This window comes from Salvelinus fontinalis, chromosome 7, assembly GCF_029448725.1.
Source record: "Salvelinus fontinalis isolate EN_2023a chromosome 7, ASM2944872v1, whole genome shotgun sequence".
NCBI classification, from domain to species: Eukaryota; Metazoa; Chordata; class Actinopteri; order Salmoniformes; family Salmonidae; genus Salvelinus; species Salvelinus fontinalis.
The window spans coordinates 26,447,900-26,555,567 of NC_074671.1; the positions used below are offsets into that span (position 1 = coordinate 26,447,900).

General features: G+C 42.7%; 2 protein-coding genes across 2 annotated transcripts; both read right to left on the reverse strand.

Annotated features, from left to right (window-relative positions):
• Positions 1-5,826: 5,826 nt before the first annotated feature.
• On the reverse strand, positions 5,827-25,495 carry gad2 (glutamate decarboxylase 2). Its single transcript, XM_055928907.1, has 16 exons — positions 24,551-25,495; positions 24,066-24,128; positions 23,752-23,907; positions 23,077-23,310; positions 22,038-22,128; positions 21,027-21,139; positions 20,375-20,490; positions 19,533-19,612; positions 19,363-19,417; positions 19,002-19,118; positions 18,108-18,172; positions 17,942-18,020; positions 17,297-17,446; positions 16,402-16,509; positions 15,280-15,369; positions 5,827-11,214 (listed from the first exon to the last, which is right to left on the reverse strand). The coding sequence occupies exons 1-16, from the start codon at positions 24,627-24,629 to the stop codon at positions 11,041-11,043; spliced, it is 1,770 nt and encodes a 589-aa protein (XP_055784882.1). The 5' UTR covers positions 24,630-25,495; the 3' UTR covers positions 5,827-11,040.
• Positions 25,496-30,083: 4,588 nt separating this feature from the next.
• Positions 30,084-98,506, reverse strand: myo3a (myosin IIIA). Its single transcript, XM_055928911.1, has 35 exons — positions 98,177-98,506; positions 94,400-94,534; positions 77,623-77,727; positions 77,300-77,399; positions 71,210-71,286; positions 69,371-69,516; positions 64,580-64,645; positions 63,984-64,139; positions 58,249-58,348; positions 56,847-56,963; positions 55,536-55,640; positions 55,324-55,407; positions 54,949-55,151; positions 53,917-54,015; positions 53,677-53,791; positions 52,272-52,398; positions 51,135-51,345; positions 50,716-50,863; positions 49,112-49,265; positions 48,334-48,422; positions 48,000-48,129; positions 46,896-46,990; positions 46,564-46,608; positions 44,544-44,627; positions 43,998-44,203; positions 43,742-43,853; positions 43,464-43,626; positions 43,218-43,307; positions 42,981-43,104; positions 41,203-42,409; positions 40,940-41,084; positions 37,490-37,581; positions 36,736-36,776; positions 31,781-32,155; positions 30,084-31,437 (listed from the first exon to the last, which is right to left on the reverse strand). Exons 1-35 carry the CDS (start codon positions 98,348-98,350, stop codon positions 31,320-31,322), a joined length of 5,538 nt encoding a protein of 1,845 aa, XP_055784886.1. The 5' UTR covers positions 98,351-98,506; the 3' UTR covers positions 30,084-31,319.
• Positions 98,507-107,668: the final 9,162 nt, after the last annotated feature.

Sequence of the window (107,668 nt, forward strand, 5' to 3'; positions counted from 1 at the left end):
CGTGACTTATTGTATTGGGGCAACCATGTCAAAACAACTGTCAGACCAGGTCTTCGAGATGTTCCTGTAAATGTAGAGCAGGAAACTGGCTTTGAAGCTCTAGAATGGGATTCAATCAACTCCTGGCCTAATTTCTGCTATCAAGGCCACTGGAAATCAATGCCCTGGTCTGTGTGGGAACTAGAAGGGTAGCCAAACATCACCCGAACAGACCCAGAACGGCTGCAGTGACAGACAGCTCACCCCATAGAATCGCATTAAGACCCAGAACGGCTGCAGTGTGGAACGAGTTAAATAAGTGGGCTACTACCACCATGTCACATTCATGATGTCACCCATCTCATTGGAGAGAAGCCCAGGCCTGAGACAGCTAATAATGTGGTCTCCAAATGTTTAGCATACATTATAAATAACACTTAGGGAACAGATCAGGACTTTTGTCATTAAGTAAACAAATATGGTAAGACCCTATATTAATGTGGGCCAGAAGTCTGTCAGAGACACAAATGGCGCCAGTTCCCTTGCATCAGTGTTCCGTCTATCTCCGCGAGCAACTCTCGTCCTGAAAAGGAGAGGATAGTGGAGGTTAACCATTTTATTTAATCTTTATTTAACTAGGAAAGTCAGTTAAGAACAAATTCTTATTTACAATTACGGCCTACCCCGGCCAAACCCTAACCAGGACGACGCTGGGCCAATTGTGTGCCGCCCTATGGGACTCCCAATCACATCCGGTTGTCAACAGCCTGGAATCGAGCCAGGGTCTGTAGTGATAGCACTGAGATGCAGTGCCTTAGACCGCTAAGCCTCTCGGGAGCCCCCATCTGGAAACCTTTTACAGAGTTTTGGAAGTGAGGATCTGCTTACAGTCAATTTCACTTTCATCTGATGTTCAACCAACTTTAAAGGAAGCTTTCATAAAAAATCCTCAGCTAAATAACAGTAAGCATACAACACACCAAAATGACCCGAAAGATGAAAAGAATGAAATGGTACCAAACAAATAAACCATGTGTGACACAGACTGTATTTTTCATGTTAAGAGTGGAAATGGAATTGATACAATGCTCCCTCCAGGTTTTTGAAACTTGTGAGGAAGCAGTGCCACCTAGAGATTAGATGGCACCACAGACGTCGTGCTTCTGAGGACAATGTCCTCCCTGATACGCTAGTGATGTTGTTCGCACCCTAGGGAATGTAGCTTTAGGACTTGATTCTATCCTTATCGTGGAAGTCCCGCTTTATAGCGCGATTGAAATGTAAAGGTAATGTTCCTGTGTTGGCGGAGACTGCATTCACAGTACCTTGGGTTACAGCAGGATTCACAATTCTGTAGCCAAAGTTGTCTTTGAACTCACAAAATTGAGCCCAATATAACCGTTAAAAATGATCACTGGTTTTGAGAAATACTGCTCACATGCTAGATGTTCATCTCATCACTTTGTAATAGAAACTTTAACTATTTGAAAAATATCCTTTTGTATATAATTCCTATTTGTTATGCATTTACCACGTTCAATACAACAGTACTTCTTTATTTGTTACAAGTTAGCTCGCAGAATTAAGGGTTTGTCAAGGAGAGGAATGAAAGACAGGAGCTATTGCTCCATTCTCCTTACAAGTCTTGCACAACTTTTTTCCCTTCACAAACCGACCAGGCCAAACCAAAAGCATAATTCATTGCGGAGGAATGCAATCATAAAATGAGGAATTGAGTAATACTGTGTAGTGGAAAGCCACAGAAAGCCAGTAGCTACGGTAGGAAAATAATTACCAATCCATCAAATTCATCATGGTTGGCTATATTATTGAGGGGGTCAAATTGGCCTGTCTGTAACATTGGGGTGGGGGTCATGACCCCCCGGTTCCCTGCAGGTTATGCGCATGGTTTATGCCTTAAACCAGGGGTGTCAAACTCATTCCATGGAGGGCCTAGTGTCTGTGGGCTATTGTTTTTTCCTTTCAATTAAGACCTAGACCAGTGCTTTCCAACCCTGGTCCTCTAGTGCCCTCAACAGTATACCTTTTCATTGTAGCCCTAGATAGTCCTGATTCAACTTGTCAACTAATCATTAAGCCCTCAATGAATTGAATCAGGTGTGTTTGTCCAGGGCTACAACGGAAATGTGTACTGTTGGGGGTACTGGAGGACCAGGGTTGGGCTGTTGGGTGTTCTGGAGGACCAGGGTTGGGCTGTTGGGGGTACTGGAGGACCAGGGTTGGGCTGTTGGGGGTACTGGAGGACCAGGGTTGGGCTGTTGGGTGTTCTGGAGGACCAGGGTTTGGAAACACTGACCTAGACAACCAGGTGAGGGGAGTAATTTACTAATTAGTGACCTTTAATTAATCAATCAAGTACAAGGTAAGAGCGAAAACCCACACTCAGCCCTCCATGGAATGAGTTTGACACGTGCCTTAAACCATATTTCAGTATGAGAGAAGCAGTAGTCTGTGACTTATTGAAGACTCAATAAGGTTCTCAATGTTGCCGCAGCTGATCACTTTGTGATGCTGTAGTTTGTCCGCCATGAACTGGAGGTTAGCTGGGGTTTTGCAGAGACATGTGTCCCTATCCTGGACTGTTGGCTTGACAACCCAAAAAGGACGTATTTTGCAGAATTCATAGTAGGATATCTTAATCTCTGAATATTCCCTCTTAAAATTCTGATAAACGTTCTGAATTGTGCCACTCAAGAAGTGCTTCTGCTTTTTTCCCTTGTGTGTCCTTTCCCCCCAATGTTGCTCTACTGTTGACATCACGTTCATAGAATCTAGTGATTTTCTCTTCTGTGGCTGTGTTAATTATGTTACACTGCTTTTTCCTGGAGTATTGAAGACTTGTTGGCCTGTTTTCATTCGCCCTCATTGCTCATTCCAAATTCTCTGTTTGCAGCTTTGACCAGGCCATACTTTCTCAGGATGTTGCCTCTGGGCATTTTTGAAGCCACTTGTTTGTTCTTGGCACTGCACATTTCTTGATACTTCTGCTTGAACTCTTCAATGATGGCATTTTGAAATAATAAAATCCTTCTCAAGTTCTTCGGAGTTCCCTTCATTTTCTGTTTTGTCTTTGTCTTTGGGGAATCTTGTCTCTCCATTTTCTTCATCAGTTGATCATACCTTTTTTGTATTCCTCAGTTTTTCGTTAAGCTTTATCAAGTTTGACATTTGTCATGCAAAGATCTCTATGTTTTTGAGCGACCTCTTCCAACCTTTTTCCTTCCAGCAAGTATTCGACTTCTCATTCCTGTTGCAGATGATGAGGAAGGGGTATCAGGGCGTGCATCAGGGGCAGGTATGATGGCCTCATGTTCTGGCTGCAAGTCAACTGGTGACTAAGGTGTTGTGTTGCCTGATAGGTAGGTCTCCATTGCAACTGTTCTCTTTAAAGTCTGTCTTCTATTCTGTTGGTTGCATTTCCATTGTCATCTCTTGCTTCTTTGTTCTCGCTTTGTAAGCTCAGAGAGAGATTTCACTTCCCCCTTCTCTTTTTTCTTCCAGTATCTCTCTCTGTCTTTTTCCAGATGTTCTTTGTATCGTGTAGGATAATTTTTTATTTTGTTTCTATGTCTGTGACCTCTGTGCTGTTTTATTTGGCATCTTCTAAAAACAAAGAAAATACTACTTAAGTTTTCCAATTGTGCACATCTTGGAGAATTTTCCAGATGAAAGGAATTTAAAACATGATTAAATAAGTCTAAAGTGAAAAAAAATAATAATAAGTAAAAAGTAATAACAATGGATTTTTGTTATTTCCACCACGTACTGTTATTTCCACCACAGTTAAGTTTGTGATGGAAATGACGCTTCTGCTGTTTTTGGAGAAAAATGACAGCCTGCTTAGCATGCTTTGGCTAGTATTACATCTAGCATATAGTTTACACTAAATATAGTGCCTTGCAAAAGTATTCATCCCCCCTGGAGTTTTTCCTATTTTGTTGCATTACAACCTGTAATTTAAATGGATTTTCATTTGGATTTCATGTAATGGACATACACAAAATAGTCCAAATTTGTTAAGTGAAATTTAAAAAATTACTTGTTTCAAAATATTCAAAAAAAAAAAGAAGAAAAAACTTAAAGGTTGTGAGTGCATATGTATTCACCCCCTTTGCTATGAAGCCCCTAAATAAGATCTGGTGCAACCAATTACCTTCAGAAGTCACACAATTAGTTAAATAAAGTCCACCTGTGTGCAATCTAAGTGTCAAATGATCTGTCACATGATCTCAGTATACACCTTTTTCTGAAAGGCCCCAGAGTCTGCAACACCACTAAGCAAGGGGCACCACCAATCAAGCGGCACCATGAAGACCAAGGAGCTCTCCAAACAGGTCAGGGAAAACGTTTTGGAGAAGTACAGATCAGGGTTGGGTTATAAAAAAATATCTGAAACTTTGAACATCCCACGGAGCACCATTGAATCCATTATTAAAAAATGGGAAGAATATGGCACCACAACAAACCTGCCAAGAGAGGGCCCCTCATGAAAGCTTGCAGACCAGGCAAGGAGGGCATTAATCAGAGAGGCAACAAAGAGACCAAAGATAACCCTGAAGGAGCTGCAAAGCTCCACCGCGGAGATTAGAGTATCTGTCCATAGGACCACTTTAAGCCATAAACTCCACAGAGCTGGGCTTTATGGAAGAGTGGCCAGAAAAAAAGCCATTGCTTAAAGAAAAAAACTGCTTTTGGTGTTCACCAAAAGGCATGTGGGAGACTCCCCAAACATATGGAAGAAGGTACTCTGGTCAGATGAGACTAGAATTTAGCTTTTTGGCCATCAAGGAAAATGGTATGTCTGGCGCAAACCCAACACCTCTCATCACCCCGAGAATACCATCCCCACAGTGAAGCATGGTGGTGGTGCACCATGCTGTGAAGATGTTTTTCATTGGCAGGGACTGGGAAACTGGTCAGAATTGGGTGAATTGTTATGCACGCTCAAGTTGTTGTTTCACAACCCAAAATATTTTGCATCTCCAAAGTGTTAGGCGTGTTGTGTAAATCAATTGATATAAACCCCCCAAAATCCATTTTAATTCCAGGGTGTAAGGCAACAAAATAGGAAAAATACCAAGGGGGGTGAATACTTTCGCAAGCCTCTGTACATAAAATACATTTTCAAAAATCTGATTTCTACCACAAATTAAAGAAATTATAGCTTGTTTGGTAATGACTGACAATAAAAAATATTCTCTACACAAGCAATATTTACCTAGATTTTTCTTCAACTTCTGTACATCACTTCTGGAACAACTGTCTGCTGCAGCCATGTGCTTCAGTGTCACAATAATTTTCCATGGTAACTAAGTTAACATTCTCTTGACAAAATTTGAATTTGCCCTCAGTGGTGGAAATGACACCACTACCAAAGGATAGGTATATTTTGTGTAAATAACATAAAGGGCATACTCACAATAAATATTGATATAGATTTGATTTAATTGACTCTTTCTCTAAAAGGTAACATTTCATAATGTGTAGTTATTAATGTTTTCTCGTCGTAGAAGCTCAAAAGTCTGGGTCAGGGACAAGGGCGAAAGAGTGAAATGAAGGTATAAAATGCATCTGAAAAGTAGCTAAAACACATGATAGAGAGGTGAAGAAGAAATCTGGGGTGATTGTAGTGTGAACTTAACATATAAAGAATCAAATCTTTTTTTTAAATAAAATCCTCCAAATTGACTCAAGACATAGAAGTTTCCGTCGTTGCAGAATCACCCAACTATGCAATATTGCTCTTTCATGTTTGGACATTTTCTGACATTTCCAGAGGTCTAGAAATTGTGTTGAGGCAGGATAAAAGACAAAACTGAGGATGTCTTTAACTTTTGGCAAGAAGAATATTTATTTGTATTTCCCCAAGAGAGTGACACACATTTCAAGATAACGGGATGTTTGAGAGAGGCTTGTATACATGCGACTGTACATAAGTGTTCCTATTCATTCAAAACCACTAACCAAGTTTACAGGATAAGTTTATATAATACATTCTTCTTGTATCACATGAATGCATGTTTGTGTGTTTATTGCTGTAAATACAGTCAATTCTCAGATTGTCATTTCAAACATACTTTGTTACAGGGCAAAAATAATATATTTTAGACTCATCCCAGAAACCAGGTTGGGAATCTTGACTGTACAGGATCTATTGTTTCCATACACCAGTTCAGGCAATTAGGGACCTCAGGAAAAGGGACCGCTTATATTCAGATTCCACTGACACGGTTAAATGAAACTATTTATGTAATGTTGTTTTTCAAGTCCATCACCATGACACAAGCCAGCGTAATCCAAAAACCTTCTCATACAGACTGCGAATATTGTGGGTAGCCAAGAAACTTCAGAGGAAAGCAATACATTATTCGTAGAGAGATTTGATTGCTACAAGGGCAAAGCTAGAGAGCGATAGAGAGAGATAGAGAGGTTATATATATATGTATAGAAGAGCTTTTAGAAAGGCATGCTTGGGATCTACACATAAAGATATATTATTCTACGTTCATAGCGACAGAATTAAAGCGAAAGAGATACAGTATAGAGAAAGTTAGATTAGCACAGAGAGGACAGTTGCAAGGCAAGATTAGCATGCTTGCTGGGCGAGAAGCTAACTTTTTACAGGACGTCAACGATACACAAAGCAGCTGTTAAAGGCTAGCGACAGTGCACATATAGTATAAGCTAAGCTATTCATTTGGCGCTAAAGCTCTTAAGAGGGACTACATGGTTGTCACTAGTTACCACAGCCAAAAAGTCATAAACCCTGCCTATTTCTAAAATCTTCATAAAATGTGGTTTTAAACCTTAACCCTAACTTTAACCACACTGCTAAACGTATGCCTAACCCTAACCTTAAATACATTTTTACGAAAAAGCCAATTTTAACTTGTGGCTGTGGCAACTAGTGGAAACCGGACTACATATACCGTAGATCGTATTTCACAAGCTGGAAAGGCAAGGCGTTTCATGCACATGCAAAGGAAGCAAATCTAGTAGCAGCAGCAAGAGAAACAAAATGGCTGACTTTCCGACTACCACAGTGAGATTCTTGTTTTTGTTTCTATGATTCAATAGCCAATGTTGCTTGTGTCACAGTGTGCTTGACAATTTAGAGAAGGGATGGAAAGATAGAATCACTTCAGAAAATAGATTTAAGGATGCAGCATTTTTTTGTATTATTTTTAAATATTTAAACTTCCATTGTTGAAGACAGTTGATGGACTTCATCATATCTAAAGATCACTCCAACTACAAAACAACGGAACAATAAAAGCAAGCATTTTCCAATCAAACGCGGTACTTCCAACAGACCCTTAAGTCGCCACACATTCAGACTAATGACAGTTTCCATTTTTTGTGTACGTTTTTTAACATCGAACTATGAACAACCATTGGACATTGCACATTATTAGGTCATCTTATGCGTTTAGTCTAAAGTGCACAATCTTCCCTTTGAGGAGAACTAGACAATACTGGCGATTGATACTAAGGCAACACAGTTACAAACACACAAAAGTACACATTGGCACATACTGTCAAGTACTGTTTCACTTGTACACAAAAACCACAGGGCTTGAGTTTAGAAATGGCTTTGCATACTCATTTGAAATCGACACTGTACCATAGTCATAATCTGAAATGGTTTCTCAGATGAATTCGGAAAATTTCCTTTGAAAGCCAGTCCCTGAACGCATTTATCTTTGAAGTAGCTATCATACACTAATCAAGTCAAGTATTTTGACATAAAAACACAGGAAGAAGCAATATCAACTAACAGGGATGAAAATACTGTTCTTTCAAAAGAGAAAATATGAATAATTTTACCTCACAAATAGTCTCTGATTATATGCCTTTTGTATACACAAATGCATACACATAGATATGTACTGCAGTTATGGTATCTAAAAATTCTATTTACAACCTATGATTAACAGTGATTGTACACTGACAAACCATGTTGAGCAAATTGTGCTTCTCTAACTTGTGTTCTAATGGCAATGCTACAAAACCCCTGCTTATAGTGAAGCAGTGCTTGCCCTCTACTCACCTATGCAATTGTCCATAACTTTTAACATTGTTTTGCAAGTTATACATTTTTTGGACACTTGCATATGATCATCTAATTTTGCAGACTATTGAGTTGACCAAAAAGATGCTTGTTAACTTTGTTTATTGGCCAGATAAATACGTAATTGCTTGAGAATTAATACGCAGTAGATGCCTCAACCACAAAGATAAGGGAGGCACCTCTCTTCCCTATGCTTTTGTGCAAGTGATGTCAAGTATAGCTGCAAGCCTGGTGAAGTGCCTATACTCAAAACAAAATTCTATCCGTTTCTAATACCTCTCTCTACATGTAATCGCTCATTGGCCCCATAAATAAGCAGTATATTGACCAAATCTCTTCACTCCACTTTAAATACAGGTTCTCTCCAATGAAGACTCTGGTCTTAAAGGTCTGATGTCTATCCCAAGAAGGTGACAATGCCACAGAATTACACTGAGTGTACAAAACATTACAAATACCTAATCTTTCCATGACATAGACTGACCAGGTGAACGCTATGATCCCTTGATAAATCCCACTTCAATCTGTGTAGATGAAGGGGAGGAGACAGGTTAAAACTCATATTAGGAAGGTGTTCCTAAGGTTTGGTATACTCAGTGTATATCAATTTACTGAGAGGTACAAACAACATGGCTGACTATACAACTGGCCTGAATTACTCCCCGTCATATGTTTCGGTCACACACACCTAAACTCAGCAAAAAAAGAAACGGACCTTTTTCAGGACCCTGTCATTCAAATATAATTCGTAAAAATCCAAATCATTACACAGATCTTCATTGTAAAGGGTTTAAACGCTTGTTCAATGAACCATAAACAATTAATGAACATGCATCTGTGTAAAGGTTGTTAAGACACTAACAGCTTACAGACGGTAGGCAATTAAGGTCACAGTTATGAAAACTTAGGACACTAAAGAGGCCTTTCTACTGACTCTGAAAAACATCAAAAGAAAGATGCCCAGGGTCCCTGCTCATCTGCGTAAACATGCCTTAGGCATGCTGCAAGGAGGCATGAGGACTGCAGATGTGGCCAGGGCAATAAATTGCAATGTCCGTACTGTGAGACGCCTAAGACAGCACTACAGGGAGACATGATGGACAGCTGATCGTCCTCGCAGTGGCAGACCACGTGTAACAACACCTGCACAGGATTGGTACATCCAAACATCACACCTGCAGGACAGGGACAGGATGACAACAACAACTGCCCGAGTTACACCGGAAACGCACAATTCCTCCATCAGTGCTCAGACTGTCCGCAATAGGCTGAGAGAGGCTGGACTGAGGGCTTGTAGGCCTGTTGTAAGGCAGGTCCTCACCAGACATCACCGGCAACAACGTCGCCTATGGGCACAAACCCACCGTCGCTGGACCAGACAGTACTGGGAAAAAGTGCTCTTCACTGACGAGTCGTGGTTTTGTCTCAGCAGGGGTGATGGTCGGATTCATGTTTATCGTCAAAGGAATTAGCTTTACACCGAGGCCTGTACTCTGGAGCGGGATCGATTTGGAGGTAGAGGGTCCGTCACGTTCTGGGGCGGTGTGTCACAGCATCATCGGACTGAGCTTGTTGTCATTGCAGGCAATCTCAACGTTGTGCGTTAGAGGGAAGACATCCTCCTCCCTCATGTGGTACCCTTCCTGCAGGCTCATCCTGACATGACCCTCCAGCATGACAATGCCTCCAGCCATACTGCTCGTTCTGTGCGTGATTTCCAGCAAGACGGGGATGTCAGTGTTCTGCCATGGCCAGCAAAGAGCCCGGATCTCAATCCCATTGAGCACGTCTGGGACCTGTTGGATCGGAGGGTGAGGGCTAGGGCCATTCCCCCCAGAAATGTCCGGGAACTTGCAGGTGCCTTGGTGGAAGAGTGGGGTAACATCTCACAGCAAGAACTGGCAAATCTGGTGCAGTCCGCGAGGAGGAGATGCACTGCAGTACCTAATGCAGCTGGTGGCCACACCAGATCCTGATTGTTACTTTTGATTTTGACCCCCCCCCCCCCCGCCCTTTGTTCAGGGACACATTATTCAATTTCTGTTTGTCACATGTCTGTGTAACCTGTTCAGTTTATGTTTCAGTTGTTGAATCGTGTTATGTTCATACAGATATTTACACATGCTAAGTTTGCTGAAAATAAACGCAGTTGAAGTGAGAGGACGTTTCTTTCTTTGCTGAGTTTATGTCATCTTGTACCCACTACACACCAGAGAGAGAATTGAAAGTGACATTAAATAAATGAGGTCATCAAATGAAAAGTGCTTTTGCTGTTGAGCATAAACATGGCTGCTTTGAAGAGTATTATTGTGGCGCTATTCTTAGAGCTGCTTGGTGTAGTCAATTAACATTGCCTTTCTCCTTAACTGCTGTGAGGCACTACTCTTTTCATCCTCCAGATTTTTTGGAAATGTGTTTAAATTCAGATACTACAGTTATGGGATGTGTAGGATTTGGAGACTTTGTCATTGTTTTCTAATACAAGTAGAAGTGAGTCAACCAACATTTTACCAAAACCACTGCTTGTATGCAAATGTGAAGGCAGTGGACTGAGTTGAGATCAGCGGAATGTTCTTTTAAACATGAGTGAGACTAGAATGTAGCTTACAATGGCATTTAACCACATCTGGCACTTCCAATATACCTGGCAAATGAGAAAACAATTAGAAAATAAACTCTTCCTCATCAACCTATTGCACTAGCATTTCATATCACAAAAATACATATAAAGTTACATCAATTACACTACTCTACACTAGGAAAAACTTTTACAGAGGCCCAGACCAAGGAGGTCCACGACAAAGCTACGATACATAAATATGGATATATCTATCGATTATTTTTTTTCTCAAACATACCTTGTTATAATATATGACTTTGGAAGAAAGAAAAATAGATTACCAACACATTCACAACAAACATTTCATCCGTTTAGGGAAAAGGGAAGGGATATTTGGGTGACACAAGTCTTATAGATCCTGACCGAGCCGCTCGATTTCCTCGATAAGAAAGTCGATGTCCTCAAAGGTGGCCGCGGGGTTGGAGATGACCATGCGGAAGAAGTTGACCTTGTCCCCCTGTGGTTGGTAGCTGACCATGGTTGTCCCGTACTCCATCATCCTGGCCTTGATCACTGGAGCCACCTAGACAACAAGACACATACAATTGTTGTGTTACAAAGAAAAAGTGTTAAGTGCTTTTCGACTATTACGAGGAAATACTATTGTAAAACAAAATCACGTGTATTTATTTAAAAATGTCAAGCCCCTTTTTGTGAAGCCTGGATAAATTGACAATTTCCTTTGACAAACAAATGGACACGAATCAACGTTTTATTCCCTACAAAAAGGAAACTTTCAGTATTAAATGCCGTTCACTTCATCAAACCTCTGTGTTTTCACTGTGCGACACATCCCTGTAGTCAAGCGATAGTATCTACAGATGCACAAATTACATTCACTCGGTGGACAGGCCGAAAAGACAGCTACAGACAGCTGGGGTGACAAGTAAATCTAACACCAACAAGGTTCACAAGAGTTCAGCAGAAACTGTGATGTTGAGAGGCTATCTTGCAGTAAAACTTGGTAAAAGTCATTTATTTGTTGTTCAGTCCAGTCCGTCTGGCTTTGTGGATTAATTCTCTGATGTGCAGAGGCAGATTCAATGACATGTTCTGGAGGAGATAGTGGCTTGCAAGCTGAAGAACACCATCCCAACCGTGAAGCACGGGGTGGCAGCATCATGTTGTGGGGGTGCTTTGCTGCAGGAGGGACTGGTGCACTTCACAAAATAGATGGGATCATGAGGAAGGAAAATTATGTGGATATATTGAAGCAAAGCTCAAGACATCAGTCAGGAAGTTAAAGCTTGGTCGCAAATGGGTCTTCCAAATGGACAATGACCCAAAGCATACTTCCAAAGTTGTGGCAAAAATGGCTTAAGGACAACAAAGTTAAGGTATTAGAGTAGCCATCACAAAGCCCTGACCTCAATCCCATAGAAAATGTGTGGGCAGAACTGAAAAAGTGTGTGCGAGCAAGGAGGCCTATAAACCTGACTCAGTAACACCAGCTCTGTCAGAAGGAATGGGCCAAAATTCACCCAACTTATTGTGGGAAGCTTGTGGAAGGCTACCCGAAATGTTTGACCCAAGTTAAACAATTTAAAGGCAATGCTAACAAATACTAATTGAGTGTATGTAAACTTCTGACCCACTGGGAATGTGATGAAAGAAATAAAAGCTGAAATAAATCATTCTCTCGACTATTATTCTGACATTTCACATTCTTAAAATAAAGTGGTGATCCCAACTGACCTAAAACAGGGAATATTTACTAGGATTAAATGTCAGGAATTGTGAAAAACTGAGTTTAAATGTATTTTGCTAAGGTGTATGTAAACTTCCGACTTCAACTGTACATATTCTTATTCATCCCTTACATTTGTGTGTATAAGGTAGTTGTTGTGAATTTGATAGATTACTTGTTAGATATTACTGCATTGTCAGAACTAGAAGCACAAGCATTTCGCTACACTCGCATTAACATCTGCTAACTATGTGTTTGCGACCAATAACATTTGATTTGATTTGAATTTTTGGGGGGTCTGTAAGAGAACTAACACATTTAGATTGTTTTGTGTAATACCCCTTTAATTGCGCATCTGGCCCTTTAATTGTGCATCTATTGTGTCAATCGCGAACGACCCATCACTACTGGCTACACACGGAGTAATAGAAAAGCGCCTGCACCACACAGACAGAAAGGGGCAATTTTGCTGGAATTTAATTGGCAGATATTGTGTTAGGTTTGCCTTTCTAAGCCAATAGTGTCTAACCACTATGTCATTTAATTTCAATGGTGCGTTGGTTAGATAGTAGCTGGGAGCTTGCAGTGTCTGATAATTGTGAAATTTGTTTATGACAGTTTGCGGTGGAACACGTAAAAATTGCATGTACTTTCAGAATTGTTTGGTGAGCTACTCACAGGTGGTCTGCGAGCTACTGCTAGCTCACGATCAACCTGTTAGAGACCCCTGGTTTAGTCCATAATGTTGCTTGATCAGTGGTTAGGTTATTAGCTGATCAGAATTAGGCTACATGAAAAGTGGTATATAACCGTGTGTTAGTGCGGGTTTTCATTGAATGTATGTAAATCATGAAGCTCATCTGCATTTCCTGCAGCGCAGGAAAATTCTCAGCAACAAAAGGGTGATCACATTAAGATCCTACACCTGTAGGTGTCATATGGAGTAGAGGCATTCTATCCATGCACGGATTTTCAGCATTAATACAAAGTATGGGGGAGAAGTGCTCAAGAGAAATACATAGAATAAAAAGCTATTTTACTAGGATGTACAGTATTTTTGTAATTCACATTTGGCTTAAAGGGGCAAGGAGGTACTACCAAGAGGTAAGGCTAGGTGACAGTTTGTGAGGCTCAACTTTTCAGCTTAGAGCTTTACAGATTCAAATCACCTGCAGGTCCACAGTAATCTTCTATAGACTTATATCTGGGGTATTAACTTACAGAAGGCAAACGGAACTTTGGAAACTTCTGCAAGTTTAGGCTTAATAAGGAAAATGGATATTGTCTTTAAAGGGAAAATCCACAAAACAAACATATTTTGGTATTTGTTTCATTAGTGCACTGTTGATACGGTCCCAAAATGTTTTTGCATGTCAGCAGTCGAGTTTTCACCAGCCACTTCGTCATGATAATGCAAAATGCTAGTTAGCTTTTAATGTTTGATCGCTTAATTTGCTTCGAGTCTATATGTTGAATCAGTAGGTCATGTTTTGATGTATTGTGGTCATTGTTTCTCCTTACTGGTGTATTGATGCTGTTCTTTGTTTTTGCTTTCTACCTTATGCGCATTGAGCATGGGAAATGTGCTCTACAAATGTAATATTATTATTATTATTACTACAGTCATTCCACACAAATCTGTTGCAGGTGTCCTGTTGTAATTGGCAACCCTGCAAATAACAATAAATAATCAACTCTGAATTGTGCCTCACTTGAATCAGTCCTTCGGCAAAGGATTTTGTGTCCAATTGTTTCAAAGCACTGTTGAAAACACTGGTGGTTGAAAAAAAGCTAGTCAAAATGGATTCAGAATATCATGTCTTCCAGCACAGTCCCTAATTGTGCTAAATGGTCATCATTATGACAATCACCTCTGTCTGCAGAAAACGCAGAATATCAGTCCTGCTAAACATCTATACCCATAACAGATGGGGCATGTCAACACTGTTTTAATACGGATGTGATCATGCATGTGTGAATGAGACAATGGCAAAGATTCAATCAGATCAAGCGTTAACCGGCGATAACAGACACCCCATAGCGCATGTTTCGGAGGTGTCAGAGGTGGAACTGCATTGGAGCCTTCAATGAGCAGCTGCTCTTGCGATCATTGTCACGAAGCCACACCCGCCCCACTCACTTTAGAAGTTCAGAGCGAGAAAGTGAAGGCTCTATAAAAATAATTACGGTAAAATGTAAAAATCATGAAATAAAATCTCGCATTCCAGTGTTCAAACTTGTAAACAGGGCTAGATGGGATTTCTGTTAATGTGACTCCCTGCAGCCATAGGCAATGTCCGTTTTAGGTATAATGCCGGGAGCCACTTGTGGATTTGACAGCTCTAATGCAGTTCCACCTCTGACACCACCAAAACAACCGCTATGCGGAGGTCGGATAAAGTGTATCAGATTTTAATAGAGCCCCATGTGTGTTTGAGAGAGAGAGAGAGAGAGGTCTCTTTGTATGGCTGGCACGCACATCATCTGTTCATCCTAATTGCAGATTAGAGGACCCCTGCTGCTGAGTGGCTGCCACAGTAACAACCCACGGCCAATGATTGAACTCACGAACAGTAGCCCCTCCCCCCCATTTTCACTCCCTCCCTCCTCCTCACACAGTCCACGGAAACATGTCTGTCATTTTAGATTCTCTCATTCCAATTGTGCTATCGAGGTTGAGCAAATGAACTCTATTTACATGTTTAATGACTTCCCAAACTCCTTCCCTTTTTAGGCACAGGGGCTTTTCTACAAATTACATCAGAGGACTGCCATTTTGTTTCGGGTGAAGGAGACATGAGGACAAACTGAGTGCAGTGGACAAACTGAGTGCAGTGAGACGGAGGCGTTTGAGGCTGGGACAATAAGGACCGGACTAGTCCTTTATGTCTTACTGCTCACCTTGTGCAGGCGCTTCTTTTTCTCCTCTTTGTCCTCCAGGTACCGCATGCCAGGAGGGAGGTACCAGAAACACACGTTGGTGTGTTGAGGCTGGGACAATGCAAAATGGGAAGACGAAATGATTCATCAGTCAATTATTATGCTTTACACGTGGAAGCACACACACACGCAGGTGCACACGTCAAATTGAGGAGCTGGAAAGACAGGCGAAAAAAAATCCATTAGAGAAACGATGGAATATTGGAATCCACTCAGGTTGTACTAAATAGAAAGCTCTCAAAGCAATCATGGCTGTCAATTTATCAAGTCGGCGCTGTGTATACTGAGCAATTCACACCCTGACAAAAGAACTCTGCTGTGAGTTCTGCTGTGTCGGGTGGTGCTGTCGGTGGCAGTGGTCTGAATAGTAAGCAGGTAGAGTGGCTCTCATTCATAGACCCTCTAGCTATGTCTGAGTGTCTCACATGTCTATCTCCTAGTACCAGATGTGATGGGAGAAAAAAACCTGCCTGTTCACTGGTGAAAAGCATTCATTACCAATGGTTGACTGACCATGCATACCAGACTCATTTAGCGGGAGTGTTGAGTCCCGACTGCACTGATATGGTGCTATGGTTTTCTGGGCCACCAAGCCAAGTTAACACCTGGACCAATGCCTAGGGGATTTGGACTATTCCTGCCTGTCCCTCTATTGTGTTATAGTGGTTTCTGTCTTTTATATGGCTGTAATTATAAGCATAGCTAAATACAAGTATTTTAAATGCTAGGCTGTCCATACTCTACCGCAGGGGTATTCAACTCGTACCCTACGAGGTCCGGAGCCTGCTGGTTTTCTGTTCTACCTGATAATTCATTGCAACCACTTGGTGTCCCAGGTCTAAATCCGTCCATCATTAGAGGGGAACAATGAAAAAACACACACAGTGGAAATGGCTTCGAGGTTGAGTTTTGAGGGCTCTATGGCATGGCTCAGCCCTACTCTATAGTATAAAATACATTCCAATTAGATTTTAGCCATTCACAACATCATCACATAAACGTATAGTATTTGGTTTTTTTGGGGGGGGTTATCATTCATGTCGTTCAGTGTCTAACCATACAAAACAGTTCATATGAACATACCTTTCCATTGAAGACCATCTCATATCCTTCCCTGCCCTTGATCTTGTTGTACAGGTACTCCGAAAGCTCCAGACACTTGTCAATCTGAGCCTCGAACCCGATGGTGCCCTATCGGTGAAGAGGAAAACACGGTCAACAACACGGTAAAGGTAACAGCAATGGTGAAAAAAAAGAGAGCTTATTTTAAAATCATACTAACCATAGCTAATCTTTTTTAAGTCCCAATAACTGATAGCATGAACAAATAATGCCGTTTAATAATCCTGTGGTGATTGACATTTTCCAAGAATGTTTCATAAATGTCTTGACCAAATTAGAGAAGACACTTGGTACACTAAAACCCGTGGTCCCAAATGCAACACGAGCAAAAACAACTCCCTCCACACATCCCTGTCTTCGCAATGCAGGTTGATGTCAGTTCCCATTGTAGCACTGTGATAAGCAATTACCCCACTAGTCCTCAACTGTCAAGCTGCAGGGGTCAAACTAACTACTTGCAGACCAGGGCAGACTTTACATCCCAGCCACATGGTCAGAGGGAATCTATTTGTCTGGGATATCCAGCATCACAAAGCTCACTATATTATACTTAACAGGACCATTTGTTGACTGAAGAAACAGAAGGCTACTAAAGATGTTGAATTCATACTGCACACAATGTAGTCAAACAGACGTCAACAATGCAATCAAAAAAGCAATACACTGTACATTGTACTAGGATGTAAAAGGCTTATGGAATATCTATTTTGAAATATACATGAGATAGTCCCTGGCAAAGAGAACTATAATATAAATATGTACAATTAATCAAGGCATGATGAAAATCTCTAGAGGGGATCTTTATTGAACTAAATGATTGAAGGAGAACTACATTTGAAACCAGTACTCCACCAACCTTAGCTCTCCACATGAGCCAGAGCTTGAAGATGTCCACATGACGTCCACACTGCAAGGCCTTGTCCCCGGTGTCGTAGGACAGGTCGTAGTGCTTATCCTGCTGGAACAGGTAGCAGGCGTGCATCTGGTTGCAGTTTTGCATCAGCCCCTGGAGAAGAGAAAATATTCACTTAAGCAATAAGGCCTGAGGGGGTTTGTGGTATATGGCCAATATACCACGGCTAAGGGCTGTTCTGAGTGCCTGGGCACAGCCCTTAGCCGTGGTATATTGGCCATATATCACAAACCACCGAGGTGCCTTATTGCTATTATAAACTGGTTACCAATGTAATTAGTAGTACAAATAAATGTTTTGTCATACCCATAGTATACGGTCTGATATACCACGGCTTTCAGCCAATCAGCATGCAGGGCTTGACCCACCCAGTTTACAATTCCGATTATACAACAGTGACAATAGCTAGTTAATACATATCCTGTAATCTCATTCGCTACAAGGTCAATTAGGATGGATGTGTAACTTAGCAATGACCTTGGTCATGTAGGAACGAACATACAGTAGGCCTCTTATTCTGAAATGTAACGAAAGAAACATTGTGATGAATATATATGTAAAGGGGATATCTCCCCTTTGACCTCTTACCTCCTCCCGGACCAGCAGGGCTGAGCACTGCAGTGGGACTGCCATCATCTTGTGAGGGTTCCATGTCACTGAATTGGCTCTGTGAATTGAAACAACAATGGGTACTTTTTCCGAATATTGATTTAAAAGATGAGAATTCATCATTTTAGTACATTTCAGTACGGACCTCTCAACTCCATCTAGCTTCCACTTGTGCTTCCTGGACATGATGAGACTGCCTCCCCACGCACCCTGAGTAGGGAGAGAGAGATAGTGAGATGACCAAACTACAGAACACTTTGGAGCGTGAGACTGAGTCTCAACATGAAGAGCCCCAATACACCCCAGCATGTCTGTACTCAACCAGCCATATGTAATAACATACAGTTCATTTTCCCGGAGTGAGCACGCTGACAGTTTCCTGCAAATACTGACGACTCGTTTCTATTTCATATTTTGTGGAAAGGGAGCTCCTAAACCTAAAGCTCACTCTCACAGTTCTACGTTCGAAAACACAAGAATTCAACGTAAAAAGGCCCTAAACAAATCTAGCATGTCTGCGGTTTGACACTGATGGATCTCCTTTCTTGGTCTTAATAGAGGTGTCTCTATGTCATGCCTCAATCACCTCCATTACACAGTCCTTCGGTGAGAGAGGCCATGATGGGGAAGTCAGGGGAAAGGATGATTTACAGCCCCTGCTCCAGTTTCCTTCATCTCCAGTGTTACAGAGGAAACTGGCTGAGTGGCTGTCTCCTATCTAGGTCAGCTGAAAGCAGCAGAGGGGACTCAGATATATTACATGAATCAAACTCTGACTGGTGAGCTCTGTATGCCCCTGTCCACCCGAAGCTAAATGCTATGGATTTACCATCTGATGAGGTAACGACAAAGGTATTCACCTAAAGTAACTTGAGTGTGTAATAGCCACTTGTATAGTGTAACTTAAGGTAATATCCTGTCATTTGCCACCATAACAGGAGTCTTGCTCTGTATACCAGTTGGGACGAATCTTATCGGTCAGCTGTACAAAAGCAGCATGTAAAGAAAAATGAGATAAAGTGCACGTGTTTCTACTTACATCCACGTGAAACCAGACTTGGTACTTCTTACAGATATCTGAGATGGCAATGAGGGGGTCAAAGGCTCCGTAGACTGTGGTGCCAGCTGTCGCACTCACAAAGAATGGCACAAATCCCTAGACATACAACATGAAAATAAATAATTTGCATGTACAGTGTCACATACCAACATTATAAATATTTCCCATTATACACATGACATTACCGATGATATATTCTAGATAATAGCACAACACATTCCTGATCATCATTGTGGTAAATGTCCATATGGTTTCACTATATGAAAAAAAAAAAACGACTTAATAGCCATTGCTCTTTAACAGGGATATGGATGGATGTGTCATGTGTGTATGAAATTACCTTCTGCTTGGCTTCCAGTATTTTCCTTTCAAGGTCAGCTGGTATCATTTTACCACTGTGAAGAAAGAAAAAAAACAAGATTTCATTGATTGAATGCTTTTGCCATTAAATGACATGTTCTGTTTTATTCTGCTCCTGAGGCCTACTCTATAGTTAAAACACTACAGTACCTCTCATCTGCTTTGATGCAGATGACACTCTCTGTACCAATGCCGAGGGCTGCTGCTCCTTTCTTGATTGAGAAATGACTCTAAAAGACACAGAAGTAGAGAAATCCCTCGCACAAGCTCTTCTCTTAACCTGATTACGTTTCCTGTTTGATGCATTTCAATGAACGCTGCTATAAAGGGAATTCAAGACCAAGGAAAGAATAAAAAGAGATGAGCTGTAGTAACTTTGGAATGTTACTGTCCAAGGCAAAGCAAAGGCTTTTGGGAGTGTTCTATTTTAGCTGTTGTTTGCCGAATTGTTTAAATGTCCTGGGCCACTGCAGGGGAGAGGAGATAACAGCAAGTGTCCTTGTGTGCTGTACTGTCATGCAGAATGTCAGCAAATCAGCCTCACATTAGCTATGGCTGCGTGTGAAGGTGACACAGACATTTCCCAACTAAGAACCTACCGGGTGCCACTGGCTGAGATGTCAGTCCCTTTTCTACAACATAACTACATCAGTGATGAGAAATGTGACCTGGCTTTATATGGAACAGCTGGCCCAGCAGTATGCCAAAGGGATTTCATTGGGATTCTGACGCCCACTTTGCCAAACATTACCCTCTTTAAGTAGTGAACGCTGGATCCTTGTAATTTGACGTAATCTACGAACAAAGCAGACAAATTATACTCCCTCACCAAAACATTGGGATAACATCACTATGAAGCAACTAAATGAAATGCACAATAAATGAACACAAAAAGGAAGTCAAAGCAAGAAATGTATAAAAGGATAAATGAATGAATTAACAAATTAAATAAAGTGAAAATGAAAGATAGGAGTAAGGTGAGTGGGGCCTACATGCTCGGATGTGAAGGCTGCCAGTCTGGGGACTGATGACATTCCTTTCTCCTTCACTTCAGGAAACATCTTGAAGCGAGCCAGCAGCATGGCATACATATTGGAAATGGCACCACCTAGAGGAGAGAAGCGGCACACACCGCTCAATCACTTGTGTAAGCACCAACAGCTCCTCAATCACTTGTGTTGTGTAAGGATCATTTGGTACAGCCATCCGATGTCAAAACTCACATGAAAATCATGCTTTGGCTATTCAGTAACACAGGGCTAAAAAGTAAATTCAATGGTTATGTATTGGTAACATACATGTCTCAGGAGAATCTGTCTTAAATGTTTTGAGGAAATAATCAAAAAATACAATGTTTCAATGATAACATATATTTACATGTCCATGTAATTGTGAAAAAGCAGCAGTTTGCTTCTGTTATTATAACCTGTTATGTTTTTTGGTTTTTGTTATATGTCAACCAAGAGTCTAGAGGAGAAATTAAAGTAAACGTTATGTTGTAAGGGAGGAAGGGGTTTTATGCTAATTGACTGTGGAAAGTAGTTCCCTTTTTGTCATCAAAATGCAAATTTACACATAGCTGGAGATGGGCCAACCAATTTTCCGTGAATCTGATGGGGGTTATAATTGGCGTCACCTACGCACCGGGAGAGAAGATACCATCCCCTCGGCCATCCTCCCAGCCAATGATCTCCCTCATTTTCTTCAAAGTGACGTATTCCAGCAGCACGAACACTGGAGCCACCTCATAGGTGAACCTGGATTGCACAAGAGAGATCACATGACTGAGTTACACAAAATATGGATCCAGATCCACCCCCCGAAAAAAAACTGTAATAGTTAAATGTAACGACAGACAAATGATTTAGCATCTGTCTTTTCTCCCCTCTGGAGTTCTATGGTTTCACAACCGATGTGGCTTGAGAAACAGTTTATCATGGGCTCAGGTTTAGCACGAGGGATGGGGTTATACAGCTCATAGAAGCTGACAACGTATTTCAAAGTCAAGACAGACAAAGCAAAACTTTGGGTTTATTGGAATGCACATAGCAGTAGATGTCAATGTAGAGCGTTCTTTATTTGATTGTCAATTAACTTGCAATTCAACCACAAACACAGTGGAATTTACAAAGGTCATTGCAGGTTATGTAGTTTAAATGCAATGCTCTATGTATAACTTTTTTCTCTACATTACAAAACAGTTCAACATTCTCTGCATCATACAAACGGCTTGCTACACTGCCGCACGTCTGATTACAAATTGATTACAAATGTATTCATTTTGGGGATTCAGTGCATTTAATTGTGCCAGCAGAACCCTTATTTCACTGAGCCATGACTCTCAGTATATATCATCCCCCACTCAGCCAGAAATTAACTTCCGATTAGCCCGAATCAAGCCAAAATGCTAATTTTCTCCGTTTGAATTGCCATGGGGATAGCGAAGGAGGGAAGGCGGTAAGGGGTGGGGTTAAATTAATACGGGATTGATTCTGTGCTGCCTTTCCTTTCAACCTTTCACATGCTCTCTTTGAGTGAGACCCCACCATCAGTGTGAGAAGATGCAGCAGAGAATGCCTATGGATGGACCGGAAATGGAAATTATTGTTATTATGTTTTTATCATTTGAATCATGATGAGGCTAGTCATACTCACATGTTGGTGTTTGCGGTGGACGTTAGCCAATCAGCTGCAAGACCAACCATATCTAATCCTGTAGAGAGCTGATTGAAGTATCTGGGGTGGGCTAGAAGCAGAGGAAATTGTGTGAGATGACAGCATTTTTTTGTGGTCTTTTTTGAAATGTCAGGCATATTTTCCTGTATTTCTGTTTTCCATACTATGCTTTTTATGTGATTCTGGTGCCTATGCCACTTGGCACAGCTTGGCATGTAAGGCTGTGTGTAGCTCCTTCATAGTTTAATTCACTTGTGGTGTGTTCTTGGAGTGACAACTATTAAGCTTGTATGGTCGTGCTAGAACATTTTAGAGAGAAGGTGATGTCAAAACGTTTCAGTATTTTTAGTCATTTTACCAGCCCTGAGGGGTATTCGTTTGAGTTTTTAAATTGAACATGGTGAGGATAATAGCATGGCATATGTGGAAGATGTTTGTGATTTTAGCATTGATACTGTCAAATTCGTTTGGAAATTGTATTTTGGAGAAGGACATCATGCCATTTCCATTTTGCTCCATATATTATGCCTTTCTTCATCCCGAATAGTGCGGCACGGGGGGAAATGATTTAGCACATTTAACAGATGATGACCTCAAAAACATTAGAATTCCACCATCTATACACACCATCTACAGTCATTTGCTAAATCAAAACATGTAACGAAAACACACACGTAGGTCTGTTTTCTTGGATATGCCGCTGGATAGGCCTGGTTTATATTTTAATCTCAATCTATTCATATATATTTTTAAACAATCTGCCTGCTGTACTTTCATTTTCGTCTGGGTAGCCATAGGCCTAATGTATGAACAGGAACAACTCTTCCGAAGAAAACATTTAGCAATTAATTTGGTGTATATTGACCCAAAACGAATTTACAAAAAAACATATAGACAGCTATAGGCTGAGTAAAACAGCAGGCGGACAGGCAATATTGATTTTGAATTGCCCATTTCCTCTCGTAAAAAAAGCTGAGAAATTAGCATTTTGTTGCAATAAATACATATCTTATAATACCTGTTTTGATAGCGTATTTCAGAGTTGCACGACAGCTTATCAAAATATCATCCAGTGTTTCTGGCTCATCCTGCAGTTCCCAGTTGTTTCTCTGAAGCAATTCATTGGGATAGTGGAAATCAATGACTTTCGTTTCCCTATCAAACGATTCCGTGATATATGCCAGCAAAATATCCACAACTTCTTGGAGAAAAGTCATTGTCTTCAAGTCACCATCCAACGCGGGTAGTAGATCTGTGAATCAATGTAAAAATGCAGGCAATTTGAATTTTAACTCCAAAGTGTCATTTTAACCTTGAAAATGAAGGACAGATAGGACCAGATTTAAGTAAGGGGAAAATGCGTATAAACTGTAGACCTATTAGGAAATAGTAGGCTACACATTTACACCAGATACATAAGGCCATCGACTATTTTATTATTTGTTTCGAAGTGATAATGACTAACCTAAATTAATTATATGTAAATAAGAAAACATAACACATTTTCCGTTCAAAATAATAGGTATATACGTCAGTATGCCTACGTGGGTTTTAAAATAGGCTTCTTGTTGAATTTATTGAAGGTTACTCTGTTTTTCATATGAATGCTGCATCATTCCGGTAGGCCACTCATATCACGATTTCGTATGTGAAAAAATGTATCAACATAGGCCCATCATGTTTATAGGCCTACCTGTTGAATATAGATCTGAGAAACCGAGAGTCGCCTCAGTCGCCTTCAGACAATTGCACGGTTTGTTGCATCCGCAGGTCCCAACCGTTGTCTCATCCAGTTTGGTGGATGTCGGCTCGGATGTTTTCTCGCCCTCTCCAGCAACACTGAGTAGAGCTTTAAATGTTTGTTTCAGTTCATACAAATCAGGAAAAAGAGGAAACAATTCAATGCACGATAAGCAGTGAATATGTTGCGACATTGTTATATTGCCTCATATGGGTTATGCTAATATGCAAATTATAGCTGTTTTTTCTTTTCCAGAACCAACCTACCACACAGTTTCGATCCAATGCCTCCAGGTAGTTTTTGGGCCGCCGCCTGGCACCATGCCCTGGCTGGAGAGAGCAAGTCAAAGACTGATGAATAATGGGCTATATTCAGGCTCTGTGTAACTTACAAATATTCAGAAAAAAAACCAACCTCACGTGAACACAACCTCACACGAACATAATACGCTGTATTGGGTATAATACGCTGTACCAAATTCTCAATGATAGGGCTACTAGCAATTTATATAATCAATTTTTTTTTAAGTCGTCTTAACCTTGACTAAGCCCATTTTGTCTAGGGGCTATATGCATGACATCAAAACAATATGTGACATCGTCTACCGGTCATTGTTAATTAAGCCACATTTATACTGGTAGACTGAATACATTGTTTATGCGAGTTAGGGGTTGCAAGCATTAACGTTGATTTATCCAACCAAATAGGTTATTTCATTTTCCCTTTAGGGGCTCAAGCCGATAATACTCACGCGTAGTGGGGCTTTGGTTGCTGGTATTATCACCAGCATTCTCTGGCGCGCCAAGACCCCAAAATCCGTGTGATGCCATTGCAAACAGTCGCCTGCAGTTAAGAGCTATATGAAAGACAGGGACAAATAGCGCCCATTCAACCGGGGGGAAATGTGCCGAAGGGAAACGGGAGCTGTTCAGAGACGCGGTGCTGAAGCTGTCTGTCGACTCTTTTCCAGCTGCACAAAATCAAACTGTGCATTCAACAGAGACACAAACGAAACTGCAAAAGTGCTCAAAACGTAGCGCTCTCTTCACCGAGACTCTTCTCTGTACGCAGGCGACCACAGGTATACAGATGGAATGCCAGGCATTGTCTTCTCAGAGAATTCGGTAACAGTTACCCAGAGCCCCTCGCGATTCAGTGTAAAGCGCAACCTCTCACCACTGGGTAAAATAGGCAAGGCAATGTAGTATGTCAGAGTGTAAGAGTATGAATATATCCGTATTGTGAAAAAAGGCGATAAAAAGGCGATTTCACTAAGGCCACTTTCAGGAATAAGCACTACTATGCAGAGTATAATCCAGCGGTGAAAAGTAGAGCGCAGGGTTTGCTATATTAATGCTATAAGCAACTTAATAAAACAAACGTGTCCCACCGTAGTGCTAACCTGGTTTCACGAAACTAAATAAATTCCAATGTGATTCAGTTCATGACGAACTGGGTTGCGTCATGAGTCGTGACCACACATCTTTGTCCCCCTCCTGCTGGGTACGTGGAACTCAACACCAGAAACAGTCTCATTTAAACTGTTTTACTCCAGCTTGGCTGTCCTGATAATTCATTGATCCAAAACTTTTTTATGCCTTGTCGCATCCTATCATTGCCCCCCTCCGGTCAAGGAAACGTAAAGCGGTGTGGAGTGGGAACGCGTGGGTCCCTCTCGCTCCGCTAGAGTTCAAACCGAGAGTGGCGTTCATGGAGAGTGGCGTTCAAATCCGCGGTCCATTTATTGTGCCTGATTCTCCGTCGGTCATGGCTAGAAGGGCTCCAGCTTTTGTCAAATGAATGTCAAAAGTTGAAATGTTTTGAATTTCAGCTAACCCTAACCCTTTTCCTAAACTTAACCTAATTCCCCTAACCTGCTACGTTAATTCTGCTGCATAAGTTCTCCTAACTTGCTATGAAAAGTCAAATCTGACGTTTTAACTTGACAAAAGATGTAGCCCTTCAAGCCATGACTGTCAGTGCTGTCCAAGAGCCATGCATCCAGATCCCAGATGGCTATATCGGTCTGCTAATACAGGACTAGTAAAGCCCCAGTGTACTACTTTTGTTCAAAAAAACAAAAAAACAATAATAATAATATATATATATTTTTTTGTATAAATATTTTTTTGTAATTCTGATTTTTCAGCATCCCTACTACCTGCGCTATGCACAGGCCTACAAATAGAAGAATCATAGCTATGAGGTCATCTGGGGAAATAGGGATGGGTTTTGTTTTTGGGCAGACTACATTCTGTTGGACGCTATCATCAATCAGTTGTGCTGCTAGTGTGACCACTGAGAACACATCCCAAGTGAATCAGTAACAAACCCTGTGGCTTTTCTGAATTAAATGTCACACTAAAGGTTACGGATTCACAAAAAAAAAATTTGCTAATTCAACGTAAGGGAAATACATAGGAAAGACGAATAACACTGCAGCTTCGTGGTTTGCAGTTACATAAGTGGTAATATATTTGGACAATTTATTATTAAACAGTGTTCAAATAATTCCCACATTATTCAACCTGAGCATGGGAAGTAGAGTGTGTAAAGTCAAAACAATTCACAGTGAATGTAGGCATACCTGAACACAACAGTAATGTTGAAAGCCATTCTCAATCTAAATTAGGCAATACAATCTACACTGTTAAAATGAAGTGCTTTGTAACACCAAAGCGAGTGGCAACTGAGCTGCCACCAACACGAAGGAGATAAAACCTTAACGTTTCTGGAGTATTGAAACACATCATCCTGAGAAGTTTTGAAGCAATACATGGTCAGTGGCGACCCCATTCAGGAGCCCCACCTGTTTTGAGCCCCACCTGTTTAGCTAAAAACAAAAATATTGCCTGTTTTGCATGTTATTTTGGCATTAATACGCATAACATATCATTTTGCAAACAATGTAAAAAAAAGAAGAAGAATTTAACTAATAAAGCCGCATACAAACATGGTCTCTTTTTTGTTTTCTTGAGTAAGGCAGCTCCAAAATGCAGGTGTTTCAGCCAAGCTCAGTGCTTTCTGTGGTGGTGGGGCAGCCAGCCGAACATACAGAACATAAGGGTTGGTAATGCTCTCTGTCTGCGCCATGATTAGTTCAGTGTTCTGTTACTCATGAGGACACTACGTCTCTGCAAAATCTACAGGGAGAGCCAGAAAGTTCAGGCACCGTAGGTGCTGCCATAGATTTACAGTAGAAGTTCCCATCCAAGAAGGCTCAAGGTCATTGGCCACAGATAAAATTACATCGGTTCACGTTATATGTACCGAAGCTCTGATTGGACTGATCATGTCAACATCATATTTTCAAAATCTTAGCTAGCCAGCTACACAAGCAGTCATCATCATGAATCAAGTCGACAATCTACTGGCAAATCCTTTTCGGTCCTTGTCATATGATGAGAAATTATAGATAAAACGTATCGTGCTCATCGGCCATTGGACATAAACATTACACAACAAGTTGAAAATCGCAAATTCAACAATGAGTGGCTTGGAAGGAATCAGTGGCTAACTGCAAGCGTTGCAATACATTCGGCCTACAGCCTGCCATTCGGTGGAGACGGTGTGTAGTTCAAGTCTGGGTTTAAGGGACTCTTTTACAAACTTAAAAGGATAAACATTCACATGTAACATCATGGGCCAGAAAAGGTTGAATACATTGGCCATGCTGTCAATTCAGCATGACTTCTGCTGCGTTCAAAACAACTGGAAACTCTTAACTGGGAAATCTCAGATTTCAGTGAGTTCAAGACAACTGGAAACTTCGAAAAAACAAGCTCAAACTGAGAAAATACTTTTTGAACGGTCATCCAACTCAGAATTCCAAGTCGGGAACACATGCCACTCTCTAGAGCTCCGACCTGAAAACCACTGACATCATGATTCGACCTTGTATTTTTCACAGTTCTCAGTTGCCTTAAAAGCACTATAAATCCAGAGAATGCAAGACTTTGATTAAAAAAATTGACGACAAAATTTGCCCACAAGAAGGACCACGCGCCACCTTCCTGTTCAAGTGAGCACAGCACAACAAGATGAGTCCAAAAATGTATTGCATGCTGCTGAATAAATTAAGTAATCTGCCAGGGAGATATGTATACTGTAGCTAAGTAATACTAAGTGTATGTTATGTAGTAAGCTGTCAATAGCCCATGTGTCTCATCTTAATAATTGGGTCCCTTCCCCCCTCATAATTTAGCCTACTGTTCTGACTTGGTGGTGCACATGTAGCCTATAGCCTGTTTTAGAGAAATGTAATCATTGAATATTGTAAGAGCTTTCAGTGTCTGCTTATATGCCCCCCTTTATTTATCCTACGGTTATGACTTGGTGTACAGGGAGAATACTGTAAGAACGGCCCATGTTCTGAATTTTGTCTCTGTACATTTCAAACGTGCTGAACAAATAGTTATATTGTCTACGTCCGTCTTAGCTTGCTCATTAATGTCTTAATCGAAATTACGGATTCCCTCTTTTCCGCTCATCGCTCCCTTATGCCATAGTATGTACATCTCAATTGCCAGTAAAACCACATTTGTTTAAGCACATCAGCCATATCAGCTATTTTTATTTTAAAGGCAGTAAATGAGGCTGAATGAACTGTTTCGTTGCCAGACAGGTCTTCTCTGATAGCCAGGTGTAGCGGTGGTAAGGATTCACTCCATGGTTCTGAAAAGAAAACTCTGCTGTTGGGACAGCTTTATGTACAATAGGCCCTAACAATTTGTGGGCACAGTTTGTCACCGTTATAGTGCAATTAATGTATTGTTTGGTATCATGTTGTGTTCTGTAGTGGCTTCCCTGTCATGCATCCCCAATTTCTTTTGTTAAGTTTTCCCCACCAAGATTTACATGCTAAAATCACCACTGCATGGTGTGTTGTAACACCACTTAATAAAGTGTTGCACAACACATTGCCAAGGACTGGGAGCCCTACCAAAAAAGGTTGAAAAAACTATTTTGTTGTTTCAAATTCTGTTTAGTGCAGAATTAGATAACTTCTCTTTTGGTGCCGTTTCCTCCCTCTATAGCTTCAAAACACTATTATGGTATTTCAAATCCTGTCTAGTGCAGAGTATTTTATTGTTTAACATTCATTTATGTGTCTGTTCATTTGCCTGTTTAACCCATTTTGGCAACAGTAACTACAGGTTTTGCAACATGCATCACACTGTGGTTTCTTTCCTCTTCCATCAAAAGTTACAAATGTGGGACTGGGTTTTCTCATCATTGAACATCAAAAATGACGGTTTTGATGTCCGTTCATCCTGATCTATTCCACCTTATGGTGCATCAAGCTGCTAAATACTAAACTATACTGTAAATATACTTTTCTTTCTTCAAACATTCATACATCATTGTGTAAAATAAGAATAAAGTCTAAAATTTTTTGAATGACCCACAATCCTCTAAAAACAGAGCCATGTGGCACGATAGGATTAAAACCAATTAGTTCAATGTCTCAAATTTCTCAGGCTTTGGTTATCCTCATGAAATATCTTAAATTTTAAGCCACATGTTAAGTTGGATTTATTCTTAAATTGTTAGGTAAAATTAAATGAACAAATCATTGAAATAACTTGCAATCATTTTTAGTAAGTATACTGTATGTTTTTAGTTAAAAAATATATATTTTTTAATTCACCCTAGAATCTTTTTGTGCCTGTGTGGTTGAGTTTGTAAAATTTGAATAAAATTCAAATGAAATGTACCATCTTAATGCCCCAGAATTCAGGGGTTCAATTCTTACTTCTGCCTGTCCCACTTTCACTCCTTCTCTGTCTCCTCCTGTTTCCAGTCTAAATAAAGCATTGAAAAAAGGTAGAGTCCACAAAAAATATTCTCCACAGGTCCTCATCAATCAATATTTAGGCTATAAATCGTTTGCATTTCTTAACTATTTTGATTGCATTTTTTTTATGCTGCCTTTTACATGCACTAAAACCCCCAAAACTGTTTTCACAACACCCTTAAAGACACCAATATTCAGATTAAAGAACCACTTTGGGTGTTTCAGAGTACTTCTAGTCTGTTTTAAAACCCGTTCTGTGTATCAGAACACTTACACTGGGTTTACATTCAAACCCCCTCCAAACACCAGATCTCAGGTAAGGTGCACTACTTTTCACTACTTTCCCCCAAAATGTCCATGTCAGGGCAAGCTGTCAACATCCCCAAGGGCTCTCTTAATTAATTAACGGTTAGAGCCACATGCAAGGTAAGCCGAAGGATATCCGACAGTTGTTCTTAAAGACAAAAAAATATGGACAGGAAATGCAGAAAGTGACTGATAGTTTATCAGGAAGTACAGCAACCTATCTGCTCTTCAGACGTTTCTGTATGTCACACCAAGGAGAGCAATGACATATGCACACACTATTTGATAAATTATAAATTATGTATTTTATAAGACCCAAATATAGAGACAGCCACTTAATTAAAGTTAAACAAGATAAAGTACTAACCGTGGTTGGTAATCAACTGTAATAACACACATTGCAATTGAAAGACAGATCACTGCAACCTTAAATCGTGCCGTTATTGCGTTAAAAACCAATATGACATTACATTTGGTTTGATGTTACGACATACACTATGGTCTAGTAGTCAATTTATGTATTCAAATTAGCGTTGACCTTTTGCATGTACCTGTATTGCTTTTGTATATTTACACTTCACAACAGTAATAAAATGATGTTTGAGTTGATAATATTGACAATTCAAGCAGCAAAGAAGCATTCATATCCACATACTGTACATCACAAACAATACACTAAAGACCGTGGTAGTGCCAATGCACTGCATTTCAGGAAAGTAAACTGCCTACAGCCAATGATGACCACGAACCCTTGTTTGATCACCCACCGCGCATCACCATAAATTACATAGGACCACATTTTGGTTCCAACTTTATATTAATTGACATAAATAGTAATAACCCTATTTTCAATACACTGAAAAAGATCCTAGAGCTAGAGCCTTCATGGCTTGCACCATATACCACTCCATTTCTATTTTCTATCTCTTGACATTCAATTCCTTTCATATACATTTTGAAGGATAAAGAACACATTATCAGCTCAAACTAAGAAGCGAAGGAAGCTTACCAGCATTGTTTAAAGTAGATACAACAAATCTGCTTCTTAGAAGAGGCTGAGTCGGCTGACAAAAGTATTTACAGACTGACAAAGTTAACCTGTTCGTGACGCCATCTGCGTCAGGGAAGTGGCTTGACGCAACACCTTCATAACAATGCCATAAGCAAAACATACCAGCTGTCATGACATTTTATGAAAACCAATGTTAGTTTATAACAGCTGAGACAACACTATCATAGAACGCAACTCATTAGACATTCAAATAGGGTTTTTGTCAGATGTCAACAAAAGTCAACATTAATGAACTATCATGTCGCATTATGACAGATGTTATGGCATGCTTCTGGCAGTGTCACATACAGGGAGGTGTTATGCCAATTTGCTTTAAATGGAGTATGCCATTGAGAAGGGCACTGCTCAGTCTCTGTACTGTTTGATGAGCCTTCTTCTCTGGGAGGTCTTTCGCAGGAGTTTTCTGTAGTCATAAGGGTTGTCGTCCTGGCCCTCTGCAGAGGGCAGTCTGGAAACGGAGTGCCTGTCAACACAGCAGCACAGGAGATAAAGTGAGACAGGGCCAGGCAGGAAATGAACAGAGGACCAAACAGTGAAAGAGGGAAAGAGAGATGCAGTACAGTGAGAGATGAGTAGAGGGATGAAGATGGAATGATAGATGGTAATTAATAGATTGAGAAACGATCAAGGCTCATGGTGGAATATTTAGGATTTGTTTGTTTTCTCTCTACAGTCTCTCTGCTTCATTACATACTTTCATGCTATGGACATACAGTATGTATCAGTGTCTTGTGTCTGTGTATTCACACGTATTCACAATAGATATGTGAGTATATGCATTTGTCTGTAGTGAATGGATTACACACCTTTTATCTGCTGGCTCGGAGACTGCCCTCTCTCTAGATTGTCTCCTGTCTGGAGTTTGTCTTTTGGTCTGTGGACTTCTGTCTGCACCTGCAGTCTGTCTTTGGTCAGTAGACTGCCTCCTGTCAGCGGCTGCAGACTCTCTTCTTGTCTGTGGACTTCTTTCTGCAGCTGTAGACTGCCTCCTGTCAGAAGACTGTCTTCTCGCAGAAGACTGTCTCCTCTCTATAGAGCGCCTCTGTTCGATAGACTGCCTCCTCTCGAGAGATGCTCGTCTGGTGAGAGAGGTGCGTCGGTCTCCGGCTATGGCGCCGGTGGACTTACTGGTGGGGAGGCCCTGGTAGTACTGGTCATCTACGTCCAGCAGCTTCCCAGGACTGGAGCACAGACAGGAGAAGGCAGTTATGGTCAGTCACTTACTATATGACAATAAGTCAAAGTCGACATTTCATTTGCCATACATTTTTCCAAACTTCAGTTTGGAATGATCATTTGGCTTTCCGAATATGGCAAACCGATCAATTCAAATTGAATCAAACTTCATTTGCCACATGCACCAAATACAGCAAGTATAGACTTTACTGTGAAATGCTTACTTACAAGCCCTTAACCAACAGTGCAGTTTAAGAAGAAGAAATGATTTACCAAGTAGGCTAAAATAAAAAGTAATAAGAAAAAGTAACACAATAAAAAAAACAATAACAATAAAATGCTTCTACACCTGCATTGCTTGCTGTTTAGGGATTTAGGCTGGGTTTCTGTACAGCACTTTGTGACATCAGCTGATGTAAGAAGGGCTTTATAAATACATTTGATTGATTGACTGATATACAGGGGGCACCGGTACCGAGTCAGTGTACAGGCTAGTTGAGGTAATCTGTACATGTAGGTGGGGATGAAGTGACTATGCATAGGTAACAAACACAAACAAACAGTGAGTAGCAGCAGTGTACAAGGGGGGGTGGTGGGGGGGGGTCATAGTAAATTGTCCGGTGGAGAGTGTTATGAATTGTTCAGCAGTCTCATGGCTTGGGGTTAGAAGCTGTTGTATTGCTGTATTGTATCATGGCGAGGAAATATGAACAATACATTTGCTCGGCCATTGATTGGTATTGAGGAAGTTTCTCCAGCGAGCCACGCTATTCACCCGTTGGCTACAGTAGCCTTTTATATCATAGCAGGATGAGCATCAATATGAACTCCGTTACTCCACTTCCTCATTACACCAGCCTTGTGATGAGCTAGCTGGAGCTGTGCATAATGTGAACCCAGGACCTTTAGTTCTACAGCCGAGGCGGAAGGGCCTTCCTAGTTCCTGATTAATCACTGCCTCCCCTCCTCTTCTATTGACAGACTCAAATGGAAATTTCCCCTCTGTGGGTTTTCATATCCCCCCTCGTCTTTCCGGCTTATTGGTTGACTTATGTAATAGAAACAGTCATCTATGTCACAGGCAGAGGCAGGCAGACGAGCAAGCCTCAATGCCTACGGACTCTCTAACTAACAGGAGTCTGCCACTATTATATCGTTCAGTTAGACCGGCCACACAATGGGTGCTATTCAATCAAAACCGCAGAACGGGTTTCCGGGTTGAAACTAAAAAGGTGTTCCTCCAGCACTGAAAGTTGAGTTTTAGTAGGGTTTGCATTTGTATTAACGCAGTAAACAAGTTTTATTGTTGAATCCGAATGCTTATTCTCACAGCGCAAGGGGAATCATTTGTGTCATTCTCTGGAGACCTGATTACCAGTATTAATTGAATAGGACCTGCGTCTCAGGAGCCAAATGGGGTTTATTGAACCTGAATGGGGTTTACTTTGCAGTGGTATAGGGCTTATCTCTCTCACTCTTTCCATATCCCTCCATCATTACCAGCCCAATCGTTCTACACCAGGCTTGGTGTCTCTTTCTCTCTCTCTCTCTCTCTCAGACATTCTTCTGTTCATTGGTTCCTTCCCCTTCTCTGTGAACCTCTCTTCTTTCTTCTCTGCTTTTCTAGTATTCACACCCCTTGATTTTTAATTTTTGTTGTTGTGTTACAGCCTGAATTAAAAGTGGATTCAATTGTAGTCTTTTTTTTGTCACTGGCCTGCACACTATACCACATAATGTCAAAATGGAATTATGTTTTTCAATTTTCTTACCAACTAAAAAAAAAGCTGAAACGTCTTGAGTCCATAAGTATTCAATCCCTTTGTTATGGAAAGCCTAAATAAGTTCATGAGAAAAAAATTGCTTAACAAGTCACATAATAAGTTGCATGGACTCTGTGTGCATTAATAGTGTTTAACATGATTTTTGAATGACTACCTCATCTCTGTACCCCACAGAGGAAGGAAACCACTGGTTACTGGTTACTTTAAAACAGTTACTGAGTTGAATGGCTGTGATAGGAGAAAACTACGGATGGATCAACAACATTGCAGTTACTCCACAATACGAATCTAATTGACAGAGTGAAAAGAAGGAAGCCTGTACAGAATAAAAATATTCCATAAAGTAATACTGAACAGGCTAAACCTGGTTCAGTCTGCTTTCCAACAGATAGAATGATGAATTCACTTTTCAGCAGGACAATAATCTAAAACACAAGGCCAAATCTACACTAGAGTTGCTTACCAAGAAGACAGTGAACGTTCCTGAGTGGCCGTGCGGCCGTGTTACAGTTTTGACTCATTCGGAAAGTATTCAGACCCCTCAACTTTTCCCACATTTTGTTACATTACAGCCTTATTCTAAAATGGATTAAATCTTGGTTTCATCAGACCAGAGAATCTTGTTTCTCATGGTCAGAGTCCTTTAGGTGCCTTTTGGCAAACTCCAAGTGGGCTGTCATGTGCCTTTTACTGCGGAGTGGCTTCCGTCTGGCCACTCTTCCATAAAGGTCTGATTGGTGGAGTGTTGCAGAGATGGTTGTCCTTCTGGAAGGTTCTCCCATCTCCACAGAGGAACTCTGGAGCTCTTTCAGAGTGACCATCGGGTTCTTGGTCACCTCCCTGACCAAGGCCCTTCTCCCCTGATTGCTCAGTTTGGCCTGGCGGCCAGCTCTAGGAAGAGTGTTCGTGGTTCCAAACTTCTTCCATTTAATAATGGTGGAGACCACTGTGTTCTTGGGGACCTTCAATGCTACAGAATGTTTTTGGCACCCTTCCCCACATCTGTGCCTCGACACAATCTTGTCTCGGAGCTCTATGGACAATTCCTTCGACCTCTTGTCTTGGTTTTTTCTCTGACCTGCACTGTCAACTGTGGGACCTTATTATAGACAGATGTGTGACTTTCCAAATCATGTTCAATCAATTGAATTTACCACAGGTGGACTCCAATCAAGTTGTAGAAATATCGAAAGGATGATCAATGAAACACGATGCACCTGAGTCTCATAGCAAAGGGTCTGAACACTTCTGTAAATACGTTTTTTAAATGATTTTTTATTATACATTTGCAAACATTTCTAAAAACTGTTTTTGCTTTGTCATTATGGGATATTGTGTGTAGATTGACGAGGATTTTTATTTATTTAATCCATTTTAGAATAAGGCTGTAATGTAACAAAATGTGGAAAAAGTCAAGGGGTCTAAATCATTTCCGAATGCACTGTACTTGAAAATCTATGGCAAGACCTGAAAATGGTTGACTAACAATGATCAACAACCAATTTGATGGAGCTTGGATGAATTTTGAAAATAATAATGGGTAAATGTTGCACGATCCAGTTGTGGAAAGTTCTTAGAGACTTACCCAGAAAGACACGGCTGTAATCAATGGCAAATGGGCTTCTACAAAGTATTGACTCAGGGTGTGAATACTTATGTAAATCAGATATTTCTGTATTACATTTTCAACACATTAGCTAAACACATTAAAAAAAATTTTTCACTTTGTCATTATGGGGTATTGTGTGTAGATGGATGAGAAACATTTTTATTTATTCAATTTTGAATTCAGGCTGTAACACAACAAAATGTGGAATAAGTCAAGGGGTATGAACACTTTCTGAAGGCACTGTATCTATCTGTCTTCCTTCATTTTTTCACTGTGCTGTTTCACCACTGCTTTTCCTCACTGACACAATCCACCTCTCTCTATCACTCTCTCCCCTCCTATTTCACTCCCTCTCCCCACCCCTGTCCCTCTCCCTCTCCCCCCCTCTCTCAGCTGTCAGCGACAGTTGGAGATGCTATCTTTCCTCCTGACCTTCTCATTCTTAATGATGCATGTAAACTGCTCCTGTCCATAGCTGGCTTTATTTATCTGCTAACAAATTATTACCCTTGATGTGTACAGTCTCGTCGTCTCACATCCCAGTGTATGTGTGTGTGTGCGTGTGTGTGCGTGTGTGTGCGTGTGTGTGTGTGTCCAGATTATTTTGATAAAGTACCATACCCCTTCCTTGTTCATCCAGACCTATCTGTCTGTCTGCCAGCCTAGGGGAACCTCTATCATCACCTTTCTGGGAGCTACACTCACCTCGTGGCCCACACACACAGACACACTGGGACACACACAGATTCACATCAAACAAAAAACGAAGCAAAGGAGGCTCAAATGGTCTGTCTATCATGTATTGCAACATATTAGGTTTATTGTAGATCCTAAATAATTGATCACTGCATCTTTCATAAAATACTCAACAAACACACAGTAAAAATACTGATGTTACTATGAGTGCATTATATTGGACTTTGTCCACATGGCACTTGTCATATAGTTAGATTTCATTAAGTAAAACCATTCTATAAAGGAGGATGAAGGATAAGGCCAATTAAGTCCATTGTAAATGTGTAAGGCTACAGGCCGTTAAGTTTGGACCCACACCCTGGCCTTACAGTTGGCACTGTCCCCATATTCATTACTCACAAGCAGAGTGCCAAGTTTCAGACCTAACCTCTTAAAAGCCTGCCAGTAGCTACAAGTGGCTCGTTAAAACAGGGTGAATGATGGGCCGTTGACTTACCCTTGTTTCCGTGGCCTGCGTTTGTCATCCTGGACAGACCTCTGAATGGGAAAGACACAGGAAGTAGTGTTACATGGAAATGAACTAGGATTCAAAGCTGCGAATATGTTTAGCTTTATAGCCTACTTATAAGGCGTATGGCCTCCTATATAGCCTTCAAGGCTATGTAACAACCTATAACTATGTAACAACCTATAAGTCGAATGTTGGCGGGTGATTAGTCCCGTAATCAATCGATCTGTTGGTTGACTAACAATTAAGATCAGCTAGCTTGAGATCAGCTGAAGCTGAAGGGACGAGGTTGGAACACACCTGCAGGGACTCTCCAGCACCTACTTTGTGCCTTTCTAGTGCATACTGAAATTATTAGACAGAAATATTTCAACAATATAACACATGCTGGAGTGCATCAAGGCTTATTAGCACACCCAATAGGATTCAAGTTGAATCTATACCAGTTGAGAGACTTGTACGGTTTTGTAATATGCTTTCCTGCTTTCCATCGGAGAACTTGAAGTTGTCATGGACAGACATTGGCAAAACTACATTAATGGAAAACTTTAACGTTGGAAAACTTCTAACAACTTAACACAGATCGTTACATCCCCTTTGATCTTGTGTCTTAATCACTCTTGGAGAAAAATGGCCACCTCAATATTGTAGTGCGAATGCCAATAGATAAAAATGCAATAATTACAGTGCTGTGAAGGTGACAGAGAATGGCTCACTACTGTATGGATGGAGTCAGACTCACATGGATGAGGTTGTAGTACGTAGAGTCCTCAGGGGTGTTGAGCGTCTTTGGCTGCTGGGTTCTGCGAGGCGTCCGACACACTTTCAGATCGACTGAAACATCACAACAACAAAAAGGCCCAGATCAGCAATAATGCTTTGATTATTAAGTAGCTAGAGAAAGTAGACATAGGTGTATTGTTATCCAGGTTTTTCATTTTTATCTACAGTATTTATCAATTGTGACTTGACAAATCCCTGGTTCATAATTTTAAAAGAGTGCTATGTAATAAACAGAGACATTTTGTGTCCTTGTGGGGGTTTTTTTTACACAGGAACTGAGTGAAAACATTTTTTTCATGTTATGCTTGAGAAAATAGCTTCCAAAAGACTAACATGAGGAGGCGATTGACCCCTTGAGGGCAGCGAGAACACACAATGACTCCCCTGCTGTAACGATTGTCTATTTCGTCCTCCTCATCGGACGAGGAGAGGCGAGAAGGATCGGACCAATATGCAGAATGGTTCGTGCTCATGATGATTTATTAAAACCGAAACTGAACACTGAAATACAAAACAATAAACGAGTGCAGAAAACCGAAACAGTACCGTGTGGTGAAAACACTAACACGGTAGACAAACACCCACAAAACACACGTGAAACCCAGGCTGCCTAAGTATGATTCTCAATCAGGGACAACGATTGACAGCTGCCTCTGATTGAGAATCATACCAGGCCGAACACAAAAATCCCAACATAGAAAATCACACATAGACAACCCACCCAACTCACGCCCTGACCAACTAAATAAATACAAAACAAGGGAAAACAGGTCAGGAACGTGACACCTGCTGGTTAACTCTACTCCACTTCACACTATTCTGCAAGGTTTCTCTAATATTTTAATCACTGCCTTTAAACATAGCTTCCAAGAGGACAAACATTGCTACAATTGTAGCAATACCTGAAGAGAATATTACCTGGAAATCATTTTGAAATGGGAGGTCGTTTTAATAATGGTGGCTTCAGGAGATTCTATTCTACCAAAGACTTGAAGATTTTGTAACTTTTACTGTTGAAAAGTTTTTACTGCGTTATCCTAAGTATAAATATGGTAAAGTACACACATTAAAGGGTAAAAAATGTTTTTACACAACTGCAAACTTCAAGGAGAAGGGCATTCAAGGAGTTAGTTTGATGGTAATTTGTGATGTCATCGCCAACCTCACTATTGATGAACAATAGAGGAACAATGGAGAACAAAAGAGGAAAGATCCACCCGCCCACTAGTTTCATGTCATGAGATACCTGGACTACCTATTGAGATGGATCTTTTGTTAAGTAAATCAGGTGACAAATGAGCTGAAAAGGAGACTGGACTAGGACTTTAAGTTTTGAGAATTTTAGGCATTTTACAAGCTTAAATGTCCCCAAAAATCGTAAGCCTACATTATTCAGTTAAACTAACCTCACTGGCTTAGGCTTTGGTTGCTATGTAGCCTACTTGAGGCTGATATTTGGCCTACAGAGCTGTATGGAAACTTAACTTAGGCCATTATGTTTGACCCTGTTTTTCTAAAGACTTACTGAAGAGGTTTTATGACTGGGCGTATGATCACTGGAGAGGCTATCGGGAGTGCACACATAGTGTCCAAGTGCCATTCCATACCCTCTGTTCCATAAATGATTATGAGCTGTGCTCCCGTCAGCAGCCTCCACTGTGTTCCATATTATGGTGACCTATAGCTCTCAGTAACGTATTGAATAACACGTGTATGTGTGCATACGGATACAGTATGTAAGGGAAAGGCTGTATTTCATGCATGGGTTGGCATAGTTTTTCATATTATTGAACCTGTCTATTTAAAGGTCGTCAGTGATTCTGTATTGCTCAAAGGAGAAAAGCTCATTTGAAATCCCCATATTAATGGTTGTTGTAATTGCCACAGCGGTGCCTTATGAAACGTGATTAGCATTTAATGACCTTTTCCATGAAGTGAAATATGATTGGCATTCTAAGAAATGTCCCCAACTTTCTTTCTGCATATAAAAATTAGGATTTTAATTGAAATGTAGCGAGGTATGAGGACAGCTTATTATTGGATCAAATCGATGAAGACATTTTTGGAGGATATAATGTCTCTGGAAATGAATTCTGCTCCTCAGGCAATGTGTTGCTGTTCAGAACACCTTGTAAAGGGCACAGCAGGCATCTCAAGAGATTGCAGTTTGGATTTTATTGTTGTGGTGAGTTGTTATCGTACTAATATAGCGTATATATCTCACATTCAGAAAATGCAGATTTGATACCAGGTTACCAATTGTGTTGAGCGGCTGCTTATACCTAGACACAGCACTGCAAGCAGCCACACATAGTCCCCAAATTCTAGGCTTGCCTCTCACAATCCAATATGAGAATGTCACCCATGACACCAATACAACTAATCATGGATGACACAATAATTATATTTCTTCCTGACACCTGGTAAACTCATGATGATAATAACATTTCAGCTGCCAGACGGATTGGACACACCAAGCACTGAGATGCTGAACTTTCACTCTGCCAGCTCCCTTGCCCATCCTTTCAAAGCCATTGCACATATCACCGGTGGGAATCAAATTCATTTTCTGATGACGCATCGCGTCGAGAACCGCTTTCTGGTTTTGGCACTTGACACCCCCAGGTTTTTTAAAGATACAATCTAGCCTTAATGAGAGAGAAAACAGAGCTTTGTCCGCTGATAGAATCATCAGCTAGTGCGAAGCGGAGACATAACAAAAGCTGTGCCTTCTTTTCCCCATCTTTTTTTGCACCTGAGGCAGGAATGACTGAGCGTAGGCTGAAAATAGCTCCTGAAATAGGAGAATGAGTTCACAAAAAGGGGGAAATGACACAAGACATAAAAAATTATAATATCTGTGCACTTCACACATTGAGAAAGCTGCTTCGAAAAATGTAAATACTTGAAATGTGTTTGAGAACACATACCACATATTGTGTAGTCTATAGGGCCAAAATGACACTCAAAGAAACACTGGACATAAGTTCTCTTTACAAACGAAGAAGGAGTTGGTTATGGAAGTAAAGGCTATTTGCAAGTGCACTCTGTCTTATTTCAATGAGTGTCAGTGAACTCTATTCAGCTCTCTGTCTGTGAGGGATAGTCTTGGAGCTGTTTGACCAAGCAGACGAGCCAGGAGCCCACTGGAAAGATGGATAGACCAGAAAAGAAGGATTTGATTGCTTCTTCAGACAGGAAATTATACTCAACACTGCCAGAGTGACTCGGGATCACCATTAGTAGTTTTTGATCACCAGTTGGTTTTTGTATAAAACCAGTCTACAATATTTAGATTGACTTATTCTCAAATGTATTGAATTTCATCCATGTCTGTACTCAACAGTACATTTGTTGTGTCTTTGCTTTGTACAATGTCTTGTGGTTTTCACACAAGTCAGACACGTACCTGATTGCTGATGGTTGGCAGCAAAGCCATTGACTGCCTGCCCTTTGACAAACATGCCGTTATTGGCTGGGTTTATCTGGTGGGCCAGGATGATCTCGTTCAGCTTCTGCTGGAGGCTCATGTAGTTCTGAGAAGACTTAGTGACCTGTTGTATAGACAATGGACAATTGATACATATAATCAAAAAGTTGGGGGTTCAGAACCCCAAGAAAAGCTGCTGGCAGACGTATCAAGTGGGTTGTAGTGGGTTAGTACTAGATTACCTCTTTAGAAAAGACCTCCAGTTCCTCCGTATCTCTCTGGGCTGTGGCCTTGGTGGCCTTCAGGTTCTTCCTGTCCTTGTAGCCCCTGAACTGGCTCTGGATCTTCACCGCTGCCTGCTCCTCGTCATACCTATCCCCTCCCTGAGACTCTGTCTCCTCCATGCGAACCAGCTCTACATCGATGAGGTCCACAACCCTGTCCTCAACCTTCAACCCTTCCTCCTGTTCCTCAACCATGGGTTCCTCCTTGCTCCTTTTGACCCGTTCTCTCTCCTCCTTGAATTTCTTTCTATCCCGGTGTCCTCTGAAATTGCTCTGCAGAACGGTGGCAGCTTTTTCCTCGTCTGGCTCCGACTGGCTTGCGGTGGACGGCTCTGGTTGGGATTCTAGCGTTGGCTCCTGTGGCTGGACAAGTTCTTGTTTGGGTTGTTCGTTGGCCTCTTTCGCCTTCTTTTTCTCGGGGATTTTTCCTTCCTCCTGCAGGCGTTTGCGCTCCTTGTGGCCACGGAAGTTACTTTGGATGACCGTAGCTGCCTTGGCCTCATCTACTTCCTCCTTCTCTTCCACACCTGCAGACACGGCTGCTGTCTCTGGAACCTTTGACCTTCCTGCTGGTTTTGACATACCTTCTACCTTTGCGGTCTCGTCTTCAGTTGGGCTCATCACTCTCTGTTTCCTTGCTGGGATCTTGCCTTCTTCAACCAGCCTCTTCCTCTCTTTGTGGCCCCTGAAGTTGCTCTGGAGAACTGTAGCTGCCTTAGCTTCCTGTTCCGGGTTAACCTCCTCCCCTTCTGCTCGCTCTGCATTCTGTTGCTCGTCAATTTCTGTGTCTTCCTCGTCCACCAGCTCTTCACCCACTTCCGTGTGCTCATCGTCGTCGTCCTCTTCCGCCTTGGCCGTGTCTTCATCCTCTTCCTCCTCCTCCGCAACTTCGGTCAACCCATTCCCCTCTTCCTTTTCCACTGCAAACTCCTGATCCTCCTCTTCATCCTCCTCCATAATAGCAGGCTCCACCTCTACAGGTGAGGGTGACCTTAGTCTCAACTCGTCTCCGGACAGTGTCTTGTGGCGCTCCCTGAGTTTCTTTCTCTCCTTGTAGCCCCTGTAATTACTCTGGAGGACCACAGCGGATTTGGCCATCTCTTCCTCCTCCAGTTTGGCAGCTTCGATCCTCTCTTTCTCTATCCTGTCTTTCTCAATGGCATCCCTAAAGAGAATGCAGTTGATTTTGCTCTGAACAGAATCAAACTCAATGTAAATGGTTTATGATCTGGAACAACTATAGGGGGTATACTCCACATATACATTTATATGAAGAGTAGTTCCTGCCTTGTCAGCAGCTAACGGGGATCCTAGTAAATACTGAAATACGAATTATAAACTGGGTGGTTCGAGCCCTGAATGCTGATTGGTTGAAAGCAGTGGTATATCAGACCATATACCACGGGTATGACAAAAAAATACTTTTTAATGTTCTAATTACATTGGTAACCAGTTTATTATAGCAATAAGGCACATCAGTGGTTTGTGGTATATGGCCAATATACCACGGCTAGGGGATGTGTCCAGGCACTCCACGTTACGTTGTGCATAAGAACAGCCCATATCTGTGGTACATTGACCATATATATACCACACCACCTTGGGCCTTAGTGCTTAAATATAAAATGCATACTAAATAAAACATTAACTTCACAATGCTTAAAAAGTGCTGGATCTACTGTCCTACATTTGACTATGTTTGTGCGTAGTGCAGATCCATTGATGGTTGTCCTTACCTTTTCTTTTTGAAACTCTTCCTCTCCCTGTGTCCTCTGTAATGGGCCTGAATCTTAGCTGCTGCTTTGTTTTTTTCCTCCACCAGCTCCTTGTACTTCCTCTTGGCGAGGTAACCTCGGCAAACTGCAGAATAGGATGGTACAAGTTGAAGCTACACTAAACGTACTAAGTATCCTCTGAACACGAACAAACCGATCTTAGAAAACAATGAGGAAGTAGCATCATGGTCTCCTCACCAGCCTGTAACTGGGTGATGAAGGTCTCAAACTTGGCTTTGCTTAATTTATCATCAGCACATCTCCTCCGTACTTTATGTCCTCTGTACGCTGGTGGACGATATATTAGAGACAAATCATTAACATACAGATATGAACTATCGTTTATGATAATAATGACTTTAACAATATTTGCACACGTTTAAAAGGAACTGGGACAGTTTTGGTTCCACTATGGTCATAAGGTCAAAGTGACCACGGACTGACCTGATTGTATGGCCACAGCGCTCTGTGCTCTCTTCTCCAGTATTTTGCGGTAACGTTTGGCCCCCAGCCAGCCCCGGACGTAGGCCTGGACCAGAACGATGCGGTCTGTGGTCTGCCTCACCATCAGGTTGAGGGTCTCCACATGGTAGTACTTCAGAAACACCTGAGAGACGCCACATGGAAACACAATCGAAGGGTGTAGACTCAGTCATACTCTCCATGAGATTTGTCTGATCATTTACATTAGACTCCAAAATACTCCATGAATGTGACCTTACTTTCGTTTTGCCCAGGACCCAATTTTCCAGTTTGGTTTTTTCCAATATAGCTGCACAAGTCTCTGGGCTCGCATCCGGCTCCTTGTGCGCATGGAAAGCCAGTATGTAGTACCTGCAACAACCAATACTAGACTTACCAAACCATTCGTGCATACTATTAGCCTAAAACCCTCAAAATGAGTTTTCCATTCTTCTAGTCATTCACAAGCAATACGTGGGAGCCTATGGAGTCTTTTCTATGATTAGGATCACCAACCTTTTGACGAAGTTGGTGTAGAGGATGCGGTGAGAGTAGCCCTGCCGGCGGATCTTAGCTGTCTCCAGGACACCCGTGTAACGCAGCTGCACCAGCACCTTCTCCCGGTCAAACTTACTGGCCTGCCGGTCATTGTTGGGCTTGATGCAGCGCACAAAGTGGGGCTGTCCCGCCACCATCTTGGACAGCAGGTCCATTAGGGAATACTGGTGAATGAAGAGGCAGGAAGCATCCAATCAAAACTAGTGTCCAGGTAAAGACCTGAATAAGACGAAAATGGCTATTCTTGAATTCCTGTATGAGAAGACATATTTAGTTGCTTTCTTTTCTTGTGTAAACCAGTATTTATAATCCAATTATCCAGGGGTACTGCTACAACGCCAAGGAGATAAATAGGTACACATTACATGTCACAGTATGCAAATGTGGTGTACCACAAGTCAGTTTATCAACATAACTGTGCTACCATTCAGAGCTATACTACCAGGGTTGGGGATAATCTATCCACTCGGTAATGTAGGAAGTGATCAAGTGAGACATTCTTACTCTGAAGTAGGAGGCTACTGTCTGTGTTCTCATGTTGGTGGACTCTCTAGGATGGTGGGTGGTCTCTCCAGTTCCAGTATCACCCTGGACACACAAAACACTGAGTTTATCAAAAGGATTCACCACAGGTTTATGGTAGGTGTATTTGTTGAGTTATATCAGTGAATTTTGAAAAACAGTATTATATGTATTATATATAGTGTAAAATACTATGGGCTAGTTTCCCGGACACAGATTAACTTCAGTCTTGGACTTAAAACCATGTCAGTGGAGATTCTCCATTGAGAATGATGTTAAAACCAAGGCTTAATCTCAGTCTAGGGAAAACTGGCCCTAATAGATGTTGTAGAATATTTTTTAATTTTTATTGACTGAACGGTACGAGTATAACATCATTATGGATTGGAAGTTATTCATCAATGTGTAATTAACATGAAAAGCAATGATGTGTTAGATGAGGGCTCTGAACCCCAAAATACTGTCCTGTGAATAACAAATAGGTAACAGCCTGAATTGGGTATCAACATTCAGAAGCCTTATTACCCCAATCATCTGTGTATCGTATTTTTTTCATGGAATTGTCTCTCATTTTTGTTGTTGTGTGAAAATCACAAAATTTAGAAAATCACCAATCACCGTTTGAATATGAACTGTGTGATCGAGAAGCAAGAAAGGCGTGTGTTTTTTTTCTGGGGTGAGAGTTAATTTCCGAGAAGAAGGCTGCAAGAGATGCATAAAGAGGAAGCATAAACAAACACGAGCCAAGTTAGGAATCAAGTTAGGAATCAAGTTAGGAATCAAGTTTGTATAATGACAACTTGTTTTAAATGTTTAATGCTGAGTATTGTCTTCAGAAGTACCAAATTAGATGTTTGTGACAAAGGACAGTGACCACTTGATCATAAGAGAATGTGTGTGTTCAGTCAGTTTGTTTCCACTGGCATTGCTAGATATGGCATGGATTATAAGGATTTTACCACAGAGGAACTAGCTATTTTCCTGCTTATGATCATTGGTGAAACTGACATTTAAAAAAAAATCCAGACACACTTGAAAATCAATGGGACATTTCTTATTCCATAAAATGCCCTCTGAGAATTTCAGACAATGTTCTCAATGGCAGAGTAATAAGGAGAACGCATACTATAAATGCAAAGATATGCTAATCTGGGACACGGCCACATACGAACCTTGAAACATTGCACATGAGTCACATTGCTCACTAAAAAGCAACAACACTGACAAAACATACCTTTACACCATGAGTCTAAAACATGTCTGAAATGACACTTTCACTCTCATGACTACAGGAGGAGTCTTTGATGTGCTTTCTTAGGCAGAAATGTAAAATATGCAGATGAATGGAAATACATTCATGTACTCATCAAAGACAGTTAATTGCCTGGTTTAGCCTCTGCCAATGGCCCTCAGGTATATAAATTGGTCTGACAAAGTGGGAATTGTGACTTAAAAAAATGCAACCTTCCTCTTCCCCTAACAATCAGATTAGTATGGGGTACTGGAAAGTAAAGGGTTGTGCACTTTTTGTGGGGAAGATACGTTCTAGGGGTAACTTTAGGTTGTTATGCAGAAATACAACAAACAACTTTAAGTTGATAATGTTATGACTTCAATCTCTTACGAGTGCGTGAAGGGCACATCCTCAAAACGAGTCAATATCATGGGGCGCGGTGTCATAAACAGAAATAACCCCATTAAAACAAGGTAAATGAGAAAAGATCCAAATTATCAGTCGTACGCACATGAAAGCCTCCCCTTTAACATCTAATCAGACAATCAATTCACTCTGAGGTTCTAAAGAAAATCAAAAAGACTGCTTTTGCAGCCAAACTCATAGATTCTCACTCTCATCTATTGAAAGGAAAATACGAAAGGATAGGAATTGGACGAGCCATGAAGAAAAACAAATGTAAAATGACTAGTCTTATTATTTCCTAGGGGTGGGTAGATGGTTTGCCATACAACATAGATACAACATAGACAGAGAGATTGCCATTACCTCACAGAGTGACATACTAGAACTGAATAACTTAAGCACTCCCATCTTTACAAGGATAAAAGAAGAGAGAGACAGGAGAGACAGAGAGATAGAGACAGAGAGAGACAGGGAGAGTCAGAGAGGACACACAAGGTTAGTTTGTCTGAAAGAGAAAGCAAGACTGAAAAAAGAGACAACATTATTTTTTCAAAGATTTTTGACATGGAATTACAACGAGGACACTTAGCGTTACTGTATTGGAAAAGGGAAGCAAGAAAGGCAATGCGACAGAACTATAAACTTTGTTTGAGTGTGTATAAAGGACAATAAGTTAGAACATCTTATACCCGTACCTTGGCAAAGTTCATGGTGCGGTGAGGGTGTGCTGGGGTGCGAGGCATGCTCATGAGTGTGTTCATCCCTTTACCCTTTGTGTGGGCCAAATTACCTAGAGGATAGAGAGATAGCGGGAGAGACGTTGAGAACAAATTGACAAGCTACACCACACTTTCAAAGAGGAAAGAGTTAGTGAGATAACTGGCAATCAGCGCCTTCATGGAAAAACAAAAAGGCAATAGTTAGACATGCAAGTGGACATTTATATTTAATATAACCAAATGAAGTTGTACTAAAATGGAAGAAGGTGGAGGGAATATGTGGGAGAAATAAACGAAACAAGCTTGACTCCATAGAGCAAGTAAATCTAAAGAGGGAAAATTCCAAGTTAGCAAAAGAAGGCAATCCGAAAATCAAAATTAGTGATGCAACATCTGCCATGCAAATTCATCAACAAACATAGCCAGAATTTCCATGTTACTTGATAATGTCAGGTGTATAGCTATAGGCCGATGCTATTTCAATAGCACACAGCTATAGAGAAGTGGACTCGCTCTCTGCTAATCTCTCCAGTAGCGTGCTAGCATGTCATCGTGTTAGCTTTCATGAGGGCAGTAGGGATGGCAGTACAAAGGGGGAGGAGAGGTTGCCGTAGCTCAATAAAACAGCTTCAGGGGTATATTAAAGAGTGATTATGGGATTGCTGATTGGATTTGGGCTCAGTTGGCCGCGTCCTCTGCCTATGAAAGATACTCACGCTGCAAAGACCAGCTTGTCACAACAAAAGCCCTGCCTCCAATAACAACAGGCCGCACTGAAAAAAGTGACATGGACCGGTTTTCTTTGGTTCTTTGGCATTTAGCATTTCAATTTAGACAAATAAACACATTTGTTTACATCGGCATTCATTTCTTATAAATATTGAGGTTGTTCGGATACAATATTTGAAGAATCACCACAAGGCAAGTCTGGAGAGAGTCAGACGGGAATAAAATCGATGCCTTGCTTGACAAGAAAACTGTCAATTTGAGAGACTACCTCAATTATAACATACAAAGTGAAAACATAGGTTAGTTGATTGTGCTAAAAGACAGAGTTGCTATTAGGCCATGTGTGTTTACCTGTTTTGGTGAGCGGGTGGGTGACCAGTTTGCGAATCAGCTGATTTTCTGACGACCTCAGCAGAAGAACAATATCTGCCGGTAGTGTATCTCTGTTCTTAGAGAGGAAGCCTGCAGCGTTGTAGATCACCTAAACATGATCAACAGAGGGGGTAAGAAGACCTGTACGCACAAACACGGTTTTACAGCAACCTCAGATTATTTCACCTGCTACTGTTATTCACATTTAGGGTTGGGGTTTCCCATATCCTGTCTTTTTTTCATTATTATTGCCAACTCTAAATATTTGACCTAAAACATATATTTTGATGTATTAGACAGGAGGCCTCATAACCTTTCCAGCATAGTGATGAATTCCAAAGCCAAGGTCCACCCTTTTGGGTCTCCAAAAGTTTTTGGATTTCAGGTTGTCTTCAAACTTTTCTACAATGGACAAAAGTTCACACGGGTTAATTAACTAGCAGTCCAAGCTGGATGGCTAAGCATGTAAACATACTGTAATGACAGAATAAACAAGAATGCATACACATAACATACTTGCAAGGCTGCTAATTATTTAAAAAGCTATGTTTAAACTACTTTTAGGTCCTCCTAAATGAACCTATTGAATAATTACATTTACGTCATTTAGCAGACGCTCTTATCCAGAGCGACTTACAAATTGGAAAGTTCATACATATTTATCCTGGTCCCCCCGTGGGAATTGAACCCTGGTCCCCCTGTGGGAATTGAACCCACAACCCTGGCGTTGCAAGCGCCATGCTCTACCAACTGAGCCACACGGGACCATTCATGACTTGAGTGGATGAGTGGCTTAGCTAACAGGATAAAACTGGTGTACACTTCGTAATAATAATAATAATAATTTATTGGACTTATATAGCACTTTTCTAGACACCCAAAGTGCTTTACATAGTAATGGAGGGAGCTCACCTCATCCACCACCAATGTGAAGCAGCGACAAGGGTAATGCACGAACACCATTGGGGGGCCATGATGAAAATGGGGCCAAGTTGGGCACTTAACCAGGACACCGATCACTGCCCTGAGGCATTTGGGATTAGATCTTAGTAGCTACACGAGGACTGAGTGAGGACTGTGTGGGGACTTGCCTACAAGGGTCTGGTCGGTGGCTTGGGGAAAACGGCTCTCCTCGTCCAGCAGTGACAGCATGCCCATGGGCTTCTGCAGGAACAGGTCCAGGAGAGGACGGTTGTCCTCATACTCAATCACCCTGGCGTCCACATCCTCATTCAGGTACTCGTCCTATAGGAGAGGGTAAGGGACAGAAAGATTTACATTGGAACGGTGAAGCTGGTTTTGAACGAAACCAAAACCATATCTGACAGATAACATCGCCCTTGCTAGGTTGAGTTCAGTTCTTCATGTTCGGCTCACCTGATAAAGTCAAGGCCCAACTGTGAGTCAGAAACATCACAGAACATACAGTATATGTCTCTCTAGAGGTGAAGCACACAATTGAAATACAACGGCAAAGCTTTTAGGTAGAGCTGGGACGACAAACCGAACATTAGCGACACCGACCATACCGATCACTTATCGCACGTTCATTATGATAAGTAGCCTATACTAGAGAAATGTGAAGCTTTAAATGAAATAAGTTTGCTAATATGGGTGATTGCTAATGGGACAATTGATAGCTACAACCATCAAACTACTAGTAGTAGTATAAAAGACAATTTAAAAAACTGTGGTGCACAAACATATCGTTCTGTTTATCGTTATGGCATCAATCCAGGCAATTTATCGCAATGTGGATTTTTGTCGATACTGCCCTGCTCTACTTTTATGTACCCATGTTCACAATGGGTACAGGCACACAGACAGACACCCTCGCGCATGCACACAAGGCATCTAATATCTGGAACAGAACACAGCATTAGCCTCGGGTAAAGTCATTCGGAATCTGCAACCTCTTCTCAGGACAGTAGGACAACGCTGCTGAAATAACATCCCGAGGAAACAAAACAAAGCATTCCAGAACAACAGAGGGACACAGACAACCATCGGAAGAGCTTGTTCCTCTGGGCTTTGCTCTTTATTGTTTGTCTGATAAAAACAAGTAAATATTCTGACTCTCTTCAGGAAGGATGTAGTCTATCAAGAGCCTGATGTTACAATACCGGTATGATTGTTCTGAAGAGATATACATGGTTTTACAGATGTCTTACTGTGCAGAATTTAGTCAGGACATTTTAGACAAATATATTGTACACTTAGCACTGTAGAAAAAGCCTTGCGTTCTGTACATACAGTACATCTATATATCGGGGCCTTATGCCAGACTTTGCCCTCGTGCGAGTTTACATCCTACACTAACTGTCTTTAACTCCTAATTGACCCTCCTTTGCAATGATTTATGGAACCTCTCTATGGGGTTAGACTAAAGCATTTAACATGAGCAAACCATTCTCTGCCCGAGGCAAAAGCGCACCCCAGAGACCACGGCTAAGGAATTGTCAACCCTTTCCCCATCGTAAATACAAGCGGAAGGATATTTCACCCGTTACGCACTCTGTTAAAGAGCCAGGTGACAAAGGACGATGCATTATCACCATTTAAATGGAAATCAAGTCGTATCCAAAGGTGAAAAGTGCTTTGAAATGCTTCCCTGGAGGCATAGGCACACTCAGATGAGTATTCATACTATTTCCGAGAGAGACGACTATGTTAGCGACAAGGAGGAATGGGCTACCTGCTCCCAGGCGAATATGTGTTGGTTGAAGTAGAACTGGATCTGTTCGTTGGCGATGTTGATGCAGAGCTGCTCAAACGAGTTCCTCTTGAAGTTCTCAAAGCCAAAGATGTCCAGGATGCCAATGTTCAGGCCCTTGTCGTCCTCTCTGTCAGGGGGAGATCAGAAATGATTAGGTATTAAGGAAATATTAGAGACTATGAGGCGGAGAGAGACAGATTAGGAAGGTTTTATAATGATGACAGTCGTTATGATTAGCACCTACTAGTGAGGTTTATGTTCATTTTCAGGGCATTTGCGCACACACACACACACACACACACACACACACACACACACACACACACACACACACACACACACACACACACACACACACACACACACACACACACACACACACGCACACGCTCTCTTACCCTAGGTGTGTGTCGGGTCGGAGCAGGGTGTTGATGCGGTTGACGATCCAGCTGAAGAGCCTGCCGTACAGGGCCTTGCCCATGGCGTCCCTCACCTCCGTGGCCTTCTCCACCGTGTTGGGCCTGACGATGGTCTCGCCCCGGGCCACTACGCAGTGGGACGTCAGGGCCTCCTGGAGCTCGTCTGGACGGATACACAGCAGCGACGCCGCTGTGGGGAGAAACCCAGGGATGGAAAGAATGTAGAGGTACTGGGTGTTGTCACCATAGAAACGGCCCTGCGGTATTGACGTTTGCATGTAGATTTGCAGAGACAACACAGAAAACATGCACATGAACATGGATATAGACATGAGGTATGTGTAGACAGGCAGCAGGGAGGACATAGTTGGGACGATATACTGTATGTGTATGCAAACATGATGAAAATGTACACATTCAGAGAGATATCCTGTACACGTGCTTTACACATAAACCAGACATAGTCAAACAAAATAGGTCCTATTAGAAAAGATGCAGATATCCCACATTTGCCCATCAGCAAAACAAAACCATACATAGCACTCCACATAAACAAGGACACAAATCTCAACATACACACAGACATGAATACAGCCACCCTGACATAGACACGCACATTCACATTTATCAAAACGAGATAACACTTCTTCAAACTGCAGCTGGTAAAATAAGATAACTGGCTCTCACACCATGATACAGATGGAAGACCACACTCTTAGGGGGAAAAAATGGTTCCAAAAGGGTTATTCGGCTGTGCCCATAGGAGAACCCTTTTGAGTTTCATGTAGAACCCTCTATGGAAAGGGTTTTTACATGGAACCCAAAAGGGTTCTACCTGGAACCAAAAGGGTTCTACCTGGAACCAAAGAGGGTTATTCAAAGGGTTCTCAGATAGGGATAAATTAAAATCATCAAACACAACTAATGTCAGGTGTGTCAAGCTGAATTTAAAGGGACTGCATGTAAACAGGCTGGAGATACTTTAGTGCTTTATGTCTCCAGCGTTCACGCTAGGCTGCCCACTCTGTAGAGGTAATGGGCATTAGCGGGGAAAGAGGTGAGAGTCATGTTAGCTTTACATCACACCAGGTGCTGGACTGTGCGTCTGTGTCTCACCATTCTCCAGTACTGCTATGTTGGAGATGTTGCTTTTGTCGGTTTGGTGCTCGGAGGCCACAGAGGCAAACTCAATGTCGCCTGAGTTTAGGATAGCAGCCAGAGTACTGTACACACTGCCCAGCTCCTAAGGGTTCAAAATGTGTGATTAAACTTGACCTTATTGTTCAGAATATAACACATTCATACTTTGATACAAAGTCATGCAATACTCGTTTGGAGATTTCATCTGAAGGCTTTTTCATAGATTCAGTGGTTCGATTGGAACTACCTAGTTAATAGCATTGGGGCTTGGTAGCCTACAATCTGACAGAATTCCTACATCATGTCTGTTTGATGGCTTTGGCATCACTGTCACATGCCGTGTCCTAATGTCACTATACTCAGACTGACATGACACCAACAAGCTCGTGATAACTCTGCTCTCTCTTGATGGGGAGCTGCTATCCAAAAGCTAGCACGGTTTAAAACACCTCTCCCCCAATGTGAACTACTTGTTTGTGTGTATGTACTGACATGTTTGTGTAACTGATAGATACACACACACACACACACACACACACACACACACACACACACACACACACACACACACACACACACACACACACACACACACACACAATTCATGTTAATGTTTTTAAATGTCTGTAAATTCTAAAGTATTTTGTCTGTAATGTCTTTTCCGTTTTGTGCCGGACGCCATTGGCGTCGGCTAATGGGGATCCTAATGAATCAAAATCAAATCAGAATCCATTTAATCCAAATCAGAAATGCACTTTAGATGCACCCTTTCTTTATGTGCAAGGTAGACAGGCGAATGGGAGGTAGCCATACTAGCAGAGTGGTTAGCGATTATAGTGATTATACTGTACGTACGATAAGTACTATTGACTTGTGGAACCCAGAGGCAATCAGTTATTTACGGTACTTCCTTGGGCTTCATCAGTGTCCATGTTGCTAATTGCAAACTGTACAAGGCATCATGCCACAGTCCACACTGACTCATATGACAGCTAACAACAACACTGGAAATCATTTTCTTGACCGTTCAACCAGAATGGGCCTCTTTTCCTGGAACTGCTTTATGGCCATTTGCAAATTTCACATCAGTTACTGCACATTAATTATTTTTTCTCTCCTTTGAATTCCTCATTTATTATAATTTCCCCTTTTCACAGCCAAGGCAATAAAATAGGAGCCATTTGTGACGAAAAACATACATTTTGTTTATTTTTATAAAGCATCATGACATGGGAAAGACACTCTCCACATAGAGAGCAACCTAGTAAAAAATCCTCCAGGCTTTAACTGAGAACGGTTATGTGTGTAACCTTTGGACAGGAGGTTGGTTTTCTTTGCTTTAGGAATCAGCAATGAACCCAATGTACTATAGTGTATGTACCTCCAGGGTAAAGCCGATGACTTTGAAACACTGTTCCACCGCGTCAAACTGCTCCTTGTAGAAGGTGTTGTTCACTATGTCAGGGCCCAATTTAATGTGCTCGTTGAACAGATATCTGGGACAGAAGAAAGGAAAACAAACCACAAATAAGGTCATGATTGGTGGGGTGAAGGCAGCTAAGTAGGGTATTTGGGAAAGCATAGGGTTACGAGAGATAGGAAGGTTAATTGTGGGGCCTACTTTGGGGTTTTGCTGTCTGATAGCTTGTAGTGGGCAAGTTTCTTCCGCTCAGCTAAACCAGCGTAGATGTAGTAGAATATGTGGAAGTTCTTCTCACCTCTGTAAGGACAGTCACACGACAGGTATATGTCATCACATATGAATATGGTTGATGATTGAAACACAAAGAATATTAATCCCATCCAAGTCTGTCAGCTATGGTTGCCTAAGATTACCAGAAGCCTATTTACAATCTCATAAAAAGCCAAAGACATAGTAAGATGTACTCCAAAACACATAATTGGCAAGCAACCAAGCTAATCTAGACTGCTGTGTTAAGTCAGTTGTGATAGACTGTCATCAGTTTTAAAGCTATTTGTCATGCAATACTTATCACATCCGATTATAGGCTTCATGATGGTTGCATTTAAACCACTAATTTTAACATAATTTTATTCCCCCCACATATATTTTTCCATTCCAGAAGAAAACCGACTTTTGGCACCTAAGACAATATAACCCCATGAGAGAAGTGACACTTTGAATCTAGGCAGTAGGTACATAGTTAACTGACAGACAACATTACTCTCAGAGAGTGCACCGATCCTTCACCCTCAGTCTGAATTTATTTACCAAGAGCAAAAAGTCACCCTTTGAAGCCCCAATGAGGAGACATCGACAGCTAGAATCTTTGATCAAACAGGAAATAAGCTATCCGCTCTCACTCTACTCTCTGCACTCCCTGGTCATGGGATAATAGAACAGGAGCAATAAACTGCAGTGGGAAGGCACTTCCGCCAGCTTCAGAGGGACAGAGAAAAAATCTTCCAGTTATCCCTTGCCCTTCTTGACCAGAAGCTGCTAAGAAATTATAGAAGTAATGACTTTTGAGCAAATAGATGGACACACACATTAATTGGCCACTGGCCACAATCGTAATGTTGTTGTCATGTGAAAGTCACAAGAATGCCTTATATGTATTACATGAAGGCTATGTGCCAGTCAGATGAGGGCCATATGAATGCCTTAGTGATGCTGTCTGAGGGGTCTTACGTGGCCTGATGTACGACGCGGGATTTCTCCAGGAGGTATTCTGAGATTTGCGCTCCGACAACGGTCCCCCCGCAGGTAAACTTCATCTCCAGGTATTTCCCGAAGCGGCTGGAGTTGTCGTTGATGGCGGTGCATGCGTTCCCAAAAGCCTCCACCAAGTTATTGACCAATAGGATCTTCTCTTGGAGTGAGCGATTATTGGCCTGCAAAGATGTGGACGAACAGCATAAAAACGTATCATTTTAAGCGATGAGTACCAATAAAAGCATGATCTGCAATGGTGCGCTGTAACAGGCAGAGTATCATGTTTGCCGTCACAAGTGAACATGAAGTGCCGTAATTACATTCTATGTCATTCTTACCACCGTATCTCACCTTTCCAAGCACCGTGAGCTGCTCGACCAATAGATGGGCGCTCTCTGTCTTTCCTGCACCACTCTCTCCACTGATAACAATGCACTGCACAGAAACAACCAGTCCCCAGTTACTATGGTATTATGGTCTACTGACATGTTGCTATGCTTGTACAGCACATAGTGGAACATACTGTATCATTCATACATTACAGTTGACATGGACTTGTGTACCTGGTCTGCGTTGTATGACACCATGGACTGGTAGGCTATGTCAGCAACAGCAAAGATGTGTGGCGGGTTCGCGGTGCGTTTCGCTCCTATGTACATCTTTGTGTACTGTGCAAGGAAAAGGATGAGGCACATGTGAGGGGATTTCATTTGAATTTGATACCAATAAGTAAGTTAGCTACACTATATGCAGCTAAAATGGGCTGAATCAAATACAACAACTTTCTAGCTGCCTTCTAGTATAGCAAAAAGATAAAGAGATTAAAGACATGCTCTGGAACTTTGGAGCGTAATATGTATTTCTTTTTAAACCTCCCTCTTTGAGCTGGTTGTGTCATTGTGTAGTTCATACATGCCTAATCTATGAGCATAATTACGATCTTACATCAATTAGCCACGAAATCCCTAGTTTAAAAGCAACTGTTTTCTGGAAGATAATGACATTTTCTTTAGATTTTCCCACACGTGGGCCAGCCCCCTAGCAACTCGAGTTCAACCAATGAGCCTCAGCCCCTCGCCAATTGAGGGACAGCTAGCAAGAGGCACATCATGCACACACAGCAGAGCGAGAGTGAGCCATTTACTTTATGTTCATTATCCTTTCATGAATTCTAATTGTTGTTGCATTGTTGAGAAGGAACCCGCAGGTAAGCATTTCGTTGGACGGTGTATACCATGTGTATACCATACATATGACTAAGAAAACTTGAAACGTCAGAGCGATGACGTGGTACCGCTTCTGGCTCGTGAGCGCTACTTTCAGAACTATTTTCAGAACTACTGGCTAGAAAGTATACAAAAGTACCGGAGAATCTCTTCAAGCAATTTTCAAAAATGTGTTTATTCCCATTATAGTGCAAGACAAACACTCATCAGTGCAGTTGCTACTATTCTAAGTAATGACTCGTTTAATTATGTACAACATGCCACAATGGACAATACAACTTAACAATAGTATCATGGCATTTTGTCTTGAAGGGTTCAATTACAAAAACATCAGCAGTTCAGTAAGACAAGTAACATTTCTCCAGAACTGTATAAACTCTAAAAAGAGAGGTAGTGAAGAAACCGTGTGATAAATGGAAAAGTGTGGCCAGTGGAGAGAGAGAGAGAGAGAGAGAGAGAGAGAGAGAGAGAGAGAGAGAGAGAGAGAGACAGCGGGAGCGTGGAAGGGAAAGAGGAAATGGGGCACTGAGGTCCTAATGAGATACGGTTGGGTACATTCAGTAGTGTCTGTTTGACCACATTAACACACACGCTCACAGGAATACACACAGACAGACAAACACACATCGCACACACAAATACACACACCTGTGGGCTATACAGCTCCATCTTGTGAAACGGGTTAACTGCAATGAGGATGTCTCCAACGTAGGTATAGATCTGGTCCTTGGCATAGCGCCTCTGAAGCTGCTCTGTGACTGAATTCTGGGAAGAGATCAAACGTGCGCATTCAGTATTGTGACATTCAAAGGTAATAATTGATGTTTGAAGAAACTTCATCACAGTATTTCAGTATCATTTGACCAGGGCCTCGGTGCAGAGCAATGATTACTGAGGAAACATTGCAGTAAGCTTCAACACTTATTAGGATTGCTTACGGTACGCTGGCAAGTTGGCAATATATCTGTCAGCGTAAATAAGCATTATGCAACGTAACAAATGTACACTGTCGTTGTTTACATGAATATGAGAATCTGGACTCAGTTCCGTTCATCATCTCCACCTTGATTCCATTAGGCATTGTGCTCAGATCATACATTCTGTTTCCACACCCTCCCTCGGGCCCAGACTAGGATATAAACTAAACCAGCCATGTAGAAGAATGGGCAGAAATATCCCGAGGCGACTGAGCAATTTGTATGTTTCAATATGTCAATGGAGTACTCAGCTTTGATAAATCACCCTAAATGTGTTTGGTACAAATATTGCTATTTTGCTTCTGCAGTATATTAATTTAATACCGGTGTAGAGACTAGAGGGACGTAATTCTGAGAGGAAACACTGTCCTAACTTAAACTGTGGGTGGTTATCAGTAACCTACACTCATAGAAAAAATGGTGCTATCTAGAACCTAAAAGGGTTCTTTGGCTGTGCCCATGGGATAACCATTTAAAGAACAATTTTGGGTTCAAGGTAGAACCCTTTTGGGTTCCAGGTAAATCCCTTTCCACAGAAACCCTAAAGGAACACATAAGCGTTATATCTGGAAGCAAAAAGGGTTCTCCTATGGGGACAGCCGAAGAACCCTTTTGGAGCCTTTTTCCCCATAAGAGTGTAGGTCAGGTATGGCAGCTTTGATGGGGATGGAGGCAACAACAAATCTGAACTCATCATGAGGAGCTGAAGTGGCTCATGGGTCTGTGTACCCACATCCATACCCACACATGCAGTCAGAGCGGCCCTAGCCTTTTGGGGGCCCTAAGCGGTAAAAAAAGTTGCTTCAGTTTTGGGAAATGTATCCATGGGCCTACAAAATGGGAAGTCGGCCACCAGTTGCCCCTCCCTGACCTAGGTTATTAATACAGAGTGAGAATAAAATATAACCACCTTGACACTGATTAACACAAAGCCGATTACATTTTTTGTGTAGATCTGAAAGGATTGGCTAGAGTTGAGCAATATGGCTAACAATTCCACCTATCGGCTAAGGGGAAGCTACTAAGGTGTTGATAATAGATGTCCGATATCTTCAGCTAATTTCATCTCTTACCTCATCAAGTACTTCCAGGGTGACAAGGTCATCCACTTCGTCGGGGGTGGGGCTTGATGACATCATTTGACCACCTTTCTTGGTGTGGATGCGCTCATGCCTACAACACAGGATGCAGTATAAAGTCTAAAGCAACTAGTTGTATCTAAACAACTAACTTATAACAACAACAGAGCTGATACGTGATTGCAGTAGATTAATCCAACATTTAACAATGGCTTCACATTACGTTCCTCTATAATGTTATTTTCTTAAAACTGCAACACCTTGACTCCTTTTTCTCTTTTTACTTTCTATCTACTTAAATTAAACACATCTCCCACATCCACACACTCCCACATAAAATACTACAGTTTAGTATAGAATACTACAGTACTTACTATAGAATGCGGTAGTAAACTGTAGTACACTGTAGATTACTATACTACACACTAGTATTCCTCGATCATGTGTAGTACTTACTATATCGTTTTGTAGTATACTGTAGAATACTATAGTAAATATTACAGTATACTAGTTTGCTAAACACTACAGTCCACAAAAACAATGCAGTTTTTAAAAACTATATTACAGTATTTTATTTGGATATACTCTGCCCATTCCCCTCCCCCAATATTAAAATTTGGACCACCCGTAAGTGAGAAACCTATAGTACATGCCAATATAGAGCATATTGTGTTCCATACAAATTATAGAAAAGAGCAGAAGCACTGAACTATCTGTTCAGACCCCAGTCCTACATACCTACAGGTTATAGAACATTGGTCTTTTAGTATTTCTCCAGTAGGGTTCCTCAAGGAGAAAGACCCCACTTCTATGTCATAGATAATAAAACAAAAACACTTTAGTAAATATTACAGTAACGTCCCCAAAAACACTACAGTAAATAATACAGTGTACTACAGTCCGCAAAAACACTAGAATAACTACTATAGTAATACTACAGTATTTATACTATACTATTTTTTCCTGTAACTGAGTCAATCTAGATCGAATCAATCTAGATCAGGGGTCTCCAAACCCTGTTACTGGAGAGCTAAACTGTAAACTGTAAACTACCATCCTGTAGGTTTCCACTCCAACCCCAGTTATAACTGACCTGACTCTAGTCTATCAACCAGCTAATCATTAGAATCAATCAGGTGCACTAGATTAGGGTTGGACCAAAAACCTACAGGACGTTAGCTCTCCAGGAACAGGGTAGTAGAGCCCTGATCTAGATCTATTCAAGCTGGGCTTCTACACAAGCTTTTTGCCCACGATGACAATTTAGCTGCATGGCTGTCCAGCCCCTCCTCTCCTGTTTGTCCTTTCACCTCTCTTGAGTGCGACTCCAAGTTTACCTCCCCAGGCGGATAAAGGTTGAGGCTGACCAACTCTTAAAGCAGGGGTGTCAAACTCATTCCACGGAGGGCCTAGTGTCTGCAGGTTTTTGGTTTTTCCTTTCAATAAAGCCCTAGACAACCAGGTGTGGGCAGTTCCTAACTAATTAGTGATGTTAATTCATCAATCAAGTACAAGGGAGGAGCGAAAACCCGCAGACACTCGGCCCTCCTTGGAATGAGTTTGACACATGTGTCTTAAAGAAATAACTTGCTGGTCCCCACTGATCCTATTGTTATTGTGTCTAACCGGCTAGTAGCTCCTTTTCCTGCCTTGTGGTGCCACGACATGTCTTACTCCACGCTGTCTGACTCCACTGGCTGATTGTGCTCAACCTGATTATAAAATGGTGCTGAATTTTTTTTTTTTAACTGAACCTTTATTTAACTAGGCAAGTTAGTTAAGAACAAATTCTTATTTACAATGACGGCCTAGGAACAGTTGGTTAACCGCCTTGTTCAAGGGCAGAATGACAAATCTTTACCTTGTCAGCTCGGGGATTCGATCAACCTTTCGGTTACTCGTTCAACGCTCTAACCACTAGGCTACCTGCCGCCCCTTGGCTGGTGTTTTTACAAAAAAATCCAATCCTCGCTTGACCAGCAACACGTGACAGTATTGTGGAAAAACTCAATAATTATACCCATTCCTAAAGCATCTAATCCCTCTGTGGTGAATGACTTGACATCCTTAGTAACGAAGTGCCTTGAGAAAATTGTGAAAAGTCATGTTCTCAGCGCCACCCAGAAACTCCTCGACCCGTTTCAGTTTGCTCATCAGCCCAGTAGAGGAGTTGATGATGCCATTCTTATACTCCTCAACATGGTCTATAGACATCTAGAGGGTGCCAAATCCCATGTCAGGGTTCTGTTTGTTGACTTTTCTTCTGCCTTCAACACAATCCAGCCTTACATTCTGGCACAGAGACTCATTCGGGACTTCTCCTTAGATATGGGGCTGTTTTATTGGCTGTTGGACTTCCTGAGCCAACGGTCACAGCGGGTCAAAATAGGTCCCCACGTGTCAGACATACGCACCACCAACACAGGCTCTCCATGTACACTAATAGTTGTACTAGTTCCCATCCTGACAGACACCTTGTTAAGTTCGCTGATGACACTGCCTTGATCAGTCTGTTGCATGATGACGAGGAACACCATGGCCCGGTCCTAAATGACTTTGTAGAGTGGTGTGACGAATCACACTTAGTCCTGAATACCAACAAGACCAAAGAGATGTGCATAGACTTCAGGAAGTGTACAACACCTACCTCTGCAACATCTATCAGAGGTCAGAACATAGAGATTGTAGAGGAATACAAATAGCTGGGTGTCCTCTTGGACAATAAGCTTCAATGGAGTAAATGTACAGACCTGATCTACAAAAAGAGTCAACAGAGACTGTACTTTCTCAAAAGGCTGGGATCTTTTAATGTTGACTGTACTATACTGACTCTGTTTTACAAATCTTTCATTGAGAGTATTTCAACTGTTTGTATTGTTTGTTGGTTTGGCAATGCAACTGTCAGTCCGAGAAATATTTTGACAAGGATTATCACCACAGCAAGTAAGGTACTTTGAGTCAAACAGACAGGCCTGGATGAGCTCTTTAAGGTCAGGGCCCTCTGCAAGGCTCACAAAATAATTTTAGACCCAAGCCACCCCCTGTACCCGGACTTTGAACTAGTCCCCTCTGGGTGCGGGTATAGGGCACCCCTCGGCAGGAAAAACGGAACTAGACAATCATTTGTGCCAGGTGTGATATCCCTCCTAAATAGCTTGGGCGAATGTTCCTATCCACCCAGTAAGGCCAGCCTATTTTTATTGCTATGTAATTGTATTGTCAATTTGTTTTGTAATTAAACACCACTTTACATGACAGTGCAACACAATTTCCCTATGGGGACAATAAAGTCAGTAAAGCTGTGACAATGTCCTTTTTCACGCTATTTGATGGGTCATACAGAGGTTTGATTTGTTAAAACATGGGTGTAGGTTGTAAAAACGACAGTCAAAGCCAGACATGAAACAGAAGAAGGAGAAACGAACAACACGTCTGCTCTCGAAAGGGTCTAGCCTGACTAAAACACATCTGGAACACAAGGATGACAGTGTCATCCTTAGATGTCGACAACAATCATCTAGACACAGCACAATGACTTGATTTCAGCAAAGTGCTGGGTTGTGGGTAGGCTACAAACTACAGTCTACAGTTAGGGCTTTGATTAGACAAAATAAGTGGGCAGGTAACTAGCTACCCCTACAACCCCTACAAGGGCATTCACATTCCCTACCTGTCGTTACTGTCTGTGCTTCTGTCTGTCTTTCCATGATGGCTTAAATGACAGAAATAACATTACAGTTCATAAGCAGGATATGGCATGTAGTTGCAGTGGTTGAACTTCATATCTGGGCTTCAGGGGCCCAACATTCAGTCACTGGTGAAACGTTGAGCCTGAAGGTGACCCAATATCCAGCTGATGTGCAATTTGGATTACTGTCTACATCCACATCCAAGTAAAGAGAATGCCTATCTCCTCCAACGGCAGACAGTTGTGCAACCAGTAGGAACGTAATAGAATGCAATAGAACATAAAGTACTGTGTGGAGTAGGTGAAGCTTGAGTTTGAAAGTTAAGATGAAATAAATCCACTACATGTTCACGTTGAATCACGGCATGGGTCCCTTTTGGAGATAACAAGTAACATAACTGTACTATGACATGTCAAACATGCACGGTTATATAAGAATAGGTCTATATGGCCAACAGGGAGATGTTATGAAATACATTATGACATTCATATGGAAGGAGTTTCTAGAATGTTCCATACGTTTTTTGTTTTCTTTTATTTCACCTTTGTTTAACCAGGTAGGCCAGTTGAGAACAAGTTCTCATTTACAACTGCGACCTGGCCAAGATAAAGCAAAGCAGTGCAACAAAAAACAACAACACAGAGTTACACATAAACAAACGTACAGTCAATAACACAATAAAAATCAATGTACAGTGTTTGCAAATGTAGAGGAATAGGGAGGTAAGGCAATAAATAGGCCGTGGAGGTGAAATAATTACAATTTAGCAAGTAAAAAACACTGGAGTGATAGATGTGCAGATGATGATGTGCAAGTAGAGATACTGGGGTGCAAAAGAGAAAGAGGATAAATAACATGGGGATGAGGTAGTTGGGTGTGCTATTTACAGATTGGCTGTGTACAGGTACAGTGATCGGTAAGCTGCTCTGACAGCTGATGCTTAAAGTTATAGAGGGAGATGTAAGACTCCAGCTTCAGGGATTTTTGCAATTCGTTCCAGTAATTGGCAGCAGAGAACTGAAAAGAAAGGCGGCCAAAGGAAGCGTTGGCTTTGAGGATGACCAGTGAAATATACCTGCTGGAGCACGTGCTACGGGTGGCTGTTGCTATTGTGACCAGTGAGCTGAGATAAGTTGGGGCGTTACCTAGCAAAGACTTATAGATGACCTGGAGCCAGTGGGTTTGGCAACTAATACGTAGTGAGGGCCAGCCAACTAGAGCATACAGGTCACAGTGGTGGGTAGTATATGGGGCTTTGGTGACAAAACGGATGGCACTGTGATAGACTACATCCAATTTGCTGAGTGGAGTGTTGGAGGCTATTTTGTAAATTACATCGCCGAAGTAAAAGATCAGTAGGAGAGTCAGTTTTGCGAGGGTAAGTTTGGCAGCATGAGTGAAGGATGCTTTGTTGCAAAGTAGGAAGCCGATTCTAGATGTAATTTTGGATTGGAGATGCTTAATGTGAGTCTGGAAGGAGAGTTTACAGTCTAACCAGACACCTAGGTATTTGTAGTTGTCCACATATTCTAAGTCAGAACCAGAGAGTCAGAGTAGTGATGCTAGTCAGGCGGGCGGGTGCGGGCAACAATCGGTTGAAGAGCATGCATTTAGTTTTACTAACATTTAAAAGAAGTTGGAGGCCACGGAAGGAGTGTTGTATGGCACTGAAGCTTGTTTGGAGGTTTGTTAACACAGTGTCCAAAGAAGGGCCAGATATATACAGAATGGTGTCGTCTGCGTTGAGGTGGATCAGAGAATCCCCAGCAGCAAGAGCGACATCATTGATATATACAGAAAAAAGAGTCGGCCCGAGAATTGAACCCTGTGGCACCCGTATAGAGACTGCCAGAGGACCGGACAACAGACCCTCCGATTTGACACACTGAACTCTATCTGAGAAGTAGTTGGTGAACAAGGCGAGACAGTCATTTAATGCAAAGGTCAGTTGGATCCTGAATACATAGTGCTATGTGGGGCCTTTGTAGCTTTTATCTTTCTACCATTGTCTAACAGAGGTCATCTGCATCATGACGGTACCTTGTCTTCCCAGTGGTTCCTATCTGCTGGTTGAGGTCTATGAGTTCCATCAGCTGTTTCTGCAGGATCCTCTCTCGGCCTACAATCTGTTTGATGAACACATGCTGGAGCAGGTCTAGAACATTAGGCCTCAGCTCAAAGTCCTTGATCAGACATCTGTGGGTGAGACAGTTGGACAGGGAGAATGTTACTGATGCTCTGGGCCTTGCAATCAGCAACTGAACATTGTGATATTCTGATTCATGCTTCTATTTTAGGGGGTGAATGGTTTATGACGAGCAAATCTGAAGAGGATAATAAAGCAAGTATTTTGGCCTGTAAATGAGAGGGAATGTTTACACTTTTGTGCTCCGTAATTAGCAACAACACACACACACACACACACACACACACACACACACACACACACACACACACACACACACACACACACACACACACACACACACACACACACACACACACACACACACACACACACACACACACACACACACACACACACACACAAACAAGCACACAAATGCATGCACACACGCACCCACACACCAACAGACACATAACATACACACACACACAGCTCCCATTAAACTCACTTGCAGATGAAGTCGTTAAAGTGGTCCGACCACAGCTCTGGCTGGTACAGGGTAGGGGGAGGGTTTCTGTACGGGGGAAATCATCAAAAGATAAGATAAAATGTGAATTACACAGACTGGGAGGAGAACAGAGGCTACGGCTGGGAGCAGGATGATGGAATGAAATGTTAACACTGTGCTTCATTTCAGATACCAAGAGAAATCTCAGCGTTAAGCCTGACACTCACATAGGGAAACTTTAAGGCCACTTGGATCTAAGCATTTCGGTGAAAAACACCAACAAATGATTTCGAACCTAAACAACACCAGGTTGTACTTGCAGAATGCTGACATAAACTTGTCATGGGACCATCAAAATGTTGACAGGTGTTATGCCAATCGGGATATAACACAGTTATAAGACATTATGCCCATTATGCAGACTTTCTACTCCAATCTCAAAGTAACCATAATGAATACAAAAAAGTTGTCCTTTAACAAGCAAATACAGCCAGACACTGTAGTTAGCTCCCCAACCCTGACAAGACAAGACCTCACCCACTAAGGAACAATAACGCTAATTTGCTATAATTCCCTGTCCTGTTTAAAGTGTCTCTTTATAAGAGGGTGCTTGGCACAGGATGTAAGAGTTGATATTGACTCGCTAATGCAGCGGGGCCTTTTCACGTCCGCAACGACAGCGATTCATTGCTGTAACGGGAGGGCATACATCTCCTGGTTATCACACTTAGTTCACACCCCATATAGACAGAGTGTGTGTCAGACATTTAAATGGACTCTGTTCTGCCAACGCTCCCACTATTAAAATGAATTCTTATCTGGAAGACAAACAGGTCTGGAGAAGCTGTGGGGAGGGGAAAGTCAAACATCTGCTATCTAGACCTGGATACTGGAGCTGAATGTGGAATCAAGGAGCTGAGAGGGAACAAGGACTGTAGGGATATACTGGTGAGAGACTAAAGGGTTTTGCCAATTGTAAAAGGACGCAGCCATCAATAATATTGAGTCAAGATAATAGCGGTGGTCAAACGAGCTCATCATATCTCATACAATTCTCATGCAACTAATTGATCTGTGTTATTAGTACAACCTACTCAATGTGTTTAAAGTGTGTTATTCCGGGAAACATTTGGACCATTCCTATACACTCCTGTATCTTTCTTCTCCTCCTCCACAGGCGGTGGGTTCCAAAAGGGTTATTTGCGGAGGTATGGGGTTTTACCAAGAACCGTTTTGATCTGAAGAACCCAGCATACCACCCTGCATACCACTGCTGGCTTGCTTCTGAAGCTAAGCAGGGTTGGTCCTGGTCAGTCCCTGGATGGGAGACCAGATGCTGCTGGAAGTGGTGTTGGACGGCCAGTAGGAGGCACTCTTTCCTCTGGTCTAAACAAAGATCCCAATGCCCCAGGGCAGTGATTGGGGACACTGCTCTGTGTAGGGTGCCGTCTTTCGGATGGGACGTTAAACGGGTGTCCTGACTCTCTGAGGTCATTAAAAGATCCCATGGCACTTATCGTAAGAGTAGGGGTGTTAACCCCGGTGTCCTGGCTAAATTCCCAATCTGGCCCTCAACCATCACGGTCACCTAATAATCCCCAGTTTACAATTGGCTCATTCATCCCCCTCCTCTCCCCTCTAACTATTCCCCAGGTCGTTGCTGCAAATGAGAACGTGTTCTCAGTCAACTTACCTGGTAAAATAACGGATAAATAAAATAAAAAATATGGAAGACAGCGGTTCTTTGTAAGGTACAGGGTTCCACCTAGAACCTTTGTCATCCTAAGAACCGTTTTTGGAAGAAAGGGCTCTTTGATGATACTTTAGTAGGCAAGAAGGACTCTTTGGAAGGCAAGAATGGTTCTACATAGAAACATATATCATATTTCCTAGCATACTCTTTTGCAGGGTGGTTTTCAAAATTGTTTGTTTAATGTCTGTGTTTTTGCATGTAGATTGATACATTTTATGCTACACACAGAAAAATAGCATGAATTATTCTAAACTAATCCAATCTGTTAGTAGTTGGACTTATTGCACCTGTTACTGAGATGGTTGTTCTAGATGGTTGTTCCAGTTAAGATGATTGATTGAGGTATTCTCAATAGTCAATCTTCCCTACAAAATTCCCCTTGTTGGATATCCTAACTCTGGTTGGATTCCAAAACTAGCAGGCCTGATGTGGCCTGTAAACCAGGAGTTTCCTAACACCACTGTGTTAATAAAAAAAACATATTTTTTACTTTATTTAACTATGCAAGTGTTAGGGTATAATTAGGCTCTCAAATAAAGGCCTTATGATATATGTAATATACTGTCATAAATTATTACATTTTAAAGGCTAGTAAGGCTGGTGGAACTGTTCATATAGGGTTCTAGGAAGAAGATAAAAGGGTTCTCGGTTAAACCATTCATAGAGAGCTCTAGGTAGAACCATTTACAGGGGGTTCTATGAGAACCCTACATAGTGGGTTCAGGTAGAACCCTCTGTAAAGGCTTTTACCTAGCATCAAACAAGGGTTCCCCTATGGGGACAAACTGAATTGTTCCTTTGACCCTTCCTTCACCTAAATTCATGTATTTTGGACATGCACTGTATGCTGGGACATATTTTGGTTGTGTATGCTTGCCTGCATGTGTAGTGTGTATTTTAGACTTGACCTGGGGTCTGTTCCCGTCCCTTATCTGGCTGGGTCACTGCTAGGCAGTGCCAGGCCAGAGGGAGTGTTGGCAGAACTGCTCTCTCTGGGATCAAACCGGGATAATCCTGAACACAGGTTCCCTAGCCATAATCCAGTGGAGGAACAGCTTCCGGACATCTTGGGTGATGTCATCGTGGCTATTAAATGGGGACAGCACTTCAAGCAAAAACACAGCGCGTACCTCCTCTGGTCACTAGTGTGTGAGTAAGAGAATGAAATGAATCACTGTTGAACTCAAGGCCCATTTGAATGCATTAGTGAAAATGCATTTACAAACCTCCTCAATGTGTTTGATTACTTGTATACTAGCCTGTCTGCTGGCATGACAGGACAGCGTTGGATGTAGAGTGTTGGCAAAACAAAGGATAAGGGAATTTTGGCAACCAAAAATACAAAAGTCAGTGGCAATCATCCCACTGAATCTATTGAATTTTGTCCATTTAACATGGTTTCTCAATGGAGATCCTGGCCAGCATGGTGAAAGAGGAGTGTGAGGGAAGTGTGTGGCGAGAGCCTGCAGCTCTTGTAACAGCAGTCACAAAGATTCAGAGAAAGCTGTGTGATGATGACTGCTCTGGAGCAAAAAACCCCCAAGGCAAAGAGTACACTAACAACAGAGGGGGGAGCTGAAAGAATGGCCTTTGTGTGTGTGTGTGTGTGTTTTTAGACAGAGAGGGTCATAGCAAGAATGAGAGAGATAGAGAGAGAGAGCGAGAGAGAGAGAGAGAAAAAGAGAGATAGAGAGAAAGAGAGATAGAGAGAGAGAGAGAGAGTGAGAGAGAGAGAGAGAGAGAGAGAGGTGAAAGAAAGAATAGAGAGGAAGCTACTCTTTTGTCATTTGCAATGTGCAATTTTTCCAGTCTAGTGAGGCGTGTGTGTGTGCCTCTGTGTGTCGGCGCACACAGTGGTAGGGTGGAGATGGACAAAATGTTGTGGCGTCAAGATGACAGCGGTGATGAGCGCTTGTGCACCCGCCTCACAACCTGAAGACCAACGACAGTAATCAATAACCATTCACCTCCTCCGCCCCCAACACAGTGGGGGCAGAGGAGGAAAAAGATGATCTAGATTCCTCCCTATGTATCAACAGAAAGAGGAGGATCACAGTAAACAGCAGAGAGAGGTGGTACGTCTAAGCTGCTGTAATGCAAAAGAAAGCTATCTATTCATTTTGCCTTCTGACAGATCCAAGCCCCACAGACAGTTGTATGGAAGGCCAATTCGTCTCGATGGCTACAGAACTGTAGAGTGCAAATGGTTTTGTAAATTGCAGTCCAAACCGCCTGCACTGCCCTACTTTGACGTTCTATTCTACCAACTGAAAAGCGCAGTAATGGACATATGATTGCTGAATATGATATAGACTAGGCGTGCATAAAACCTAGTTGTGATGATTGTGTTGCTCTTTTGTGTATGAAGGGCCCTCACAGTGTTCTACAGGAGCACCATCGAGAGCATACTGTCAGGCTGCATCACAGCCTGGTACGGCAACTCCACCGCCGTTGACCGCATGGCTCTTCAGAGGGTGGTATGCTCAACCGAATGCGCCATTGTGTGCACACTGCCTGCCCTCCAGGACACCTACAACACCAGGTGTCGCAGGAAGGCCAAGAAGATCATCAGGGACCTCAGCCTCGCCACGGCCTGTTCTCCCCGTTTTCATCACTCAAATGCGGGCAGTACAGGAGCATTATGGCTAAAACTAAGACTGGCCAATAGCTTCTACCCCCAGACCATCAGGCTGCTGAATAGCCACCACTAGTTAGCTACCTGCTCCCCCTGCCCCCCCCCCTGACTTTCTACCACCCCTCAACAGACATCTACCCTGCCCCTACCCCATTGGACATTTATCATTATGAATAGCCACCACAGCTGCCATCTGTGTAGTAGTTAGATTGCTAGGCTGATGTTAGTTGTTGCAATAACGTCTCGTTGTCTGATATCTAACAACAGATGTTAGCTCTCATAGCTAACGCCTAGCCTTTAGCTCAGTGAGTTAGGCAATTACTTCCTTCTCTGTTGGATATCTTGCACTGAAAACCCCGGTTCAATCCCCAGATGGTTAAATGTGCAGTTATAGGAGCCTGACCTGGGGATTTTGAAGAGAGCTCTCATTGGATGGAGGTCGGAGAGGGGCGGGTCTCCATCTCCCAGCTCTATGGCAGTAATGCCCAGGGACCAGACGTCACAGCGAGCGTCATACGTGGAGTCCAACTGCTGCTCACACGCTATAACCTGTAGATGGAGACAGGCGCACACACCCTCATTACGATTAGCGGCAGGAAAATGAAGTCTGTCTTTCTAATAGTTTCAAAAAGCTTTTCTAAGGAGAATATTACTGAGAGTGTCTTGGGAGTTACGGGCACACCTTTATCAACAACTGCTGTAGGCATCTACAGGGAATATTGTACATATAGGACACTCGCTCACACACACACACACACACACACACACACACACACACACACACACACACACACACACACACACACACACACACACACACACACACACACACACACACACACACACACACACACACACACACACACACACACACACACACACACACACACACACACACACACACACACACACACACACCGCCATCAACAATATCCTTAGGCCGAAATGGCATCCCACTAACAAAATAGATCTCCCCATAGGAGACACATACGGTACGTACACAGACAGAGCATCGATACACACAGTTAAATCCACACCCAGACACCTCAATCACCTGCAGGGAAACAACAGTAATCATTCCCAAGGTACATACTTTAGTAGCGGACTCAACAAATGCATCATATTGTCCAAACATAACAATTACAACATCATTAAGACACCTTTATCAACAAGGGTCCCATAAATAAATATTCTAAATGACAAAATGTCACATGAACATAATGAAGTACACATTAACGTGCAGAATGCACACCACAGCACAGTACACACGCACAAACATAGATGAAGAGTAGTGTCATGAACAACTCACATGAATAACAAGAAACCGTAAGCAATACGGAATCTTTATCTCAACAGTCATGAAGAATATTCAACATTTACGACAACAAGACGAGCCAAGCAGATACACTAGAATCCATCTTGCCTTACCCTCAACTCAAATCCACTTAATTTGAGGTACTCTTATCTTTTTCCAACAAAGCACAGTAGGTACCATCCAACCCTTCGTAAAATACTTCCAAAACTGGCAGAGAAGCCTTACGATAGCCTATCGACTATCTGCCGCACTCCTCTCTCTGTTTCTGTTCGGTGTTCTGTACGTTGTTTTTTTTTTAAAGTCTTTTTTTACTCAAATGGTCCACCTGAAAGGACATCCACCTCCGAATCTAATGTCATTAGCTATACTCTATGTAAACGTTATGTAAAATGCCATTTCTCCGCATGAGTTAACACCAAATACGTTTGCAAAGTGGATGTAAAAGTCATGTAAAAAAAGAAGGACGGCTGTTCTAACCAGGTCATCTTCAGCATCATGTTGTGGTGTGAGCCAGCCAAGCACTAGTGTCTTGTGACAGACAAAAACATTGAGTAGCTGGTCAGAGGCCAACACTCAGGTGAGATTTGGTTCTTTTTCGGGGCTTCCGGGTGGCGCAGCGGTCTAAGGCAATGCATCTCAGTGTTAGAGGCGTCACTACAGACAACCTGGTTTGAATCCAGGCTGTATCACAACCGGCTGTGATTGGGAGTCTCATAGCGGCACACAATTGACCCAGTGTCGTCCGGGTTTGGCCAGGGTAGGCCTTCATTGTAAATAAGAACACGTTCTTAACTGACTTGCCTAGTTAAATAAAGGTCAAATAAATAAATTCTACTTATCAAGGTCAACAAAAGTCAGCATTCTTTCTACAGGTCCAGTGTTGGGTGCTGTGTAAGTGTCTAGCGAGGTAAAAGGAATGAGGCCTACCTCTGGCGCCATCCAGAAAGGTGTTCCCACTGAGGTGTTCCTACGAAGACGAGTGTTCGTCAACTGGGCCGAAACACCTGCACAAAGACACAAGGACAACATAGCTCAATTAGATAGGATCCACAGTATGAACGGCTGTATACATCGGGACAGCACAGTTCAGTTACATAGGACATCTATAGACAGGAGCATTCATTTAAAGCAATATAATGATTTTTTCATCTCATGTCCATCAGACAGAAACCAGAGCAGCTGGTTCCGATGATGAGCTGTCATAGGGTCAAAGAGTGAAGTGCTATTCATATTCCAGCTGGGATGGATGAGGTAAACGAAATTCCAAACCCACTCTGTTAGCCATGATGGTGCGGTCACTGGTGACATTGAACGAAAACAGACGTGTGCACACACACACACACACACACACACACACACACACACACACACACACACACACACACACACACACACACACACACACACACACACACACACACACACACACACACACACACACACACACACACACACACACACACACACACACACACACACACAGTTACACCCAAACACTCAAACACACACACATAGCCTCAAACATAGCCTATACACACACCAACTTGTGATAGCTCTCAAGCAAATGATGGATTGCTTTGCATCACAAATACCCCCAGGTGATTTAGCAGTGCATTTGACTAGAGATCCATCACGAACAAACCTCAGAACGACTTTATTAGCACTTGCTTTCTAATCTACACAATACCGACTAAACCCATTCAAACCATGACATGATTTAATTGGTATCAATTGGTAAGTGTTCACATTATCTTCTGGTCATTTTGAAAGGAGACTGTATACATCTCAAACAGCTATGTCTACGGTGGATATTTAACTAAGAATTATTCTAAAGGTCCAGTCAATCTGAATGGGACCACGGGTCGGCTCTTCACTGTGACCATAGCCATTAACAGAAGGCTGCTTTCTCTTCCTACCTTCACAGTTGTGAGTAACACTCATGTGCAGTGGTGTAAAGTACTTTAGTAAAAATACTTGAATGTAATACTTTTTTTGGGGGGGTATCTGTACTTTACCGTTTAACTTTTATTTCACTACGTTCCTAAAGAAAATAATATTATTTTTTACTCCATACATTTCCATACAGTACTCGTTACATTTTATATGCTTAGCGTGACAGAAAAATTGTCAAATTCACGCACTTATCAAGAGACCATCCCTTGTCATCCCTACTGCCTGATCTGGCAGACTCACTAAACACACGTTTCATTTGTAAATGATGTCTGAGTGTTGGAGTGGCTACTTGCTATCTGTCAATTTAAAAAACAAGAAAATGATGCCGTCTGGTTTGCTTAAAATAAGGAATTTGAAATGATTTATACTTTTACTTTTGATACTTAAGTATATTTTAGCATTTACATTGATTTTTGATACTTAAAGATATTTAAAACCAAATACTTTTAGACTTTTACTCAAGTAGAATTTTACTGGGTGATTTTCACTTTCACTTTAGTAATTTTTGATTTAGGTATCTTTACTTTTACTCAAGTATGAAAATTGGGTGTTTTTTCCACCACTGCTCATGTGTTAATATCAAAATGTCTGGACAATCAACGACAGGCCGAGCCACAGTCGTGACTCCAGATTCCAGTCCAGACAAATCAGTGTGAAGCTGCAGTAGGTGGTAGAGGAGCAGCTTGAACTGAATCCACCGATGAGCACTAGGTTATCAACAGAATGCAGCAGGACGACTACGGATTGAGAGAGAAGCTGTGCATCAACAAATAGCTATGTGGTTACTATGTGCTTATATGTTTAAACAGACAACTGGAGAATTCCAAAGTATTTACAATACAGTATATGACATGTTGCTAGCATAGATTAATATACAGTATACAGTACACTCCATCTGAGTCAACAAATCACAAATTTGTAAAACAATGTTTGTTTTATCTATGCTGTATGTAACTGTATAGTAAATATTAATGAACTAGAGTATAAAATGATGTTATTTGTAAAGAGTATATGTTGGATATCTCTCCGAGGACCTCCTTGTTGAATGGGTTAAACTGAATTCTGGATGGAATGAATAGCCAGGAGAAGGAATGCAGTAAGCAGCAGATTCTCAACGGTGCTGTAGCAAACATCAAAAGGGATTAGGATTATATGCAGGAGGGGATATACACAGGGCTGACACACTGTGCTGCACGTGCACATGCACACACGTTCATGCATGCACACACACACAAACGATGCATGCACGAACACATACATGTTACTAGCAGAACAATTTGCACAGATAGTCAGTACACAGACACATTTGAGTCATTTATCAGAGCGACTTGGGTTAGGTGCCTTGCTCAAGGGCACATCGACAGACTTTTCACCTAGTCAGGACTGGGATTCAAACCAGCAACCATTCGGTTACCGGCCCAATGTCCTTAATCGCTAGGCTACCTGCTTACACACACGCACACGCACACACACACACACAGAAAACCTACACCCAATCAAACACACACGTCCTACACACATATGTTCACACATATTAACCAGTATTTAACCATTTCATTACGTGTGATGAAATGGTTATGAGGCCCTGACACGTATGCACAAAGACGGGCCTATAAAAAGCCCCCGTGGCCGTTCTTTTTCTACAACATTACCCCGAGGCAGGGCCCGGCGGAACACCCTTAATAATCATCAGAGAGATAACACTGTCAATTAGCATATTCATTAAGAAACTGAAAAGATGGCCTCCCATCCATATTCTTCTTCTCTTTTTCAGGGCTTCTTTTTTCTCAAGGGTGGTGATGAGTCACTGCAGGGGTTTTATCTTTTCAGCTGCTTAGTGTAGCGTGGGACGTGCCAGTCCCCCACATGGAAAACTATTAGCCTCGGCGTGACGCAGGACACGCGTGGAGCACGTGTCCCTCCTATCTTCCTCTCTCTCTCTCTCTGTCCCCCCTCTCCCCTAGCCCAACTATGGCCAGCCCCCTATATCACCACTGTCTGTCTATTTCGTCGCTCTAGGCCGTCTGTCTCTCTGTCTGTAGCTCCACGTATCAATGTGCCCATTTATATATTCCCCAGCCTTTCTCTTATCAAAATCAGTTACCAGGATTCAGGAGAGAAGCGGAATACAATTTTTCCTGCACAGCATGAAAGCCTATTTGAATAAATGTGCAGTTGAGTGTCTTTTAGTTTTCACAGTGGGTGAGATAACATGGGTCGCCAACCCCAACAAGAGTAGAGTACATTAATTCAGTGGAGGAGGATTTGGGTGATTCTCACCATAACGACAGCACATTTGAAGCTAAATGAAGAAACATAACAAACTCTTCTCTGTTCCCATGACAATCTTTGTTTTTGTCACAGCAACACATATTTATGCTGCAAGTAGCCTAGCGGTTAAATTAAGAGCGTTTGGTCAGTAACCAAAAGGTCGCTGTTCGAATCCCTGAGCTGACTAGGTGAAACATCTGTTGACGAGCCCTTGAACAAAGCTCCTTCCTGTAAGTTGCTCTGGAAAAGAGCCCCTGCAAATGAGATTTCTTTTTTTAAATGCATAACATTTTGGTACCCCCCCTCGTATCAGTGATATGTATTATGGTTTACAGCCTCAGAAACACTGATGAAACCAACATAACACCACACTGTAAAACACAGATCTCTGTGTCTCTGTACAAACGTATGGGGCGTTATTGATTTCTGATGGGGTGCTTGTCAAAATAAAGGCATGCTTGGTCAAATGAATCTGACCATGGGATATTCAGACAGCCTCCAACAGTCCTAGTTGTTTATAGGTCACCTCCTAACTCTGTATTCATATTGTAGAGTGTAGCACTAGTATTTGCTAAATCAGATCATGCAGAAGGGTCATTTGAAAGGGAGGGGTACAGTGCGTTTCCTGGAGTGCAGGTTCGATTGAATTCTGCCCTCATTTGAATGAAGTATTCATTGGGAATGTGGTGAGTGAAATATTAAACAACAGAGTGGCAGGAGCACATTGTGTGTCTAAATGACAGCTTCTCTGTAACAACACCATAGCTTTTCTATAGTCTACCATGACTTTACTATCCTGACCAAACAATGCTTTTCTGTTGACTGACTTTGACGGAGCCAGGGGAACTTTGAAGCATGAGTCATCACTATCCCCTCTCGCTTTCTCTCTGTGGGGTTGAGAGTCATCACTATCTCCCTCTCGCTGTCTCTCTGTGGGGTCATGAGTTATCACTATCTCCCTATCTCTTTCTCTCTTTGGGGTCATGAGTCATCACTATCTCCCTATCTCTTTCTCTCTGTGGGTTTCATGAGTCATCACTATCTCTCTCTCTCTTTCTCTCTGTGGGGTCATGAGTCATCACTATCTTCCTCTCTCGTTTGCTCTGTGGGGTCATGAGTCATCACTGTCTCCCTCTCTCTTTCTCTCTGTGGGGTTGTGAGTCATCACTGTCTCCCTCTCTCTTTCTCTCTGTGGGGTTGTGAGTCATCACTATCTCCCTCTCTCTTTCCCTCTGTGGGGTCATGAGTCATCACTGTCTCCCTCTCTCTGTGGGGTTGTGAGTCATCACTGTCTCCCTCTCTCTTTCTCTCTGTGGGGTTGTGAGTCATCACTGTCTCCCTCTCTCTTTCTCTCTGTGGGGTTGTGAGTCATCACTATCTCCCTCTCGCTTTCTCTCTGTGGGGTTGTGAGTCATCACTATCTCCCTCTCGCTGTCTCTCTGTGGGGTCATGAGTTATCACTATCTCCCTATCTCTTTCTCTCTTTGGGGTCATGAGTCATCACTATCTCCCTATCTCTTTCTCTCTGTGGGTTTCATGAGTCATCACTATCTCTCTCTCTCTTTCTCTCTGTGGGGTCATGAGTCATCACTATCTTCCTCTCTCGTTTGCTCTGTGGGGTCATGAGTCATCACTGTCTCCCTCTCTCTTTCTCTCTGTGGGGTTGTGAGTCATCACTATCTCCCTCTCTATTTCCCTCTGTGGGGTCTGCTCCTCCTATCTGCTTATTTCATATGTCCAGCTTCACCCTCCTCCTCCCTTTCTACCCTCATTGCGTGAATGCCAAGCTTCCCCGTTATCTCTCCGCTACCCAGAATTCCCCCAACGTAATTAGCATCTTTACATTGCCTCTGCACTGGGGCTGATATGGACTGAAGCGGGTGGCGACCATCTTACTGAGGGATTGGGCGAGCACAGCGAGTCGTGAGAGTATCACTTGAGAGTAGCTTATAGCTAAAGTGGAGCCTCCTCAGAAGTGAATACCTCGTTAATGGAAGTGTTAAACAGAGGAGCGGCAACAGAGAGCGCAAATGGGCGAAGTGTGTTATTCGTGGAATTTCTATGGAGCGGACAAAAATTCACAAGACGCATTACTCATTGGTTTAAGTGAGGGAAGAGAGGGAGGCAGCAACATGCGCAGGTTGATGCTTTTAAGAGAAGCTTCGCTTAACAGGCTGAATAAAGAGGAGATTCAGCTGTAATGGAAAGAGGCATACTGCTTTTCAGGCCCCAAAGGAGCTTCGCTGAGTCACCGCTTGAAATGGCCTGAATCATTTCTCCTTATTCAGATTCTGGCTAGTGCACAGAGAGCTTCATTTGGTTGAGAATAGCACAAAACAAATCAGCGCTGCATTGCTAACACAGAGGAAATAACAACAATGTCCTCTGCGGTGAGGCCAAATGCAGGAGACACTGCGTCTAATGGAAATGTATTTGCGGCTACCCACCTACCACCTTCCCACCACCGGGTAAACGTATTCCACCCTGGATAAGAAAATAAATGTAAGCCAATTAAGGTGGCAAACAATTTGGGGTAATGGATTTGATCCATCGGCAGTATCACAGACAGGTAGGCACACATAGGCCGCTGACAAATGAACACAATATACTGAGCCATACAGACACACACACACACACACACACACACACACACACACACACACACACACACACACACACACACACACACACACACACACACACACACACACACACACACACACACACACACACACACACACACACACACACACACACACACACACACACACACACACACACCACAGAGCGTACCAAAGTCCACCAGCTTCACCCCTCCTTGTGTGGTCAGTAGGATGTTGTTGCCTTTGACATCCCGGTGGATGGTCTTGTTGATGTGCAGGTGATGGAGACCCTGTAACAGTAGAGATAGTAGTAATATAGTAAGTCATCGGAAAGAGGGTCATTCAATTCATAGTTGGGAAAAGTAATTTTCAGTCTTTGTTTCTCGCTCTCTATCTCCCTCTCTCTCTCTCTCTCTCTCTCTCTCTCTCTCTCTCTCTCTCTCTCTCTCTCTCTCTCTCTCTCTCTCTCTCTCTCTGTCACAAGTCCATCCACCGTTCAAAGAGCATGCTTACCGTGAGGGCCTCGTGTATGATATAGGCAATGATCGCCTCATCCATTCTGTCCCCTCTCTTCAGCATGCCTTTGGCCAGGTCTGTCACCGAACCTCCATTGCAGAGCTACAGGCACATAAGAAAGAGAGAAGACAATGGCTTTCCTTTACTAAACCGTAGCGTGAGTCAGCATATTCTGGCCAAAGCTGAGACAATGAGCTTAAATCTAGATATGCCACATCTCGATGTGCATACCGTAGCTTCGCATTGTGTAACACCCTTCTGATAAAAGCGCTGGGTATAAAATTAAGATTTCAGAAGGAATCTTCAAAGCTCTGAAGACCATGGTGGTGATAGTTGATTATTTTGTTCAATCTCTCTACGCTTATCTATATGAAACAGCTTAGGGGGAGGTAGGAATTGTGCGTATAGAGAAAATGCAGATTCTCCTAAGAGGGGTATAATCGGCTTTGTGATGACTAAACTGTAATTATTAAAGATGTGCGAATCGAGGTCCTCGAATCAAGCACCTCCGCCTACTTTGGAGACTATTCCTGTCAGGAAGATTAAAGTCCATGCATATGCATATGCCTTGATGAAAACCCACGAAAAGTGTTTTAAAGTATACATTTGGCAGAGCGCTTTACTGAGCAGCATGTCAAGGGAAAGCAGACTTGAGTCATTGGATTTGTTTTCATTACCATGTGATCAGTGCTCATTTTACACCACAAAAAAAAAAAAAAACTACGCTTGATTACACAACATATCTCTCGTACGAGGAAATGTAACTTTCCGCATACTACATAAAGGTTGCTATGTTACATTGTGAGTAGCACAATCTATCTCCTTAAAGTGAGATGTGGCTCGATTATGTCAACGCCTGCCTGAAAATCACAGGAAAATCACAGAAAATTGCCCTATGTGTTGCCAAGGCAACAATAATACCCCATTATTTTGGGCTGTCATCACCTGACCTCCAGATAGAGGGGAAAACGCCCTTGAGTGCCGACTGAGATGTGGAGGAAACAGAGTGCCACATAATAGTACACTCTAAGTAGCTGTGTCTAAGTACTTTATAGACAGACACAATGACATCTCATCTGCATCAGTGGGAAGCTTGAATCAAGCAATAAATATTTTGTCTATGCACTCTCAGAAGTGGTACTTGTTTTGCCTGCATTTTTCATGAGGAATTGCATGCATAAAAGCATTTTGCATTCAAAAAGGGAAATGTCTATTTGTCTAATTATGCGTAGAACACTTACACTCCTATAATCAGAGACATCTCTGTCTCACTTGTGAATTGAAAGGATAATGAGGGAAGAAAACTCAGTGGTTACAGAAAATTAGAAGCACCCTCTTGTGGAGGACAACCTAAAAATGTTTCACAATAATTCTCAGAGTGAGTCACAAAACACAAAGTGTAATCATCAATGTAATCATGTCTACTATGATGTAATGGTAACAAGTTATAGAGAGTTTATAGCGTTTTTGTGATATTTGTTTCCATGATCATTCACAAGTCACGGAAATGCAAGCAAAAACAATGTTTTAATACTAAATTCCCCAAATATATGAGGATGGGAAATGGATCGAGGAAAAATGCAGTAACACAACCAGGTTTTTATAGATAGCTTCTCTGTTTGTGACTTTGTAAGGAGTTCCCAAAAAGACAGAGCCATTTTCTGATCTCATTAACATTCTGTCCACATGGCCCAAAGCCATTGTGCACTGTGTTTCTGCCCTCATGTTTCTCTGCCAGTTACATCCATTCATTGAGCTAACCACAGGGAGTTGTAATTTGCCTGTTCCACTTAGTCTACAGTTTACAGTACACGTGTGCACTTTTTAAATGGGGGAAAGGAAAGGAAATGGTTCGAATATACAGAATAATATACAAAAGACTGTAAAAAATGAATAGTACAAATACTGAGCAATATTGTAATGCTCCAAAACATTTAAAAGTGATATTATCTTAAACTAATAAAATGAGCTATTTCCAAATAACTATATAAAAGATAGGGGTCAGAATTAGTGCTGCCCGTTTTCAACCACTGGTATGTGTGGCCAAAGAGCCCCAAAATAATTTGTCATCGAAAGAAGGATGCATACTACAGAAAAGAACCCCATACTTACAGTAAAATATGGAGGCCGAGCTTGAGGTTATGGGCCTATTTTGCTTCCACTGGTCGTGGGGCCATTGATGAGGTCAACGACACAATGAACTTTACCCAGTACCAGGACATTTTAGCCAAAAAACCTGGTTGCCTCTACCAGGAGGCTGACACTTGGCTGCAAGTGGATCTTCCAGCAAGACAATAACCCCAAGAACTAATCAAAATCCACAAAGAAATGGTTAATCGACCTCAAAATCAACATTTGCAATGGCCATCTCCATCTCCAGACTTGAAACCCATTGAAAACCTGTGGTTTGAATTGAAGAGGGCAGTCCGTAAACACATATGAAGGACATCAAGGATCTGGAAAGATGGATTGTTCTAACGGCTCAGTGTTGTTATCCTGCCGTAGCAATAAAAATAGTGGTGCCAATCATTTTGACACGTAAAAATCTACAAAAATAAAAAGATACCTTGTTAAATCAAATCTGAGCAGTTGTGTTAGCAGAAAATAATAGCATTTCAGAATTTTTTTGAGCACACAATATAGCTCAGTATTTGTCTTTTTTGCTCATCTTTATCAAGGGTGCCAGTAATTTTGGTCATGACTGTAGATGGACGTGCCGCTTTGATATGCTTAAATTCTCCTGTTTTCTTATGTTTCCTTCAACACTTAGATAGGGACGTCAAGACGTGTGATGACGACAGACAAGATGTGTGGTAACCAGGTGGTGTATTGTTAGGGAAGTCAGATCATGTCAAGCACCCTTCACATGTGAGAGCTTCACACAGACCCCTAGAGGGCTGAACATGGGCGAACTGATTTGCCCTCGCAAGGACTAAACCATGATATGTTGTACCTGCATGTCTGTCTGTCTGTCCTGATGATATGGAAAAACATTGTTAAATAGAAGCTCAGTCAAAACCCCAGTATTCCATAAACTGTAACAGTAATACTTCACTTCACTAACTGCAAGCCCCGGCTATTTCCTATCAGCCTTTGCAGACAGACTGCAGTCAAGCAGGGCGTATCAGAAGCCTCTGCAGACAGGAGCGTCTCAGAGAGCCGGCTGAGCCTGACGTCAGAGTCCACATCACAGCCGAGATCACCTGTCATCATTAAATTACACAGGGCAAGGCAGACCAATCCATTTTAATGAGCTAGCTAGGCTCCAGTGCCATGGCATTAGCCAAGCTAAACGTTAGCACTCTCTCTCCCAGCCACACTGTTTGGTCTTCTAGAGTGCCCCATTTAACGCCAACATAAATTATTTTGGACATGTTGAAAGAGGCAGTCGCACCCCTTGGCTGACTAAAGATGACGTGTGAAATTTCACGCTTAGCTACATTGTTTTCTATTTGGGATTACCTAGATGTAGCGTATTATCTTATTAAGTTCTTGCATTTGAGTCACTTCAAGTCATGTTGCCAACTACTGTTACAGGTACACATCTCAAAATAGCTAATTCCATCAATACCCACATTTGGCCCTAAACCAGAACCCATCAAATCAGATTGTCTCTTCTGTCAACATTGGTCAAATATCCCCAGAGTTCAGACAAGTCTACACGAAGAACATATACTTTAATGTCAGATATTGGCTTCTTTTTGAAACCTCATGGTTATCTCCCCACGAGAGACTGTGGGCACATTGTTACAGTCAGCTTTGGACAAGACATGAACATAATTCCTCACATGTTGTATGGAAATGACTTGAGACTTAGGGGCTAATACTGTTAGCTGCCATCACCAGCTCCATCCCCCTACCTTCTGCTAGACTAGCTGTTGGATTTAAAAGTCTTAGCCTGCTATTTATACCCACAATAAAAATGGAGGGATGGTATGAAATACTGTACACAAACTAGTTACCACAACCATAAAGTCATAAACACCACCTATTTCAATTTATTTTCTTCAAATCAGATTTTAAACCTAACCTTATCCCTAACCACACTGCTAAACTATTGCCTAACTCTAACCTTAAATAAAGACAAAAGCACATTTTTGTTTTAATACATTTTTACGATATAGCCATTTTGACTTTGTGGTTGTGGTAGCTAGTGGAAACCCGATGACGATAGCTAACTAGTAGTAGGGATGTGAAACTTTCTGAGCTCCATACTGGGTCATCATCATTGCTATACTGGGTCCTGTCAATCATTAGCTAAGAGCTGTCAGTGGGTACTGTGAGTCATCACATGATGATCCCGCCTATAGGACATGTGGACCTTAACCAATCACCACAACGCAACAAGACAGCTTCAAAAGAAATGCATATTGTGAATCACCATAGTTCTTCTTTGTCAGCTCAAAGGTTTGGCCAGTAAGCCTCGAAACAGAACAGGAGATGATCCAATACAGATCAGGTGCTGCTTTTGTCATGTAAATGAGTTTAATGGATCAAAGACCATGAAAAAAAGAAGAAGAAAAGATGATGAGGATGTCACAAATATGTATGCCCCCCCCTCCCCATGCCCCCCTCTTTTGATTGGGCATTCCATTTTAAGCTTGGAGATGTTTTCTCTACAGGTGCAGCTAGTTATATTGAGCAGTATAATTGTGTAGATCTATGTTTACTGCAGCACAAAGAGATGTCTCCATAAAAGGACACAAAGATTTCTTGTAAGAAATCTTTTTTTTCCAACATGTACATATCTCATGTTTTCCTTTGTTACTTTTCAACTTGTAACAAAAATTATGTTTAATCATTGTGTGTGTGTGTGTGTGTGTGTGTGTGTGTGTGTGTGTGTGTGTGTGTGTGTGTGTGTGTGTGTGTGTGTGTGTGTGTGTGTGTGTGTGCATGCGCGTGCGTGTGTGTGCGTGCTCGTGTGCATGTGTGTGTGTGCGTGCGTGCGTGTGCGCGTGCGTGTGTGGGTGTGTGTGTGTACGTGTGTGAGTGCATGGTGTGCGTGTTTGGTCCTCAGGCCAAGGTCTCTGATTTCTGACTGTGTTTATTTAAAGCCCTAAAAACAAATCCATTATAAACCTCATTGTCAATTAATAACGGCCAGAGTTGGCGACTTGGAGTCAGGGAGAATAAGGACAGTGTTTTTAAGGGAGTAAAATGCATGCTTGAAGACAACAGAGCTGAAAGACAAATAGTGTGTTTCAAAAAAGAAAATTAAACATGATTAGATGCATGTTATTAGCACTTTATATGAAGTGATTTCACAACTTAAAGCGTAGAACAGAGCACTGGATGGCTGTTCAAATGAAGGTATTGGGTACACAAGGGCAGAGTGGCCGAGGGGTTTGAAGCAGCGGCACACTATGATTGATATATGTGTGTCAAAAAGCAGAGTGCCGGGCTATTTAAACGTCAGACCACGGATCCATCTTCTCAGCTCATTTCACAGACGGAACAATTATCTACCCCTATCATAGGGATCGCTGTCTCAATATTTATGTCACCCGGTGTATAATGAACGCAATCTCCCCCCTGTTAGTTTATCTGCATTAAACATGCCATCGCTGCAATGATCCTTCATTATTATGGTGGGATGGTGGTCATAGAATTGATGGTTGCAGTGTGCTCCAATACTAATCATGCCAACGTGCTTCGCGGTAATTGTTTGGTTGTTTTGGATCATTTTCATTGGTTTGAAAATAAGTCTGTACAATATTTAGCCATGTATGCAACAATATGTAAACGCTGACGACAACTGCCATAACCCTGTGATCATGGCACTACTGATGACACTAACCGTTGTTTGGGCGCATCACTGTTCAACTAGCTTCCCTACATAAGAGTTTGCGTTACAGTTTAAGTCTGGTGTTATCAGCTCAGAGGTTATCCTTTGAGCTTTGATACTGAATGACATGGCTACAAGTATTTTTACATCGGCTTACCTTACCACTCATTTCGCTACACCCGTTATAACATCTGCTAAACACGTGTATGTGACAAATCACATTTGATTTGATTCGATGACTTCCAAAAGCACACAGTGTAAGTGTAAGACAGGGTGTCTTCAGGCACCGTATCTCTGTGAGGAACTGGAACCTCGACATTGTGTAGCAACTCAGTGAGGGGGAAACAGCAGTAGTAGTCAGGCATATGTATAGCTAGCCCTGCACATAGGAAGTCACTCGTTTCAGACAAACCATTTTACATTTGTTGAGTAGCTGACCAAGCACGCACGCATGACTTGATTCTGGGTGCAGAGATTAAGCCAGAACTACCCAAGATGCTAGCTTTATCCTGCCAACCACTTCACTCCCTGGCACTCGAGGCCTTATTTCCTTTTATACAACAGGTGGGTGTAATCCTGGATGCTGATTGGCTAAAACTTAATTCCAGCCGGTGTCTATTCCACAAGTTACCACCGGCTAAGGCTATGACGTTAAAATGCCTATTTACTGTTCTATCTCACTGCGCAATCCACTGTCTGATCAGCCCAACCAGGCAATTTATAAACTTGATCTCCACCACAAAAAAATAGCAGAGATTTGTGTAAACGTTGCCATCTATCTCTCCGACATTTGCAACATTGTTTCAATATCAAAAGTCAATTTGCAGCTGTCCCACCATAATGAAGATGTTGGGACTCTGGACGAGACAGACAAGCAGGCAGCTTTACTCAGACAGTCGAAATCATGAACCAGCATCCTTTTTATGGATATATACAAAGAAATGTCGGTGGGAAAAGAGGTCAAAAGAAACTAAATGCAGCTGGTTTGCTGTCATTCCAGCTTCAGTTATATGTGATTGTGTTAGCTGTGTTGATGGCTAGCTCCTCTGAACAGTGTCCTGGCGAGAGAGCAAATGTTCTATGCCAGGCAAAATCGCACATCATTAGCTCATTGTTATGGATGATCGAAATAAATGTCACTAGAAAACAGCTTAACCAAACACAAATGCTGCACTTTGCTGTTATTCTGGTTGCACTGTTTGACGTGACTGTGTTAGCCGAAGTTGGCTAGCTAGCAAGCAAGGGATAAGAATGTTGCTAGCCATCACGGCAACGAAACATTTAGAACGAAGATCCATAGATTGAGAACGAAAAGACTTCACGATTGGGTCTCGTCTCTGGCAACCTAACCGATAGAATGAACAACCAGCCGGCTTCGGTAGCAACCCTAGATTTGTGTCTGGACTATATCTCATGGAAGGATTAAATAGTATGAATAAATTAATCAAATTAACGTCTTTAATGAAAATATGTCAATCATTATTTGAATATGATGGTACACAACACCTGTGCCAATATATCCTCCGAACACCGGCTTCTCAGGCAGTATCACTTAATTAGCAATGTGTTATGTGCTGTTAGTGAGGAGAAGACTAAGGTCCACTGATTAAAATAAAAATCATAAATACAACATGGGCACAGAATAGACAGCAATATCAATTTATGACTAATACGATGCTGGAAGAGCTATTAGTACCACAAAAAGATAATAATTCAAAATGTAACATTGGGCTGACGTTATAGAGGTTGTTTGCATAATTGATAATAAGGGACTGAAACATTGCTTTGTGTGTTTTGCTATCACAGACTGGAACATGTTCCGGGATTCTTCCGATGGCATTGAGGAGTACACCACATCAGTCACTGGCTTTATCATCAGTCACTGGCTTTATCAAGAAGTGCATCGAGGACGTCGTCTCCACAGTGACTGTACATACATACCCCAACCAGAAGCCATGGATTACAGGCAACATTCACACTGAGCTAAAGGGTAGAGCTGCCGCTTTCAAGGTGCGGGACTCTAAGCTGGAAGCTTGTAAGAAATCCAGCTATGCCCTCCGATGAACTATCAAACAGGCAAAGCGTCAATACAGGGCTAAGATTGAATTGTACTACACCGGCTACGACGCTCATCTTATGTGGCAGGGCTTGCAAACTAATACAGACTACAAAGGGAAGCACAGCCGCGAGCTGCCCAGTGACACGAGCCTACCAGACGAGCTAAATCACTTCTATGCTCGCTTCGAGACAAGCAACACTAAGACATACATAAGAGCATTAACTGTTCCGGACGACTGTGTGAGCACAGTCTCCGAAGCCGACGTGAGTAAGACTTTTAAACAGGTCAACATTCACAAGGCTGCAGGGCCAAACAGATTACCAGGACGTGTGCTCCGGGCATGTGCTGACCAACTGGCAGGTGTCTTCACTGACATTTTCAACATGTCCCTGATTGAATCTGTAATACCAACATGTTTCAAGCAGACCACCATAGTCCCTGTGCCTAAGAACATGAAGGCAACCTGCCTAGATGACTACAGACCTGTAGCACTCTCGTCCGTAGCCATGAAGTGTGTTGAAAGGCTGGTAATGTCACAACAACACCATTATCCCAGAAACCTTAGACCCACTCCAGTTTGCATGCCGCCCAAACAGATCCACAGATGATGCACTCCACACTGTACTTTCCCACCTGGACAAAAGGAACACCGATGAAAGAATGCTATTCATTGACTACAGCTCAGAGTTCAACACCATAGTACCCTCAAAGCTCATCACTAAGCTAAGGATCCTGGGACTAAACACCTCCCTCTGCAACTAGATCTTGCATTTCCTGACGGGCCGCTCCCAGGTGTTGGTTAGTAAGTAAGCATTTCACTGTAGACCTTACTCGAGTTGGGCATCTCCGGCGCGGCCCACGCTTGGATTGCGTCCTACATGACAGGTTGCTCCTACCAGGTGGCGTGGCGAGAATCTGTCTCCGCACCACGTGCTCTCACCACTGGTGTCCCCCAGGGCTCTGTTCTAGGCCCTCTCCTATTCTCGCTATACACCAAGTCACTTGGCTCTGTCATATCCTCACATCATTGCACTCCCATCACTCCTATCATTGCTATGCAGACGACACACAATTAATCTTCTCCTTTCCCCCTTCTGATAACCAGGTGGCGAATCGCATCTCTGCATGTCTGGCAGACATATCAGTGTGGATGACGGATCACCACCTCAAGCTGAACCTCGGCAAGACGGAGCTGCTCTTCCTCCCGGGGAAGGACTGCCCGTTCCATGATCTCGCCATCACGGTTGACAACTCCATTGTGTCCTCCTCCCAGAGTGCTAAGAACCTTGGCGTCATCCTGGACAACACCCTGTCGTTCTCAACTAACATCAAGGCGGTGACCCGTTCCTGTAGGTTCATGCTCTACAACATTCGCAGAGTACGACCCTGCCTCGAACAGGAAGCGGCGCAGGTCCTAATCCAGGCACTTGTCATCTCCCGTCTGGATTACTGCAACTCGCTGTTGGCTGGGCTCCCTGACTGTGCCATTAAACCCCTACAACTCATCCAGAACGCCGCAGCCCGTCTGGTGTTCAACCTTCCCACGTTCTCTCTTGTCACCCCGCTCCTCCGCTCTCTCCACTGACTTCCAGTTGAAGCTCGCATCCGCTACAAGACCATGGTGCTTGCCTACGGAGCTGTGAGGGGAACGGCACCTCCGTACCTTCAGGCTCTGATCAGGCCCTACACCCAAACAAGGGCACTGCGTTCATCCACCTCTGCCCTGCTCGCCTCCCTACCTCTGAGGAAGTACAGTTCCCGCTCAGCCCAGTCAAAACTGTTCGCTGCTCTGGCACCCCAATGGTGGAACAAACTCCCTCACGACGCCAGGTCAGCGGAGTCAATCACCACCTTCCGGAGACACCTGAAACCCCACCTCTTTAAGGAATAGGATAAAGTAATCCTTCTAACCCCCCCCCCTTAAAAGATTTAGATGCTCTATTGTAAAGTGGTTGTTCCACTGGATATCATAAGGTGAATGCACCAATTTGTAAGTCGCTCTGGACAAGAGCGTCTGCTAAATGACTTAAATGTAAATGTAAATGTAAATGCTGTAAGGGTCTACACCTGTTGTATTCGGCGCACGTGACAGATAACATTTGATTTGATTTCAAAGACAGGAGAACATTAAAGTTGAATTAAAGTTATTCCTAACTAAACTCCTAATTATGTTAGTTCATGGCTTTTCATCATAAAGTACCAAGTAAATTTAAAAAGCCATGTGAAATAAGATCTTGAAAATTACATTAAAAAAAATTCTACTAGGCAAGTAAGGTAAGAACAAATTCTTATTTACAATGACGGCCCAGGAACAGTTAGTTAACTGCCTTGTTAGGGGCAGAACGACAGATTTTTACCTTGAGGATTCGATCTAGCAACCTTTCGGTTACTGGCCCAACGCTCTAACCACTGGGCTACTTGCTGCCCCATAAATAGCACAGCTCCTTGGGTTTACCATTCAACCATGAGAACCAAAAATATCAAGGTTTACAATTTAGGTCGACAATATTCCCAATTAGAGAATCAAATTGGTCCCTTTATTGGTATCTTTGAAGTTTTGATAGGGTTGAGGTCTCAAACCTTCAATGGACCCAGATTGGGAGCAAAAGATGAAAGCTCCCTCATCTCCCCACATCCGCTATCTATCATAAAGGAGTCCACTAGAGAGACTGAGATATAAGCACAAGAGCAGAGCCCAATGAGGCCCAATGAGGAAGCAACAAAGTGAAGGATGCAATTTGTGCAGATCGTCGTCATAATGAGCAGCGTGGCGTGAGGAGAGGGGATCCTCTGATCCACAATGAACCACGGAAAATTACAGTTCAGAAGGAAGGACTGTAACCATGGTGATTGCATCCTCTATCACCCATCCTCACCCCTTTGTATTTTCCCCTCTCCCTTTGTATAAATACACACACATGCACACACTCACACACACACACACACACACACACACACACACACACACACGCACACACGCACACACGCACACACGCACACACGCACACACGCACACACACACACACACTGCGTCCAGAAACGCGACTGGCAGGCCCCGTGGATTAGTCCCTCAGATTTGGCCTGCTGGCTTGAGGTTTTTGAATGAGGAAAGAGTTTGCATACAGATATGCAAAACACAGTGGGGATAGAGAGCAAACAACTGACTGAACTCGCCCAAACACTGGCTTTGCTTTTCTAACCCGCGGTAAATGTGCTCCACTGAAATACCTCAGGGAGTCCTAGTGAGGACTTAAAACAAAGGCCCAATTGGTACATATCAACACCTGCCTTGTGACAGAATAGGATTTACTCTAACTAAGACTGCGGCCCTTGATTGGTATGCTTTGGAAGTCTGAATGGTGTGGTAACATTGTATTCAGAGTATGCTTATGCTGATCATGCTAACAGAAAACCCCTGTCCTCCTGCTGCTAACATTATTGGTTTGAAGTCCGACTTTCATTCAGAGAGGAGCCTGACATAAAGTCAGACAGGTGATTAAACGACCCTTCCACCGGGAAGGAAACTGAGGAGAGCCAGGCAGAAACATAAGCTGGCGATGTGAAAACGATCTACTGGGTTAGCATTACACCGAGAGGGGATAGTTGATAATGTTCAAGCCCTCTGAGCTTGGATAACAGAAATGTGTGAGCTTTGTTCAAGCTTGGCTACTTTACCTTAGATTACAGACTTGTAAAAGAGGCCTGGGTAATGGAAACAGGCTGAAGCATCACACAGAACACAGCGGCACGGAGGACAACATCAGTTAAGAAGCAGGCCAACAAATAACTTTCCCTGAGGCACAGCAGAGAGGCCGCTTGTCCTGCATGCTTCAATAGGGGCTCACAAACAAATGCCGGGGACACACGTGCACACACAATGCACGCAAGTGCACATATACATTCACAATCACACTCACACAACTCAAAAACGCACACAATTACACTGGCAAACACTGTTCGTTAACATACAGAAAATATCCTACATCTAACCCTACATACAAAGATATTATGTGATTAGACACAAACGAACACACAACTGGAATCTGAACATCTAACACAGACAGCATGTGTGACTTTTGGCGCTGTGAGCTTTCCCACCAGAGCCTCCTGGGCCAGCTGACCATTATTACCAGCAGTTCATATAATATTTGAAACAGTCTCTCTCGATCTTCACAGCAGGATCTCAAATTTGAGGGTCAAATATCAGACAGCTGTCACGTTCCTGACCTATTTATGTTAGTTGTTATGTGTGTTAGTTGGTCAGGACGTGAGGTTGGGTGGGCATTCTATGTTTTCTGTTTCTGTGTTGGTTTTGGGTTGCCTGGTATGGCTCTTAATTAGAGGCAGGTGTTTGGCGTTCCTCTAATTAAGAGTCATATTTAGGTAGGCGTTGTCACAGTGTTCGTGGTGGGTGATTGTCTCCTGTGTTTGTGTATGTCGTTGCGCCACACGGGACTGGTTTCGGTTTGTTTGTTAAGTGTCATTTATGTGTAGGCTTTTTCCCTGTTCGTGCGTTCTCGTGTGTTATGTGAGTCCGTCGTTCAGATCTGTTCTACACCGTTTATTTGTTTTGTTAGTGTATAGTCAAGTTCGTGTTTTTTCGTCTTGTCATTAAATTCATTATGTATTCAAACTCCACTGCGCCTTGGTTCAATCCCTGCTCCTCTTCGGATGAAGAAGAGGAGGACAGCCGTTACAGAATCACCCACCACTCCAGAGCCAAGCAGCGGAGGCAAGGGAAAGCTCGACAGGGCAACAAGGATTTCTGGACTTGGGAGGAAATATTGGACGGGAGAGGTCCATGGGCACAGGAGGGAGAATATCGCCGTCCCAAAGCTGAGCTGGAGGCACGGAGGAGAGCAGAGGCTACCGGAGAGAGGAACCGGAGCTATGAGGGAACGCGTCTGGCACGGAAGCCCGAAAAGCCCGTAAGTAATTCCCAAAAATTTCTTGGGGGGGGGGGCTAAGAGGTAGTGGGCCAAGGGCAAGTAGGAGACCTGCGCCCACTTCCCAGGCTTACCGTGGAGAGCGGGAGTACGGGCAGGCGCCGTGTTACGCAGTAGAGCGCACGGTGTCTCCTGTACGAGTGCATAGCCCAGTGCGGGTTATTCCACCTCCCCGCACTGGTAGGGCTAGATTGGGTATTGAGCCAGGTGTCATGAGGCCGGCTCAACGCGTCTGGTCTCCAGTGCGTCTTCTCGGGCCGGCATACATGGCACCTGCCTTACGCATGGTTTCCCCGGTTCGCCTACATAGGCCGGTGCGGGTTATTCCACCTCCCCGCACTGGTCGGGCAACCGGGAGCATTCAACCAGGTAAGGTTGGGCAGGCTCAATGCTCAAGAGTGCCAGTACGTCTCCACGGTCCGGTATTTCCGGCACCACCTCCCCGCCCCAGCCTAGTACCTACAGTGTCTACACTACGCACTAGGCTACCAGTGCGTATCCTGAGCCCTGTTCCTCCTCCACGCACTCTCCCTGTAGTGCGTGTATCTAGCCCGGTGCCTCCAGTTCCGGCCCCACGCACTAAGCTACCAGTGCGTCTCCAGAGCCCTGTACAAACTGTATCTTCTCCCCCTACTAATCCTGATGTGCTTGTCCTCAGCCCGGCGTCACCAGTGCCGGTACCACGCATCAGTTATAGAGTGGGCTTTGAGAATACAGTGTGCCCTGTCCCTGCTCCCCGCACTAGTAGGAAGGTGCTTATCCTTAGCCCGGTGCCTCCAGTTCCGGCACCACGCACCAGGTCTACAGTGCACCGTATCCGGCCAGAGCCATCCGTCTCCCCAGCGCCATCTGAGCCATCCGTCTCCCCAGCGCCATCTGAGCCATCCGTCTCCCCAGCGCCATCTGAGCCATCCGTCTCCCCAGCGCCATCTGAGCCATCCGTCTCCCCAGCGCCGTCTGAGCCATCCGTCTGCCAGGAGCCTGCAAAGCCGCCCGTCTGCCATGAGCCTGCAAAGCCGCCCGTCTGCCATGAGCCTACAGAGCCATCCGCCAGACAGGAGCCGCTAGAGCCGTCAGCCAGACAGGAGCCGCTAGAGCCGTCAGCCAGACAGGATCTGCCAGAGCCGCCAACCAGACAGGATCTGCCAGAGCCGCCAACCAGACAGGATCTGCCAGAGCCGCCAACCAGACAGGATCTGCCAGAGCCGCCAACCAGACAGGATCTGCCAGAGCCGCCAGCGAGCCATGAGCAGCCAGAGCCGCCAGCGAGCCATGAGCAGCCAGAGCCATCAGAGAGCCATGAGCAGCCAGAGCCGTCAGAGAGCCATGAGCAGCCAGAGCCGTCAGAGAGCCATGAGCAGCCAGAGCCGTCAGAGAGCCATGAGCAGCCAGAGCCGTCAGAGAGCCATGAGCAGCCAGAGCCATCAGAGAGCCATGAGCAGCCAGAGCCGTCAGAGAGCCATGAGCAGCCAGAGCCGTCAGAGCGCCATGAGCAGCCAGAGCCGTCAGAGCGCCATGAGCGTCGAGAGCCGTCAGCCTGCCATGAGCGTCGAGAGCCGTCAGCCTGCCATGAGCGTCGAGAGCCGTCAGCCTGCCATGAGCGTCGAGAGCCCTCAGCCAGCCATGAGCGTCGAGATTCGTCAGTCAGCCATGAGCTGCCCTTCAGCCTGAAACGGCTAGATACCCAGAACTGCCCATCAGTCCAGAGCTGTCTCTCTGTCCGGAGCTGCCTTTCAGTCCGGAGTTGCCCCTCTATCCTGATCTCCCTCTCTATCTTGATCTACCTCTATATTCTTATCTATCCCTCTGTCTTGATTTATCTCTCTGTCCCGGTGCTGTCCTTATTAGTGAGGTTATTAAGAGGATTTTGTGGGGGTAAAAAGAGGGTGGACATTCTTAGAGGGAGGAAGCTAGGATGGATTATGGTGGGGTGGGGACCTCGCCCGGAGCCTGAGCCACCACCGTGGTTAGATGCCCACCCAGACCCTCCCCTAGACTTTGTGCTGGTGCGTCCGGAGTTCGCACCTTGTGGGGGGGGTAATGTCACGTTCCTGACCTATTTATGTTAGTTGTTATGTGTGTTAGTTGGTCAGGACGTGAGGTTGGGTGGGCATTCTATGTTTTCTGTTTCTGTGTTGGTTTTGGGTTGCCTGGTATGGCTCTTAATTAGAGGCAGGTGTTTGGCGTTCCTCTAATTAAGAGTCATATTTAGGTAGGCGTTGTCACAGTGTTCGTGGTGGGTGATTGTCTCCTGTGTTTGTGTATGTCGTTGCGCCACACGGGACTGGTTTCGGTTTGTTTGTTAAGTGTCATTTATGTGTAGGCTTTTTCCCTGTTCGTGCGTTCTCGTGTGTTATGTGAGTCCGTCGTTCAGATCTGTTCTACACCGTTTATTTGTTTTGTTAGTGTATAGTCAAGTTCGTGTTTTTTCGTCTTGTCATTAAATTCATTATGTATTCAAACTCCACTGCGCCTTGGTTCAATCCCTGCTCCTCTTCGGATGAAGAAGAGGAGGACAGCCGTTACAACAGCACAAAGCTCAGCTAGTGGCGCATCAGACCTCGCTAACACTTTCCTCAGACGCAGGTTGACCTCCGTAAAACACGTTTGTCTGGAGCTTGCCATTCTGGGGGAAATACAATGTAAAGGATGCAGAGCTACGGGCCACACTGCCTCTCACAATCATAACATCAACAAGGTCCCCTTGAATTTTTTCTCTCAAAAAACACCGTTTTCATAATTGAGTCACGAAATTCACACTCAGTACGTTCAGAAGGATACGGTTGTTTTTCATTGTGTGAATACAAAGCAGCCAGGCAAAAGTCTCAGACTTCACTGTGGTTATTCTTCCTCTTGAGCCAGCCAAATACTGCGCTTGACTTGACATGTCGAAATGAGGAAATCCTTTTTAATCGAGGCATTACACTGTACTTACAGTAGAATAGTTAGTAACACTGACAAGCTTACTGGACTGCTGACATTGTGCCTTTGTATTGCCCTAAAAACTCACTACAAAACTGTAACAACACGTGCGTGAGTTTGAACAATATTTATACATGCTGATCTTTTAATGTCATGTTAATGTGCGTCGTATTAAAGGGTCACCTGGGGATACCTGCTATAATCTTGAGGCACATTGCTCAGCTAAATCCTCTACCTGATGTTGAGTCTTACTCACACCAATACTGAACATAAGCTTCCCATGATGGAGCCTCCAGAGAAGGTATCCCCGACTCAGGTCCTCTAGACCAGTTATGTTTTCTGGTTTTCCATCCATACCTTTCAATCAACGACTCTGGTTAATAAACTGTATTAATTGATCATTCAAACCATTGACTGGAGAAGAACAGCAAATGAAGTGGCCCTTGGCGGCCAGCATTCAGGACACCTATACCCTTTAGACACTACTGAGCCGAGCTGAGCCAAGCTGAGCTAAACTGGTTACGAATCCACAATAAGTTGCTTGAACTGTGCTCCAAAGGACAATGTGAAAACAAAATACCTGAGCCAGGCAATGTGTTGGCGATTGCAGGGTAGTATAAAAAGTGTAATTAACTTATATTTGCAGTTGTGAAAACAGCCCCTGGACACCCAGAATATACTGCACTCAGCCAGACAAGAGCAAAATCCGCACTGATTCGTGGAGACAGCCCAGGAAATGCAAATCCCTCCTCTGCTTCACTCAGCACGACACAGGTTGAGCCAATGACACCAGAGCCCATATGGTCTTCTATGGGAAAGCTGTATGTCCAGACCTCCTGCTGAATCTTATACTGTTACATAATACCTTCCCCCGCCTTGTCCCTTCACCACTGTGCTGTCTACCTAGTATAGAGCCGACTAGTTGAACAAATCTATCATTGACCAAGGCACTTAACCCTAATTGCTTCTGTAAGTCACTCTGGATAAGAGTGTCTTATAATTGACTAAAACGTAAATAGTTAGTCACATTGATGTACAGCAAAAAAACATTGTGGGCTTTACCTCAAGAACTAGCCACAACTGGTCCCCGTTTTTGACATCCTTCTGGTAGTACATCCCGAAGAATTTAACCACATTGGAGTGGTCAGAGAGAGCCTTGAGGATATTGTATTCTGCTTCAATCTCCTCATCGATATCCTGGAAAACAATAACCAACATGGGTCAACAATGTAAAATGACAGGAGACTTAATCTGTGACAATTTGGTGTTCTGCAGCCAAATCTTATGATAGATTGTTTGTCATGTTATGTATTCAATCACATGCCAAATCACAATACATGCTCGCATCACAAAGAGGAATTAAACAGTCATAATGGAACCAACAGCCGTGGTTACTAAAATGTCATCTCAATGCTTACGAATCTGATCATCTTTAATGGGTGATATTGTGCATGTACTGCATGCTTGTGTTCTCTGCAGGAACCTATCAACCGATTGATTAAAAGGATGCTCCTCTCAGAGAAGGGTCTATAGATAATTATTCTTCATTAATGAAATACAGTAACAAACTCTCTACAGACTAATGAGACAGCTATTAAGATGATTCTAGAGTTTAATGGATAAAAACAACTGTTCATTACGCTTTCACTTAATAGTGCCATTCATTGTACCTGGAAAAGCAAATGAACACAACAAGAGTTGCATAATCTACTTAAACCTTGTCCACGTATAGCGTTGAGTATCTGCTTTTGAAAGAAACCATTGTTAGGAATTGTAAACACTTCTAGTGCTTACTGAATTCCATGACCAATAATGAAAACATTATACAGTCAAGTAGCTACTGTAGTTGATCTTTTCAAATGTTCTGTCAACGTAGCAACGTGCCGTTTGGGTCATATTATTCCAGCATCTCACCAGATGTCATTTCTCAAAACTGAGTGAGAGGAAGAAAATGTTAGCTCGATTTTATAGCCATAGCAACCACGTTCATTTCAAACGTGTATTTTCTCTAGATCAGTAATGAAATATATGTTTTGTGAATGAACAATGAAACATTTCCCTCTTTCATGTAATTGTAGGGCCTTGAAAGCACAATCTAGGTAAATCTACAGTTGATGCTTTGTGTTGTTATCAAAAGAAGGGGAGGCTGATATTAAGCTATACAGAGAGAGAGAGATGGAGATAGATAAAATATATAAATTGATAAAGAGAAAGAAAGAGAAAGAACAATTCTAATGAGGAGGTTGGGGAAGTCTGTTGTGGAGACAGAAGACTGACTGAGAGAGAGAAAGACATAGAGAATATGAAATGAAGAAAGAGAGAAAAGATTGATGAAGTGACAAAGTGTGACCAAACAGAAGACAGAACCTCAGAGGAGAACAGAAGCCAATAAGATAGACTTTAAATTTGCAGTTTAACATGTGAAAATCGGATTTTCATATTGGAAATTGCTGTTTTCATGACACCATATTTTCACATGTATTAAATGTACAGTTCAAGTGTTGACACCACCTTTTTTCATGTGAGGAAAATAACATGTTTTCACCTCACGTGAATTGCAATTTCACATGTGAAAAACAATGACGTAAAAATCACATTTGCAGTTACACATGTAAGAAAACTCTTAATGTGAAAATATCACTTTCACATGTGGAATCTGAAAAACCTTCACCTGTGAAAATCAAAGTTTCACATGTGGAATTGCAAGTTCACATGTGGGGGTGAAATAATGTTATTCTCCTCACATGTGAAAAGGTGGTGTTAACATGTTGCAGTAGCAATGTTTTCTACCTGTGTATAATAATTCAAGTGCGTAAAAAATTATGATTTATTTTTCCTGAGCCATCCACCACATTTGTATTGTAGTGCTCCATTGTGTTGCACTGATATACATGTATACTATGCGACACCACTAGGGAGAGGTATTTGTAGTGTTTCTTCTTCCAATGTTGAAGTCCAGTGAAAAGAACAGCGAAGCTATCTCTCCATATCTTCTTATTTTTTATCCTGTTTTCCAGTTTATACACATGGTTACATTTTCTAAATCTAGAGATTACATGTTTAACAAATTTGTGATGAGTTTTCTGGTCTTTTTGTTGTACCCTCTTATTGTTTTGACCGAGTGAAAACAAGATAGCTAGCTAGTTAATTTTAGTATGCTAGTCAATGAGAACAAGATGGCGTTTCTGAGGATTTTTTATGTCCATAATAAATGTTTTGGCTCTTAAATATACAGTACCCGTCACAAGTTAGGACACACCTAGTCATTCAAGGGTTTTTCTTTATTTTCACTTTTTTTTACATTGTACAATAATAGTGAAGACATCAAAACTATGAAATAACACATATAAAATCATGAAGTAACCAAAAAAGTGTTCAAATAATCCAAATATATTTTACATTTGAGATTCTTCAAAGTAGCCACCCTTTGCCTTAATGACAGCTTTGCTAAATCTTAAATATACCTGATTTTGCTAAATGTTACTTTGGACAAAATCAAGACGTCAATATTCTTTATGTAAAAAAGGCTTAAATGCCAGCTCAATTCGAGAACATTCTGAATTTGCTATTAATCGTGATTAATCACAGCAAATCCTGCGATTAACTCATTTTAAAAAATGTATCATTTGACAGCCCTATTTTTTATTGAACAGTCAATATTCTGATATTGAGAGAAATTGATAATAAATATACTGTAATGTCTGTTTCTAACTCACACTCTCAAACACATAGATCCCTGAACACAGCTCACTTTCCAGCCCACTTTCCAGCTCACACTCTCAAACACATAGATCTCCTGAACGCAGCTCACTCTCCAGATCCCAATCATCTGAATTCTGATCACCTGTTCACACACCTGTATGTCATTATCACACACGGTTTAGTTCAGTTCTTTGCACCCCGTCATTGTGAGATATTGTTCACATTGTTCACTGCCTCACTAACAACGCCTTTTCCCTGTCTGTACTTTAGCCTATCGGATTTCCTGTTATCAACCTATTGCTTGAACTCCTGGCCTTTTCCCTGCCTGTACTGTACTGTTCTGCCTGTACTGTTGCCTTTTTGGACCCCATGTGTATGACATTCTGCCTGCCCCTGGACCCAGCTGCCTGCCTCCTCCTGTGGTCCGTTACAAATAAACACCTGCTTCGCCCTGCGCTTTAAACCAGCTCTCTGTCTCCCATTGTGTTCATTACATATACATTGGAAGACAAACCCAATATTGGCCCTCTTGATCAAACAGTCAAGACATTGGCTTCTCCTGTGGGAGACATGGGTTCCAATACCACCGGTTCCAAAAGCACACATGTGAAACTTAGAATAGCACATGTGAAATGTTGGAAAACCATGTGTCTGAGTCATGTGAAAAATGTATGTGAAAAATCTTTGTGAAACTTTACACACGTCTGAAAATGTGCAATTTATTTTCCTCACGTGACATTTTTCTAGTGTGTGAAAAATAAACGGGAAAATCCATGTGAAACTTGTCCGAAAACCACGTGCCTGACTAATGTGTTATTTCTATTCATCATGGATGGCAGTACAGGGCCTGAAGCTTCCTGAAACTCCCCACATGACAGGTCTGGGGCTACAGGGAATGTGATGTGTCCTCACTATGGCTCCCCAGGACCATAAACATACCGAAGTCTACTACCGGCCAGCCACACTAATGCATAGTAACGACAACACCTGCATGGCATGAAAGGACATTCCTACTATTGGCCTACTTAAATACCAAGCCCCAACATGCTCATTTCAAAAACATGCTAATTTCAAAAGCATTCACCTCGACATGCAGACACACATACTTCAGAACCTAAGTAGGGAAACATTACTCACATGGATGGGGTCCAGGATCTTGACAGCCGCTTTGCTGCCATCGATCTTGTTGAGGACTTTGTAGACTTTGCCATAAGTCCCTTTCCCGATGGTCTCGATGATCTCCCAGGTATCTGTCGGATCAGGAAATGTGTCGAAGATAATCGATTTCCCTGATTGTGGAAACATCTTCATGAGAGATCTCCTGGGAAAGAGAGGGGTAAAGGAATAACATGGCCATTGTGAATGAACGTTTCTTGCTAAAGCCCCAACTTGTCATTCCATGAATGAAATAAACAAACAATCTTGGCACATCAAATCAAATGATTCACATCTTTGCATATAAGCAATATGTCTCCAGTCTTGGCAGTTCGTTCTACATATTTCCTTCCAATTGTGGTTACCATGGTTGCATGCTTCCATTCGTGTGTCTTGTGTCTTCCTTAACCCCTCCCCACATGCCAGTTCAAATGACGAAGAAGGTACTGGATGGATGGATGGATGGGCAAGCTTGTTAGCCAGGCTTGTTATTGTCACGCCCTGGCCTTAGTATTCTTTGTTCTCTTTATTATTTTAGTTAGGTCAGGGTGTGACATGGGGAATGTTTGTGTTTTGTTAGTTTTGGGTGTTTATATGGTATAGGGGTTATGGGGTGTAGTATATGGGTTTGTGTTGAGTGTAGATGTCTAGCGTTGTCTATGTATGTTTAGTTGTCTAGGAGAGTCTATGGTTACCTGAATGAGTTCCCAATTAGAGACAGCTGATTTCGGTTGTCTCTGATTGGGAGCCTTATTTAGGGTGGCCATAGGCTCTCATTGGTTGTGAGTAATTGTCTATGTCAGTACGTTTGTAGCTTGTGTGTGCACTTCGTATTTAGCTTCACGATCGTTTTCTTGTTTTGTATAGTGTGTCAGTGTTTTGTTTCGTTTTGGCCTTCTTCATAATAAAAGGAAGATGGCTTATTTTCCAACTGCTGCGTTTTGGTCCGTCAATCCACCACACGATCGTGACAGAATTACTCACCATAGGACCAAGCGGCATGGAAGGCGGCAACAGGACCTACCTACACAGGATTTCTGGAGATGGGAGGACGAATTGGAAGGAAAGGGACCTTGGGCTCAACCTGGAGAATATCGCCTCCCTCGTGAAGAGCTGGAGGCAGCGAAAGCCGAGAGGAGGCGATATGAGGAGGCAGCAAGGAAGCAAGGCTGGAGACCCGTGAGTAATACCCAAAAATTTCTTGGGGAGGGGCTCATGAGGAATGTGGCGAGTCCTGATGGGAGAACTGCGTCAACTTCCCGTGCTTCCCGTGCTTCCTCTAAGAGGGAACCTGACCCAGTCGGGCTGAGATTGGAGGGGAGCAATGGGAATGATGCAGAGACGGTTAAGGATTTATTGGGGAGGTTGGAAGAGAGTGAAATGAGGGAGCTGCTGTGTTGGTGCGTGAGGCACAAGATCCACCCGACAGAGCGTGTGCGGGATGTGAGGTTACCTGAGTCAGCTCTACATGCTCGTCCTGATGTGCGTGCTAACCGTCTGGAAAGGACAGTCCCACGAACCAGGCCTCCTGTACGCCTCCCTAGTCCTGCACCTCCTATATTAGCCCTATGTACTAACTCTCCTGTGACGGTCCCCAGCCCAGTACAACCAGTGCCTCCTCCACGCACTAGCCTTATGGTGCGTGTCTCCAGCCCTTTACCACCAGTGCCTAAATTACGCACCAAGCCTCCTGTGTATACCCAGAGTCCTGTGCGTCCTGTTGCTGCTCCCCGCATTAGCCCAGATGCGTGTCCCCAGTCCGGTACCACCAGTTCCGGCCCCACGCACTAGGCCTAATGTGCGTCCCCAGGGTCCAGTATGCCCTGTTCCTGCTCCCCGCACTAGCCCTGAGATGCGTGTCCCCAGCCCGGTGCTACCAGTCCCGGCACCACGCACCAGGCCTACAGTGCGCCTCAGCCGGCAGGAGTCTGCCGTCTGCACAGCGATGACTGAACTGTCCGTCTGCCAAGCGCCATCTGAGCCATCCGTCTCCCCAGCGCCATCTGAGCCATCCGTCTGCAATGAGCCTGCAAGGCCATCCGTCTGCAATGAGCCTGCAAGGCCGCCCGTCTGCCATGAGCCTGCAAAGCCGCCCGTCTGCCATGAGCCCACTGAGCCGTCCGCCAGACAGGAGCCGCTAGAGCTGCCAGCCAGACAGGAGCCGCTAGAGCCGTCCGTCAGACAGGATCTGCCAGAGCCGCCAACCAGACAGGATCTGCCAGAGCCGCCAACCAGACAGGATCTGCCAGAGCCGCCAATCAGACAGGAGCAGCCAGATCAGTCAGCCAGCCATGAGCAGCCAGATCCGTCAGCCAGCCATGAGCAGCCAGATCCGTCAGCTAGCCATGAGCAGCCAGATCCGTCAGCTAGCCATGAGCAGCCAGATCCGTCAGCTAGCCATGAGCAGCCAGATCCGTCAGCTAGCCATGAGCAGCCAGATCCGTCAGCTAGCCATGAGCAGCCAGATCCGTCAGCTAGCCATGAGCAGCCAGATCCGTCAGCTAGCCATGAGCAGCCAGATCCGTCAGCTAGCCATGAGCAGCCAGATCCGTCAGCTAGCCATGAGCAGCCAGATCCGTCAGCTAGCCATGAGCAGCCAGATCCGTCAGCCAGCCATGAGCAGCCAGATCCGTCAGCCAGCCATGAGCAGCCAGATCCGTCAGCCAGCCATGAGCAGCCAGATCCGTCAGCCAGCCATGAGCAGCCAGATCCGTCAGCCAGCCATGAGCAGCCAGATCCGTCAGCCAGCCATGAGCAGCCAGATCCGTCAGCCAGCCATGAACAGCCAGATCTGTCAGCCAGCCATGGGCCGTCCCTCAGTCCGGAGCTGCAGTCCCTCAGTCCGGAGCTGCAGTCCCTCAGTCCGGAGCTGCCATTCCTCAGTCCGGAGCTGCCCCTTACCCTGGTGCTGCCCCTTACCCTGGTGCTGCCCCTTACCCTGGTGCTGCCCCTTACCCTGGTGCTGCCCCTTACCCTGGTGCTGCCCCTTACCCTGGTGCTGCCCCTGATCCTGGTGCTGCCCCTGATCCTGGTACTGCCCCTGATCCTGGTACTGCCCCTGACCCTGGTACTGCCCCTTACCCTGGTGCTGCCCCTTACCCTGGTGCTGCCCCTGATCCTGGTACTGCCCCTGATCCTGGTACTGCCCCTGATCCTGGTACTGCCCCTGATCCTGGTACTGCCCCTGACCCTGGTACTGCCCCTTACCCTGGTACTGCCCCTTAGTCCGGAGCTGCCCCTTAATGCAATGGGGTTAATGTGGAGGGGGGTCATTTGGAGGAAGCCTAGGAGGTGGTTGGGGACTGTGGTGACGTGGGGACCACGACCGGAGCCGGAGCCGCCACCGTGGATGGAAGCCCACCCAGACCCTCCCCTAGACTGTGTATGGTGCGCCCGGAGTTCGCACCTCAAGGGGGGGGTTATGTCACGCCCTGGCCTTAGTATTCTTTGTTCTCTTTATTATTTTAGTTAGGTCAGGGTGTGACATGGGGAATGTTTGTGTTTTGTTAGTTTTGGGTGTTTATATGGTATAGGGGTTATGGGGTGTAGTATATGGGTTTGTGTTGAGTGTAGATGTCTAGCGTTGTCTATGTATGTTTAGTTGTCTAGGAGAGTCTATGGTTACCTGAATGAGTTCCCAATTAGAGACAGCTGATTTCGGTTGTCTCTGATTGGGAGCCTTATTTAGGGTGGCCATAGGCTCTCATTGGTTGTGAGTAATTGTCTATGTCAGTACGTTTGTAGCTTGTGTGTGCACTTCGTATTTAGCTTCACGATCGTTTTCTTGTTTTGTATAGTGTGTCAGTGTTTTGTTTCGTTTTGGCCTTCTTCATAATAAAAGGAAGATGGCTTATTTTCCAACTGCTGCGTTTTGGTCCGTCAATCCACCACACGATCGTGACAGTTATTTGTGGAATTCCAACAAGGATAAACACTGCAGTAACAAATCTAATGAGAGATAAAGCTACTGATCCTTTACAATCACTTTACTTTACATGAACCATGTCAAAACAATAGTGTAGTCCTGGGCCTTCTCAAATATTGGTTCATGTAAAGTAAAGTGATTGTAAAGGATCTGTAGCTTTATCTCTCATTAGATTTGTTACTGCAGTGTTTATCCTTGTTGGAATTCCACAGAGATGATTGTAATTGTAAGGGTTGTTCACAATGTCCTGAGAACATTACTCAAGGATACTTGATTACGTCAGATACACCGCGTGCATAGGCCTTGCACTTTGAACATTGGAGTGGATCTAATTGGGTTGAAACAGAGCCAATGTTTTAGGTTTTATTTATTTGCACCAAAGAAAAGAAGTGAAAGACAGAATAGATTTTAAAAAACTGGTAATGCAAGTGAGGTGTTTTTTCAATCAGTTAATCAAAGCATTTTAATTATAATAGTGCATGATATACTCAGTGTACAAGAAAAAACGTGTGTGTGTGTGTGCGTGCGTGCGTGCAAGTTAGGCTATATGGAGGGGATTATTATGTAGTTTCAGGCTGACCCCCAGTCTTCGCTTTAAGTTATTGATCGATGATGAGGTTTTGGCAATGTGAAGATAAGAATTCCAGAGTATGGTACCTTTGTATCTGATAGAGAATTGACTATGTGAGGTGCAGCAGAGGGGAGGATGAAGGTTATCGCAGTGTCTTGTGTTATATAGATGGATTTCAGAATTAACATGGAAGAATCCATTGAAGGGTTAGGTAAACTATCTGGGAGGTATGAGTATTTGTAGATGAAAGTGCATAACTGGCATACATTAATGTTGTAAATAGACAAGATATTGAGTTTCTTAAACAAAGGTGCAGATGGAGCCAGGTAATTAAATGTGTTTTGTATGATGAGTAATTTGTGTAGGCTGGAGGCATATGTACTGGCCCAGACAATATTACAGTTAATTAAGCTTTAGTATAGAGTTAGGAAGCAAGCCCGATGCACCAAACCACTATTCTTTCTGATGATATCAACAGATTTCATCACTTTGCTACAAACAAATTGAATATGATCATTCCAGGATAACTTTTCAGCAATTAGAACTCTGAGGAATCTAGTGGATGTGACTTGTTCCATTTCATTCCCACCAATTAAGATTCTGGCTCTTTTTTTATTTTAATTTTGTAACTATATTTCTTATGCTTACTAGTGAATACAATAAAGTTGGATTTTTTTTTAACATTTAAAGATCATTTTGTTTATCTGTAACCATTCAGAAAATGTAGCCATATCTGAGTTGGCTTCATTAATAAATGAATCAAAATGATTGTGTGTATCATCAGCAAAGAGAATAGGAAGCACGGTAGAAGACACACAAGCAAAGTCATTGACATAGATTAGGAATAAAGAATGTCCAATTATTGAACCCTGTGGCAAACCACAGGATATCTTGGTCCTGGTAGATGCACAGCCGTTTGCATAAACAAATTGTTCTCTATCATACATATTGCTACATTATATCACCAGCTATCTGTACAGCTAACCGATCGCTGCAGCTGTACATAGTTCATCTGTAAATAGCCCACCCAATCTACCTACCTCATCCCCATATTGTTTTTATTTGTTTTTCTGCTCTTTTGCACACCAGTATCTCTGCTTGCACATCATCATCTGCTCATTTATCACTCCAGTGTTAATCTGCTAAATTGTAATTACTTCGCTACTATGGCCTATTTATTGCCTACCTCCTCACGCCATTTACACACACTGTATATAGACTTCATTTTCTATTGTGTTATTGACTGTACGCTTGTTTGTTCCATGTGTAACTCTGTGTTGCTGTTCGTGTCGCACTGCTTTATCTTGGCCAGGTTGCAGTTGTAAATGAGAACTTGTTCTCAACTAGCTTACCTGGTTAAATAAAGGTGAATTAAAATAATAAAAAAATAAAAAGTATAATCACGAAAACTGTAATAATGCAATTTAGAAAATAATATTTCATGATCAACGGTGTGAAAAGCTTTGGATAAATCTAAAAAGATGCCAAGAGCGAATTCATTGTTGTTAAAGGCTGTAAAGATTTTATCCACAAAAACCATATTGGTGTGAGTATTGAATACAATGTTTATTTACATGTTTCAATATGTATACACCAACACACCAATTTTTGTAGGATTTTAGAACAACATGGCAGTACAGATATTGGGCGATCATTTGTAAAATATATTGGATCCCCAGATTAATAGAGGGGGATAACTTAGTCAATGTTCAAATCTTTAGGAACAAGACCAGTTTGCATACATTTGATGAAGATATACAGTACCAGTCAAAAGTTTGGAAACACATTACTTATGTATGGGTTTTTCTTTATTTGTATAAAGTATTTTTACTTAAGTACTTTACATCACTGTGCATGTGTGAGTGGGAATGAGTCCTAACACTTTAGACATTGAGAACACTGGACACACCAGTACTGAACGAATGACTACCCTGTTAGCGTGGGCCAAGAACTCAGGGGGAAGTTTCTCTGGGTCCATTACACGATCAAAGGCTCCCAGAACAAAACCTAATGGATGATCCCTCTAACATCAGAGACAACAATGGGATAGAGCAGGAAGGCCTAAATAAGCCTACTCTCTTGGTATAAGGTGAAAGACCAAAAGGGGAGTGTATCATTCCACCTGGAAGAACTCTGTTCTTTGACGGTGCACTTTGATGATAGCTGCTAGCCATCAATGTTCAACAAATTGTATAATACTGTATTAGTGAATGGATGGATGTACTATAGTTTGGGTATCTGAAAAGGCAACAAGACATACTAGGAAAGCTCTAAAAGACTAACAACAACAAACATTTTGGGAAAATAATGATCAATACAAAGTGCTTACTAGTACAGTGCCTTCGGAAAGTATTCTGACCGCTTGACTTCTTCCACATTTTGTTATATTACAGGCTTATTCCAAAATTGATTAAATAGTTTTCCCCCCTCATCAATCTACTCACAATACCCCATAATGACAAAGCAAAGCCAGGTTTTTCAAATTTTTTATAAATGTTTTAAAACTGAAATATCACATTTACATACGTATTCACACCCAGTTGTATAATAAGGCTGTAAGGTAACAAAATGAGGAAAAAAGGAAGGAGTCTGAATACTTTCCGAATGCACTGTATCTCAGCCTAATTAGGCTATAAAGATCCAGCTCAACTTAAAGGCCTATAGGTGTACGCGCATGCTGTCAACTCCTCCAGTCACTACCTACGTGGAGATTACATCCCACTGTGAGTTGCCTTAACTTGGATGTTTGAAAAATAAAGCAAGGTTTCTATTTTGACACACATTCTATAAATTCACACAGCAGGGGTGTATGTTCCCATTTCCAACAGCATCCAGGACAAGAGTCAAAGCAGCGATATCAGTCCCAATCTCTAGAGCAGAGGACTCATCATTTTACCTGCAGCCCCAGTTGGTCTTCCATCTCCTGAATGGGGGCTTTACACTGCATGACCTACAATCAGAGGAAGATAACGGGAGCAAGATAACCCTCCACCATCCCAGAAAACCAATGATACTGTAGTAACCAAAGAAAAAGATCCAACCAACATTCAAAGAGCCATGTCTGCATGTAAGTGCATATACAATGTGGTTAAGAAAAAAGATACATTTTATATGCACTTATATACAGACATGGCTCTTTGAGTGTTGATTGGATTTTTTTATTTGGTTACTGTCATTTGTTGGAATGGGGGAAGGCAATCTTGCCCTATTATCTTCCAGTAAGTTACAGCCCCACTACTACCTGACAACCACACACAGTACACCTCTATGGGTCCACATTTCAGTCAGGCCAAGGTTATCCCCTGGTCAACCTCACACAACTTTGTCTATCTAATCCACAACAACACCAAAACCAACAACAACAAAAAAACTTACATCGTTTTGTCATTGTGCCTGGGGACATATTTTGGAGGAGGATTAATCCATTTTCGGTGAATTCGGTTAGCTTCGAGGGAGTGAGAGAGGGAAAGCAACTATGAGTGTAAACAGCAGAGGAGGAGCTAACCAGCGCTAATCTCGCTAGCAATCCCCTCGCTCCTTCCATTGGAAACAATCTCTAAGTAGTAGGAGATATGTCAGGATTAAGAGGAATTAGCCAGTTGCAACATGAGCCTTTCCCCATATAGATGCTCATTCATACACAAAGCAAAGCTGATTAGTGCAACCTTACAATATGGTGCTTGCTAAAGACACAGTGCCATCCCTTTCTCTTCTTGGTGGTCTTGTACATAATTTAGCACTGAGCATTGTATTAACTCTATTGTATTTAATCCCTGTTCTCCATGTACAGTGTTTTGTTAGGATAACATATACAGTACCAGTCAAATGTTTGTACACACCTACTCATTCCATGGTTTTTTAACTTACCTATTTTTAAAATTTTCTACATTATAGAATAATAGTGAAGACATAAAAACTAGGAAGTAACACATATGGAATCAAGTAGTAACCAAAAAAGTGTTAAACAAATCAAAATATATTTTATATTTGAAATACTTTAAAGTAGACACACTTTGCCTTTCCTTCTTAATGCATTTGAGCCAATCAGTTGTGTTGTGACAAGGTAGGGGTGGTATACAGAAGATATCCCTGTTTGGTAAAAGACCAAGTCCATATTATGGCAAGAACAGCTCAAATGAGCAAAGAGAAATGACAGTCCATCATTACTTAAAGACATGAAGGTGAGTCAATGCGGAAAATTTCAAGAACTTTGAAAGTTTCTTCAAGTGCAGTCGCAAAAACTATCAAGCGCTATGATGAATCTGGCTCTCACGAGGACCGCCCCAGTAAAGGAAGACCCAGAGTTACCTCTGCTGCAGAGGATAAGTTCATTAAAGTTACCAGCCTCAGACATTGCAGCCCAAATAAATGCTTCACAGAGTTCAAATAACAGACACATCTCAACATCATCTGTTCAGAGGAGACTGTGTGAATCAGGCCTTCATGGTCCAATTGCTGCAAAGAAACCACAACCAAATGACACCAATAAAAAGAAGAGACTTGCTTGGGCCAAGAAACACGAGCAATGGACATTAGACCGGTGGAAATCTGTCTTTTGGTCTGATGAGTCCAAATTTGAGATTTTTGGTTCCAACCGCTGTGTCTTTGTGAGACGCAGAGTAGATGTGTTGTTCCCACCGTGAAGCATGGAGGATGAGGTGTGATGGTGTGGGGGTGCTTTGCTTGTGACACTGTCGGTGATTCATTTAGAATTTAAGGCACAACCAGCGTGGCTACCACAGCATTCTGCAGCGATACGCCATCCCATCTCATTTGCGCTTAATGGGACTATCATTTGTTTTTCAACAGGACAATGACCCAACACACCTCCAGGCTGTGCAAAGGCTATTTGACCAAGAGGGAGAGTGATGGAGTGCTGCATCAGATGACCTGGCCTCCACAATCACCCGACCTCAACCCAATTGAGGGTATTTGGGATGAGTTTGATGTGAGTGAAGGAAAAGCAGCCAACAAGTAC

Excerpts from the sequence above, each read along its gene's own strand:
- myo3a (XM_055928911.1), bottom strand. The coding sequence starts at position 98,350 with ATGAAGATGTTTCCACAATCAGGGAAATCGATTATCTTCGACACATTT. Across the intron at positions 54,016-54,948 it reads CGCGTCGTACATCAGGCCAC|AGGTGAGAAGAACTTCCACA; the intron begins GTAAGACCCCTC and ends CTGTCCTTACAG. Across the intron at positions 43,854-43,997 it reads TACACCAACTTCGTCAAAAG|GTACTACATACTGGCTTTCC; the intron begins GTTGGTGATCCT and ends TGGTTGTTGCAG.
- gad2 (XM_055928907.1), bottom strand. The coding sequence starts at position 24,629 with ATGGCATCACACGGATTTTGGGGTCTTGGCGCGCCAGAGAATGCTGGT. Across the intron at positions 23,311-23,751 it reads CTCAGATCTATATTCAACAG|ATCTACTACCCGCGTTGGAT; the intron begins GTAGGCCTATAA and ends ATTGATTCACAG. Across the intron at positions 19,613-20,374 it reads CAGCCTTCACATCCGAGCAT|AGTCATTTCTCAATCAAGAA; the intron begins GTAGGCCCCACT and ends TGTGTCTTTTAG.